At 37.4% G+C, this 144,179-nt stretch overlaps 1 protein-coding gene across 1 annotated transcript; it reads right to left on the bottom strand.

The window, feature by feature from the left end:
• Positions 1–25,477: 25,477 nt before the first annotated feature.
• Positions 25,478–117,481, bottom strand: LOC128868292 (uncharacterized). The gene is made up of 3 exons (XM_054110199.1): positions 116,076–117,481; positions 79,508–79,630; positions 25,478–26,627 (listed from the first exon to the last, which is right to left on the bottom strand). The coding sequence occupies exon 3, from the start codon at positions 26,602–26,604 to the stop codon at positions 25,669–25,671; it is 936 nt and encodes a 311-aa protein (XP_053966174.1). The 5' UTR covers positions 26,605–26,627; positions 79,508–79,630; positions 116,076–117,481; the 3' UTR covers positions 25,478–25,668.
• Positions 117,482–144,179: the final 26,698 nt, after the last annotated feature.

The raw sequence follows: 144,179 nt of genomic DNA on the forward strand, positions 1-144,179 counted from the left end.
TATACTTTTTTTGACACATTGACTTCAATTTCGGCATAGGTATTCGGGATATTTTAAACTACAAGTTCAGTTAAAGCGACACTGGCATATAATCGAAGTCATGAAGTTTGGCGATTGCCCTTTTTTCTGAAATAAACATCTACAGCATCTTAAAAAACATTTATTTTTCTTTCGAATGTACGAAGGACCGCGCAAAGAGTTAGACATTTTTTAAAATTCAATATCTTCAAAACCAAATGGTTGGCTTACAGTTTCTGAACACACAAAGTGCATGGGAGATACCCCTAAATAACCTATTATAGATGATGGCTGTATGGCTGAGAAAATTATAGAGTAACGGAAAAGTCACAGAGACGATGCGATTTGTTTAGGAAAGAAAAAGGTTGTACAGAGATATACATTGGTCAGAGCACTTTGCCGAAAGTTCTACTACCTCGTCCGCACTATCACGGCAGATGGCGGAGCAGATGATGATGTCAACTGCAATCTAATCAAAACAAGGGCGGCGTTCGGGCGAATGCATATAGTATGGGCAAGCTCGCAAATCTCCAGACGCTCTAAGCTTCGAATATTTAGCGCATGTGTGAAGTCAGTATTATTGTATGGAAGTGAAACATGGCACGTCTCTAACACAGGGGCTAAATCTTTATCAACAAATGTGTCCAATGCGCTGTGGAGATTAACGCATAACAAACCGATCATATGGCAAATCGAACGCAGAAAGTAGCGATGGATAGGTCACCCGCTTAGAAAACCACCAGACAGCATCACGAAAACGGCACTGGATCGGAACCCGCGAGGGAGCAGAGGTCGCGGTCGAGCAATGCTTAGTTGGAGAAGTTCGATGTTGGGCGAGCTAGCAGATGCCGGCATCACATGAGACGGCGCAAAAATAACAGACCAGAACAGTGTACGATGGAAGAGTCCTGTCGAGGCCCTTTGCTTCCCAGCGGAGTGAACAAGGAAAAAAACATATAGAACAAAAAATATACATATACAAAGAGGAAGAAGCTGTAGTTTAAGTGAGAGCGTGCCGCTATTTGACACAAGGAAAGCCATATAATTTGAGCAGGTTCTAGTAAGCTCAGGGTTGATATATTATATAAACACACAAAATACTTGCACTTTGAATGTGAACTGGTGAGAAAACTCACAATCGAAAATGATTATTTAAAATAACAACAACACACATCCGCATATATCATTTAAACACAAACACATACAAACATGCACAAACTACACGCTCCGTGGCTGTGGCACGTTAGACAACTAAAATGCGCTAAATACGTGATACACTCTGCCGCAAACACTAATGTCGCAGTGGCAAGGATGATGATGAAGCAAATAAGCATAAGCAACATACTCATTCATTCACCACAGACACACACACACACACGAACGTAAACATTCAAGTGGGTAAGTGGCTACATGACAAGGCTGTGGCGTAAACGACGACTTCGGTGGCCAGCGACATGCCACTAAATCATCAGCCATTGGAGCGACTGCTACGGCGTAGTGGCGATCATGCGGTGTGGCAGCATGGTTGTAAAATGTTCCACACCACACAGCGCAAACAAACATATTGCCATATATCTTCACACATGCTCATGTGTCTGCTGTAAGCCATGCCGCGTGCCTGATTATCCTGTGTCGGCATGCAACATTGGCCAAAGGCATCCTTTTTGGCGCGCACTTATCTCGCGCGTCGCGTCGCATCGTTCGTGTTACATCCGCAAACTTGCCACGTATTTTGTCAACAGCGGCAAGAGCAATATGCAACAACAAAGCAGCAGAAGCAAATGTTGCTGCGAGGAGAATGCCTCACACACACACACATAGATGAGCTTATTGTGCGCTAAAGTGCTTTTTATAGTTAGCAGCAACGATACTCTGACAATTCATACATATTGTATGTGTATGTGTTAGTGTGTGCGTGTTTAGTGAGAGTCGGGAGTGTTTTTGTTTTGCCAACAAGTTGATGTTTTCAACGATAATTTTTGCCATTTTTGATGTTTGTCGCGTGCGACAATTTTGTAATGGCCAACAGCAGTAACCGCAGCAGCATTTACAAAGACAATAACAACAAAAATTATGCAGCAGCAATTATAAGTCAACAACAAAAGCCAATTGCTGGGGTCAGCAACGAAGCGCCACTAAAACCAACTATCCTTCCTTTGCATAAGTACTTGTGCGTGTGTGTGTGTGTTGCCTGCCACAATTACTGCTCACAATTTAACCTGTTTGTCGTAATTAATTTACTATTGTTCCAATTTTAATTAGTCAACGACACATATACACCAAAAGCAACAAAAACAAAGCCCTAGTAGAGGAACAGTCCATGTAGCAATAATGTTGCAACAATTGCGCGATGTTCCAAGTAAGTTGTGTGCTCGTTGTATACACATGTGTGTGTGTGTGTGTGAAGCTTAGTTCTGTTGCTCGTAGCCCACAGCGGAAGGACATAGTTAAAGCGGAAGTCGCTGCTAATAGCCGCCCACTTTCCTTTTCTCCCTCTTCTTCACTCTCGCCTTCAGCGGCATCATAATTGTCACCATCACCGCCATTGAAGTCACTATTAGTGAGATTTTTTGCGAAAATTGCCTCTTTAAGTGCTTCCTTTTTTGCTGCGTGATGTTGTTGCTGCACTAAAACCTTCATGCTGTTACCCTTTTTAATAAATTAGGCAGTTAGTTGCAGCGGCCGCCGTAGCCGAATGGGTTGGTGCGTGACTACCATTCGCAATTCACAGAGAGAACGTTGGTTCGAATCTCGGCGAAACACCAAAATTAAGAAAAAGTTGTTTCTAATAGCGGTTGCCCCTCGGCAGAGAATGGCAAGCCTCCGAGTGTATTTCTGCCATGGAAAAGCTCCTCATAAAAAATATTTGCCGTTCGGAGTCGGCTTGAAACTGTAGGTCCCTCCATTTGTGGAACAACATCAAGGCGCACACCACAAACGGGAGGAGGAGCTCGGCCAAGCACCCAAAAAGGGTGTACGCGCCAATTATATATATATATATATATATATGTATGTAGTTGCAGACAGGGAGCTGCATACAACTTTACTTGTTACCTTAGGTCTAAATTTTGAGTCTGAATACTTTCTGGCAAACTTCAGTCTTTAAAAAAACTCTTTAGCTGGTTGAGAATTATAGATTAACTGTGATCTTGAAAGAAATTATAAGTCGCATATAATAGACTATTTCACGTCCTTTGTGGCCGGAGTATCGTTTGAGTTCGTACCTCCCAGCGAGTAGTAACATTTGTGGTCGATCCTCGCCAGACAATGGCAGACTTTCAAGTTGATTCCTGCTATAAAAATGGCTATACTACTCATAAAAACCTTTTGGCGCCCCGACGTGGCATTAACTCTTAGTACTCAATTTGTGGGAGAATATGAACTCGAAATTCAAAAAATGGGTAACTAGCTTGGTCTATTAAGGTTTAGGCTACTGTAGCGGCGTAAAAACTAGCACATTTTGAGATTTGTTTTTCAGCGGAGAAAACGAAAGTTTGCTGCCAAAATATTTAGTAGGGTTTAGCAATTTTTTGTGACTGTTTTTTGTGGTGATAACTGGCTATTCGATAACTTCCAAAAAGGTAAGCGCCACATGCCATTCTAGCGACGCAACACTCGAATAAGTTAGAGGGCAATTTGACGACTAGACCACCTCAACTATCTTCCGCAATCATGCGACTCGATAGGCGTCGATTATTTTCGTAGAGCCACTTAGTTATGCTAACACGCCAACTACTTTCGATGAACTCAAGGCCCACATCTGAGACACTAATGACGGAATAAAGCAAACACATTGGATCTAGTCAACAAAAAATAGACAGTCCGCTTGAAGCGCTACCAGCGAAGCTACAGAGATACTTTTTTATTTAAACTTATGTATTTACCCTTCGCTCTTATATGGTCACCCTATATAAAGAAAAATTGTCGTTACACGGCTTTTCTTCGCGGATAGATCAAATACAACTACACTAGAATACAAATATTTAAATTTGGCTGCAAAATTTTTCTCGATTCAAGATTTTAGAAGAGCAAGATTTTTTCAAAAACGGTGAATATATATATTTTTGAATTTTGTTTTAAAAAAATATTGAAAATTTTGATAAATATATTTTCAAAAAAATCTGGTGAAAAAAAATGTAAATAATATTAAAAAAAATAATTTTTTATTCAAAATTGTTGGGGGAAACTGTTTTTTTTTTGCCATTTTTGAAAAGTACTTCCAATAAGATTTTTTTTGTTTAATTTTTTTGTGTTAATAGCTGAGTCCTGAGTTTCTGCAAGTTTCGATATGGCATCGCCATAATCTTCTTTTTCGAGTTATATTCAAATAAATACATTTGCGCCCATTTGGAAATGGATCGAAGCGTAGCTTCATACAGCAGAAGAGTGCATAAGACAGCATTTTTATGTGATTATTTTAGCTTAAATTCCTAATGTGTTCTTGAGTTTATTTATGAGAAACATGATTACTTGCTAGGGATCATTCAAACCGATTCTTATGGCAGATTTCCATATATCCTGAAACGAATGTATGAGCAAAAATCGCACATAAATCAGTTGCTTTTTGCATTAACAAAGTTTTCGTATTTTGGTCATACATGAAAGACTACTACATACTTCTTTAAAACCTCTCTCTAGTATACACTTGTAAAATTTTGCCACCTTTAACAAATTTTGTAAGAAATCAACCAATGCAGTCTATCAATACTCTATATTTCGCAGTAAGTAAATTTCTACAAAAATTTTGTAGCGATCATTTTGCTTTGCTTAGATAATTTTGTGCTTCATACTCATTATCATTCCTGTAGAATCTGCCATCGCGTGTTATTCATGATTTGCACTTTCTGTATGCTCCTCCAATTTTCCCCATTTCTTTATCTGGTGGAATGTTGTGGCTAATCGATGCAGGCGTAGAGACAGCACCAGCAATAACAACTTCAACTAAAATAAAAAATGATAATAACAACACCGGCACACCCACTTTAGAAGCATTTTATTGCTGGCGCAAGCAAACACTACAAAATAGCTACAGGAATTAAAAATCCAATAATATTATTCTTATTATTATGATAATGGCCTGAAACGAAAAAGAAGGCAACTCGAAAAAGAGGGAAATACGCATACGCGCATTAATGTACAGAGACGCTCACAATAATAGCAGTGAAACACCTCGCGAAATTTTGAAAACAAAAAAAAATTGTTTGTTGATAAGCACAATGTGAGAAAAATTCTGGGCGCACAGTTCTATATATACATATATAATTGGCGCGAACAAACTTTTTGGGTGTTTGGCCGAGCTCCTCCTCCTATTTGTGGTGTGCGTTTCGATGTTGTTCCACAAATGGAGTGACCTACAGTTTCAAGCCGACTCCGAACGGTAGATATTTTTATGAGGAGCTTTTTCATGGCAGAAATACACTCGGAGGCTTGCCATTGCCTGCCGAGGGGCGACCGCTATTAGAAAAATGTTTTTCTTAATTTTGGTGTTTCACCGAGATTCGAACCGACGTTCTCTCTGTGAATTGCGAATGGTAGTCACGCACCAATCCATTCGGCTACGGCAGCCGCACAGTTTTATAGCCCATTGAATTTTGGTATAGTCTTATAAAACATTCTCGATGTTTTTTTGTACAGAAAAAAATACGCTCCACTTTCAAAAAAAAATTATCAAATCAATGCGAATTTTGAGCACCTTTAAACTCACAAGCTCCTTTTTTAATTTGAAAGGGCTACAAAACTCAGGGCTCACAAAAATTGTGAAATTTTTATGATCACAACATGTCGCACTGGTAATATTTTGGGCGCCTCTGTACGTTTAGGTGCTGATTATGTTGGTGTGTGTGCGTGTATGGGTAGAATGGAGCAGGAAAATCAGCATAAAAACGAATTAACGCCGACGGGAAGAATGTAATGCATTTCATGGCAGTGTGTTGTTGTAAACACCAACAACAGACAGAACAAAACATCCTCGTACAAGCAGCTCAAATCCAAAATGAGTAAAAGATAGATAAAGTAACAACAACAGCAGGTAAGTGTATTAATAAGCGCAATGTGGCAGGAACAGTGCTGAGGAAGGATAGCAAAGAGTAAATGAGTTGAACGGTGTGCAAAGCCAAAGGAGTGAGGCAAATAAACAAATAAAAGCGAGCAGCGAAATTATCGTTGCGGCAGCATCGTACAACAGCAATAACAAAGACAAATATAGAAGAAGCAGCAAGCGTTGCTGTTTTCGCCGTTTAGATGATGCGCATGCGCCAACGCCACTCGCACAGACACTTGCGTACATATGTATGCATATGAACCTTCTGCTCAAATATGAACGAGACGTTATCAATAAAACGGTCCGCGGATGACATATGGCAAAAATAAATTTTTTTGGTTTTTGGTAGGACTGTTATAAGCTTACATGGCAAATTTCAGCGTGATATGTCACATAGTTTGTTTTCTGTGCTACTGTAAACAAGTCAAGCTCGAGTGTGTTCTTCGAATTCTCTTTTATGACTTCAATTGTCTCAAAATGTTTTCCACGGAGCGGCAACTTGAGCTTGGGAAACAGGAAAAAGTCACATGGAGCCATATCAGGCGAATACGGTGCTTGCGGAACGATATTAACATTATTTTTGTTCAAATAATCGCGAACAAGACGTGATGTGTGAGCTGGTGCATTATCGTGATGCAAGTACCATGACTTGTTGTCCCACAATTCCTTCCTTTTAAGACGAATGTTCTCGCGCAAACGCTTTGTGCGATTTTCAAGCACAATTTCCTTTACTTTTCCGATGTTTTCGTCGTTTACTGATGTTGCTGGACGACGTTCATGAGGCAAGTTTTCAACCGATGTACGGCCCTCTTTGAACGATTTGTACCACTGGAAAACTCGTGCACGCGATAGAAGTGAGTCCCCATAGGTTGTCTGCAACATGTTTAAGGCGTCTGAAGCCGAAATTTTGTTGGAATAACAAAATTTCAAACAAATTCTTTGTTCAACTTGAATTTCCATCGGTAAATTCGAAGAACACACTCGAGCTTGACTTGTTTACAGTAGCACAGAAAACAAACTATGTGATATATCACGCTGAAATTTGACATGTAAGCTTATAACAGTCCTACCAAAAAACAAAAAATTTATTTTTGCCATATGTCATCCGCGGACCGTTTTATTGATAACGTCTCGTTCATATTTGAGCAGAAGGTATATATGAATGCGCTCACTAATGCGCATTTGCTGATCTTGTTATTGCAGCGCGTTTATTGTGTTTACTACGTTCAGCTTTTGCGCCCGCCGCCAGTTGTAGCATCCACATCTACGAGTACCTTTTGCAATATGCAGGTATGCGCAGCATTTGTCCATAGCTATAATCACGCGTTAAATTAATGAGTTGAAATGCTATTTTTGGCTTAAATATTAAAATTGCAATTTGTACAACAGCAAAAAGGGCAACAACAATGCATATGCCACATGCAAGTGTGAACTACGCTTGTGTGTGTGCGCGCGAATTATAAATTTATGGAGCAAGCGAGCGTTGGCGTTGCCAGTTTAGCTTAAGTAGCAGCGATATAAACAATACCAACACCAACAGCCGACGCACTTAGCGGCAGAGACCAGAGTAGTGCTTGTGTGTCAGCAGCGAGCATACGTGAGGATATTAAAAACGTTGCAAACAACATAGAAAACACATTTAATTCCAATTGGCCGCCGGCAGCAGCATTGTTGTTGTGCTTGCTTGTTTTTACATTTTTAATTGTTGTTTCTTTTGTTATTATTCGCCGTTGACTGTTGCCATAAATTGTATTTACTAGCATAGCAGCACATGCTGTCCGGCGATGCTTTGTTGTTGCTTCACCTTTGTAGTATTTCTTATACTGCTTATTTTACAGTTCTTGTTGTTTTTGTTATTCTTGCCTTTAAACGTGTCTTCTAGTCGTTCGACTAACACCACTCGTGGCTAACTAATTATTAACGTTTGCTAAATGAAGCGACCCGGCACACATAAGCCCAGCAATTCGCTTATAAATTTTTCTATGCAGGCAGCAGAGCGGGGCGGGGCAGTGCAGAGTCAGCTCAGCCAGTCAGCAAGCCAACAAGTATTCCCATTCTAAACCTACATCAAGTCAATAGTCAAACTATACTCCGCCGCAGAGTTAACTTCGCGGCTGCTCTGCAATTCGTTTCCCCCCTTTCGTCTGCCACTCCCTCGCTTTGCTCCGTCTCGTGGTGTTGCAGCTTGTATTGCATGACAGCCAATTTAATGCGCTGACTTAAATGCGCTTAACATTTTTGCTTTCCCTTCGTACTGCGTTCCCATTGCAGGCGCACACACAAACAAACATTCATTGAATTTTTATTTTTTTTTATGCTTTACTTTTGAATTTTCTCTTTCCCCTTTAATTTCTTTGCTATTTATTTGCACATTTTTGACGGATTTTCTTGCTCTGCTAATGCACTCCCGGCACTCACTTCATGTGGGGTCAATTACTTTGACAGTTAAAATTGAAGAGCGGCTAGGGACAACGAGAGAGAGTGCTCGTGCTTGTGGAATATAGGAGTTGCAGGGTGTGAGAAGATATACGAACTGGAATAGGATTGCTAGGTATTTTAAATAATTTACGAGTAAGTTACAAAATCTAAACTGAGTGTAAAATGCCTTCGTTTAATTCTCTAAAAAGTGTCCTACTCAAAGATTATATGAATTTCGAGAATATCAGATGCGAATAATAAATAATAAAATTGTCAAACATTAACGCACTACTTAAAACTTGCACCCTATCATATCGAAATTTAATGGTCTATAAAACTACATATCTGATTTTTTTTTTTTTAATTCTGAGTTAAAATTTGAAATTTCCATGAAAATTCGCCGATTTTTTTTAAATTGTATACATAGTTGGAAACTCTGCTTTATGTAGTTTTTATTGTAAAAGGTTTTCCAATTACAGGTGTTATTTCGTAATTAACGATTTTTTATGGCCACAATTGGATGGTAGTGATCCGGACAAAGTTTATTTTCAACAAGACGGCTCTACGTGCCACACAAGCAACGAAACCATTGATCTTTTACGGGAAAAGTTTCCGGACCGTATTATCTCTCGAAGAGGTGATCTCAATTGGCCACCGAGATTTTGTGATTTAACACCTTGTGACTTAATTCTTTGGGGCAACGTGCAAGAGACGGTCTACGCCAACAGCCTAGGGTCAAAGATGAAATTCGTGAAAAGGATATTGTCCTGTAAGCGTGATCGTGATGGTCATTTGTTTGATATTGTTTTCCACTATTAACGGCATACCTTCCTCTTTATAATGAAATAAACATCCGATCATTTATATTAAAAAATAGTATTTTTTTTGAATATCAATATAACACGTCTTATTGAAAAACCCTTTAGAATATGTAGTATTTATAAAGAAATAATTTAAATTATAAAGGGAATAAATAAATTGTAAAAACTTATCATTATGTGGTGTACACTTTCTTTTGACGCTCAGAGCAGGATATCATCTGGGTACTTTTTGAACGGGCTGACACAATTTAAAAATCACTACCACTACCAAATTTGATCAAACTTGCCTATTTTCCAGAAAATGTCAATTGTATTATGGCAACCCTATTAACATTGTGGCGTTAATATGCAGCAGCAATAGTAGCGGCAGCCAGTTGGGTGTTTGCATTGCATGTATTTGTGAAATGAAGCGTTTAATTGCAATACCAACTGCAAAAATAGCAGCAACAGCAACAAAAGGAAAAATAAGGGAAACAACATATGCCACGACACTAATAACAATCAGTACCAAACTTTGATGTTATACGTACATACAAATATACAAACTTCTAGAAAATGATAAAGAAGTGCACAACGCCTACACACACACACGTGCATATATACATACATGTCGATGTGGAGGAATTTGAAATAGAAGGAAGTGAGTGTATAAATCATGAAAAATCTATTGCAAAATGCATCAGTGTTTGTATGTATTTGTAAGTAAATAGACGTATATTGTAATCAAAGTGTGTTGGCCTTAATTGCAAATGAAAATCAATTGAAGGCAGCGCGCTAAGTAGTTTTTAATTTATATATTCGTACGGGTACTAGTACGGGTAGCAGAAAACGTAAGCCCGTATTTGAAAAATAAATGAATAATAATTTGAATAAGTTAACATAATGTATGTATGTATGTATGTGCATATTACTTGAAGTGACATATTTCACTTATATAAATATGGCTAGTTTAATAGAACACAAACGCTCGGATCCGCGAATTTTTCAGGGTAACAGAAAGTATCTACTTTATGAGATGGTAAAATCAATTGAAGTGGCGCCTTATATGAAGGCAAAATAGATCGTTCTTGATTGTTAACCCAACAATAATCAAAATCTAGAATAATCAAGGTCTAATTACTATTTAATAATACGGAAATTTTCTTAACTGAAGAGTAGGTTAAGTTAAGTGGGACAGCCTGCTCGAATCGGTGGTCACAGAACCCACAACTAACTCTCCCGACGAAACTGTGTCTTAACTATGTAGACCTTCGAAGAAGTAGTTCCACGGAAATATGAAGCGCATTTTTCGAAAGTGCGAACAATCGGGTTGAACGTACTCTACCTCTTCCTTTTCTCTACATTACCAACAAAAATCGTTTGGCGGAAAGTCGAACCTGGCTGCAATATGGGCAATAATACAGCTGTATTTGGTTTTTAAATTCTCACTGGGATTCCGTGGTCTTCGTTTATCGAGCCCTGGACTTGGTAGCTGCTCAACTTGTGAAGAAAGGAATTCTAGAGCAGCTTGAATGTTTGAACTCATTTCACCAACTCTCCCCTTAGAACTTTTCCTAGCGCAATCGCCTGCTTCGTCATTTTCCAGTGCTCCGGTATGTCTTGACACTTGGTGCAGAATGATGACACGATTTCGCCAAAATAGTAAGGCGAGATAGTGTAGTAGGCTGACAGTCTGTGCTCTTTTCTCAATGAGGGTTGCACCAGAAGATAGAAGGCGCGGCCTTACCGGAAGTACATTTGGTTTCCCATTAATTTCAACAATAGATTAGAGATTCAAAAATAGTGCCAAATTCGCAAAAATCAAAAAATTACAATTTAAGTTTGCTAGAAATTTCACTCGAAAATCGTGTGTCACAAGGGCGTCCACGTCTAAGAGAACCATCCATGCAAACCGTTAGCAAAAAAAAAATCTTTTAAATTAACACTATGTGCACTTTCTCAACCAGAATTCAATGGGCTATACAACTGCGTATCCAAAATTTACTTTTACGAAATTGTTTGGAATTTTTTTACATGTTTTGTTAATTGCACAAAGCTTGAAACTTATTTATATGGCCATTGTAGGAAAATGAACTGTGTTTTCACACAAAAATTAAATAATAAACAAATAAATTGTGACAACTTTTCAATAAGTTCTACTACTTTAACAATGTACATTGCGTCGCGAAATTTAGGAACGGTATTAAAGCACGCGGAGTGGTACTCTTAGAAAATAGGCAGGGGGAGCTTTTCCTACTTTTAACTCTAAACAACAGAGTATCACAACTGGTATCACTGCTCGGGTCTCCACCAATCAACTGATGGTGATAACTTCCTTTGTCGTTGAGAGTTAACTAAATTAGTTAGTCATTGCCCAGTTTAGTAATGAAATGTAATTTTTCAATACTTCAATCTCCCGCTGTCAGTTGCTAAGTGTTTTTGCTTAATTACAGGAATTGTATGTAAGTACATTAAAAAATCCAATTAATTTCTAGGCAAATAAAATTCTTTAAAAGGAAAAGAATAGCAATTCCAGACACGCACACGCACGCACGCAAATGCAAATGTCAAATTTTCACAAATTGACATATGTGGCTCATTTAAGCCGCACAAAACATACAAAACATACACAAATAATGGCAACAATAAACCAAACAGCAACTACAACAAGCAACCGGTTCCCCCAGTCTGTACGTATTTTTATTGACATGACTAGCATGCCTTCGTCCCTGCGACCCTTCGACAGTCGCCACAGCTCAGCCAACTCCAGACAGACAGACCAGCTGGCCCAGTCCGCCCTAGGCAACGCAGTACACCCGCACAACAACGGCCAGCAAATCCGCTTCGCACTCACGTACCAAATGCAAACTACAACAACAGCAATGCAAAACCTCAAGAACATACTCGTACATAAATTCATATGAAATTCAATAAAAACAACAACAGCAACAACATGAATGTTCATGGCTTTTAATGTCTGAATGTCTTCGGCAAACTGCAACTTCGTACTGCCACTACTACTCTTCTTCTTGGGCTTCTTAGCCATTTAGGTCGACTATCGCGCCTTGCACATGTATGTATATGTTTGTACATATTCCTGCCAGCTTTTTAAGACAATAAAAACGCATTTAATGTGTTACAACAACAAATTGCCTGCAGTCGTCAGGACAGACCACTGCTTGTAGGCTGCAGCTGGACGATGGATTGATGGACGCATGCGCGACGCGTCCGAATGACTGAGCAGACTGACGGACTGACTGATGTATTGATTGTCCGACTGGCTGTCTGAGTGACGCACTGTTTTGGCTGATTTCGCCGATTTCGCTGCTAGGCCGTCCATTCATTGGCTGAGTTCGAGCTATGTTCGGTTGGTTGTCTGCGGTTGTGTGCAACCAGGAACTGTCTGATGACGCAGTTTAGGAGCGAACGCATGATTTTACGTCGTCTGCAATATTTACGGCGTGTTTTGCCGGCTTTACAAGAGAATTGTATTTCGATTGAGAATTACGACAGAATTGAAAATTTAATTGAGCGACTTGACAGGGCTTCGCTAATTTTTATTTCTGCTACAGTTATATCCGTAATTATTTGTCAAAAAATAAGTATCGAGACAAATTGGGTAAGACTGTGTACAGAGGTTTTATTGGTTAGAAAATGGAAATGTAGATTTCATTTTATTTAAAGAACACTGATATTGCTCGTACTCCATACTTTGCTTCGAATTAAAGTAAACTTACATAGATATTGTGTACCGCGAAACTAAGAAGCAGACTAGTGCGCAAAAAAAGAGCCTGAGGCGAAATTTGAGGAACCGAGAACAGGTATACAAGCCACCCCAATACTGCTTCTCTCGCAAATTGAAAAGCACGCCAGAGCGGTCACCAGCAATTGCTAGACTAGTCTGCGAACGTGCAGAATATTGCATTCGCTTTCGCCCACATTCGATGGAGGAGAATAAGGATGCTATAGAAGCTCTCTGAGGGGTACAAAAATATATGGCTTTTGTAGCGAGAATACTGAGCTATTAGTATGTCCGTCATATTCAAAGCCCCTCATAACGATTTCTGAAGAATCTCAAGAGATAAGGCAGAGGAAGTCTATTCTGAACCTTCGATGTGAATAACCCGTACTTTAAAGAATTTGTTTTTGATTTCTGTAGCCTAATGCTTGAAGGATGATGACAGTTTGGTCACAGTTTTGTTGGGAAGACAGATCAGATCGGCCAAAAGATCAGGACGGCTTGGAGACATGTAGGTAAACTTATAGAGAAATCTTCTTTTGGATATCATAGCGTGGCTCTGTGGCACTGAGTGAACTACACTGTTATCTGAAAAACAACCAAGTGTCAACAGACAGAAAAGAAGAGAGCTACGGGCCTTGATAGGACTGATTATAGGACAGATTTACTAAACAGAGTTCAAACAAGCGCGCTTTGTGCTAATCGGCGCCAATGAGAAACACGAAGTGGAGCCAGTTTCATCCCCTATCTCCGACAGCATATACCGCATTGAATACTTTCAGCGATGGAACGTAAGACATCTGGACAGCGGGATGTTTATTTGCTGCATTTCGTCAGCGTTGCTCTAAATTCTTTGAAGCTCATGATTTCATAGTCTGCTATATTTCCCACTATCAATACGAAAATAAATCGTGCACAGAAACATAATTTGGATTACTCTATCAACTTCGTTGGAGGTTGTCATATTTCATGGTTTTGCCCCATGCACAGGACAGAACTTTACGGCTCAATTAAAAATCCAGCTGCTTTAAACAGCCCACATAGTTGCTTCATTTCTTTATCCAGTTTAGAAAAGTTGGAAGTAATAACGTGATTGTTGAGGTGAATGATGCCAATATCGTCTTTTATAAACCGTTAATCCAGTAAACATAAAATAATTGGCTCCTACGGTTTCGTAATCAGCTCTTACTTGAACTTTTCTATCGCAGATGTGAATATCTTTAAGATTTGCGGAATGAAAAAAAACTTGTATATCCCATTTTCGCCCACTTACTATTTTCTAACCCTTTGGCAACCATTGAGCCATTTCGAAGTCAAAAGTAATTAAATAGGAGTACCACTAATGGCACCAACAATAATAGCAAGAAAAAAACAGTAGATTTATTTCCACCCAAGCTACTGAATTATCGCCGGTACTCGTATGCAACGTTAAAGCGCCACAGCTTGTTGCAGCCCGAAATGTGTGCCGCAGTCGACCGCCAAGTTGCTGCGAATTGTAAGTTTAGTAATGACTAATGCGCCACATGAACGCATGATCACTTACAGCAACAGCAACATCAAATGCATGCAGGTATACATTAAGAGTAGCAACACACGGCTTGTCCAATAACAACAACAATGCAGTGCATACATTTAATAATGACAATCGACCAAAAGTCACAAACTAGAAAATCCAGCTGCAATTTTAGCCGCAGCAAAGCAAAGCCAAATGATCTGCCACCAAGCAACAACAGTGCCGACAAATGCAACAACCAACCAACTAAATACATTCAACAAACATACCTACATTCATATAATGTGGCCAAATGTATAACAACAAAAGCAACAAACAACGCTAACTCATTTCCCTCCTGCCACCAAAAGGCTGCTGATGGTGCTGCTGTGGCAGCCAGCTGCGGAGCTGAACATGCCACTTTACTACTAATTACAAATGAGTACAGGCAACATAAACAGGCCAACAAATAAAGCAAAATCGCACAACAACAACCATAACAATAATAACGATGAAAATTAATGAAAAAAAGTAGCAACTAAAATTTATTTGTATTTGCGTTCAAGCAAAGTCACACGACGTGGCATGCCGCAACGAGTTGACGCGGATGGTGTGCGGCAGGGGATCGCTCAATTAAACAGGGCGCAAATCCTGTTTCGTCGTGAAGTTTAACGCAACGTTGCAAAAGGAGATTTCGAAAAGAAAAAGGAGAGAATTAAGTCCCAGAAATTTGTATGCTATTCATCATCGCTAGTCCGCGCTGTGGCCATTAATGCACACCCCCTCCTTGCCGCGACGCCAAACTGACTTTTGCGCTGTTGTTTGTTATGCTATTTTTGCGAACGATCTCTTTTACCGCGCTCTTCTCGGTTGCACTTCTCAAGGCTTAACTCGAGCGTTTGTGGATTGTATTTGTTTTCGTTGTGCTTTTTTTTTTTCCTCCTTTCATTACTTAAAGCTGTGCAAACATTGATTGGTTGCCCCCCACTAATGCGCTACGGCAATTGAGTGACCAACTCGCCTGTAGAGTGCGCGACCAGCGGACAAAACGAGTGTCTGACCGATCAGCGAATGTTGCAAAATGAAAGAATGAAACGCTCGATTGGTTTGGTTGCGATTACTTCGAGGAGGAGAAGAAGCCCTTAGCGGAAAGCCCTGCCACTTACCAATTATCATAGCCCTGTATCTTGTAAAATAAAGTCTCAAAATATGTTCATATGTAAGCTAATAACTCTGCATAGAAAGCTGCGATTTGCACGGATTTTTTTATAATTTCAAGCTAGTCTCTCCCGTGAGGTTTTCCTTACCATAAATCGCATAAACCTTCAAAGGAAGTGCGCCTACAAACCAAAATATGTGAAAAAACCATGAAATAAATGTTCAAACTGCAACAAATCAGAACCAACACAACTGATTGAAGCATTATTTGTATGCTGTGAAACTTTAAAATATTTCATTTCACTCTGCATTAATCAAATTTGTTAATTATTTTCTATTATTGTTAACATTTTGAAAATTAAAAGTACATTTATTCTTGCTGTTCAGGTAAGCGGTATGAGCAGGAATAAATAGGCAAAGCAAAAATGAAAAATGTATGAGTGCTCTGATTTCTATATCTCCTAAAGGCACAAGGCCATCGCAACCAGGTATTTTCTAGTAATACATATGTACTCGTATATACAACTGGGTCAGAGCTCTTCCTTCACTTCAAACCTTGGCTTGCATGGTCCAGTTTGCTGCGGAAATTTATTGCTTTTGTTGAAAGTTTAAAAGAATTATCAGCTACATGTCTGGCAATAGCCGATTTTTTCCTTGAAATATTTTTTTTTTTTTTTTTAAGTTTTTACACCATTTTGCGGCGCCGCTCTTTTCCTACTGACCACACTTGTTCAAATATCCTCTTCAACATTGGCCGCTACACTACGCCGCTGCCACAAAATCCAGTTTGTTCTGCACCCCTGCGCACATTTGCTTACTCACACTCTACATACTCCGTTTTTATTACTTTTATTACTCTCTTCGTACGTACGTTTGGTAGTAATATTTAGCCTCTAGCTGAGTTGCCTTGTTATTGTTGCTTTTATAATTGTTATAGCTATGTATAATTGCCGGTTTTTACGTTGCAAATATATTTCCTTCTGCCCATACAGAAATGAATTTTTGTGAGCATTTGCTATTCTTATTTTGTCCAAGTTGTTTGGCTTTGGCTTTTCTATTTAGTTTCCAGCGGGGGTTTTCTTGCATTCATTTTTTGTCATTGGCTGACCAAAAATAGCGAACCGCACATTTAAATTGTTTACCCAAAAGGTATGACTAACAATTAGGTATTGGCACGGAAATGCAGACACAGAATGTTTTTTATGGTCAGCAACCACCACGAAGATATCAGTTGGGTTAATGTTTCGATTGGCGATTAGTGGCAGTTGTAGTTGTACTTGGTACATTGCAGGCGATTAGATGGAATGCTGAGGGGCTGGTGGCGAGTTTTGGCGGTGCTGACGTTACTGACGGTGACGATTGCGATAAAAATGTGTCTTGTGCTTAATTGCAAAGCGCTCAATTATCGGCAATTAATTAGCGGCCTATGCCCATTTATGTATGTACTTACATGTTGTGCGTATATGTATGAGCGTAAAGGCTCAAATAGATATAAATATGTTTGTGTGTGAAGACCCACTTAGCGTCTTGGAGAAATTTTTGAAAGCTGAGAACAAGCGTAGACGATTTATTTGTCTCTTTTTTTATTTTCGAAAGAAAACAGTTTCAACAATTTCATATTTGCTGGAGTTCCCGTTCGGGCTGGACCAACTGATCATATGTTTCCTCCTTTTTCCTTTGTGCAACGCCATTTAAAGACGTGCCCTGTCAGTCCTCCCAGCAGCCTTTAAGTGCCCCTATTATTACCTACTGGTTAGGATTTATTTGCATTATTACTTTCTTACTTGCATGAAATGTGCCATATCTTTTCCTATATATTCTTTCGAAATATATTGTACTCAAAATATATTCAGACAAATCGAAATTTATTCACCAAAAGTGATATTATCGCCCTCAAAGCACTGCTCATTAACTGCAACGCACTTATGCCAGCGCTTGGTCCAGCTCTCGAAACAATTCTGGATCTCAATTTTCGATATAGCCATCGGAGCCCTCTTCGATGCTTCAATTACTTCCTTACGGCTGTTAAAACACTTTATGCGTAGTCATTTTTGACTCTATCAAACAGAAGGAAATCGCAGGCAGACGTATCAGGTGAATTCGATGGCTGTTGGAACCATTATTCGGAGCACTCCACTCACTCGCTTGATGTCTGGATTGCTTGTCGTATGTATCAACCCACGTTTCGTCTCCAGTAATAGTGCATTTGATGAATATTGGGTCGGATTCAGCTTTGGAAATCATGTCTATGGCGATACCAACGTGGGAGCTTTTTTGCATGAAATTCAGGTACTTTCGGACCAACTTTAGTGCATTACTCTGCAAACCCAAATCATTGTGTTATGAGAAATTTTAAGTCGCGTTGTGCATTTAACGGATATTGTTTTTCTTAATATACATAAATGTCATAGCCTACAAAAATATAGCGAAACAAAAAAATCATTTCGACAAAATTAGATGCGTTTTATTTATTAAAAAACTGCAATCTTATTGGGTTATCCTATATTTCCTAAGCTTTGTGTTCGGTAAGAATCGTAGAGTGGTAGATTGTCTGTGCTATTGGAACGGAATTATATCCTCCTAAAGAAATTTTCTTGCTAGAATACGCCAAGACCAGTTATGCCGCAGTCATTAGAATTTATAGAGAATTATGGTAAATCTGTTCTCAAACCCGTCAGATGCGCAGGACAAGGCTAAATTCAAATCATTGCTAAATGAGTTCTTAGCTCGGCCTGTATTCTCATGTATTTATAATTTGCTCTGCCTTCCTATAATTCATTTATTGATGATAATTTTTTTTTGCGATTACTACACTCTTACAACGAACGAGTGATTTGTGTTTGGTACTGGTTTATGAGTATAGAAGCACCACTAATATTTAAGGTGTGCAAAGTTTCCCGCCCACAAATATTGTAAAACTCTACGACGCTAAGCTACCCCTAAACACTATAAATATTAGCGAACTTAACAGAATTAATCTACTCTCACACATGCATCCCCATACTCCTTATGGTTACACAATTTTTACTTAATCTACTCAAGTTCTAGGCTTCTCTATCCAAAGAAGTCTCTTATAAAAAGTTAGCCAATACTACTAAATAAATGTTTATAAAATTAAAAGTTAATCGTTCTTTTGTGGTTTTTGCATTTTTTGCTGAAATGAAAATTATGGCTGCGCATAACAAAGTTTTAATAATCAACTAAAATGACTTCATAACAAAATAGTAGATAATTGTATGATTAATTAAATAATTAAGCGAAGGCCAACAACAAATAAGGCAAATCATGCGGCTTGGCATACGAGCATCTATGTATGTATGTGCGTGCAGTGTGTCTGCGCATGTGACATAGGTGCAAAGGCTTAATATCTTTGCAATGCCACGCAAGCATTTAGTTAGAATTTATAATATATTAATTCGAGATTATTAAATGCAATTTTTCACTGCAAGTGATTAGTTAAATAAATATTAATTGCGCCTCACCAAACGAGACTAGAGCGGAGCGAACTTCAGGCGTCCATTTTTGAGTGCAGTGTGTCAGATTAATGAGTTCAGCTACAAATCAATTGAGGGACATGCGCTCAAGACAAAAATTACTTCAATCGTTTTATATGAAATGCATAAATAAAAAAATGTATACAAAAACAGAGGCAAAAATGGTTTTTTTCTTATGTATGTCTGTACATATGTAGGATTATGTTAAAAAAGTGAAACAGCAGATTGTTCCAGATAATTTTTTCGCTGCAACCACTGCACGTTTTGCCAGTCCTGCTGGCCAAACGTTATTGTTGTTCGCACTTCCACGACAGCTAAGCTAAACTAAGTAAGTATGTCGTTCCGAAGCCAGCCGAGGAGTTAAGCCAAATTAGTAGCCAAAACTCGCGCGACCATTTCAAGACAAAATGAAAAGAAAAAATCTGCAGTGGCCCAATTTTGCGCGCAGGCTGCGACCGCGACTCGAAATAACAATTAAAAAATGTTAACAAATAACAAAAAGCGCCAATAACAACGAAGCGAACAAACAAATGAGCCCAACACCAACCATCAAAAGAAAAAACAACAACTACGAGTGCAGCATTGAATGTATAGTGGTAAAAATTGGAACCAAAAGTAACCAAATAACTGCAACTGTCAGCAATAAATAAAATTCGCATGTCCTCGAAACCAAATGGTCAGATGGCTTTATACTCGTATAAATGTCTATAGAGGTACGGATGTGTATGAGTTTTTCTGTAGCACTGCAAGAAAAATAATAATGTGCCGTTAGTAGCGTTCAGGAGTGGGTGGCGACGGGTGTTCGGCAAATGCGCACATAACTTTCGCAGAAATCAGCGATTCAACGACACAACAACACAGAATGAATTCACATAATGCACCAAAAAATTATTTAGACGAAAAGGTGCCAGCCAACGACGCTATTGAACGAATAATGAGCGAGCCATGTTGGGGATTTGACAGTGACATACGAGTACCGTACAATGGCAATTTATAACTAAGAAAAGAAAAATTATAGGTAAGAACTGAAAATAATATAGTACAAAGAAAAAATAAATAAAAATTAAACAAATATATATAGGTATATAATTGGCGCGTACACCCTTTTTGGGTGTTTGGCCGAGCTCCTCCTCCCGTTTGTGGTGTGCGTCTTGATGTTGTTCCACAAATGGAGGGACCTACAGTTTCAAGCCGACTCCGAACGGCAAATATTTTTATGAGGAGCTTTTTCATGGCAGAAATACAATCGGAGGTTTGCCATTGCCTGTCGAGGGGCGACAGCTATTAGAAAAATGTTTTTATTAATTTTGGTTTCACCGAGGTTCGAAACAACGTTCTCTCTGTGAATTCCGAATGGTAATCACGCATCAACCCATTCGGCTACGGCGGCCGAAATTAAACAATTCATTTTCTTAAAAAACGTTGGCTAAGTTTTAAGTACAATTTAACACTTGAATTAATTGAAATGGAATGGAATGGATGGATCATTGTTTATTGTGAAATGACAAGATAATGCTAAAATATGGTACGGAATAACACAAAATACGATATAAAAAAATGTAATGCAATGAAATGGAAAAAGTGATATAGGAAAGAAATGATTTCAATTTAAATGTGTAAAATAGAAAGAAAGATAACAAATGGAATAATGGAATAATATTCAGTGGGGAAAAAGCATAATTTAAAATTGAAAAATAATGTACAGATTATCTATCTAGTTAGAAGAAAGTGAGGAAAGTGAAAAGAAATTAATTTAAAGAAATAAGATCAAACGAAATGAAATGAACAAAATAAACTAAAGTAAAAAAATCAAATAATATGGAATTACACAAAATGGTATGAATTGGTATGGAACATAATGAAAAGAAAATAACTGAACAAACGAAGCTTGAAATTAGTTTTAATATCATATATAAACCTATTGTATGTAAAATAGAAAGACAAAAATAAAAATTAAAATGAAAAGAATAAAAAAGATTAAAAAAATTCAAATGAAAACAAGGTAAAGAAAACAATATGAATTAAAATGAAGTAAATTAAAAAAATAAAAATGAAATAAAACAAAAAAATGAAATAGAATAAAATAAAGCGAACTAAACTAAAGTAAAACAAATGAAATAAATGAATGTGAAATAAATTGAAGCTTTCATTTTTTTATTTTGAGAGCTCAATGTGGGATTAACAATAAAAAACAAATTAAGTGCTTGATTTTAAATAATTTTCTATATTTCGACACAAATTCCGTTAGGAATAATATTCAAAAACACTAAGATGTACCGGGCCAAGAAACTAAAATTATTTATATCAAATTAAATTAAAATAAAATTAAATAAAATAAAGTAAAATAAAATAAAATAAAATAAAAGAAAAAAAATTAATAAAATAAAATAAAATAATAAAAAATAAAATATTTATTTTGAATGAATTTACATCATACATCAATACAACCCCTCGGCAAGCTGGATAACAGAAGTGAAGGAAAAGCACTCTAGTATTCCAAAACTCGGTTTCTCAGCCGTAACACCTGAAGAGGTTGCGAAAGTTGCTCGAAGGCTCCACAATTGGAAAACTCCAGGCTGCGACAACTTGCATGCTTACTGGTTCAAAAAGCTCACATGTATACACGACAAACTTGCAGCCCTCTTCACCAAGATAATAACCGGCGAAGAAGAATTGCCGAATTTTACAACGCTTGGCACGACATATATGATTCCAAAATGTGATGAAATCAACGACCCTTCAAAATTCAAGCCCATCACCTGCCTGCCAGTTATTTACAAAATACTCACGTCTTGCATAACTAACATCTTTTATGAGCATATCGAAACACATAATCTGAGTGCAGAAGAGCAGAAAGGATGTAGACGTGCATCACAAGGTTGTAAAGAGCAACTGATTATAGATCAAGTTGTCCTTGGGCAATCTAAACAGAAGAACAGAAACCTCTATGCAGCTTATATTGACTGGATGAAAGCATTCGATTCGGTTCCACACTTCTGGCTTATTGAAGTACTTCGTATTTACAACTTCAATTCCAATATCATACTCTTTCTAGAAAAAATTATGCAACGCTGGAGGACAAGAATAAAAATACCGGGGCCGGAAAGCTCTCAATACACACCCGAAATAAACATTCGAAATGGCATCTTTCAAGGTGACTCCTTGAGTCCGCTCCTGAATGAGACGGGACATGGGTTTGTATTAAAACACGGACAGTCTGGAAGATTCCGACTGAACCATCTTTTTTACGTAGATGATTTGAAACCCTACGCCAGCAATTCCAAACATCTAGATACGCTTTTGAAACGTGTCGAAACCTTCTCCAATGACATTAAAATGCCTATTGGACTTGATAAATGCCGAAAGATCACAATAGTTAAAGATAAAGTGGTTTCTCTACATGTAACTGCGGAATGTAGCGGACTCGACATAACAGAAATGGAGCCGGGAGAGGTATACAAGTACCTTGGAGTTATGCAAAGCAGCAGCATAAATACGATGCAAATGAGGAAAAATCTGATAGCAGAATTTAAAAGGCGCCTTCACGCTGTCTGTAAAACCCAACTTAATGGGAAACACCAAATCCACGCTATTAATTCATTTGTCGTCCCGGTGGTATCGTATAGCTTCGGAATTGTAAAATGGTCATCTACTGAAATAGAAAATCTACAACGAATAGTCCGTACAATTATGACTAAATACAAGTCACGCCATCCAAAAAGCTCTGTCGTTCGAATGATGCTATCTAGAAAAGCGGGCGGCAGGCGACAGATTGATGTTGGAGCACTGCATGACAAACTTATCTTAAACATAAGAGCATACTTCCAACACAAGTGCTCCCAATCCGATCTGCACAAGGCTGCAAGTGCTGCGGATGATAATTACACCCCACTTCGGATGAATCAATCCTACGAAATCAGGAACGCAACCACAATAGATGAAAAAATCCAAAGATGGTCTGAAATGGCTGTCCACGGAGTATATCGAAAAGACTTGCTGAGCCCACATGTCGACCAAAAATTGTCGCACTTATGGCTTACCAACAGGTCGATATTTGTCTAAACGGAAGGTACCATTTTCGCCATACAAGATGGTGTGATTCTAACTAGAAATTACATTAAATACGTAATGCGAGATCCAAATGCCGCTGCAGACAGATGTCGAAGATGCAATAGTCGAAGTGAGACATTAGACCACGTGCTAGCGGGATGCACCACACTGGCAAACTCTATATACCTGAAGCGACATAATGACATCGCGAAAATAATCCATCTAAAACTGACGCAGATGTACAACTTCAATCCAAGCAAAATACCGTACTTCAGATACACCCCAGAACCTGTTCAAGAAGACTCCAACTACCTTCTATATTATGACCGAACAATTCTAACAAATGCCACAAGAGACCACAATAGGCTAGATATTTTCCTTATTGATAAATCTCAAGCGACTGGTTATATAGTTGATATTGCTGTTCCTCTAAACAGAAACATGCAAAAAACGTATGCAGAAAAAATATCCAAATATTTTGACTTAGGCATTGATGTCGAACGCCAGTGGAAGCTAAGGAAGGTGCACATACTACCAATTATCATCTGAGCCCACGGACTAGTGCATAAAACCTTAGCAGACAACGTGAAAACTCTTCAACTCCCAGAATATTTAATTTTCGACATGCAGAAAGCAGCTTTACTCAATTCTTGTCATATAGTCAGAAACTTTTTACAGTCAACGTTTTTCTAATTTGTAAAATTGTTAACTATTTTATACTATAATATTTATAGATATTTATTTAATTGTAATCTTTGTACCTGTTATAAATTATTGGCCTGCAGCAAAGCTGTCGCCAATTAATGTAAATCACTCCTTTCTTGGGATGCAATAAAAAAAAAATAAAATGTAAAATAAAATAATAACTTTTATTTCCTAATCCAAAAGCCCAAAAAACTACTTTTTCTAAATCAAATAACAGAACAAAAATAAAAACAAAATCAAATTGTACTTTATTTCAACAAAAAAAGGAAATTTCAAAAACATGAACTTTTATTTTAGAAGTAAGAAATAAGAAAAAACAACTTTTAGTTCTCAGGAAAAGAAATTTTAGTTTAAAAAATTACTTTTCATTTCTGAGTTCAAAATAAAACTTGAAAAGTATCTCTTATAGTCAAGCAAAAGAAATTTGTTGAAAAGTAAAGTCTTTAAATAAAATTTATTACAGTTACAATGCCTGAAATAAAATGAAGCAAGACTTTTATAACCTCATTCACAAAAAATTGTTTAATACGGCGCATTTGTCTCATTCTCCTCTTAGCAGCCAATCTTTGCTACCAAGCAATTAAGAAGATTTCACTGGAAAGTGTGCCAAATCCAATATTTTAAAGCGCACATCAATAAATTTGCGACTTGGAACTCGTTCTAACTCGTTTCTCACTAATTATCGAATCTTTTTTACATAGCAGGGAGTTTATTTTTTTAGCTTGTTTGCAGCTTAAGATTTTTGCACTTCGTGTTTTTTCGTTGATATTGCAGTCTACGCCAGCAGTGTTTGGTCTTGTAGCTCGAAATATTTGCTGACTTCTCTGTGCATACCACACCTCTCGATGCTCAAAACCAGGCCAAAGTCAAAGTCAAGCAGCAACCCACAGAAAAAAACACACAAAAAAATGAATCATGAAAATAAACAGGTAGCCTAACAGGCATAAAGGTAGTTTGGATGCAGAATAGGTTGCAGTTATTTACTCGTTCTTTGCGGCAAATGAGGTTTATGCAGAGTGCCAGGGTAAAGCAAACAACGAAAAAAAAAATAATAATAATATGCGAATGCTAAAATGAGTAGGCGGCTGCGCTTAAGATGTTAATTCCAGTTAAATCAAGTGATCGGCTATGAAGAGGGACATGAAAGTAGCCCGAAAAGTGGTGACAGTTTGGCCTTTCGTTAATTTTTTATTGTTTTATTACCTAATATTATTTGGCAGTCACAAAAAAATGCGAAAAGAAATAAATGAGGTCAACCCAAAATTATTAAAAAAAACTAAGGGTACGCCGCCGTTGTCTTTTGACTCGATTTGTAGGTTAACAAGGCTTGCCAAGCAAATTAATGAAACTCGAGAATTTCAGCAAAACTTGTTAAGTATGGCAACTCTCAAAGTCCACTTTCCCATAAGTAAGTCGCAAGTTGCTGTTTTGCTTGCTACCTGTTGCTGATTTTATCCGCAATGTGATTTTTGGCAAAACGCCGACTGTCACACGCTTTTTGCGGAGCCCCAATTCTACACAAGCAGCCGCAACGTAAGCTCACAAACGCAACTTGCTCCACACATTCAATGCGGCTAACATCTGTTTGTTCTTTTGTCGTCTACTTTTGTGACAAACGAAGTAGTTTTCTGGCACTCACGCGCACATTCTCCAATCATGTTGCAACAACGCTGCTCTCTGCGCTTCCGCCAGTTCGATCAAAGTGTTTACTTGCCACTTGAAATATTTTCTTCAAGGTACCTATAATCGCACAATCAAATATTTCCACTTACCGATTCTGTTTTTATGTTGAGTGCCACATGTGGCAGCAATGTTGCCGTCTCAGCGATTGGCGAAGGTGTACGTTGGTGTTGCCTTGTTGCAGTTGGCGATGTTGCGGTCGCTGTCATAGCCATCGCCGCTGTTGTCGTCGTTGCCTGCGCTGTTGCCAACACACCGCCTGCCGCACCAATGCCATTGACAGATGTAGAGCCGCAACTACCGTTGCTTGCTTCCAAAACGCTGGGTGTGCCAGGTGCCGCGCCCGATGCCGCTGAGGAAAGCGGTGGTGATGTTGGTGAGATACCGCCGCGTACTGACGACGCGACCGCCGATGTGGAGTACGGCGAACCCGCTATGCTGCAAGGCGATTTGTTGGCATTCGAATTGGGCGCAACTGCCGCTGTCGTCGATGACGAAGCAGTCGAGGATGAGGACGAAGTGGATGAAGTCATCGATGAGTTAGAAGAAGAGGACGATGTCGACGATGAAGAAGAGGAACAGGCCGTCGCGGCCCCTGCTGTAGTGCTGACGATTCGAGTGCCTGTTATAGGCGTGGGTGTGCGTTGTTGCTGTTGTAGCGCAGGTGTTGTCGGACGACAACCGTTCGGTGAGATGGCCAATATTTGCGTTGGCGTTGTTGTTGTGGGTCGCGGCGGTGTATCGCCGGGGCTGGACGTGCCCGTGGCGGTGAGGCTGACTGTGTCTGAAATGCTGCCGCTCAAATGATGCACGCTGGCGTCCACGAAGGGGCTGGTATTTGTTGAGGGTTCACGCTTGATGACAATGCCACCACCGGCGGTCGAGGTAGTGCCCAATGAGGCGGCTGTAATGGCGGCTTCGCATGGCAAGACAGTGCCGAGCATGGTCGGCGCGTTATCGGCTTTGCGGTTGCTTGGCTGGCTCTCCGATTCCTCACAGCCCTCTGCCATGTCAGTGAGGCATTGTGGAGAAACTAAGTGAGGTTGGACGACATAGAGGAAGAAAAAGAAGAAAACGAGAAAAAAGTGCATACAAAATCAGACAAATGGTAACATATTGTATTGCAGTAACGAATTCAATTTTTAAATAAATTATTGCGTATGTGTGATAATAGGTAATTTTGCCTATAAATTCTGGATATTGGGTATATAACTAGGGGATGAAATGTTATTTTCAACTTGTCTTATTCAACTCAATGAATTTCTGTTGAAAGTTTTTTGTATCAAAATCTGTGATAAGCAGTTCAGCACAAAATTTGTTTAAAAATTGCCTCAACCTTTACATTTTCGATTAAAGTAATCACTCACCAACGCATAACCAAAGCCAATGAAGCCGTTAACTCATACCTAAATGAATTAAATACATACTTTCACAAATGGAAGCTAAAACTAAACTTCAATAAAAGCGAAACATCTATTGTTAAAGGAATACTTAAAAACTTATATCCAAATGCTCGTAAATACCTATGAGCCTCAAATTAAAATAAATGGATTCAACATAAAATACAAAGAACAAATTAAATACTTGGGCATAATTTTGGATATCAAATTCACCTTTGACATTTTGACAAAAGCAAAAAAAAGCTATTGTAATTTAGTAAGAAGGCAGGGTGGACTATCGAACTGCATTAAAATAAATATTTTCAGTCATCGACTAACTCTCGCGCCGATAAGACGTTTGTTTTTCGCATACGGAGTTTCGCTTGATAATGGTCTATTTATAAGTTCGTGCGGTTTTACAACAGATGGCGTAACTTGATTATTATTCCATCGATCCACATTTCCAAACATTCATTGGAGAGCTACTGTCGTAAGGCACAAACGTCAGTATAAGTTTTTTATTTGAAGCGTAAACAACAATATTTTTACCACACTTGAAAATGTCGAATTTCGTGCCAAATAATGTGTTTTTGCGGGGAATTCTTCTTCATTATTTTAATATGAAGAAAAAAGCAGCCGAAAGTCATCGTATCTTGGTGGAAGTTTATGGTGAGCATGCTCTATCTGAGCGAACGTGCCAGAAGTGGTTTGCACGCTTTAAAAGTGGTGATTTTGGCTTGGAAGACGAAGAACGCGAGGGTGCGCCGCCAAAGTTCATGGATACCGAATTGGAGGAATTGCTCGATCAAGATCCGGCTCAAACGCAAGAAGAGGTTGCAAAAACTTTGGGAGTTGATCAATCAACCATTTCCAAACGTTTAAAAGCCATGGGAATGATCCGAAAGGTAGGCCATTGGGTGCCGTATGAATTGAAGCCAAGAGACGTTGAACGCCGTTTTATGGCATGCGAACAACTGCTTCAACGGCACAAAAGAAAGGGTTTTTTGCATCGAATTGTGACTGGCGATGAAAAGTGGGTCCATTACGACAATCCAAAACGTCGGGCAACGTATGGATACCCTGGCCATGCTTCAACATCGACGTCGGCGCAGAATATGCATGGCCTGAAGGTTATGCTGTGTATCTGGTGGGACCAGCTGGGTGTTGTGTATTATGAGCTACTGAAACCGAATGAAACGATTACGGGGGATGTCTACCGACGACAATTGATGCGTTTGAGCCGAGCACTGCGAGAAAAACGGCCGCAATACGCCGATAGACACGACAAAGTTATTTTGCAACATGACAATGCTCGGCCACATGTTGCACAAGTGGTCAAAACATACTTAGAAGCGCTCAAATGGGATGTCCTACCCCACCCGCCGTATAGTCCAGACCTTGCGCCATCCGATTACTATCTCTTCCGATCGATGCAACATGGCCTGGCTGACCAGCACTTCCGTAATTACGATGAAGTCAAAAAATGGATCGATTCGTGGATTGCGGCAAAACCGACCGAATTTTTCACAAAGGGAATCCGTGAATTGCCAGAAAGATGGGAAAAAGTAGTAGTAAGCGATGGACAATATTTTGAATATTAAATTTGTAACCATTTTACGTCAATAAAGTTTCAAATTTCGAAAAAAACCGCACGAACTTATTCATAGTCCTATTAATTTTAGTATTCTCACTTCGCCTTTCGAGTTTTGTTGTTTTTTTCTCTTTCTTCTCGCGTATTCGTATTGAATGAATGAATTTGAAAAGGTCGAGCCAAGGAGCACCAGGAGATTTGGTGGCTCCTAAAACACTCAGGCTAAAAAAAAGCCCATTGTATTTAAAGCTCTGGAAAGGGGGTAGATAGTCAAGGAGGGAGGGAGGAAAGTGTCATAGAAAGAGATAGGAAAGAATAGAGACAGAGATAGAGATAGTTAGTCCTGTGAGAATTTTCCAGATTCTTTGACAAATTTGTAAATATCCTCCAGTTTTAGAGAACGAATAATACTCATTCTCATGACATCGGAACCCAATACTCGTAGTCGCGCTCTAGCAAAGGCAGGACACTCACAGAGAAAGTGCTCAGTGCTATCCGCCTCCTCCAAGCACGACAGGCATACCGGGTCCTCGATGATTCCAATGGTGGTCATATGCTGACCCCATGGGTTGTGTCCTGTAATGATGCCGACCATCAACCGAATGTCTTTCCTTCTAAGTTTTAGTAGAAAGTTTGACAGTTTTCTGTTCGGACTCGTCACAAAACACTTTGCAGTTCTGCAGCGTTCTAGACCGGACCATCGCTCTTTATGTAGATTGCCTACATAATCGTTGATCCAGTTCTTGATTCCTGCGGGACTGATTCCGATTATTGGCTCTGGCCCCTGTGGAGGCACCGCTGATCCACGGTTGGCCAATTCGTCGGCAATTTCGTTTCCTTGAACACCGGAGTGTCCTGGAACCCATATAAGTACAAGCCTGTTCTGTCTTGCGACAGAATTAAGCTTCTTCTTACATTCTTGAACAATCTTTGAGGTTTGCTTCGCGTTCTTCAGGGCCTTCAATGCAGCCTGACTGTCACTGAAGACTCCAATCTGTTTCCCGCTCCATCTCCTCTCGATTATCCATTCGGCTACTTTTAGGATGGCAAAAACTTCTGTTTGGAAGACAGTTGCCATTCCCCCCATAGCGTAGTGATACTTATTACTATCGTTTAAGTACCATCCGGCTCCAGACCCTATTTCAGTCTTGGACCCATCGGTAAAGAAAATATCCGTCAAACCTCCCTGCATGCCTCCTGGATTGCTCCATTGCTCACGCAATGGAAATCTGACATCAAATTTCCTTCCGAATGAAACTGTGGGTATCAGGTCATCTTTAGGTGCCAAAAACAGTGGATACTGCTCCGACAGCAACTTAAAGATTTCTCTGTGTCCCGAAGTTCCATCTTCGTGCCAGAACCCATATTTATGGAGTCTACACATTGCTTTTATTGCTTCCTGTTGTATCTTAAGATCCAGGGGGAGCAAATCAAGCATAGCATTTAGGGCATCACCAGAGGTTGTACTCATGGCACCCGTGATGCATAAACATACACTTCTTTGCAGCCTGTATAGTTCCCGGATTGTGGTCTTAACCATGCTCCGTCGCCACCAGACCACAGCAGCGTAAGTGATGATTGGTCTGATAAGTGCCGTGTATATCCATAGGACCACAGCAGGTTTCAGACCCCAAGTTTTGCCAAAGGCTCTACGGCATTGCTGAAAAATCTTCAATGCACGATTCACCTTCAGTGAAACGTGTGTCTCCCAAGTCAGCTTCTTATCCAAGATTACTCCTAGATATTTAACTTCGTTGGAAAGACCAAGTGTCACACCTTTCAGTGTTGGAAGACTGAGTCCATCCAATTTCCGTTTTCTCGTAAACAAGACTATAGTTGTTTTGTTCGGATTAACGGAAAGACCTTGTCTCATGCACCAATCATCGATTTTGTCAAGAATCCTCTGCACTTTCGTGCAAAGCCTCCTTAAGGATTTATCCGATGTTAGCGCACAGACGTCGTCCGCATATGCTTGGACGTGAAAGCCGAGTTCCTGCATCTCCACTAATAGGGAGTCTACGACGAAGCACCACAGCAGCGGAGAAAGAACACCCCCTTGGGGACATCCTTGCTTGGCCCTGACTGTGATTTGCTCGTCATCGCTCCCACCAGCGGTTAACAGCCTCTCAGAGAGCATGGAGTATATCCATTTTATAATGGCTTGATTAACTCCGTGTCGTTCGGCAGAAGAACATATCGAGTCGAAAGTGGCATTATCAAAAGCCTCCTCAATGTCCACAAACACGCCCATTGTGTATTCGTCAGCTTCCAGCCCAGCTTCAATCTTGCTAACAAGATCGTGTAAGGCTGATTCACATGATTTTCCACTCTGGTAAGCGTGTTGATTTCTACTAAGTGGACTTCTCGGCAATACCCCCACTCGAATATGTTTCTCCACCACTCGTTCCAGACTTTTCAACATGAACGATGTCAAACTGATTGGTCTGAAACTTTTTGCTAGGGAATAGTCATCTTTTCCTGGTTTCGGAATAAATACTACTCTTACGCGTCGCCATTGGGATGGTATATAACCAAATGCAAGACAGGCTGTGAAGATCCTTTTCAGGGCCTCAATCAGCCTGTCTCCTCCTTCGTATTCGTATTAAAGCAAAGTTTTAGTTTTCGTAAACGCAAAAGTGAACTATAGCCCCGAGGCCAGTAAACTTCGAGGCTAACCGCTTCGCACTACTCGATACCGGACCCAGAAAGAAAAAGAGACGTAAACCTTCTTTAAGTGTGCCGTTAACAGATTTCCCTTTTCTTCCCGAAACCAAAGTGGAAGATCCAAAATTTGTGGTTATTGATTCCACAGATTCATCTAAACCCCTTTCTTCCTTTTCATGTTTTGCCATACATCGTGCTATTCAGCAAATTAGCAGCCAAGTTCACTCCATATCCTCTCTACGAGATGGAAAATTGCTCCTTCTAGTAAAGAATAGTATAATCGCCGACAAATTCAGAAATGTAAAGCAACTAGGAAATATATGTGCCATATCAGCAACCCTACACGAATCACTCAACCACGTGAAAGGCACAATATTCGCTCCATTTCTAAATAACGTCCCGGAAGAGGAAATTGTTAGTGAACTTAGCTCTCAAGGAGTTGTAGCAGCCTATAAATTTCAAAAAAAAATAGACGGTAATTTTCGGCCCTCCGGAGTTCTATTACTAACTTTCAATTTATATAATTTGCCCACTAAAATTGACGTTGCTTGGTGCAAAGTGTTAGTCCGGCAATATATTCCACTCCCCATGCGCTGCAAGTCGTGCCAACTTTTAGGGCACACAACGAAACACTGTAATCGTACTCCCCTTTGCGATAATTGCGCCCTTCCCCCCCATTCACCATCCGCATTTTCTGTGCTAATTGCTCCCAAGAACATCCCTCTTCCTCCAAAGAATGTACTAAATTCTTACAAGCTAAAGAAATCGTAAAAATTAAAACTATAAATAAATGTTCAATGCGCGAAGCCATCAAACTTCATAAACAACAGCAAACCATTATAAATTCTCCTAGCAGCTCATACGCTGCCATAGCTTTCAATTCAAATGAAAGCAATAAAAATACAATATCAACGGTTTCAAATAACGGCAATAATGCTGCCTTTACTCTAACTCAAAATAACAATAACAATGACACATCTAATAACTTACTAACTACATACAACACATCTAATAACTTAGCAAAAACAACTGAAAATTCCAATAACTCTTCAAAAACCTCTGAAAATTCCAATAACTCTTCTAACATTTCCTCTCTTACTGATCGTACTAACTTTGCAAACTCCCCAATAACAAATCCCTCATCACTCATAAATGTTCCCTCAGCAATAAATACTAATGAATATAAGTTCCCTTCTTTCTCCCCAAGCTCTAATATCGCATATAATTCTACTAAGCTTAACGAAATTGACGCCAAATTTACCACAAATCAACTTTCCTCTAAAACTACAGCTTACTCTCATTCTCCTTCAACATAGTTCTCAACTGGTGACACTCAGCTCAACTGACTGCTCACACAAGTTGATTCTCTAACTTTCTATCTCTCCATTTTACTTTCTTTCAATCTCATTTCATATGATCTCAATTTTGCAATGGAATCTAAACGGTTACTCTAATAACTACAATGAGCTCCAACTATTAATACACGAACACACACCAACTATAATACTTCTCAATGAAACTCATCTCCCTTACAACGCTTCGGTTTTCACTCCAAAACAATACACTGGTCTTTTTCACAATCTACCACACATAAATACAAGCAAAAAAGGTATTGGGATACTCATAAGAAGAGGCATTCCTTACAAAATAAACTCCATTCAATCCAGCTTACCGATTCTCTCTATTGAAATTAACCTAGTAGGAAAAATAAATATTATTTGCGCGTACATTTCACCTGATCAACAATTCACTAGCTCAGATATTTTGCATATTATTCAGCAAGTCCCTCCTCCAATAATTCTTGGCGGAGACTTTAATGCATGGAGTCCACTCTGGGGCTCCCCAAAAGCCAACGCTAGGGGAAAAAGTATCGAAGATGCTTTACTATCTTCAAACTTAATATGTTTAAATAATGGTGCCGAAACACACTTCTCAACCCATTCCTCCTTTTCACATATAGACCTCACAATGTGTACGGATTCACTTGCTACAAAATGCGAATGGAACGTACTCAACCATCTTCATGGCAGTGATCATTTTCCAATTATTTTAAAACTGTCTTTAGGTACAATTTCCAAAAATGTTAAATTTAATATGAAATTCATAACCGATCATGCCGATTGGCAAAAGTTTCAGTCTCTATGCGAAACAAATAATAACTGTAGCGCAATCGCTGATAACCCAAACCAAGAAAGTGCACGTTTAACAAAAATTATTCGAGCTTCAGCTAACGCGAGCATACCAAAAACAAAGCCAGTAAGAAACACAAAGATTGTTCCCTGGTGGAATAAAGAAATTGCTAAGCTTCGGGAAAGAAAACAAGTAGCTTGGTATCAATACAAACGTTCACGGTCTCTAGCCAACCTTGTCTCCTTCAAAAAAGCAAATGCTCTCTTCCGACGAAGTGCAAAACAGTCAAAACGTAAGTGCTTTGAGGAGTTCACAAGCAATATTAATCCATCCTCTAGTCCAAAAATAATTTGGAATGCTTTAAATAAACTTTCTGGAACACCTAGAAACCAAACCATCCGTTGTATGAAGGGGGCAACAGGTTCCATTATCGACCCAAAAGAAATTGCTGAGTTATTCGCAAGATACTACTCTGTAACCAGTTCAGACGATTCCTTTAGTTTACAATTTCAAACTGCTAAAACCCAAATCTTGTCAAACCACGACCATCCTTCTCATTATCTTACTTCTTCTGCTAAACAAATAGAATCATGTATATCATACACTGAACTCGAGTTTGTTGCGTCCACTGTCAAAGGAAAATCACCGGGTTTAGACAAAATTTCTTACCCTATGATCAGAAATATGCCCAAAAGTCTAAAGCTACGATTGGTTACAATTTTGGAAAACTTCTTGTGTCATACCTCTTCTTAAACCAAACAAGTCATCCGATGAAGTTGCTAACTATAGACCGATTTCTCTACTTCCATGTATGGGCAAAATATTGGAAAAGATTATTGCCAATCGTCTAATGTGGTACGCTCAGAGAAACAAATATATATCATCGAACCAAGTTGCCTATAAAAAAGGACAAAGTACATCAGACGCTTTAATTAATCTCGATGATTTTATATGCAACGCTCTATCGAGCAAAAATCACATATCCGTACTATCCCTTGATTTTCACAGAGCTTTCGACAGAATAGGAGCTCATATTATAGTACGGCAGCTTATGAAATGGAAAATAGTGCCAAAAGTGCTACGTTTCGTCACAAACTTTCTCACAAATCGCAAACTCAAAGTTAATGTAAACGGCTTTCTTTCACCAACACTTCCACTATATAATGGTACGCCGCAAGGCTCACCTCTCTCCGCACTTTTGTTTATTATCGCCTTTGATGATATCAGTCGAATAATAGAAAAATATAAAGGAATTGAGCACCAGATCTATGCAGATGATGTTTTAATGTACTCGAAAGTTTCCGACGTTCCTTTAGTTCAATCTCTATTTTCAAATATTCTTGCCGATATTGATACATGGTCGCTGGAGTCTGGTGCCTCACTTTCTTTAGAAAAAACCCATGTGCTTCATATTTGTAGGAAACACAAATGCACTGGGATAACTCTAACACATAACAACACTAACATCAAATGTGAAACACAGTTAAAAATACTAGGTTTAATCTTTGACTCTAAGTACAACTTCAACTCACATTGTAAATACATTAGAAGTTCTTTAATGACTAGGCTAAGCATTGTAAAATATATTTCATCTAAGCAATCACATATTCATCCGAATACACTCATCAATGTTGTCAGAGCTCTGCTTCTTTCGAAAATTGATTACGGGCTCCCTATATATGGAAACTGCTCAAAATCTAATTTCAAAATGTTGAATGCACCGTACCATTGCGCAATACGACGGAGTCTCAGGGCATTTCCAACCTCACCTACCAACACCATTCTCGCTGAATCAGGACTACCCAGCATTCCAAATAGAATTATTGATCTCACGCGCCTACTTTTTGCGAAAGCGGTAGACAACACTAATCCACTACTTCACAAAACTTTCACACGTGCCATACGCAAAACAAAAATACCTAGAATAAATTCAGCTATGAGGTGCTTAGATTTTGCTTCAAAAAACAATATTTTATCCAACATAAAGTTGAAGACTAGAAAAAGCCATCCACCTTGGAAGATCAATGACATACTTCCTCCCAACAAACTGTTGATGTTATCTAAACAAAACACACCAAACGAAGTTTTTCAACAAACCTTTACTGAACTAAAATCCAAATACCTAAGTAATGGCTGGAAGTTACTGTTCACGGACGGCTCCAAGTCTGCAGAATCTACCTCGTTTGCAGTTGTTACTGACACTGGCGAATTAATCTGTAACTGGCTTCTTCCTACAATGTGTTCTATCTTTACCGCTGAAGCGTCTGCAATTCTAAATGCAATCCACTACGCTAGGAAAACTAAAGGAAAATTTCTAATATGCACGGATAGTAAATCATGTATGTCAGCAATAACGTCTCCGTCCAACCACAATCCAATAATTGAATCAATTAGAGACATGGTCATCGGTGCTCCTCGAAAAATTAAGCTTACTTGGATTCCGGGTCACGCTGGAATAAAAGGAAACGACTATGCAGACGCTGCTGCAAAAAATGTTATAAGGACACCTACTTTAGTCTACGACATTCTAACCAAATCCGACATACTTAACCTAGTCAAACATATAAGGTACCAAGAAGATGCAAGCGATTGGAAGACATACAAACACCATTACACAGAAATTAATGAAGACAAAAAGCGAATTACTTATACATCATCTTTACCCACAAGTGCCATGAGGGCTTTTACCAGATTAAGAATTGGACACACTATCATAACACATGCCCACTTACTGTCAGGTGATAGTGCTTCCAAATGTCCTTTTTGTAACCACACCGTCACTATCAAACATTTACTTACTCTCTGCCCGATCCTGCACAATTCATCAGTCAGCTATGACAACGTTGATATTATAAAACTGCTTAAAACACCCTCGGATGAAAATATAATGGCAATATATAACTTCTTGAAAAACAATGACTTGTTAAAATATATTTAAGATACTAACACTTGCACTAACACTTAGCAAATAGTTTTTACTCATATGTAACTTTAATTAAAGTGGCGGCTGAAGGCCTCGTAGCCAGTGCTCCGTTTTGATATTTATGTAATAAAACTAGTTTTGTTATATAAATTTAATAAAATAAAATAAAAAAAAAATATAAAAAAGAAATAAATATTTACAAACAAATAATTAGACCAATCATATATTATGCTCATAAGATATGGTTCAACATTTCGTCGAACCATATGGAGAGGCTAAGGCGATTTGAACGATATGTTTTAAGAATTTGTAGCGGTCTTAACCGCCAACCTTACGGAAGTGGTACTTTTCGGAAAAGAGTTTCTAATAAAAGTTTATATGAAAAATGTAAAATATCACGCATTGACTTTTTCCTAATGAAATCGTCAGTCAGATTTGTTGATAAACTGACATTCATAGAAAATGAACTGATAAACAAATATCTGTCAAAGGCAAGGGAAATATCATTACCTCTAACAGAAAAACATTTATCACCAATATATTTAAAAATACTAAAAAATAAGAATATGTTACATAAAAATAGTAAAGCAATATATTATCATAGGCGATACAATACTTACAACTTCAACGATGAAAATTTAGTTTATAACATTGATCAATTTATAGCCAAATAAATTATAGAAGTTTAATATACGTTATCTCCTTTTTAAGCCCTTTTTGGGAGAATATAAATAAGTTTTAAAATTATGCCAAAGACATTCCAAATAATAATCATAACCTATTGTATATATCAAAAGAAAAATAAGTTTTAAACTCCTAGATAAATACAAATGTATGTTAGGATAATGCTAATCTTGCGAATTTCACTAAGAATTTGATGCATCTATTTTACAAATGCATTATACACCAGGACAGGCACACATACTCGTTAAACCCAAATACACAGCGGCGCTCCTTGGCCGCATCAGCACACCCAAATAGAACCTGATTTTGATATTATTTGCTCCTAAAAGCATGCCAACACCCACCTATACATGCACACCTATATAAATACATAAATGTATGCAAGCTATCTCATTACGTAGTCTTTGCCTTACTTGCCTCTCCATGAACCCGCCAGCATGTCGAGCTTAGCTCGACAAATGCAGAATGCAAATATATTTTGCAAACTTTGCCACCTTCACACAAAAAGTTTCAAATGCGAACTGTACTTACGTATTGTATGTATGTATTTATGCATGCATGTATGTGTGTGTGTGTCTGCATGGGCGCATTTGTCCGCATCGTACCATAAAACTCGCCTCTAACAATTACTTGCCCGCCATGCATGTTGTGCCGTTCTACCCTCTTAAACGCCCCTTCTTCACGCCCAATCTCCCCTCCTGTCCTCCTCCGCTATTACTAAAGCTGTCTTACTTAATGTTCACATATTTTAGAATTTACATTTTATGCAAACATTATCGAATATTTTGTGCACTTAAACTCACACTCTTGCATTAATTTCATTAATTATCATTTGACGATGAGGAACAGGGGGTCCAAGGAGCCGAAAGTATTGCAGCAATGATTGCACATATACATTTGAAAAGTGGGTGTATAGGTGCATGTATATACGTGTAAATATTTTAGTGCATGTATTTGTGTACACACATACATACATAGCAACCGAAATGCATTACCGAAGACATTCAAATGACCAGAGCTATCGGTAAGAATGTGAACGCAGTGAAGGAAAATGCAAATGAAGAAGCGTTAAAGTTGAAAGATAAGGAAAAGTCTGAATTGAAAACTCAGGAGGAGAGCTGAAAAGTTTTGTTTCAAATCGATATGAGAAATGCTGCTGCTAGGAGAAGAGCAGCGAAGGCATGAAAATAGCAAACTAATGTGGAGAGGTCAGAGCTCAGTAGAAACACAATTTTCCAAAAAAGTGGAAAAATGGCGATGAGATGAAGAGCTCAACAACATGGGTAACTTGAAGGTAATGTAATTATTTAAATTATTTATATATTTCAGACAAAACTGATTAAAACTCCCTGTACAGTGCACCCAATTACAGAAAATTCATCCAAGAATGACAGAGTGAGTACTGGACTATGAGGACTGAAGTGCATTTTGATAATGTTTTTGTCGTGGCGTAATCTGAGAAGAACTGGGTTGGAGGTGACAAAATAGCGAACGAAAAAGGTTAGGTTTGGTTGATATAAACAAGAAAACATGGAACATAAAGGAAAAGAGCACAGATAGAAGGTTGTATTTATAAACGAAAAAAAAATGAAAAGAGGTTTTGGATTGGAGGATGACGACCAACAGTGGCCAATTACGTTTGTAAATATTAATCGTTTCAAGCTACTGATGAAATTCACCAGTGTGTGATTTTTAAACCTGCTTTATCCACAGGTGTAGGTAAAAAGTCAGAGCCCAGAAATCTGAATCTTAGCCGGATGAGAGCAGGGCAGCTGAGGTGAAGGTGACAGCTTCTACAGACACGACTTGAAACAATCTCTAGTCTCACCGCATGTATACCTAACATACAATACCCGTAAGGATATCCACCAAATTCAAGAGCTGAGGCTTTGCCAGCTGTAGAGGTTTCTCCCAACTGCTTCCGATCTACCCATGACCAGAAGTATCTCGCGACTTTTCATTGATGAGTTGACATGAGGCCCATCTTTCCAATGCTCTCATTTCTCTCATTCCTTTCATCTTATATAGAAACTCTCTCAAAAATATGCAAGTGCTCCACCATTCCATCACATTTTACAAAAGCAGTTTTTGCAGAGAAATACTCATCATTGATTTAGTTACTTGGATATTTTCTAGTGCTAGTCCAGGTAAGTTGGTAACACTGTTGCAACAGCAAACATTCAACGCATCTGTGTGAGTAAAGAACGATTAGAGCGTAAAAGAGCACAAAATATATACCTATTTGGGTTTGTTGTTGCTGAATAATTGAGAGTGGTCAGTTGAACAGCTGCTCGAAAAGGCTTTCACACTTACCAACACACATACACTCATAATATTTCTGTAAGTTTTGTGTATCGATAGTAACACTACACATAAACACAAGAGTGGCAGCTAAGAGGAACGAATGCGAGTAGAGTAAATGCATTACAAAATATAGCAAAAACATTCCTGTGAAACGAAATAAGGGCAGAATATGGCATGAAGCGGAGTGATTACTCTTGTAGAGGGCGTACGTTCTACAGACTGCTCTTTGCATATAAATGTATGTATGTATGCATCGTATATGTGAATTCAAATGTGGTGGTACCAGAAAGTCGAAAATAAGGCGAACCAGCATAAGCCGCCTCAAGTACAAAATTTGAAATTTTGTAAGTGAAATTGTATTGGAGAATTCTAAGAGAGACGTGGAGAAGGTCAAACTTTGTTTGTAGATATCTGGTATAAAAATATCTATTTATTTTATTTGTTACTAATAATTTATGCAATAAAATTAAACAAAGTGAATGCATGCATACAACGTAGCACTAGCATCGAAGCCTACAGACATCCGAAAAAATAGGTCCTTATTTTGTATAGTGATTTATTGTTTTTCAAGAACGTTGTGGTGGTTGCCGCAGCTAGACTTACTGTGCTTTAAATATGTACGAGTAAATGCCTTTAATATTCAGGATCGAGGATTCAATCGCAACATCTCGACGAAGAATCAATTGATAGCGGTTACTTATATATATATAGGCCACGGCAAGAAAGTGCGCAGTGCGGCCATGCTCTTGCCCTTCAGATGTGGCCTAGACCTTGCGGGCCTCCATAGGAGACACCCAACCGAAAATTATAAAGTTTACATATCAGGAGTCTCACAAGCCACCAGCGAAGTTTTAAGATCAGAAAAATTAAGAAAATTGTTTTTTTCAAAATGAACAAAAAAAAATTATGTTTGGAAAAAATGAGAATGCAGCTACAGTTCAACCAAAGAACGACGTCAAAAAGTTGCATACGGTTTTGAAATTAAAAAAAATATATATATTTTATTATTACATAGTATGCACAATATGTTTGGAATATAGTTTAAAGCCAACTGGCATAAAAGCTTATTAGATAGAGCCTACGCAAATTTCACGCAGTAGGTCAGATAGGCCTTGTGCGTTGCAGGTTATTAGTTTAAATGCTTGTGAAGTCAGCCGAAATGATTTGGTGGTACAAAATACATAAAAAATATAATATTAAGTGTTTCCACATAAATTGTTTGCAAAAATTCAAATTTTGTGTCAACAGAATCAAAATAATGATAGATGGTATGAAATAAAGGAAAGGTGAATGGACTATTTTTTTCCAATACAAAAAAAACGGCGAGTAACACCATATCCACTGATAGCCTAGAAATCTAAATCGATCAAGATTTGACTGAGTTGTGGAGGTTTCCTTAAACCCATCATCTAAATAAAGTAAAAAATTGCATAAAAAATCTTCAGTGTAGTATTTTTCCTTTTTCTTTTAGTACTTTTCCGAAATATTTCGGCTGTAGTCATAGAATATATTAAGTTCTATAATTCCGGTTACAAAACAGGAAACTTTTCGCCGAATCTACCTAAATACATCTACATATGTTTACTTGCTCTAGCCACTATTAATTCGAGCCCCTACGATTCCTTCCCATATAAACTCCGCTGTAGAATTATAAACTCACCTCATTTTTTTATCAAAATATAGTTCCTACTACCACAAAAACCAAGTAAGGAAAAGCTCAAAACTTGGTACAAAATTTAAACTTTTTAAACAGAATTCTTAGAACAATTCGAGCATATACTTTATATAAAAGCACAGGCGTTAAATCTCCGCGAAAAAAATAATAAAAAAATCTACGATATTTATTAGGCACTTGCAAATTGCACTTTGTTACACCAAAGTTCAATGGGTAAAAAACTGCATACACAGAAAGATTATAGAAATTGTGGTGAAAAAGTTGAAAGCTTTGATTAAATCTTATTGATTTTTTTAAACTTTGTACAAAGTTTGAAACTTGGCAATATAAGGGTTTTGTTGCAGTACAAACTATATCTTTATAAAAAAAATGGTGGAGTGCATATGAGAAGAAATCGTAGGAGTAAGAGTGGTGAGGACAAGTATATCTACTAACAAGAAATTAGCTCACTTTTTCTTTTAATTTAAGATTAATGATAAATTATTCTGAGGACACTAAGGATATTACAGGAAATGAAAGTTCAACGATTAAATTCTCAAAATGTATGTATGAAAATTTTACAAACTATTATCCAAACATTGACTACATTATAAATAAAATAGAGTCATTTACTTATGCTTTTAGCTTTTGCGCCATAAATAACCTCCTAAAGAAGTTTAGAGCTTTCACAAAATTTTAATATTACGCCCCAAGATCTTGAATACCCTAAGATCTGAAACCATTCATTTGAACTTATTTGAAATATGTTTTATTAAAAGAAATCCCGCTTCCTCATAATTCAATTTTTCATAAAAAATAATATATAAAAATCTGTTTATGAAGCTCATCACCTGCTTATTTACCCACATAGAAAACTTGCAAATCAAAAATCGATATTTCTGCAATTTTCTACCAAACTGCAATAGTTCCCTCATAAAATACCACAGCTCCCCACCTCTCCCTTCCAGCTCACACTTGCATACTCAAAATGTTTCTAATCCTTAATTTTCTAAATTACTTACTTATTCCAATAGGCAACACTATCCTTGTTGTTTTTGCTTCTGTTTGCGAGTATTTGTGGTGGTAGTGGGTTAGGTGACGACAACATTCTAGTGTCGACCACGAGCTACCTACAAACATGGCTTGTCCGAGCAGAGCTGAGTACTTTGTTGAAATTCAAATGCACTGCACGATTACGGAGCATATGACGCATCCCGTACACACTCTCATGCATGCGCATATAACACAACCCCTTCTTAGAACAACATAAAGTACATGAATAAACTAATGACAAAATGCAACAATAACAACAAAAATATACAGCAACACTTTTCTTACATTCACCAGTAAAAACACCTTTAAAATTGCAGGACAAATTCATACACCATCAACTCATTAGTACACACATACACACGAAGGCATGTATTTGTATACCTGCACGAGAATATGTGTATGAAGCATGACGCAGACTAACTACAATAAAGGCCCAACTCAAAATTTTTTGTTTTTCAGAAAATTTGAACGAAAAATTTCAACAAAATATCCCTTAGTCAGTATTAGGAGAAGATATATATCTATTCTGGAGGAAATTTGCTACAAAACCGAGTCGATCTTTTATTTACTGGTAGAGATGTGCATTGGTTGGTAAAAATATAAAAATTCAATTTTGAAAAGGTTTGTGTTATGCCACTTTTGGGAAGCACCCGTATGTGCGATATGTACGCTCATTCAAATATTCTTATATATATATGTGTGTATATATGTATGTGAATATATGTATGTATATGTATGTGAATATGCATGCATTGATGCATGTACAGTTAGTGTGGTCACTGTGCCTATGCACTTTGGTAATTCGGTTCGTATTGTTCATAGAATTACCCCCCTCCTACAACCGCAATCTTCCTGCTCCTCATTCACTCTCTACACCAACTTTTGTCTACTACTCCATCCTTCTTCTTCTTTGCCACTTTGGTTGCTTTGTCTGCTCATAATTTCACATTATCCTTTCTGGCCCCGCTGCATTTACCGTCACTTAATCGATGAATTGTTTGCCTGTTTGTCCGTCCGACTGTTGCATTCCTTGCAGTCTGACGGCGTCTTCAATGAGCAAACGACGTCGACGGTCGGTGCGAGCTTTGCAGCTGTCGTCTGCCCAGCATAGCTATGGATATATTGGTGCGGCACTCGCCCACAACATCTGACGAGCACGTGCCGGTCAGCCAGCCGAGCTGAATTTGGACTGTCTTTGCTGTGCTGTTGACCATGCAGTAGGCAACATGACCCTCCTTCTCCCACCCACCCATTCATTGATTCACTTCGTTGTTGCTACCATTGTCGATTGGTCTGCTGCAGTCGTGTCAACTCGTACAAAAAGTCGTTGCTCGTTCTACGGTATGCAGCGCTTGCAAGTGTGTCCTGTGGACGTTTGTTGTCCTCTGCCCAAGGAGGTTGGCGTTGACATGAACATAATTTTGTTCGTTTGTAGTAATGACCCTTGATGTTTTCAGTTCATGCGTGTGTATGTTACGGGCATTGCTTCTGGGTGTGGTATTCTTCGGTTTTTGCAGATTTGTTTACATTTGCCATGAAAAATGGAGTAAAAATGAATATTTTGATGACTTGCATCTATAACAACATTGCTGCATTTCTAGCCTCTTTCAAGACAGCTCCAAATTGAGATTTCTGCCCTAGGCGACGGTTTCCACTGCCTATACAAACGCAAGCTCTCTTTCTTTCAAACGCAGGTTCCGGTGAGATGGAGCCCTATTCTTGCATTATGGTTTCATAGGACCAGCACCAGGTAATACTTGCTTCAAATCTAAATAGCTTTGTGCTTTTTAATAAGAGGACTAGAGACCTTTTGTTTTCTTAAATGTTTTATTGTCCAACTATATTCTTCTATTGTGGTGCAAAAGGGTCATTTCATTTCAGTTGCGCGCTCTTGCTAAAGATTCATTCAGGCAAGCCTTTTTTTTGGACAATTCGTTTGCCTTCTTGCATGGAGGCTTTGAGCACAATTCCATTTTACACTGATTGACCGTGCTGAGGCTTAGTAATAGGGGATTCTACTGCTAGCAGCATTATCTGACTGTCGACAAATATTACGGCTCTATTCTAGCCAGTAATGCCATTTCTTAAGAATCTATAGATCTCATATAACCCTCACACTTTCTGAGAATATACGAGTCTTCCTGTGGCCTCACAGAAGCCCAGCTGAAATGCGTCAGTGTAGAGCAAGATGACTCTTTTACGGACGACTAGAGCTCTAGTTGAAAAGCATAGCCGAAAGTCCTTGTCGCAGCTTGGATTGTTTATTATCTGGTCTGTAGCTAAGGTAGGTAACACTAGTATTGGCAATCTACAGAATCGCTCTTCCCCGCACTATGCAGACTAATTTCCCAATGTTGCGTTCCAGTATACCGTTAAATATATTTTTGCAAAGCGATTATGTCTCAAATCTGTGTATTATAGTAGCCATTTTTTGCAACACTTAAATGATTAATTTGCCACAATTGGAAAGTTGCTGTAACAAAGTTAGCCATTACAACAACATTGCACTGCCACTGCTACATCTTTTCATATTCTAATTACAATTTGGTGTAAAAACGCGACGGCTGAAAAGTGAGGAAAACATAGTTTGCAGCCGAACAATATTATACCGGTTCTATTAAGTGGATGTGGACGAGGACGTGGTTGAGGATGTAGAGTGAATACAATGGAAGAGAATGGTTGCGGATGGAGCACAGGCGTATAAAATGAAATGCTCTGTGCTGGAGCAACGCGAATGTTGATCGGCAACATGTTGCAGCAGCTATCGCAGCAAAGTTGCCATTAGAGTGCTTGCCTGCAATTTAAGCGCACTGATTATATTGGCGTTGTTATTGTTGTTTGCCAACATGTTTCTGTGTATGTAAGTATGTGTTTCAACGTGTATTTACGGTGATCAGCACTAATTTTTGTAGTTATTATTGGTTATCTCGACGTTGTTGTTGTGTTATGATAAGTCGCTATTAAACGACGTCAACGATCGATAGGCCAACTTACAAGTATTTAGAGTGCATACGAATATGTCGGCGCAGGTGTGCATGGATGTGTTTGCTTCTTTGCATTATACTATTGGCAAAATAGTAATTTTAACTACACACAGGAAGTAGAGCAACTTTTTAGTCGTTGGGACATATACGTACACATGCACATACTTTTCTTTATGTGTCAGTACGGCATTACGAGTGTGAGTGTGGGTATGTGTGTGTGTATTGACATCAATAATCACCATACAACATGGCAATTACAATACGTGAATAGCCGATTTATTGCTGGCATGTAGAAGGCATGAGAAATTGCATTGTTATTGTAGCAAAACAGATATTAATTATTAGTGCCACATAAAAAAAGGCGGAACATGGCAAAAGCAATTCGATGGTTTAATCAGAGATCGTATTTTTTAATATTTTGAAATTTTGTTTTAGAAATTTTTAAAATGTTTTTTTTTTATATATGCAGCCAGTGTTAAAATTAAGTGCACATCACATATTGATAAAAATATAATTCATACTACAAGAACTGCTATATAAAGCAATGTTTCGAACTTCGTATACAAATTATATGAATTCAGCAAATTCTCAAAACTTTTACTTAGAATTTTTAGAATTTTTTTGGATATACAGTTCTACAAATCATTGAACTTTGGCATAATTAAGGGCAAGATTCAAGTAGATAAAAAATCACAGTGATTTTTGTGATTTTTTTTCGGGTGCGGTCTTGTGCATTTTCATCATTTAACGCCTGCTCTAAATTTTTTTTATGTGTAAGAAAACACCTACCATAGTCAAAAGAAAAGATTGTCAAAAATCAAAGTAATTTTTGAATTACTTCGAACTTTGTTTTTATTATATCGAAATTTAACCGTATACTCAAAATTTTTCTGAAAATTCTGAGTAAAAAATTGAAAATTTTGATGGAAATTTGCCGAAACTTTTCTTTATATAGTTTTGGTTTTTTATAAAAAAATAACTAATTTCAGTTATTTGTCATAGTAAATAAATAAACAGTGAAAACTTATCAATATGTGGTGTTGTTTTGACGTTGACGTTGTGTTCACAAATAATAGCAGTGCGAGTATAAAGTTTAGACTAATTATTTATTTTTTATTTTATTTTACTTTTTCAGTAATCCTTTTTTAAAAATTTGTTTACATTACCACTTAAGGTCTCGAACTTTGTACAAAATGAAGTGAGCTATAAATCTCCGCATCCAAAAGCTTTTAAGAGAGACGAAGTGGTTTCAACACATTGGATATTAGAGAGCCCAAACTAGTGGTATCTCAATGGGCGCCATCTATACACTAATGAAGCGCGCTAACCGCCATAACCCAACATAATCTGGCCTAATACCTTAAGACTTACGAAAGTCTTCGGAAGGTAAGATATATTCAGGCATTACCTCTTCACTCTCTGGTGGACTGTTTTTGAATCTAAGACTTTGCTTGAGCCGTTTAATACCAGTTTTACAAACAGTCGACTGCTTTCTTTATGTCTTCTACCGAGAAAACACGACAGATTGATACAGAGTTCCGAAACAAAATCCTTCACCAACTCTTCCATTCAATTTCGAACTGTTGAAAAGTTCCGCCGGACCTTAGTGCAGATGGATCCGACTAGTCAGTAATAAGCTAGAAATCTTTAAAAATCTGCTTTAAATCCCTAGACGGGGCCTTAACAACCGCGCTGTTAGTTCTGCCTTCTCCAAACTGGATAAAGAGGCAAAGCGAATGGGTTTGGTGGTGAACGAGGACAAAACGAAGTACCTCCTGTCTTCAAACAAACAGTCGGCGCACTCGCGTATCGGCACTCACGTCACTGTAGACAGTTATAATTTCGAGGTTGTTAAAGACTTCGTTTATTTAGGAACCAGCATTAACACCGATAACAATGTCAGCCTTGAAATCCAACGTAGAATCTCTCTTGCCAACAAGTGCTACTTTGGACTAAGTAGGCAACTGAGCAGTAAAGTCCTCTCTCGGCGAACAAAACTAACACTGTACAAGACTCTCATCATGCCCGTCCTAACGTATGGCGCAGAAGCTTGGACGATGACAACATCCGATGAAGCGACGCTTGGAGTGTTCGAGAGAAAGATTCTGCGTAAGATTTTTGGACCTTTGCACGTTGGCAACGGCGAATATCGCAGACGATGGAACGATGAGCTGTATGAGCTTTACGGCGACATAGACATAGCGCAGCGAATAAAGATCCAGCGGCTTCGTTGGCTGGGTCATGTCGTCCGAATGGATACAAACGCTCCGGCTTTGAAAGTATTCGATGCGGTACCAGCTGGTGGTAGCAGAGGAAGAGGAAGGCCTCCTCTGTGTTGGAAAGATCAGGTGGAGAAGGACTTGGCTTCACTTGGTGTGTCCAATTGGCGCCGGTTAGCACGAGAAAGAAACGACTGGCGCGCTTTGTTAAGCTCGGCCAAAATCGTGTAAGCGGTTATCGCGCCAATTAAGAAGAAGAGAAATCCCTAGAACTAAAATTCTCACTGGACAAGTTTAAAAACTATGATTTATGAATGTCCGAGATCCCTTAGTAATTAAAAATAAATGTGTTGGCAACGGTGCAAATGACAATTTAAATTCCAAATGTTGTTATTATCCTTAATATCCCGCATGAAATGCGAAATAGTGCGATTTCTAAAATAACCGTGTACATGCACATTTGGATGCGTAAATATTCGTGTATATAAATTCATTCATAAATGGCGCAGAAGATTAGTGCATTCGCAGCAAAAAGACATTACAGCTGTGGCGAAGGGGAAGTACAAGAGCCTTCTATGAATAGTTAAGAGCAGGAGATTGCGGTGGCAGAAGAGGCAAGTATGGGCGTTCGAAATGAAAAGAAGGAAGCTCGCGTGTTACACATAAGCACGCAGCGATCACAACAAAACCAGCCACATCAGTGACAACAACATAAATTAGATGAATGCAGAAAGTTAAAAAAAAAACAAATAACAGCAAGCACACGTGTGTTGCAACCCTTAAAATTTAGAAAAAAAATTATGCCAGCCACATTTGCCTACAACTTGAGCTTTTAATCCCCACACTTAGCGCACTAAACGACGCCACCTCCCTCCCACCTCTCTCAACATACAAGCGGCGCTGTAATTTCTTGTCATATTGGTTTGCATGTGTGTATGTGTGTGTGTTTTGCACGCCCATAATGAGTTCGCATATTCGCATTAAGCGCGTATTTGCTTTTAATTTAAAATTCTAAATTCAAAATGTTTACAACAACCTCCACCAGCCTCTCTGCGCGGGGCTCACTCTTCCAGTCATTCAGCTCCACTTCAACAGTATGTAAGTACTTTTCGTATTTTCATATTTTATGATTCATTACTTGGCAATGGAAGTGCAAGAGGCAGCGCGCTGAAGGTGGCGAGAGGCCAGCTGGGTTGCATGCAACATAGTAAGCAGGACGTGCACAACGCCAAAGGCTTTCCAGCCGGCGCGGCATTACTTTCGAAGGCAGGCAATCGGTTGTCCGCAGGATAATGACGGAGGGCGTCAAGCGCGCATCATAATTTTGTTAAATTAGTGCACAACAACAACAGCTGTAGCAACAACAAAAATCGTAGCTACTACTAGAACAAAGGATATCGTGCAATAATAATAACAACATAAGAGCCGCCACAAACATTTGTAAAACTCCCCAATTGAGCACGCACTGGAGTTGAAGGCGCAGTTACAATAAAAAACAAGCCGAGCAGAGTTAATAAAAACAAAAGCAAGTAGAACAAAAATATTATTAACTGCACAGTGGAAGGCACGCAAAATTTATTGACAAAAACTCAATGCAGGAAGGATATGAGGAGAAACAAAAACACAAAAAAAGCGTGCTGTTAGGTCAGTGAATATGTTAAAAAAATAATGCAAATGTACATATAAATGCCTGCAAATTCATTTAATTTTTTTTCTTTGTTGCTTTTTGTTTGAAATTTCCTTTTTTATTGGCTGCGCCATTCGAACTAATTAACGAAATTTTTCCAACCCTTCATAACCGACTCAGTTTTGCATGATTTTGCAATTAATTTCCTCAAAGGCTTTACACTCACACGCATACGAGTATCGGCGAATTGCATGCAAAATAATGTTATGGACATTAAGGACATAGGCCGGCTTTTGGATTGTTCAAAGGGGTTATCAAATTAAAATTTCTGGTAGGAAATCAGCACAAGTCCGAGGAAGTGTACCTATACACATGTGTATGTATGCATGCAGATACACTCGTATGTGCGTATGTGTTTTTGCTCATTATGCACATTCGTTGTTAGCAAAGTTAGAAGTGGTTAGGGTTAATCGATTTTAGCTGCTGCTGAGCTGAGGGTTTAATGAGTTATTCGGCGTAAATTCATCGTGAATGCAAATGCCACACTTGGGGATTTTTTCATACACACATTTACTGGAGGGTGAGAATAGAAATTCATTGACCGAATATATGAATTTAATAAGTTTTACATTAGTTGTATTCCGGAAATTACATTTTTTTTAATTTTTTTTTTTTTTAAGCGTAGAAAATATATGAACACTTGAAGTAATTGCGAATTATCAATTAAGAACTGATTGAAGAAATATCTATCCAGTATAGCGTTTGGAATGTGTGAGAATTGGAAACAATTGGAAAATTACTGTTAATAAGTTTGCCAATGTTTGCCAATGTTGTCTTCTTCTCGCTTTCGCCTTAGTTTGAGTCCATGAGAGGGATTAGTCAGTTACTAAATATTTTATATATTCGTTGCCGAGCTTCAGGCTATCGGACGGCTCACAGATTGCTGTTAGTGAATTGCCTTCTGATATGGAGATTAGCTGCGAATAAGTTTTTCCTAACAAATAAGCAGTTCCGGACAAGTAGCGGGTGGTGGATACGGACGTAGTAGGTTGGCGGTGAGCTCTGTAAAATTTTATAAAAACTCCAGACTCAAATCCACCATCAGGAAGTGCCGCTTTTCAATAAGCATTTAGCCCAAAACAGAGTCTGTCTTTGGCAAGTGGCTAAAAATCGAAAGGCGCTTCCACCAGCTAAATCTAAAATAGCAGCCTCGACGTGCGTATAGAGACCCTACTTATCGTTCTACTGATAGCTTATAGCTCTGAATTGAAATTCGCTACTAACACCGAAACAAGTAAAATAAAATCGAATAAAAAATAGTCCACTTTCAATTTTTTGTAACAAATAACAGGTAAGCAATTAACATCTGCTTATTTTTTCTTAAAAATTTAACTAAAACAAAGTAACGGCTCAATAAATCTCAGATTTTCTTATTTCGGGAATATTTTAATTCATCATTCTCTAAAATTACGTGAAAAGTTATTGACCTTTCGTATTTGTTTTTTCGTCTTGTGAACAGCTGTTTCGTATTTTTTTACTAACTTATATATTTGTCAAGAGGCGATATTTCAAAGTTCCCGTAGGCACTTTGAAGTATTCCCAAAACTCATTCGTGATGCTAAATATGATTTTTTAAATCTTGATCACTATAACACGTGGGCTAAAAGGTGTAGGGCCTAATAAAGGAAACACGTTTTTTTTGTTTTGTTCATTTTTTTTTTTTTATTATTTCCCTTTTTAAATTACAATCTGTTAAATTTTAACAATAAGTAGTTATTTTTAAAGTATATTAGTATAGGAGTTCTTTGTTTTCTAACCAATGCTAGATAAACATTCAATTTTGCTTCAGATTATACTACATTATATTATTTTCTGTGTTATAATTATTATTATTATTAATTATTATTATTATTATTTATTATTATTATTATTTATTATTATTATTATTTTTGTTTTTCTTTATTGTTTTGTTAAATTGTGAGTCCTGTTGGAGTTAACCGTTTTAATCTTCGTTTTCCCGCTTTCTCCGATTGTAGTAGTTTGCGCATTTGTTCATTTTGATGATTTTTTAGTCGTTGTATATGCTTGATGCTGTATTTTCTAATTGTGTCATCTATTGTGTCGATATTGAGGTCGCTGTGGATCACGTCGTTTGGTATATACCAGCCTGCTTTTGTTATTGTTCGAAGTATTTTAAATTGCGTCCTGAATTATTTTGATATTGGTTTTTTTTGCTGTGCCCCAGATTTCAATGCCATATTTCCAAATGGGTGAGATTATAGATTTATATATCACTACTTTGTTGTTAAGGCTTAGTTTTGAATTTTTAGCCAACAGCCAATGTAATTGTCTGAACTTGTTTTTGATTTCATTTCGTTTGTTTTGTATATGTCGTTTCCAATTTAGTTTTTCATCTATAGTTATGCCAAGGTACTTTGCACTAGGGAGCATTTTTATTTCATTGTTTTTTATTGTTAATTTATGTTTCTTAGGCTTTCTGTTTATATATATTACTTGTACCGTTTTATCTTTGTTGACTTCTATTCCCCAATTATCGAACCATGATACGGTGTTATTTATTGTTTGTTGAAGAATGTCAGTCGCGTTTTTTTCTATTTTATCCGATGCCATTAAAACCGTGTCATCCGCGAATGTGGCTATCATGCAATTTTTTGTGGTTGGGATCGGTATATCTGCTGTAAATATCAGGTACAATAGAGGCCCTAGGACACTACCTTGGGGTACACCTGCTGTCATTTGCATCATGCTTGAGCATTCGTCTTCGAACTTTATAAAAAAAATGTCGGTTTTCCAGATAACTTGAGAATGGTGAAGTGATTCCGTGGTAATATTTGGCTGAGCTTATGTAGTAGTCCTTTATGCCAAACCCTGTCAAAAGCTTTTGCAATATCCAGTTAGACAGCTATGCAGAACCTTTTATTCTCCATATCATTTAATATTTTGTTTATAACTCTGTGGACTTGTTGCACAGTTGAATGCTGTCGTCTAAATCCAAATTGATGGCTTGGTATTATATTTTTTTCTATTAGAATTTTGTCTAATCTGGCAAAGAGTATTTTTTCAAACACTTTTGAAAGAATGGGCAAGAGACTGATAGGGCGATATGATGTCGTTTCTGATGCACTTTTACCTGGTTTGGGGATTGCCGTTATTTGTGCAACTTTCCAGAGGCGTGAGAAGCATTGTGTTCTTAATATGCTGTTGAATATTTGTCGTATATATGTAATTGCTACATCAGGTAGTTCTTTTAGTATTTTACCATTTATTAGATCGAAGCCCGGTGCTTTTTTACTGTTCAGATTTTTCAAATGATATCTGATTTCTGCTGAGCTTGTCATTTTCATTCTCTTTTCTGGGTTACTCGTATTTACATTTTGTTCAATGTGCTGATTGTCTTTTTCGTTTGAGAATATTGTTTTAAAGTGTTCAGCTAGTGTGTTTGCCTTCTCTTTATTGGTCTTTACCCAAGTTCCGTGATGTGTTTTGATAGTAGGTTTATGTGGAGCTGCTTTGACTAAGTTTTTAGTTGCTTTCCATAGGGAATAATTGTTAACTGCCGTGGCCCCCAAGTTATGTATGTTATTCTCAAGCTTTTTATCTTGGTGTTGTTTTAATAAAGTTTTTAACTCAGTTGTTGATTTGTTAAGTTTTGCCTTATCTTCGGGATGTTTAGTAGTTTGCCACTTTTTACGGAGTTTCCTTTTTTGTTGAATTTTTAGTTTGATATGTATTGGAATAGACTCTTTTTGTTGAATTTTTATATTTGGTGTCGAAAGGGTGAGGGCTTTGATGATGGAATCGTTGAAAAAAGCTATTGCTGAGTCAATCTCGTTTTCCGTATTTAATGAAATATTTATAGTCAATTGTGCTTCCACACTTTGTCGGAAATAATTCCAGTCTGTTTTATTATTATATAGTCCTCTAAAAGTTTGTTGGTGTAGAATTGTCATTAGGAGTGGTGAATGATCCGACGATAGCTCCAAACATGACTTAATGTTCAGATGAGTTTGGGGAATATTTTTAACAATACATAAATCAATTAAATCTGGTTGCTTTTTGATATCTGTAGGCCAGTATGTCGGCTCTCCGCTGCTTATAAAATGTCCATGGTTTTCTCTTATAGCGTCTAATAATTTTCGGCCTTTAGAAGTTGTTAACCTTGATCCCGAAATAGAATTTTTTGCATTGTAGTCATCTCCAGCGATATATCGACTTCCTAGTCCGTTTAAATATTCCAGGTATTGATCTTTTGTGTTATTGAATTTTGGCGGACAGTATACTGCTGATATTGTTATTGGTCCATTTGAGCTATTTATTGAAACTGTCGTTGCTTGTATGTTATTTTTTCTATAACCATCAAGTTCGTGGTATTTAATTGTTTTTTTGATGATTATTGCAGTTCCTCCGTGAGCCTTGTTATCTGGATGATTTGTGTAGTGTTTGTTGTAATTGGGTATATTAACATAATATCAATTTCTTTGTCTAGAATAAAAGTCTTGAGTTCTAGTTCGTGGCGCGTAAGTCCGTTTGCGTTCCAAATTGCTATTTTTATTTTACTTAGTGCGACCATCTAGCTTCGATACCAGTATGGTCACAATGTTCATCATGGTGGCCATTTGTGTTATCAATTGTTTCATCATAGTTTTAAGTTCAGTTAAATCATCTTTACTTGATGTGGTACTATTAGGGTTGTTAAATTCTTTTGTTAATGTTTTCGTTGATGCTGCTTGTGCATAAGAAACGCCTGGTATAAGGGTTTGATTTGTATTAGTGCCGAGATTTTCCTGGTGATGTTCATTATTGCCTTGTTCTTGTGCGGCGTAGTGTCGGATATCTTTGTACTTGGAGTTTTTTGTAGATTTCGCAGCCTCTGTAATTAGCTGTATGGTTTTCGCCACAATGAGCACATTTAATTTGGTCTGTTTCCGTTTTGTTCTTAATTTTACACATATTTGCCTTGTGCTTACCAGCACATTTAGCGCAGACTGGATCTACCATACAGTAGTTTTTTGTATGTCCGTATCTCTGACAGTTTGTACATTGAGGAATTGTTCTTTTTTGACGTGGTGGCTCAAAACTAATTTTACAGTGGAGTAGATGAGTTATACTGTATATGTATTTATTGTTTTCATTTAATTTTAGTTCAATTGAAAATAATGACAGAGGTTGTTTTATTCCCGAAGCGTTTTTAATTTGTACGTTGTGAATATTTGTTGTTTCATGGCCTAGTTCAAAAAGTTCATTTTTTATGTCTTCGATAGGAGTCGAGTGATGCATCTGTCGTAAAAATACTCTAAACCCTTGTTGCTCTTTTGGTCTAAATGTATAAAATTTTGTTTTTTTATGTTTTAGTAAGTCTATTATTTTTCTGTAAAGTGTTGTTTCTTTCGGTTGCATTTTAATTTCGTTTCGGCTAAGAACTTTTATTTCAAATTTATTATTTGGCAGGGAATTCAATGCATTTGTTAGGGTACACACATTTTCTACATTTTGTACATATATTGGTGGCGGTTTTTGTGCACGCTGCGTACCTGGGTCTTTTTCTACTGGGTTGCTTTCTGGCTCATTGATATTTGGTCCGTTATCTACATCCAAGAGATCGAACCTATTTGATGAAGCTGGGTTGCCTAACCAATACTCTTGTAGAGTTGTTTTCTTTTGTTTTTGTTATTATTTGAGAGTTCGAGTTTGTTTGGTGATTGCTTATCTCGGTTTCTCTTTAACTGTGATTGCACAAAGTCTTTTTTTTAATTTTGCATTTGATTTCTTGTATTGGTGCGCTACATTCAGCACTGCACTGGATGAAGTTTTTGTTGTTGTTGAGCTTAAAGCTGTTGCTGATGTAGTGATAATGGAGTAGTGAGTACCTGTTGCTGTCGTGCATGATGTTACTGCTGTCTCTTGCGGATAGTTGTAGGGCGCCAAAGTAGTCTTTATTACCGGATTCTCCACGTGATGGTGATTAGCCGTTACCGCTATTGGTGTTTTACATTGTTCACTATCGTGGAGCGGAATTGTTGATTCTCTTATTTTAGCCATAGTTTCTCTTGCTTCTATTTCTGTTTTATCAGAGTAAGTTGAGCACTGATTTGAATTTGTTGTTTGCGCGGTAGATAGCGGTATACTCCGTTCACGGGGTGGAGTGCGCTCTACTGGCATTCTAATTTTGTTTATATCGTTGTTTTTATATTTTTTTATATTGTTTATTTCACTTATGTTGTTGTGTTTTTGTTTTTAATAACAATACTAAGTTGTGTTTAGCACGTTAAAGCGTTTATTTCGCGAACTAAAGATTTTTTAAATTAAAGATTTACCACTTTAAGGAGGTTGCACTCGAGAGCGAGGTGTTAACACGTCCGAACATGATAAACATTTGGAAATGTTTTGTTCATAATTAGCTTTATTCATCATTGTAATTTCCACCAAGAACAACATAATCATTCCAGCGCCACTCCAACATTTCAATACAATTCTCGTAGAACTATTTACATATCTTTTTCCTCAAAATAGGCCTCAGTTTCAGCGATAACCTCTTCATTCGAGCGAAATTTCTGGCAAGCATTTTTTTGGTCTGCGAACAGCCAGTACTTGCTGAGAGTCAAATCTGACGAACACGGTGGATGTGGGAGCAAACGCCGTACCCACTTCGAACAGAGCTGTCTCAGAGTCAAATGCTCATGCAATATAAAGCTAATGCCTTCCTATGATATCTTTACGATGACAGTTAACTCACGCAACTTTACTTTTCGATCATTCAAAAGGATTTTGTACATTTTTTCGATGTTTCCACCACATTTAGATGTCCACTGCGTTGTGCATCATCGGTATCTCCACGACCACGTCTTAAGACAGCAAGCCAACGATTTATTATTGTTTCTGATGGAGCGGAATCACCATAACACTCTTAACGCCATTGCTTTGCTTGAACGGTATTTTTTCCTATCAAGAAGCAGTGTAAAATTGAAATGCGAAATTCATCTTGATTTATTGTTTTGAAAATAACACAGGTCGCGTCACTCTTAGCCCAATAACTCACGAACTAACGAATAGAATATCATGCAATTTTAAAGGTTGTATATCTAAGGTTAGTACTAACAGAAAAAGAGGTTAGTGCAATAAAATTAGAGCAATTTATATGAGAACGTCGAAATATCGATGTTGAAGGTTGTTCAGAAACAATTCGCGCTACAGCAGCAATTTGCTCTACAGAATGTCCAGTTATTTGTCTATCCTCGATAGAACCAATTATTTTGAAATTTGTTCACCAATCTTTGAAAAGTCGACAGATTTATTTATTTATTAAATCCCCAAACAAAACTCACGAATTTTGCCATATGTTGTTCTCAAAGATCGACTATTTTCATAATAGGTTTCAATAATTTTAATATGTTTTTCTATTGGGTGAAATTACATATCTTCCACTTGATAAATGTCAAAGGTGCCATAAAAAAGTTACTGTCTGGGAGTTATTCAATAGGCTTCACCTTTATTTATTTAATATATTTACGGAGTATATTGAGTTTTCAAAGTTCCTTACAGATTATTAACAAAGTTAAGCTTAATAAATAATGAAAAAACTTATGAGTTCTAACAAATAAACTCCAAAAATTAAAAAAAAAATTAACAAGAAAAACCGTGTCGTAGGACTCAGTTTTGTATTGTAATTGGCACCGTTAAATAGCATGAAATTGGTAAGTTTCGCTAAGGAATATTAAACTTTTATCATTTAGTTATATTACAAATACTCGTAAAATACAAAAGCAGTATGACGGCTTCCGACGGCTTAAAATTTATTGATTGCTATCGGTATAGAAAAATGTATGGAGAGTAAATAAAATTTAAGAAGAATTTTTGAAAATTTTTTTAGCAAGGCCTCCAGATGATCGTATCTTACTCGGGAGTAAACAAAAGTAGTACGGATATTTAATAATTTAAGCTTGTATAGATGTTCTTTAAATTATATTATAAAATTATAGAATTTTTCACCATAGGAACCCAAGTGAGTTGAGAGTTATTTGGCAAAAATTTCTTGATGACAGGCTTAGAAATCTACATGAATGAATTCAGAAACCCGACACAGTTTTTTCGTACAAAAGATGACGGTTATTAATAAGTCACTTATCATATTTTTTTGTTCTGGGACTGACAGTTATACTTCTATGCAGTGCTTTGATATTTTCTCGTGATCAAATTATTGAGGGGCGGCCAGCTTGGTCTAAAATCAAAGACTGATCTAGTTTCTCTGAGTCTAAACTGGAAATGAATCTCTTCATAAAAATTGTAAAAAATGGCCAAAAAGGCATTCTTTGAAAAAAGCATACTCAGTAATAAAAAAATCATCTTTCGTACAGAGTTTTAGTCTAAGTTTTCTGGAACTAACAGCTGTTATTTCTCGTTCGCACACTTTAACTGAAAGTAAAATCAGTGTTTTCTTAGTTTTTGGACACTTTATATGTTGTCTTAAGTTTCTACCCCCCCTTTCTATGACAGACACTCATAAATTTAAATTTAAACTGCAAAGCAAGTAAGCCAGATCGGTTGAGAGCTTTACAGCACATAAATTGTGATGAAAAAACTCATTTACATAAAAATATGCGTAACGAGCATGCGTTGACAGCAGATGTAAAAATATTAAGTTCATAATTGGTGCAATCAATCAAAACCAAGCCTAAAACAAACTTAATTGCAATTCGTGACGATTTTTACTAAACAAATAAATATTTTCCAATGAACATTTTGGCATTTGTGTGAATATATCGAGGCTAAAGTCATTTGAAAATAAGGCTAATATGAAATAAAAATATAAAAAACAAACTCTGAATATTAAATAATTATTGCTATTTAATTACGCTCAACCAAATATTAGTGAAAAATTGGTGACTATGGAGCTCAGGGCAGCGGTGTGCGACTTCGATAAGGCAATCGTGATTTGGCATAATAAGCAGCGTTGCCAAGTTTCAGTCTAAACCTCTCTCAATAAAACTCGAATGTATTCGCACGCGAATTAAAATAAATATGAAAGATATCATAAATTCTTTTATTTGTTGAACTAATAAACTGATTTCCCACTTTGTTGACTTATGAAAATTATCTTTACTTAGAACAATATTACGCTCATTAGCGTCGAGAAGTAGCCATTGCTTACTTGTCATTTGTATTGATTTATTTTCAATTATTCACCTTCTGATATGCGCGCTTTTCATAAAAATATTTTTATATAATTGAATTCTTTGCACATAAATTTGCATAAAATTCAAATCATTCATGTCAATTGGTTGCCTTCACAAAATCATACCCACCCCTTCTTACTCCCTCGCCCCCAACCACAATCAACTGTAGCACGAACATGAAAATGAGCGACAGACAAAGCGTTCGTTCGTTCGCGTTCGTACATAATTCAGAGCTATCAATTTCTTTTAATTGAGAACTAAAAATGCATAAAAACAAAAACAAAAAACAGTCTACTTTGTCTCAATTTTAATTTCAATTTATTAAATTTGCACGCGAGCGACACAATGTTGGTTACAATACAATAAAAGGAGGAAAAAACCAAGCAGCGACTCGCAAATGGGCAGCAGCAGCTGCGCATGCGTCACTGACAGTGGCACAACACCATGGCAGCGGTGGCTGGCCTGGGAAGAGGGGTGCACGTGGTGTGCCGCAGTAGCTGTGCTGTAATTTTGCCACCACAAACGTCACTCGGCCTCAAGTCTTCTAAGCGACCAAACAATAATGTCTTACAGTCTGGCAGCCACTCGCTCGTTTGCTGTTCATTCGTTCGTGTTGCAAATCTGATTTTCTGCTACTTTTCTGCGGTGCTTTCCACACTTGCCGCCGCAAATATGAGCATGCGCGTGCACATGTGTTAGTGTTGGTCACATGGTCCATGTAGCAGCATTTTATTGCTCATTTAGTAGCGATTTGCTGTTGTGCGTCCTCCTCATTTTGCAGTTGTTGCTGTTAATTTTAATTTCGTGCTTTTTCAGTTTACGGGTTTTTGTTTCCTTTTATTGCGATTTACATGTACAACGCACAGACACACTGCATTTAATTCATTTTTATTATGCTGCAAACGTGCAACACAATTAATAAAATTCTCTACTTTATTGATGGTCCAAACGCAATGGTCAACAAGCGATAGCAGAGTTAGCACCACTTCAGTGAACGCTCGTACGTCCAGGAATGAGTGGCGTTCAGTACCGCACGAAATGGCGTGAAATTTAACTGTGAAGCAAGTGCATATTTGCAACACAATGCAGCAAGTGCAACGCAAGCGCAAGAGCGCCAAGGAGGAGCGGTCGAGGTTGTCCATTGTCGTTGCGATCGTCTCCAACGATCGTTACTTGGCCGATCAATGGACAACTTTTCAATAATAATTGCCATTTGTGGAATGTGGTACAAAGCACACTCACAAGTGCTCATAATCATTATTGCATAAATTATGAGTTGTTAGCGGCTAGCGATCGAAAGTAAGTGTGTGTGTTTATATGTATGTAAGAAGTTATCATGATTACCCGTGCGCTCGGCTTGACGTTAGCTAAAGTGACTTCTGGATTTAAAGCTTTGTCTCCCTTTCTTTGGCTGTCCGTCTACCCCTGTCTGATAAGCACTTGTAATGTTTTGCTGGCGTTTAATTGCTATATTTCGCGAAGAATTTAATGAGCTTCATCAACACGCACCAATGTACATAATAGAACTATGGACTTACCCGTTAGGAGATCAAACTATTGAAACGCTAGCGAGCTTTCAGGAGTGGAGGCAGTCCGCGCTTAATGACCAGTCAGTGCCTTAAAATTTGTGCATTCAAGGTCAATAGTTTTGCGCTTATTTTGCACTATGTCTGAGCAGGTTCTACGATGGAAGGCCTAGAACACAAAAGTTCTTTTTGGCTCAAAACCTACCAGCCTAATTACAGCGACACCCTTTAGGGTCAGTTCCAGACTAGTCAGTAGTCAGCCATCAAGTATGTAGTTTGGTACTACTTTTCGTTGCTGTACTGTTCTCATCAGCTGTGAGGTTTCTCCATAAATACTACTAATGTTATAATCTGCAATATGTGAAAGTGTTAAAATGAAATGCATGCATGCATACGAATTTATTACTGCTGCGGAAATCCATTTGGTTGATTATGTGAAGTGTCTAACGATCGTCAATATTCACATGCATTTGCATACCAATAATAATTATAATCTTCTTTAATGGACTACTCATTAAGTGAGAGAAAATGTTCAATGGCATTAAGATGAATCTCTAAGAAAAATTCTGTGATGATGAAAGCTTATTTTATGGGTTCGTAGACATTCGACTGTTTAGTACTACTATTTCGTAATAACGGTATAATAATAGTGTGAGCCTATTAGCTTTGAATAAGGTTTGCTAACGACTGGCCAGAAGCTGCCGCTATTAGAGACAAATTGCTACTGGATATTGTATGGGAGATTTTCAGTAGCCACGAGGACTCCCTGAAATCTTAAAGGGGAGCTAGGGGAGCGTCTGAAAATAATCTTCTAATTAAAAGGCTGTAAGACAGAGTAAGCAGAGCGGTAAGTCCGGCAAATAAGAAAAAAAGAAAAAGGGCAAGTTTGAATTTTTCACAGCAGCTGTGACAAGGTGGTCTCTAGACATTATTGGCTTTAAAGAATGGCCGTAAATGGAGAAATTGAATTCCATCTAATCCAGGTACTAGCATGGTTGTTTTAAATTCTTCTTACCTAGACTCAAGTTTGGCAATGGTTTCTACTGTGCGTTGTGTGTAACAGTTTCAGTTGTCCTTCAAAGTTTTAGGGCGAAAACAAATTTTGGAAGGATGCTATTAACACGTATCAGTCTATGGCCGAAATGTCAATCTGACTAAAAACGGAGAAGTAGGACATAAAACTACATAAAAATAAATACAAAATAAAAAATTAAATTTGGTATTTCATATTTTTAATACAAAATTAAGCAATCATGTCATGTGGATTTTTAAACTCGAATAATAATTTAATTTTCGGGCTAATTATTTGTAAACTAGCGTGATGAGACTAAATTGGATTAATTTGAGGCAAAAATCGAGTCGAGGGCTGGAGAACAAAAATATGGAGTTTTTACCTAAAAAAACTTATTTGTGCTTTCACTAAGTCCTAATTAGGTGGGTGTCAGCCTACGCGTTATCAGCGAAGTTAGTGGTACCAAAAGAAGAGGAGCGTAAGACGTGGTAGTGGTTTTTTGGCTCGGTGAAACAGAAAAAATTGCAAGAAGCCATATCAGGTGAGATGGCTGTTGAATGATATTCGATTCGTTCTTGGCCGTTCACAGATAATGATGGGACTGTGCGACGGTGCGTTGTCATGGTACAAAATCCCTGTGTTGTTTCCTCGCAAATCCTTTCTATTTTTTTTCGAATTGCTTTACGTAAAAATCCTATGACGGTTTAACTAATTAACTGCCTGACTTTCTGCCGAAAATTCGTGGCGCACAATACCGTAGTAATCCATAAAAACCGAGAACCCAGCGTTCTTTGGCACTACTTACAAGGCAGGATACCTTGTGAGCCGTGCAACACTGTGGGCCACAGAGGAATCCAAAATTCCTCACTCTCGGATCGCAGTGGGGTACTTTCCCAACTCAGTCAAAGCCGAGACAGCCAAGATACTGGACTTTGTGCAGGGGCAGAATAAAGGCCTCAATGTTGATTCCTGGCGCCTGCTAAAAAGAGCCGAAAGAGGCTCCAACGTAACGCTAGTCGTAGCGGTAGACCAAAAATCAGCCGCCAGCCTGAAGGAGTACAATGGTAGAGTAAACTACCGTTTCATACAAGTGACCCTCAGGCTAAAATCTGAAAACATAACGACCGAAGAGTTAGTTGACCAAATGGAGGCAGTGGAGTTACAAGAAGAGGATGAAAGTCCTCCCAAAGACTCCGAAAACCAACCAACGAAATGAGGTGCCTCCAGGCAAATCTTCACCATGCTAAGGCTGCTACCACTGAGCTTAGCAGAAGACTTGCCGGAGGTATCAACATAGGGCTGATCCAAGAGCCCTGGATCTACAGAGGCCGTCCTCAAGGCCTCAATGTCCAAAACACACAGGTAATTTATGACAAAAGCGCTGTCAAACCTAGGGCTGCGATAATCATAGATACCAATATTAAATTCTTGCCATTCACAGAATTCATGGATGGCGACACATCAACAATACTGGTCGAAGCGGAGTCTGGTGGAAGCAAGAGAGAGGTCGTAATCGCCTCAGCTTATTTCCCCGGAGACGCCGACTTAGTACCACCAGAGAAAATCAGAGGCCTAGTGGAGTATTGCCAAACACACAATCAAACCCTCGTAATTAGATGCGACGCCAACTCCCACAATGTGGCATGGGGAAGCACGAATACAAACAACAGAGGTGAGCCACTCCTTGAATTTTTATTACTTAGTAATATAACAGTGGTAAACAGGGGTAATAAACCCACTTTTGTAAACGCAATACGACAAGAGGTACTCGATTTAACTCTAATTACTAACAAATCTTTGAATATGATCAGCAACTGGAGAGTCTCGGATGAGGACTCAATGTCTGACCACAAACACATACTCTTTGACCTAAATGGGGTGGTAAAGTTCTCTACATTTTACAGAAGCCCAAAAACAGCAAACTGGAAAAGATACAATGAATGTCTTTCAGCTAAGCTTAATAACAGCGTAAGCAAAATAACATCAACAGAGGAGCTAGAAGAGGCAGTAACAGAAATGACTGACTCAATCATGGCCTCATATTAAGACTGTTGTCCACTAAAAATGAAATCCTCCACGAAGAGGGTTCCCTGGTGGAACAACGAGCTTGACAAACTTCGGAAAGCAACGAGAAAACTATTCAACACTGCAAAGAAAACAAACAAATGGGACGAATATAGGAAATTCCTAACTAACTATAACAAAGAACTAAGGAAATCCAAACGAAACTCTTGGAAAAACTTCTGCGAGGATCTAAAAGATACACCAGCAACAGCTAGAATCCAAAAATCACTTTCCAAAGGTGACTCAAGTCCCATAGGCACACTAAAAGGTCCAAACGGAACTATTACCAACACATTCGTAGAAACACTAGAGCTTCTTCTAAAGACTCACTTCCCAGATTGTAAAAGTCATGACCCATCAATCGACAATAGTCTAGACATGGTAACTCATCATCAACGGAGATCGACGGTCTCATTTGTCAATAAAATCATAAATTTCGAAAGGGTAGAGTGGGCAATTAACTCTTTTAAACCCTTTAAATCACCAGGGCCGGATGGAATATTCCCAGCGCCTCTATCCAAAGGCACTGTGGAACTGATCCGAGTCATGGTGAAAATCTTCAGAGCTAGTCTAATATTGGAATACATTCCAAAGATATGGAGGAAAGTGAAGGTAATATTTATTTCTAAGGGAGGTAACAAACCCCCTGGTTCTCCAAAATCTTACAGACCAATCAGTCTATCGTCGTTCATGTTAAAGACAATGGAAAAACTACTTGAATACCATCTAAAAGAAGAAGTAATCTTCAAAAAACCCCTTCATAAGCTGCAATTTGCTTACCAGAAAGGGAAATCCACTGTCACAGCACTGCACACACTCGTTGTCAATATAAAAAAGGCTCTAAATCAAAAAGAAATAGCCCTATGTTCCTTTATGGACATAGAGGGAGCCTTCGACAACGCAAATTACAAATCCATGGAAACAGCACTCGAAAAAAGAGGTGCAAACCCAATATTAACACATTGGATAAGCCAAATGCTTAATCAGAGGATTATTAAAGCCTCGTTAGGCCAAGCTGAACTTAATGTCACAACAGTAAAGGGATGTCCGCAAGGAGGAGTTCTTTCTCCACTGCTATGGTCCCTACTAGTTGATGACTTGATGCAGCACCTAAACAATAAGGGATTTATAACCAATGGTTATTCAGATGACATATCTGTTATGATAAAAGGCAACCATGAAAGGACACTAACAGACTTAATGCAAAATGCCTTGAACGCAACATGGGAATGGTGTAAAAAGGAGGGGCTGTCGATCAACCCTAACAAAACCACAATAATCCCCTTCACAAGAAAAAGAAAGTTAGAGTTTCCTGCATTGAAAATAAATGAAACAGTGATAGAACTAACGGAAGAGGTCAAATATCTAGGTTTAACCTTGGATAAAAAACTCACTTCGGAATCACATATAAATAATATAATATTATAAAGAGGAAAACTTTGTTTGTTTGGTTGTAATGAATAGGCTCAAAAACTACTGGACCGATTTTAAAAATTCTTTCACCATTCGAAAGCTACATTATCCACGAGTAACATAGATTATATTTTATTTTGGAAAAAAATGGGGTTCTGTAAGATATTTGGATTTTTCGGACACAAACTGAAAAAAATCTTATATATAAAATAAAGTCAACTTTTTGTGTGTGTTCGCTAACCGGCCGTGTCTTTGCACCGAATTAAACCAAACTTACACACATTGTTGAGAAGATATTGAAGATGGTTTCCGTATAGTTTGGATACCTATTGGTGGATAGGGTTCGAGATATAGGTCAAAACGTGGACCCGGGTAACCTTCGGATGTGTATGTACAATATGGGTATCAAATGGAAGCTGTTGGTGAATGCTTTAGTTCAGATTATTTTCCATGCCGCTCCGTGACTGGGGTCTCGAGATATAGGTCAAAACGTGGACCCGGGTAACCTTTGGTTGTGTATGTACAATATGGGTATCAAATGAAAGCTGTTGATAAGTGCTTTAATACGGGGTAATTTCCATACCTATTGATGACTAGGGTCTGGAAATATATGCCAAAACGTGGACCCGCCGTGTCTTTGCATCGAATTAAACCAAACTTACGCACATTGTTAAGTAAGTATTGAAAATGGGTTTCGTAAAGTTTGGTTGTAATTCGGAGCACTGGCAACGGGTACAGCGTTCTTTTGAACCAGCCATAATGTCGCTTACTTTTTTAACGCTTGGGGCGGAACTGAACTGTCAAATTGACAGTGTGAGTTACAATGTGTCAATATTTCTTTCTGATTTGGATGCCATAAGGAAAAAACGTAAGTGCAACATGTAAAAATTGTTTGTGAATTTTTTGGAGTGGATTTTGGAACAGTGAATAATTTCTTACGAAATTTGAGAATTTAATGTGAAATCCGAATGAAATTATGTGTTCGTGGAAAAAAAAATTTTTTTCGTTTTGTTTTTTTTTTTGAAAGATATAAATGGATAATGGTTAAAAAAGCTCCAATGCTTAATAAAACATATAAATTGAAACGAAAAATTCATGGATGATCAGAAAAACAGACGATTGTTTCTTAGTTATTCATATGCGTTGATTTGAAATTTAAAAACAATCTTCTTTTTTCCTGATTTTCAATTTATATTTTATATTTACTCAAAAACAAATAGAAAAACAAAAAATATTGTTTGTACCAAAGCGCTTGAATAAAGAATAAAGAAATAAATAATATGAAAACCATATATTTTCTGTTCTAAACCATATCTATTCTATTTTAGTGTGCCCAGCGAAGGGGGCCGGGTTTGCTAGTAAATAATATAACAAAAAAAGCCACGAAATCCTTGTGGACGAGCAAACAATTACTAGGGAGATCCTGGGGTCTCAGCCCTAGTATGGCCCTCTGGATATACACCCAAATGGTTAGACCAATCATACTGTATGGGGCACTAGTATGGTGGAGCAAATCTATCCAACAAACAGCGATAACCAAAGTGGGAAAAGTACAAAGCTTGCTTGCGTACGCATCACAGGGGCTATGAGAACTACCCCAACAGCTGGCATGGAAGCACTCCTTAATCTCCGACCACTTCATATAGCAATCCAAGAGGAAGCAGCTACGCAAGCACTCATGCTACACATTAAACAAAATTTCAAATTGGGCAACCTCACCGGTCACCTAAATATCCAAGTTTCAGACCACATTGACCCAACCCTCTGTTTCACAAAAGGATACACAGTTCCTTTCCAGAGAGGATCGAGTGGAAAACAAACCCGAAATGGATGAATGATGATTCACAAAAATGGTACACTGATGGATCAAAAACTCCTTATGGTGTAGGGGCAGGAGTATTGGGGCCCAGAATCCACAAATCATACACTCTCACCAGGGACACCACTATCTTCCAAGCGGAACTATACGCAATAATGGTAGCAGTAAACATCATGCAACGTAGAAACCACAATAGAGTAAAGATCAAAATACTCTCGGACAGCCAATCAGTTCTAAAAGCTTTAGATAGCTATACCTACAACTCAAAAACCCTCTTAGAATGCCACAAGGCACTCAATAATCTGGCATCCAAAAACAATGTTTCATTAATTTGGGCACCGGGACATGAGGGATATGACGGCAACGAAAAGGCAGACTTTCAAGCCAAAAAAGGGGCAGATGAAAACTTCATCGGACCTAGTCCTATGTTCGGATTCAACAAAAACAACCTGAAACAAAAAGTAAAATACTGGGCCAAAACTCTATTAAGGGGGGATTCTACTGTAAAAATCAAATTTTCATGGATTTTGTTTTCATACTTGTATTAATTTAATTAGTAAAAAAAAGTTTAGGGTTACATAAACACAGGTCTTGAGTGTACAAAAAAATTTTTTAAATTTATTTTCATTTCAAAATGGCAGCTGTACAGCCGCTCCCCCGAAACGCCTTTTGAAATCTGCCCACACTGTCGCGCATTTAAAAAAAATCTGAAATGAAAAAAACCAATTTTTTTTTATTATATATCATTATTTTTAGTTGTTAAGCCTATTACTTGCAAAAAAAAAAATTTTTTGTAAAATTTTTGAAGTTTTTTAAAAAATCGACATTTTTTTGTTGTCATTTTGTTATTAAAAAAGGGGTTATAAATAATAAATTTTTTCCCACCATAGCTTTAAAAACTAGAAAATGTTGTTAAAAATATACTATCAAAGTTTGAGCTTGATATGTTAATTTTTCACGGAGCTGTGATGTGGGCAATTTTGAAAACGTGGTTTCGAGAAAAACACGCTTAAACAAGCGCATTATCAAGCGCATATGACCGTAAACCGCTCGAGCGCTCAGTTTATACCTGCTTTGCTAAAACTTTTATAACTTGAAAACTATTCAAGATTTCTTTTTAAGATTTTCATGGAACATTCTGGAGTTGTTTCTGAGTATGTTTCAACAAAAAGTAAAAAATCGATTTTTTTTAAGTTTTACAGTAGAGGCCCCCTTTAAATCAGCATTGGAACAACGTAGAGGGTCTTAGACACTCCAAAAAGTTCCTAAGTTTCAACGCTAAAAGAGCTAACATGGCCCTCACGTTAAACAAAAAGAGCATTCGCACTCTCACAGGCGCCCTCACGGGTCACTTCACCTGCAACAAACACTTACATAAATTAGGCATAACTAACACCAGCACCTGCAGATTCTGCTGCGAAGATGAGGAGTCTATAGAACATCTCATTATCGAATGTCCGGGCTTGACGCATAGAAGGAAAAGGTTTTTAAACAAGTTCATGCTTACAGATGAAGACCTTCAATCACTCCCTCAGAAGGAGCTGGTACAATTCCTAAGCATAGGGTCAATAGACAGCATAGGGTGCACAATAGATCAATATGGTCGCAGTGCTAAAGGGCCACACCTTAACCCTTTACATCCATTAACCATTAATTCTTTGTTTTTTTGACTGAAAAGGACGTGGTTTTTCTGGTATTAGTTCATTCGCAGCTCTCCGCTCACTCTCCTGATGTCTGATTTGCGAGTCGTACTCATAAGCCCATGTCGCGTCTGAAGTAATGATGTGTTTGCTAAATTTTGAGTCGAAAACGGTAAAGAGAGAAAATTCGATACTTTCTTCGGCAGAACTAGGACTAAGGTGAAATATCGGTGCAAATGCCCAAAAAATGCATGATGCTAATAAATGTGAAACAGCATCGAATGCTAAACCAGGGGATTCCAGCCAACGGAAAAATTCCATTCTGAGGATATGAACGATGAAGCTGATGCACACTCTGGTCCAATCGTCAGATATATTAATAAAATCATGAAGGTCCTGTGATTGTACCGGCATGCAATCGGTTATTCCATTAGTTAGGGATTGAACCATTGAACTTCCTGTAACCATTTGCATATGAATTAGTTATAACTATGGTAATTCGACATAAGGTGAAACATTTTTCAGAATATTTTACTTCACCTAATAATAATACAAAAATTAAAAAAAATGACATGACATGAATTAATTGTTAATATATATTTTTTAATTATACATATATTTTTGGTTTCTTAAATGTATAAATGTATAAGTGTATAATTACAAACATATATATTCATATATGTATGTGTATATGTATGCATTTCTCTATTAGTGCGTTTATTTTCCATACCCACTATTCGAGTTGACGCTACTGTTATTATTATGATTATAATTGTAAATATCATATATAAATCTGTCAAACTTTAATGGTAGTCAATTGAGGTGGAAAAAAATATAAGAAAAGCAACAACAGCAGCACAGAAATTGCGTTAATATAAACAAGATTTTGTTGAATTACATCAGCATCTCTAATGCACCGCACATGGCAATACCGGCACCGCACTCTCCCCCAAGTGCACAGTACTCCATCGGCCGCCTCATCAACACGCGCGCACACATGCACGCACACCAACGATCGCATATTTTCTTATCGCAGCAAATTAATTGTGCGCATGCGCAAACACACGCACATTACGACACAAATAACGACGCACTTTACCAAGCAAATTATGCTGGCTACTTCATATTTCGTTGGTTTTATTTCGCTTTGGAGTAAATTTATATTTTTGCAGCGGCTTTGATTGAGCGGCCGCAGTTTCTGCTGGCTAAGCGGCGCACGATTTTGTATTTCAACTCAATTTTCTTATTTATTTGTATTTTGATTTTTTTCTACTCGATTATTATTGGTTGGTATCATTTTGGTGGCGTCAATGCGCTTATTGCTGATGCCAATTATTATGAAAACAACAACCAATTCTATTAACAAGTAAGCTAGTAATAAAGAAATATATAAAATACAACAACAACTGGCACAAAAACAAAGAAAGGCGGCAATGAGCAAAGTGTGCACATACATTACACAATGGGTGTTTTTTTGAAATGAAACTTTCTTTTTGGAAATTATACACAAAAATTAAAAGATTTTGCAAAGTTTTATTTCCTTGCAACTTTAGAACATTTCGTATTTATTAAAGATTTTTTGACGGTCGAGGTGGATGACTGCGCTAGGCCATCTTAGCAAACTTTGGCTAATAACGCACCGAATGTTAGATTTCAAGTCACCAATCGTAGCTGATTTATTGGAACAGGACTTATGTATTCGTACAAAAAGTAGTCGAAGGGTAATGCGAGGGTTTCTTTGAGATTTTTCAATCTGCAAAATTGGATAAAAAAGTAGAGCTTATGAAATCCTATGACATTTTGCACCTTCTTACTTACTAAATACTATCACGAAACTCATTGGCATTTACGGGGGCAACTACAAAACAGCTGCGAATCATTTGCTCGTAGCAGCAAAGTCGGTTTCATCTTTGGATTTGCATAGCTACAGACCAGTGTTGCTTCCGGTATACGAAACACACCAAACAGCCTCTTTCATGGTACTCAGTGAGGAATTGAACCCATCGTACTTGTATTTTTTCATAGACCCAAAATATTTAGACCCAAAATATGACTCATTTTTTAAACTACAAAATGTATTTGAATACAACTCGAAAAATTATGAAAGCTATAGGGATTACTAAGCAAAGGTTATTACAATTTTTCACCTGTTAAATGTGGAGTACAATATCGAATAGAAATGTCAAAAATATGCATTTGATTAGACAGCAGCTGATTTTGCACCTACATGTCTCAATATAAATTTCTAAGCGTCTGAAAAAGCACCCGCTACATACATATGTACATTTGCATGTGGCAGCAAATTAATGCGGGTTCATTAATTGACAAGTTGAGAATCGTACACGCAAAACAGCGCTGATGGAGCGCAAATAGAAATAAATATGAAGACATATGTGAGCGTTCAATCAAAATTGTATATGGGTGGGTACAGATTATATCTGGAGTTTCGAACGGAAATGGGTATATGCACCAATTTATATAAACTGACAATAATGTTGCTTATTAGAAAGTGTCTGGTAACTGGCTATTAAGTAGCAAACATGAGCATAGGTAACATCCCAAATAATTTATATAAAAATTGTTTTGCCACAAAAAGTCGCGAAATTACAAAAGGCTTGATAAGCTGCATATCATATTTTTAAGTCTTGCGTGAAATGAAAAATAAATTTGTATCAAGTATAATATCATACAATACATTAGGTGAATTAAAATGTCTCCTACATTTTTGCTTTATTTCGACGTTGAAGTTGTAATAACTCTAACTATAATTGCTTTCCATGCAAATAATTCTAGACAGTTCCAAAGAGCTTTCCCACTAATCTTCAATTGTGCTTCAAAGTGCTGACTCACAGCTCTGACTCGACAATTTCCAGAGTTTGGTCAACATTTTCGGTGATTTTTCTGCCAGAGAGTGTATTTACCTAGAACAGAAGAAAACCCTGAAACCACAGTTTTTCGTTGTTATTACATTCGCTTACGTTTTAGATGCATAAACAGCACACATTTTTTTGGGCACGTGCTCCAACTTTTTACCTCGGTCGCAGTGGCCATGAAGTATCGAATTGTCTCGATTCTTGCCACCACTTTGGTATGCTACAACAAACAACTGCCTTCACCAAACTCGAAACAGTGCAGGAACTTTTTTAGATATGTAATCTGACCTTTAAATCGGTCTATAGTATGATCCGATGTAATGTTTACTTCGTGAAATATGGACCACTAAAAGAATCTGGCAGAAAACTCGGAACTTTTTACTTAATTTCTTCAGGAATAACAAATCAAACCGTGCAATTAATAAATGTCGTTGCAGAAAATTCACATATTTATTTGTATGTACATACTTAGGTATACATATCACTCTTCTGCCGTAAGAATGTCATAACTCAAGAATCAAAACTTCGAAAAAATGGGTTTAGAGGTTTAAAATTTACTAAGAAAATAAACCCATTCTTTCTGCTCATGAGATAGTTTTAATAGATACCCCTATAAATTTTTAAGACAATATGGCATAAGCAACCACGCCCAGTGCTGCGTACTTCGCCAGAAGAATAAATTGTCACATTTGGACGTTCTTTCCGCAAACGTGCTATTATATGTATGTGCATATGTGTAGGTACTTATTGCCCCATTAAACAGTTCCACGAAATCGATAAATTGAAATTAACTTGACGGTCGCTCAAATGAGTCAAACGACGCCATCTGCCTATAAAATATAGTATGTAGCATTCACACTTGCCGTCCCTCCACCCCTCCCTCCATTCATTTATTAATTTAGCCCTGATTTCCAAACGCGTCACAAATATTTCCACATTGCGAGCAGCACAAATAAATTTGTATAATTTTCTTCAATTATTAACGCTGATGACAATCAACATCATCACTATTAATAACTCTCACATCCAATGCTCGACATTCAACTATCATTAGCAACTGCGATCACTCGTACTGTACTCCGTGTTTGTGTGCTCGGGATCGTTACATTTGGGGTAAGATTTGTTTTGTTTTTATGCAGCTCTTTTTCGACCAATTGATTGGGAAAGATCGTTGTTTCCGAGAGAACTCATTTGCTTTGATTCGAGTGTCGTCGAGGTAATTATTTTTGAATTGTTTCTTCATTATGGCTGTTCAATTTATTGATTCTGTTGTTGCTTTGTGTGTGTATGTGCGTTGTACCCTTCATTCTCGTTAATGGTGAATCTGAACTCGATACAAATTCCGTCCCATCATTCGTGTGTTTGTGATTGTATTCTGTGATTCCTTCTATGAATTTGTCAGTTTATTTATTCATTTTATTTATTATATAAGCATAAGTATGTGTGGATGGGCATGTGTAGGAGCACAATATTTCCTTCAATGAGCTGCCATTTGAAACTCATTTAAATATTTATTCATTCGTTGCATTAGCATTTCTTGCTCTTTTCTTCGGGCATTTACTTTTACATTAGTTCAATAATATCGCAATTGAGTACGAGGTTCAATGAAAAGATGTTTAACCTTTTAATGAGTTGCTCGCAATGAGGCAAACAAATTAGATGGAAATGATAACAAATTACGTACAATTGTGTTCGAAAATTAATCTATTTGGATTGGAAAAAAATAAAATAAAAATTTTGGAAGAGAATAGTATCTATGGTCCAAAAAGCAGCTCATGAGGTTCATGAGACCATATGTCGCCTGCCGTAGCTGAATGGGTTATTGCGTAAAACACCAAATGTCAGAAAAAGTTTTTATAAGTAATAGCAGTGCTCTGGAGCAGGCAACGGCAAACCTTCGAAGGTATATCTGCTATGAAAAATAACCTCATAAAAACCCATTTGCCGCTCAGAGCGGCATAAATCTGTACTTATGAAACTACATCAATTCGCACACCACAGATAGGAGGAACAGCTTGGCCAAACACTCAACAAAGGTTGTAATTAAATATAACTGTCATATATGTGGTTCAATAAATGGTGCGTTCGGTGCTGCTTTTCAAAGCTGTAACAGCTATTGGCTTATTTACGTAGACCGCAAACTACGGCGGCCGCCGTAGCCGAATGGGTTGGTGCGTGATTACCATTAGGAATTCACAGAGAGATCGTCGGTTCGAATGTCGGTGAAACACCAAAATTAAGAAAAACATTTTTCTAATAGCGGTCGCTCTTGGCAGGCAATGGCAAACCTCTGAGTATATTTCTGCCATGAAAAAGCTCCTCATAAAAAGATCTGCCGTTCGGAGTCGGCTTAAAACTGTAGGTCCCTCCATTTGTGGAACAACATCGAAACGCACACCACAAATGGGAGGAGGAGCTCGGCCAAACACCCAAGAAGGGTGTACGTGCCAATTATATATATATATATATATTATATATTGTATATATAAACTTCGATGAGTCTTACGAAAAATGTCCACAAGTGTCATTTCTTAAAAGGGTCGCGTAAAGTTACGCGTGAATTCCTGCCTTGAAAGAAATATCTCATAAATAATCGTCTACCATTCAGAACCGGCATAAAACTGAGATTTGCCGTTCATGGCTTCCTAACACAAATAGAAGATGCTCGATCAAATTCCTAACAGAAAGCGCCATTAGTCGTGCAGTTAGGAGTCATAATGCCAAAAATTAATCAAATAACAGGTAAAATAAGTAGAAAATCGGTTGAGGGTCAATTGCACTTGATGAAGCCTCCCTCAGAAAATCTCGAAATATTTATCAAAGTGTTTTAAGATCATTCAAAAGGTGATTTGGAAAAAATACTTTAGAGAAACTAAATTTGAATCAAATGCACTTTATAGCGAAATTCTAAGACACATGTTTTGATTTAGGTTTAAATCAACGTTTAATATTCCAATTTATTTGCACTTCACCATTAATTAGTTTCAAATTCTCTGTTTACTATTAAACAAATTTTTTTTGTATTTCTCGTTGTTGGCGGCTTTTATTATATATTGATATATTATTAACTAGATTTTTAAATGCGATTTTTTGTAAATTTTGTTTTTTAGGGCTGACTTCTGGCCATTCGAGTAAGTAATTGAATTCGCAACAATCCTGTTTGTTGTTTGGCTACTATACATAGTTGCATGAGTCCGCATTGTCTGGTTGAAAATTCAAGTATTCTCATAATTACACTTCCACTCCATGGTCCTTTGTGCCCTCTACTCATCACAGTACCTCATCCATTCCCGTTTGCATTATTAAGCTGCGTTGGACTGAGCGTATGTGCCTTTCTTCTGGCTAGAATTGGCCGCCATATCTCAACCTTCTCCGAACTATAGCGCTGCACTCGATAAGAAGGTGTATTGAAGTCTGCCTCCACATAGTGCAGCGACACTTTTACAATATAAATGTTACAAAGTTTAGCGCAACTCCAAATTTGTTTTTGATTCCGCGAGTAAATTTTCTTTTCCGTCCAACTTTTTTTAGTATTTTTTCATGGATATTTTTAAAATTTTTCATTGATGGACCAGACTCTTCAGTGGCCTACTCTCAAGTAGCAGTTATATTGTTTATTGTGTATCCATCTTACTATTTGTTGAGTTCCACTCTAGTCAAAGGAAGTGGTGTGCCATGCGGTGCTGTATTATTTTTCAACTTTATGCTAATGCTCCAAAGCTTATAATTACAAATATCCGATATCAACTGAGAGCACTGTTACTCATATCTACTACGAGTATGTGGCATGCAACCAACCAACTAATCAACCAATCAACGTTTAACAACAACAATTTGCTGCATAAATCAAAAAACTTTCAAATGCAATTAGCATAAAATCATTTTAAAATTTTCGTAGTGATTTTTAACGCGCACAAAATGCATGTGGCGGCATTAAAATGCCACAAAATAGTGCATTTTGTATGAAATTAGATTCATAAAAAATATATACATTTTCTGCGCTGCTACAGCAAGCGTTTGCTGCTAGTTCTGTTGTTAGGTACGTAGCAGTCAACCTGCCACGGCTTATCTGGCGTTTTATCAGTCGCTTGGCCTGTGGGCCGTCACCGCCTGCTGCGTACAATCGGCAACAACGTGTAATAACGATCGTGACAGATTGTGGCAGCGTTTTTGAGAGATCGTTGCAGTGCTCGCCAGTCAACCAGCCAGCGAGGCCGCGGCCGCGCCACGACGCAACATAATGTGGCACATAAATTATAGCGCGATCGAATGGCAAAAATGTGTTTAAAAAGTGTTTATACGTATATAAATGCGTGCATGCATTACAAAGTGTGTTATCTATATGAGCACGAACATAAAAATAAAACCACGTGTTGAATGCAACCATGAACAAACCAAATTTGTGCATATTTCGCGCATTCAACAACAACACAAATTTATGCGCGTAGGGAGAAGTGGTGGTGGTACCTCCACATTTAGCTGATTTAATGAGGTAAATGCAATATTCGCATACATGTCAAGCTATGTATATGCATATGTTTATTTGTATGCGTTGTTTTGCCTGTAGTTAGGATTCTTAGGTAATTCAAGTTGCTGGAAATAGTTGAAAATACTTCATTTTTCTGTCACCTAATGAAGATTTTCCTAAGTCTCATGAAAAAGATGGGGCTATGAAGAGAGAATCTATTAAAAAATTGAATCGTAAATCTCTGAATGCAGTAAAATCCCAGTATCAAATTTTTCCTGAGAAAAGTTTTTCAAAGAACCGATGAGGGTCTGAAATGACTGAAAAAACTCATATATTGGAAATTAATAGACTAAAAAACCATCAGACTTAAAATCTAAGGCTTTATATGCCTCATTTGACAAAAATATATCTCAAATCGGCAAACTGCAAAATGGAGGAGTGTATAGCTTTTACCGAATTGGGCTATTGGCCAGCCATTGGACAGCTTATCTGGAAGTATTTGAATATTGTACTTCAAGGTAGAGCTTCGACGGGTGAATGCATGGGAAGCTCCACGCCTATAATGAAATCATGATATCTCCCCTCTAGGAACAGGCATCGATTCTCGAAATATTACAACTTGGAAAGAAATTTGCAACTTTTTAATTAACGCTTTAGTGATATTCTCTTGCCTTCTCTTCCAAAGCGATTAGATGATGGGAGAAAACTTTTGTGAAATAAATCAGTGGACTTTGTACAGAATATCCCGTGAGCAAAGGCGATACAAATTTGTTTAATCTGGAATGAAATGGATTATACCAACAACAAAAAAATTGTTAGACATCAACACGATTTTTGAGGCACATCAAACCATCACTTTATTAATCTAAAATTTAATTGGCTATAAATCACGTACTGAGCTATAAAATACTGAAACGTTTTATAAACATTATTCGTATTAAAAGGTTGGAATTTTGATGAAAACATGATGAATTTTTCTTTCAATTTGGAAGTTTCGATGCGTTGAATTCCAATTTGTGGCGAAAGTTAACAAATTGAAAATATCGGATCAATATGGCGAAATTCTTTTCAAATTGTTTTCTTGTCGAAAACATATATACACTTTCGAGGTTGCTGATAATGCGTATGAATTGAAATTTTAAAATGGAAATGAGCGTGAAAAAAATAATAAAATTGCCAACAGAATTTCAGGTCAATCTGTAAAAATTTTGAAAAATTTTAATTTTGAAAACTGCGACATCAACGACTCCAGAAATTACATATTACGCAATTTGAAAGTTTATTTATTTATTACTACTGAGACTTAATATTCTGATTGTTTTCAACTATTTTTAAAAAAATTATTAAAATTAAATAATTTCCATTCATAAAACTATCCCAAGCACATTAAATTCTAGTGTAAAAAAGTACAAGTTTGAAGTGACTTAGAATTTTAGTTAATTTTTGACCATTTTTTACCTGGCAGTTGCAACACTGCATTTTCTCCAACAAAACCAAAAGAAAAGTAGTCAGAAATGGTAAAAATATCGCCTATCCATTATTTTGATCAAAGCTGTGAATGTCTGAATTAATGTAATGTCTTTTTTTGGAAATAGTACAGAGCTAGGTAAACCTGCATTGCGGGATTCGAGAATTCTTTCGAAGTATCTTTATTTTGGAAATTTTTCAAATACCGATGAAATCATCACCAAGATGACAAAAAATGACTGGCGGAGAGTGCCTACAGAAGGAAGGTTGCACTGTATTGTCTTTTTTCATGCTCTCAAGCAATTATATCATTTTCCATGCTACCGAGGAACAGAGAAAATTAATGCGTTCAGAAAATTAACTAAGTTATGGTATACCGAGCAACAATTTTATCAAAATCGTTCTTTATGGCGAGTGGGGCAACACATTAGCGCTCGAGATAATTTTTTTAAGCATAATTTTTTTGTCTGTGCTTATCTTGAGCTGCTTTCAAAACTTATAATTAAAGCTTTAACTGATGAAATTATTATTATTAAATATGTAAATTGCAACATGAAACAACACATAAAAATACCTCCTAAATTCAATAATTAATTTGTTTAAATTACAATCCCACTCTGCATACTTTTAAAATAAAATTCGAGATCAGCATAAAAACGCAGCCAATATTAGAATTAACTATTGCAGGCGGTGTTGAATAGAAATGCAACCATTAAAAGCACCAAAACATACCTGGCAAACAAATACATATGTATTTGTTTACACATACATGCACACCTATGCGGCTCCTTGGCGCATAATGTCACTTCAACTTGTGGCCGCTTGACGTTGCATGCAAATTGCGCTAAATTAATTGTTGCGTGATTATTTGTTGTATATTTTCATACAGTCTGCAGTCACAGTAACAACTACAACAGTTACGCATTTGCTTTGTTACTTTATTCGCATGCATGTGTGTATGTAGTTGGCTGCTACTTTATGCATTTAATTTTGTATTTGACTATTCGCCTCAACGCGTTTGTGAAGGATAGGAATATTTGTTGCAAATGTAAACGCACTGTAAGGTAATTATGTTTGTTATTGCATGTTGTTATCGTCCCGTTTTTGGTGCCATATCGCTATTATCGCTTTCTCAGAAATGTTGTTGTAATGAGGTGAATAGCTGGAGTACAGCCAGCGACGAAAAAATAGTACCCCAACAATTTGATGAGTTTTGAATGTTTTTAATGCTGTTAATGCTCTTAAGTTTTTTATAAAAGTATAGCTTAATGACAGTAACAAAACCTTAATAAAACTTCATACAGAAAATATAAGAATTCCAGGGTTTTTAGTTAGAATTTATAGAAAACATTTTAGTATGTAGTTTTATAGCTTATTAAATTTTAAAGTGCAAGTCTGATGCTGCTTAAAAATCGCGTTGATTTTTTATAATTTTGTTTAGCTAATCGTGTCACGCACTTTCTTCCATAAAAGAAATTACTCTGAAAAAGTAAAAATGGTCAAAATGGAGCTTGCAGCGGGCTCTTTGTTTGCAAAAGGACTTGTAAATTAAGGTTTTTTTGGATTTTTAATGTAAGCCTTCCATCGCACTAAGTACATTCTTCAGTACTACATATCGTTTATAGCAATATAAATACATACATATAACATCCTAAATTGTCAATATTTTCCTTTAGACCAGCTAACTCAAAACCTTTTACGCAACATTTGCATATTTCCACAATCATTCAAAGGCAATAATAATAAAAATAATGAGCAGCCATAGAAATTATCATAATAGTCATAAATAAAGCAATCAGAAAATGTATGTTTGTATGTGTGTGGAGTTTGTGATGTGATTATATGCAGGTAATTTTGCAAAATAATGGCAATTGGCACAAACCAATTGCAAGATAACCAATTTGAAAATAACTTGGAAATTCGCAAGACTCAAATAAATTACATACTTTTATGCGCATTTTACTCTATACACGCATATATATGGGTGTATACGTTCATATAGATATCTGTGTTAATATAGATATTTATACCACCATTTCTACGTGTAATACGATTGGAACCGATTGAAGCAAGGCGATTGATTGGTTTCTAATTTTGTACTCAATTTACATGAATGCTTGCATAAGTGCATGTGTGTGCGTTTGGGTACGCGCGTATGTGTAGCAATAGGAATACATTAATAAAAAAAACAAAAGAAAAAACTTACAAGTGAAGCCGAAAGATAAGCAAGACGGCGTTTATTTCTAGGAAAACCAGCTTTGAGGAGCGAGGAAGGAGGCAGAAGGAAGAAACACGTGAACCTCCCATTCAAAGGTCGCGCCATTATCTATCTGATTTTGGGTTTTAAAATAGCAAATGAATTGAAGGCAAAATAGTGAAGAAAGAATTGGCAAGAAAGCTGAAAATATTAACCAGAACTTTATTGTTGCTGTTGTCAAAATTATAGAAAGGTGGTTAGTAAATGGCGCCTAAGGACTGTTAGTGCTTTGTGAGTTTCCGAAGCCCTATTTTTTGTCAGAAGGCGCGGATTTAGAAACCTATGAAGAAATATAACAAGAAGTTAATTTAACTGCCCTGCGAAAGAAAGCCTTCAATGTGAGTCCCGTGGGGAACTGACAGAATGACTTACTTAAAAATAATAAACTTTACAATTTATGATTGTGCAGAATTTTTTCGGAATTTTGATATATTTTATTATAGCATTGGAAAAGAGTCTCCAAAAAAGTTAATTTTTTTCATCTAATCCCTTAGTGCCTTATGATCATTTGCTCTGAGCCATTTCAAGGGTATAGTTCACGTGAATAAGCGAGAAAGAATTGAAGCTGTAAAAGACAACGTTTGACCCAAAACTATAGAGATCTAATCTCGATTAATGTCTTAGAAAATTTTGCTAAAAAAATCGGCAACTATAGACTTTTTAATGCATAATATTAAAGGTGGCTCAAAATGAATCACCCTATAGGCAGATTTATAATTTTTGCAAGTGGCAACGTACATCAAAGGTCAAAATAATGATTTCTAGCGCTCAAAACCATTTAATTAATTAGTAAAAAACGTATTTTAAAATAAAATATTATGATTTGTCTTGCGCCACCATTTTGCTATTCTGAGGCCCTAAGCAAAATATATATATATTCTGCTATTCTTAATTTGAATTTAAAAAATAGGCACGAGCTTGCATGAGCTGTATGGATATATAAAGAAATTATATTTCATATTTCTGCTTACCTTGAATTTCGTCCAGCTTTTCCAGGCAATGAGGTTGGCACTGAACAATTATATTAGTAAGAAACAATCAGCTCCCATCCAGTAATCAACTCCAATCCTTTAATGTATTCCTTGTAAGTCACACTGCAAAAAATACAAAAAATTGAAACTTCGGACAAAAGAAGAAGAACAAATGGATTTGGAAAAAAAATAAAATTCAGAACGAACTCCATTGTATTGATAAACCGAATTTCGAAACCCCAATTTGTTGTTTTCGCCCAGCAGTAGCGTGAGCCTTCTCCAATCTACATGACTTGTACGCATATCTTTCCTACAATCGACGTTCACTTATTTTTCAAGTTCGTTACAACTACAAATGCAGTAAAGCTTACTTCCAAATGAAACAGCTTTGGAAGTTCACCAACGCTTACACTATATTCTACACAAGCTAACAGGAAAGCAGAAAAATCTGCAAGGGGTGCAGTGATTCTAAACACAATTAAGCTCAGCTGCTGAAAAATAAAATGCAAAAGCAGAAAGCACAAAGCTAAAAAAGTAACAGCTCAGAGGTATTTCACTGCAATTCAAGCGAAATAAGGCTATTAGGCAGATAAACAGAGCTAAGTGGCAAGGAAAACGCCCCCTTTGTCCAAGTTTACAACTTTGTACGCTACATTACTACAAATCTTAAATCGCCACAAGTTTTTAAAAATACATTATTTCCAAAAACTAGGAAAAAAACATACGTGCTGCTCCAACAACAAACAAACAATAGAATAGAGTGAAAGAAATGTTCAACGGTACAGACAAAGAGCCAAGCCAACAGGCCGAGTAGCAACCTGTTGCCAGATTTAGGGTCGATTTTAAAAATAACAGAGCCACAATTTACAAACAACAGCAATAAAACGCTGTAGGAGAGCAGTAGTGGAGCTGCGCAAAAATCACAGCAGCACATCAACAGTTGCCAAAATGCTCGCATTTTACGAGCAAATCACCCAGCACGCCAGTGTTTCTTTACGAGTACAATTTTATAACCTCCCTACGCACACCGCTGCCAACCGTCTAACGTTGTATTTTACTTTATCTTTACGTGCCTCCCAAGTGATAAATAAAAAGGAATTTTATATAGGAAAAAAGCAACAATCATAAACACTAAGTAAAACAGCAGAGCTTTGCTTGTGCAGGGGAAAAGGAAGAGTCGCATGACTCTGACTGTGTGAATAAACAACAAAGAAATCAATGAAGAAAAGCGAAATGTTGGTGCCTGTATTGGGAGGGCAGATAGAGTAAAAAGCAGTATTAGAAATATGAAGAAGAAAAAGAGAGCGGTACTAAGGGAGAGTAGTAGAGTGTTAGAGGGGAGCAAGAGGGCTGCGTGCGTATTCATGTGGCAGTTTGTGAGAAAAATATAAAAACTTTTCACATTTTACACACAAAACCTCAATAAACACACACATATGTACTCGTGTATGCGCACATGCAAAGGTATTCATTCACTTTTACTTGAAGCCAACTCCACAGCTACTTCTAACATTACAGCTACTCCAACAGCAGTTTAGTGTTCGTACTAAGAGTCACTTCCTCCTCTGCTACCCGCCTTTGAGCGTGTGTTTGTGCATTTACTTGTATGCCTGCTATGTAGTGAGTGAGTGGCGCTTCAAAGTGTCTGGCAAGTGTCTACAATTTTCTTTCTTGTGGGTGATTTCACCCTCACCACAAACTTCACGCCGCTATCGTCAACCAACCTGACCCCGGCCTAGCATTGCACACTTGACTTATCTGGGCTTTCCTGGAACGTGTATGTATGTACATACGTACGAATATTTTTGTGCATGTGCTTGTGAATGTGGTTACAAAAGCGTTTATTTTTTATTTGTTATTTCTGCTTTTGCTGAGACTAGTCAAAGGTGGCGCCAGGGCAGTGCTTAGATTGAGGTCGTGCCTGTCGTGTGTCATACAGCATATTTTTGCAAGCAAATTAAAAATATTGGAGATAAGTTTTAAGGGATTTTCATACAACATATAAAGAGAAAAAAGAGGAAAGACGTTGGTCAGATTAGCCTACAAAATATCCATTTTAAATTTCTCAATAATCACTTTACACATGAACGAATGGTCTTTGGAACGATTGATGTGGCACCGAAAGCGTCCACGGTCGGAGTGACAAATGTATGTATGAATGTGCTTTACTCATTCTCGTTCGTCCACTCTTACAAAAATGCTTTCGTCAGCCTTTGCTTTGATATGAACAGCTGCTTTTGTTCGTCGCCACTCACTTATGAATGAGCAACTTTTTCAACGAAAAAAATTCATATTTCGTGATATATGTAGAATGATGCTGTAAGCGTGTTTATCTTGTAGATTTCTATTCCATATTTCTATTATATATTCCAAAAAACTAAAATATCGCGAAACCTGTCTGAAAGACTTGATATTTTTTTATTTTAGGAAAAGTAAAATTTTCTTTATTAATTTTTTATACAGCATAAAAGAAAAGGCCATGATTTCTGTGTACATATTTCACACAACATTTGCATTTGTTTTTATTACAAGTCACTTCTGGCAATTTGCAATACGGACTCGCATAGTTGTCCACTAAGTCAATAAATTTTTCCTTACTCATTTCGAATTTTTATATTTTTTGAAATATCAAACAAATATCCAGGGTTATGGTTATGGCTACATGATACCACTTAACGGGCCATGAGAAATCCAATGGATCAATTATTTCTGAATACTTTGCAAAGGAAATAGTAAGTTGTTTGTCTTTTATTTATTTAGTTTCCATTGCTTTAAGACCTTACTTCCTTACCGGAACCTTTATCTCTCAGGAGCCTTAGATCATCTCAGTGCTGCATATACTCCTTGTGAGAATCAACTACTCTTCACAGTCTGTAAGAAATGCTGTATTTCTAAATTATTATCAATTAAAAATATTTCTATAGTAATTTTATATACATAGACCCTTTTCCTCGAAGCAGATGCTAGCTGGCAGCCACGCATCTGCTTATCAGATTATTCAATCTCTGGTGAATCCATAAAACGAATACATTGTCAATCAATGTATCATCAGGACCACAAAAGGCCATGAGGTCGAAGTGCGAACCTCCGATAAATTTAAATATAATCCAATTATCGGAAGTCGCCTTCTTGCATTAGCCCCCTCTAAATCGGTTGCTTGGCTACTACTAAGAGGATAAATGACCGAAATTGCTCGGAAATTATAAGTCAGTTATTTCAACCGCCATAGCTGAATAGGTTGCTGCGTGACTACCATTCCGAACTTGGAGCACGTTGGTTCGAATCTCTGTGAAGCACCAAAAGGAAGAAAACGTGTTTTCTAATAGCGGTCGCCCCTCGCCATGCAATGGCAAACCTCCGAGTGTATTTCTGTAATGAAAAATCTCCTCATAAATAATATTTGCCGTTCGGGGTCGGCTTAAAACTGTCAGTCCCTCCATTTGTGAAACGACATCGAGACGCACGCCAATTATATACATGTATATTTTTCCTTCAAAAAAAGGTAAATGTTTTTAAATTCTAGTTAGTTTCTTTGGCAAGTAAGGCTCTATAATGAAATACCGAACGTCCACTTAGTCTCTCAGCACTCAACATGCCGTTCGCCCCCTCCTTCACTTTCAAGAATTTCTAAATATGAGACGAACTACTGCCTTTTTCATTTTCTTTTTTTCCTGATTTTTCCCCACAGTTGATGTCGTCTGACTGCTGTTTTTCGCACGCTCGGCGTCAACTTCTCGTACCACATACACACGGCAAAGAGAAAAATCACAGCAAAGGCAACAACAACATTTAAATAGTATTCTACTGTGCCAACAAAGAGCAACAAGTCGCTCTGGAGTCGCAAAATTGGCTAAAAAGTCACAACAACAAAATGTTGGCAAATTTTCGGTTATTGGTTGGTTTTTATTGTTTTTTCACTTCTCTTGGCGATAATGATGCCGACGAAGGCGTTGATGGCTGCGATGATGTTGTCTTCTTTGGTGGCGTTATTGGTGTTAGTACGAACAACAACAGCTGCCAACAGTTGTCCAACAACATAATGAAATAAAAAGCGATTCACGCGCAACTGAAAACTACATCCGGCTACAGCATGAAGAAATGCTGGATACGTTGAATGCGCTGAAGTAGTCCGGACACAAGGAAGCAGTAACGAAGAAAAGGAAGTGCGCGTACGAAGCAGCAGAAAGTTTGCGCGCGTTGTGGCTAACCAACGGATGGCAAAACGTAACGGCTGTGATGACGAGGTTTCTTATTATTATTGTTTCTGTATTTTTGTTTTTGCTGTTTCTGTTGCAGTTGCTTTTATTGTCGCTGCTGTCGGTGCAGTTACTGATGTTGATGAGTTGGTCGACGGCGTTGTTATCGCGCGGGTGCCGGTGCGGCGTGACGCTTTGCACGATTCACGTTTTTATTGTTTTTATGAGCGCGTCTCGGATACGCCGGCATTTTTCTCCCCTTTGTTTTCTTCTGTTATACTTATTTCTGTTATTTTGTTATTTTGTTATTTGTTTTTATTTTTCTCATTTTTTGTAGTGCTTTGCTTTTGCCTCTTCAATTTGCTGTGCTGCTGTTACATTGCTGCTGCTTGCAGCGCAGCGTCGCACGGGTGTAGTTCACAAACAGTAAAAACAATATAGCGTGAATTTTGCCAAAGCGTTCAAAAAAATAAGAAGTAAAAAATAAAAAATAATAGCAACAGTGACTGCGACAGCAATTCCAACACCAACAGCTGCTACTGAAAAGCGATTCACGCTTTGCTGCGTTTGTTCTCCTGCAACTTTGCTGTGCAGTTGCGTGTTTTTTATTCCATGCTACTGCTGTTTTTATTATTGCGCTGTATTTTGTGTTTGTTGATACAAATCACACTGGGACTGACTTGACAAACCTCTGTGTTTTTGCCTTTTACGGCTTTCATTCATAAAACTCGTCGGCAACAGCAAACGAAAAGCGAAGAGTGAAATATGCGCATGTGTGCATTACACATATGTACATATATGATGCGTGTATGCATTGAAGAAAAAATATAAGCAACTATGCTTACAAATTTACAAATAATATGACGTTTCTCAAATGAAAATAATTCCCAACCAATTTAGCCAGAAGAGAGATAAACTTTGGGAAACGAAAGCTGCCTTATGTTGCAAAGATCCAGCTTTGTCACAGTGAAGTAAAGTTTGCAGAAAACCTACGTTTTTGTCTTTTATGTACTTGCGTCACCAGCCATATGAGAACTGTCGTTTATTTTTTCGAACTTCTAGGTTAGGTTTTGTTAGATGGGCTGCTCTTCAAAACAGTTCACTCGGTGTGCATAGAGACTCACTGTGGTATCCAGCAGAAAATTTTGCACATAGTTATCCTACATGTCTTTAAACTATTACAAAGTTTCAACAATTTGGGTGGGCTCTTCCAAAGGGACTCTGCCACACATCTCAGTTCACCGAAGTACCAACTCTTCAAAAATCCGAAGCGTGTTCTCCGAAGTGTACAGGTAGTGCTGAATGGATTTTACCTCTTTCTCTTACTAAGCTAATGAGAGGGTTCCAACCTTGCCAGTTATATGACTGTACTATGGTCCATTAGCATTTATGTGAAACTCCACAAATGTGTGTTTGGCAGCAAAAAACAAATCGTAACTTACGGAAGTAGGAAAGTAATTTCTTGGAGGAAAACTTCCGTTTTAAATATATCTTTGAATAGTTGGCAAAAGTTCGTGAAAACTGAAGATTGAGTGAGGTTAGTCAGACACGAAAGGTGGTCAGAATGATAAGAGATTTTGCTAAAATGTGCTCAAAGATAATAAATTTGTACATTCTATGGGGACTGTAAGGTAGCACAATTCGTGTTAAATACGCCATATCTTGTTGACAGTCAGGTAGTACTAAACTGTATGGCATCTAAAGAAAGGAAACCAAGAAGAAACTTATAATCTGATTTGACGAAATTTATAATTATGGGAAGACCATCAGACTTCCAGACCATTTGATTTTATCAAACTCACCGATAAAAGAATGGAGTCACCATGCCATAACACCTAGTTCGGCTGCTTAAAAGGTTTTGAGCCCGGGCGTTTTTCTGTAAAAACCAAAACGCCGAGGTGGTGACTGGCATCCAGAACATATTTAAATTATAGAGGGAACGCTTCTCGAACTTTCTGAACATATCACAGAGAACGTGAATATCCCGATGAACAGAAACCCATAGTTGGCATATTTTTAAATATTTCAATGAATAATTGGCAAAAAACAGCTTCGAGATAAAAAGTTGCAAAGATTTGCTATTAAATTGCATAGTCTTGCAAACCTCCAATACAAAGCATTTAAATTCAGGAAACGCCTCTTAATAAATAAATTGCAATAATTAAAACATTTCCACACGTACAGGTACTTATCAATTCAGCAGCTACAATAGCCGAAAAAAATCTCATTTCCGCTATTAACACGCCCCTCTTCGTGGGCTCTAAAGAATTAAGTGTTAAATGAAGAAAATCTAAAGCACTTAATTCACGCCCGCTTGCAGGTGTTGAAAGCCATAAGAGCCACAGAAAAAACCACTGAAAGCAAGCGGGGCGGAAAAAAATCCAAAAGCAAGCACTGCAAATGAGAAAACCCCCATTGAATGCCCACAAAATGACCCGCAGAAAAAAATGTGCATACAAAAAATGCGAGTGGATGAGTGTGGAAAAAATGAGATATTAACACATACACATAAGTGTATAAAAGGACATGTGTATATCCTCGTGTTCAGCAAGGATAACAAGCAGGCAGCGGCGCAATGAGTGGCCAGCATGGAAGACAACAACCCAAAGTGCAACCAAATGCAAAAACCACAAAAAATTAATGTTGAAAAGACCCTTTTTGTGGGCCAAGCAAGTAAATACAAGAAAGAACCAAAGCAGGAGAAACTGAGGTGGAGAATAGAGCGTCTATAAGCAGGGTTAAGCAGTGCAATGTAAACCCTCTTCGGTTGTTGAGTGTTGAAAAAATGCCAAATAATGTTAATTACCCTTTGTAATGTTTGAAAACCTATCCACCAACACCACCCCAATAAAATACCAAACAAATCCACAAAAAAAGCAAAGAAGTCGAATGTTCGGTGAGTCCGTAAGTGCCCGCATTGGCACACGAAAATGTTTTTTTTTTGCAATTAAAAATTATTATTATAATGTCAACACGCTTTTTTTGTTGACTGATTTTCGGATTTGTGTACCCTTGGCTTGGCTTGTTTTTAGCGGATAAGCAGTTGTAGCATTAAAAGCTTCAGCCAGAAAAAACCAAAATTTAAATCAAAAGGCACAAATCCAACGTAACCGGAAAAGTCAAACAAAAGCCAAAATTAAAAAATAACAAAACCTTTTTTAAGCGCAAAAGACAAATTAAAAAAATAACAGGACTGAGTAACCAAAATAAATGTGACCTTCAAACAAGCGTCGTGCAGTTAGCAAAAACAATCCAAAAATTGCTAAAGTCAAGCGTGAAAAGGGCAAGATTTGTGTAAGAAATCTGCGTCGTGCGCGTGGCATGTAGCTCGCTTGACCTGTCGCCGGCACTGCGCTGCATGTTGCTTGCCGTCGGCACTTCTTTTAATCGCCCAATCACTGCCCAACTCATTCCGAGTGCGGCGCCAATATACCTCAATCTCGTTTTATTTTGACAAATTTAGAAACTCCCGTCCCCTTCCCTTCTACTCTGCTTGCTTTTGGGGTAGTTTGGGGCCAGCGCTCACGTTCTTCTGCACTTCATACATATCTGGTGGTTGCACGTTGGCTCTTAGGGGTTGCTGCTTTCTTTACATTCTTCCGCCCTTAACGCGTGCCACTACCAGGCGTTTAGAAGTGTCATGTAGCACATTTTTACGGTATTTTGAGACCTTTATGGTGTTTAGTGTCATGCCATTCTATTGTTGGAGCATTGTTTGTGAAAGGAATGTGGCCATGAGTGTGGGTGTTATAGGTGGTTAGGGGCTGCTGCTATGAGAGTTTCTTTTATTTTCCTTGTGGGTTAACAATTCATACATTGTGTCACAATTCATGCTTCAAATTCTTTTGTTGCAAGGTGCACTGGGGTGGTTGAGATAATACAGAGCATATGAATTGATTTGTTTGCTGAAAGGTGGGTTGAAATCAGAAGTGGTAGGAAGTGTACTGAGTGTATGTTATGCAACAACAACTATTTCGTCAATCGAAATTCCGCTACTCATTTTGGCTGAAGAAGAATGAAGAGTAGAAGACATTTTAGGTTTTGGATTTGAATTATATTGGATTTGAGCAGATCAAGAGATCAGAAATCAGACTTGGCTGTGCGCTAGGTTAGGTTAGGTTAGCCTGGTTGGCAATAAGCCACGCATAGACATTTTGGTCCCTAGCGATACCAGATGGAGACCTGAAAGTAGACATCATGTAGGACGTCAGCGCTTTGGCGAATCTAATCAGAGCTGGGAGATCCGCCTTTGAGATGTCTTCCAGACCCTCAAACAATGCGGCTCCCAGGCATTTTAAACGCGTTTTTAATAATGCCGGACAGATGCACAGAATGTGTTCTAAAGTTTCCTCATCATCCTCTCTGCATTTCCTGCATTTGTCCGTGTTAGCAATCCCTAGATAATGACCTGTTAGCATTCCCATAATACTCGTAGTTCTGCAGTAATTTCGCGAGAGCATAAGTACGAATTGAGTTAGCTTTTTGTCGTTAGTTCTACACATGACTTTTGCTGTTTTGCATGTGGTCAGATTAGTCCACTTAGCTTCCCCTCGCTCTGTCATGTAGTCACCCATTGCATTTAGCGATTTTGGTATGTCGTTCTCTTGTTCAAATGGCAGCCTAACAGCACTTTTTGCTATCTCATCTACTATTTTCGTGACCAGGTACCCAATAGATGAGCAGCCTACTGCTTGTGGTTGGCTTTTCAATGGCCTCCCTGCTCCGTTGAACATTTTTGGACTTAACACAATGTGAGCTTATTGCTTTCACTGCTTGACTGTCTACGTAGATATTAATTGTTGAGTTCTTCCTTGTTCTTGTGTAGGCTAGCTCCGCGGCTTTTCCCACAGCAAAAACTTACTACTCCTTATTTTGAGCAGTAAATGTCCGCTCCCGCTCCGTCTAAAGTTTTAGAGCCGTCTATATAGATGTGAAAAGTTCTATGGCCAGGCTTCATGCCTTTGTGCCATCCCTCCTCTTCAATTGTAGTCCGAAACCTTCTCTCGCAATTAAAGTACGGAGTCATGTAGTCTGTGCAACCTGAGCTCCACTTTCCTATTGAGCTGTGTCCGAAGGTTCTGCAGGTGAATACTTCAGCAGCCACTAACCTCCTCGCGGATTTCGCTGCCCGGTTCTCCGCCATAAGGTCAATAGGTGTCATGCTGAATATCATTTCCATCGCCGCCGTTGGAGTGGTTTTCATCGCTCCTGTTATGCACACAGCAGCGAGTCGCTAAATCTTTTCCAGTGGCATTAAGTATGTCAGTTTACTTGTCGCAGTCCACCATACTAAGGCCTCATACAGCAATATCGGTCTAACTACTGCCGTGTAGAACCAATGCATCAGAGAGGGTGATAGACCCAAGTAACGCCCAGCATCCTTTTACCAGCGTACAACACGCATTACTGGCCTTTTTCACCCTTTCCTCAACATTGTGCTTCCATTGTGCTTTCATTGTGCACTAGGATAGCCCAAAAAATATTTTTTTGGTTTTGATGCAACCTCCTAAGTTTGTTTCATTGCCGAAAAAAGCATATTTTTAATTCATGTTTTTAATATTTATCCGTTCCACCGCCTTAGTCGAAGTTGCTCTTAATCTCTACTGTCATCACCACCTGGTCACCACTCCCTGGTCAAAGTGATGCCTTTGGGATTTTTACTGAAGATAAACTACAATGGAGGAACCTAGAATTATTCGTGGAGAGCACCGACCGACGGATATACATCCCAACATTTTCTTGCAAGTTCTGGTTGAGACCAATTTTTGTCTAAGAGGCAAACATCTGTGGCCATGAAGTCGTTTCAATAAGGTTAATGACGGCAACATATTTTGAACGCTGGGATTTTTGGCCGCATCTTTGTTCGATGAAAGACGCAAACTTTGGCTTTGGAAATCTTTCCTTCCATCAAGAAAGCAATTGCGAAAAGCGCTGCATTCCTAGTGAGCGTGAAGCCTAATTGGTTTCAATGCAGCCTTGGTCATTCCAAACTCGAATGCAGATTTCTCTTCATTCCCTGGCTAGGTAAGCGAACCGAAAGGTAGAGAGTATCTAGCAGTATAAGGCGCATTAATCTCTGTTTACCACCCAATCGTGAATTACATCTAACGAGCATGACCATCTTATTTCGCTTTAAAATGTGAGGTCACAAGTTAACCACCCATTCGCCGTTATAATCACCACTTAGCGCAGATAATTGCAACGACTAATAAAATTTTGCATAGCTATGCGTGTGTGAGCATTTTATTTACACACATACACATACATACTGCACATCAAAGCAAATAATTATTTTATTACTTAATACCAAGTAGAAAACTTTCTACACAGAAGTGCTGCTTCGCAAATCTCTTTCATCTACTCCACACACACGACCATAAGAGGACGCACACGCTTTGGCTATTGCAAACTCTAAAGTTATTTTATAAAGCTTTTTTTTATTTTTTTCTTGTTGTTAGTTAATTAGGTTAATTGCAACTGCTGCACCCGTTACCAAGCAAGGCAAAAACTAATTTGAGATAAATATAAAATCACAGCGAATTTTTAGGAATTTAGACAAACGACTATTTATATGCGGATGTGTGTGTGCGTGTGCGAATGGAGTTTACATGTCATAAAAACACGAGCCTGTGTATTGGAAATGGCCACATAATAGAGTATTTAAGTAAGGCACTGCCAAGTTGCTGGTGTCTCGGGGGGAAGCGTGTCACAGCATTTGATGTGGACTTAAGCAGCATGTCACGCGCATTAATAAAAAGCATCGCAATTACATTTTACCACTGCGTGTATTTGTGTGCGCGTTTGTGCGAACACCACCAAACGATCAGCTGCAAAACTAAGTTCATTTCATTTCGAAAATGCGCATAATTACGCATTTTTATGACCGCCTTACTTAAGTAGCTGGACCGCCACACTCTTCGCTGCCCCTCCCAAAATAAATTCACAAATATGCAACGGCATAAATTGCAGTGAATCGGTCGTTTTTTTTATAAGTAGTAGTAGTTGTTGTTGTTTTAGTTGTTGTAACGCTGCTTTAATGTTTTTTAAGCTGTAGCTGTAATTGCCACTACACATTGGGGACGCTGACGTAGTTTGGTTTAATGCGTTCATCACTCCCTTGCCATTCGATACCAAATATTTAATTTAAATTTAATAACGATTTTATTAGCATTAGCTGCCTTTTCTTTTTGTTAAGCAGAATTCCAATATGACAACCTAATGAGTTTTTGTGTTTCTTAATTCTGCAAGTTCAGGGTTACTGCAGAAAAATAAAATGAGAAGCATAAAATCGATGAAAAATCGGTTAGAATCTTAGATGAGAAGACTTCATTTTTACTTCTTTCTCCTGCTCTCAAGCTGTCTGAGTTCAAGCCAGTTGCGCTTAATATTCTTCTCGCTTTCTAAGTAGGCAACCAGTTTTGTTTCTCATTTCATTCGTCCACCACATCTATGCAGTTCGCAAAGGGCTTATGAAAAGGTAAACAAAGTAAAAATCGATGAAGTTTTATCGAACCACTTTGTTGCTACTTGAGGTGTTTCTCAAGGCAGTATCTTAGGGTCACTTTTTTTTGTCATACTCGTAAATAACATAAGCATATGTTTTTTTCTTTCGTATTTCTTGTGCTTCATGGATGATTTAAAAATTCTCTCATCTGTTAAGGACTCAATGGATGGTAAGAAGCTTAAACCCGTCTTGACCAATATCAATTGATGGTGCATGAGGTCACATCTGTCTGTGAATATTAAAAAATGTTTTCATTTAACATTTTCGACGCGTCAGTACGTTTTCACAGCATCCTACACCATTTCTAAAAATGTACTGCAAAGAGTTATAGAGTTTAAGGATCTTGAATTTTTATTCGATACGGAATTTCCTTCCAACGGTCGCATTAATTGGATTCCTTCAAAACCGTGCTGGGTTCAGCGTTTCATTCGTCGCAATACATCCGAATTTTCCGATCCCTATAAACTGCTGTTTACGGTTCTCCTTTGCTCTTAGAGAACGCAGTTATCATTTAGAGACCTTACGACCACATTTCGAAACATATTTTTTTCGAATTCTCGGCTAAAGCTAATTAGTCTAACATTTCTAGAAAAGAAAAGGATAGTCTTTGTTCTAGATATTTGTTTTATTTAGCATACAAAATTATTTTACAAAAAAAATAAATTTCACCTAATGAAATATTTTCAACCAATATATCTGAAAAATTGTCAAATAAGTTGGAGTTTTTGAGACTTGTGGGATATCTTAAGAAAAATGTACAAATTAAATTTTCTGAAATATTTCTTAACTTTTTTTGAAATTTAGGTTTTTTTTTTAGAGCTAAGCTTAAATGCAGAACGTAACTTCATTTGAATAGTTTCTTCAGCTGGCCCTACAATCAGTAGCTGATGCTGCCAAGAGAATTTTCTAAAGTGATATTAATGTTTCCAGGCTTTATCTCACGAATGGCTCTGACGATTTTTGTCTTAAGCCACACTAAGATCACTGTTGCGATAGGAAAAAACATTTATGCGGATTTTTTTAGATTATCGTATGAACAAATTTAAATTCGCCTTTATTGGTTTTATCATAAGCTGGAAAATAGCTCTTTTATTTTTAATTAATATAATAAAAAAGAAAATGGGGACTGTGCAGCCATTCTCCTACAAACCCTCCTTTAAGGGAGCTAAGTCAATTGCACCTGTAATTTGTAATCGCTGGTAATTAAAAAAAAAACATTTGGTAAGCTATAGTAGAATATACTTTATAATTTTATGTGTGTTATTTTTTAGGTACTACTGTTTTTTCTTAGCCAAAATCGATTAAGCTGGTATCGCGCCGTCTATGAAAAGAAGTTCATTTTCTAAGCAAAAATGGATTTTTAGAATAGAAATTTTAACAGTGACCTTAGTCCTCAGAGATCTGAATCATTACAAGCATATGGCGCGGTGTTCGACATAAAAAAAAGTATAGTAACCTCTTAGTGCAGCTCCGGGTGGACTTGGTAGATACCGTCAAGACGGCTGATAACGCAATAACCGAACAAAGCGTCCAAAAGATCGATTGCCTGGTGGATAGCATAACATGGTGCCCCATTCCCGAAAAACCAATGCTGGCTTAAGCTCATTTCGGCAACTTTAGCTCGCAAAACTTCAATAATTATGACTCCGTAACGGAAATTACGTTACCGTAATATTATCGAAAAAAGTGGACTGACGTCTTAACACTCAAATGCAGGCTCTCCGATAAGTGAATGCGAAAGAAGAATACCGTGGCGACATTTGAGACAGCATTTTTCAGCATAATGAAGTAAAGCTATCATTTTCGAACGTCAATGAAACTTATTCTACTTTTTTGAGCGAAGAATATTTCCAAGTCAAAAATAATCATCAACAATGTCACATTCCATCAAATGTGAGACCACTGAATGCTGAAAGACCGCGGTCAGTAATATTTTTTCTCATATTTTGGCAACTAATTCACTTAGCAATAATTCACACATTAAATATAATAGATCAATGCCTGCCGATGTCTAAATGAATGGCATTTCCTACCCCAATCCGCTTTCTGAACTAATCAAAATGCCAAACACGACTCCAAAGAGTTTTTCCGCTCAAAAATGTCGTTTGAAATAATTAACAAGCTTATTAAGTGTTTTAATTAGTTGAAGACGGATCTCGTCGGCGAGCGAGCGAGCATGTCTGAGTTAAGCAGTCCCGCACGCTACACAAATGGCAACTCACTAATGCATTCCATCACAACGAGCGGGCACGCGCACACACACACATACCCATATGCGCGCTCTCCAAAGTGCGATGCCAGGCGATGGCTGGATAAAGATCTATTAGATACTTGGATGCCCGACATCGTTCATCATTATTGTCGCTAGCCGCTCGCGTATTTCGCTGCTGCCTGCTACTGTCGTCGGCTTGCTTTGCCTTCATTAAATAAATGCGACCCTGTCGCGCTTTCCTCACTCCTCCAATGCATATTATTCCATTTCTAATTCTAATTCCGATTCTAATGTTAATTACAATTCCAATTCATTTTCGCCGCATTTAATTGTCAGCTTGTTCGGTGCTGCTTAATGATTTCGTAATGATAAATTGCTGTCATATTCACGCTCGCACTCGCTTTCAAGCCGCTCAGTATTTGTTGGTATACTTTTTTTTCTTTGTTTTTTTTTTAATCGCATGCTCAAAAATATTTAACGAAAACGAAATGAAAGTTTAACGCAAAAACGCGATCATTTTCAGCGCACATACCTACATACATATGCAGCAACTGACACGCATGGGTAGGAACGACGCCGGCGTCAGCCGTGTCGCATTAATGTGCATCGTTTCAATTAAAAGCAACAACAAGAAGAGCAACAAACATAAAAATGTCACAAGTATGCATACATGAACTCGGAATCGAGTACGTGAATGGTGCCTGTATGTGTGCACGTATGTATGTACGCTTCGTTATTCATTTGGGTTCAGTTAAGTGGATTAAATGCCTTCGGCGCTCTCTTCGCTTCAACTATTCCGCGGGGATTTGACAGTCAACGCGTCCGACGCCGCTGTTGTCCACCTCCATGCGCTGTGACCGCACAATGCATTCTCGTCAATGGGTTGCCGGCAATGGCCGCCTTGCTGCAGACTTCTTGAAGAACAACAAAAACAACGCTGAAGTTTTTAAGAGGCAGCCGACGAAGTATTAAAAGAATGTCACGGTTCAAGCACTTAGCTTTTGTGTTCCTTTATTTCTGGTATTTTGTTGTTAATTTACTTCACCTTTGTAAGCATTTTTTCGCGCTAAGAGTTCAATGCTGGATTAAGTAGGCAAGGAATTGAGTAATTTAGAGTATATCACTTGTAACTGAAATATCAAAAACCCCTCCCCCATAGGCCTCAATCTACATTTCGTTCCGAAATAGAGTGGTGTTTCGAAAAATCAGAATTCGTCAGTTTCCTGCACTTGAAAACAGTTCAAAGTTCAAGTTCAATATTCACAAATCGGCCAAAAACTTAGATTAAAACAGAATAAGATAAAGTTCAGAAAAGAGTGTATAGAGACTGTGTCCAAAAATACGCCAGATATCATACCCTAATCTTCACTCTCTGATGGGCTGTGTTACATTTGTTTTTTTTTTCCTCGTTGACTCCACTCGGAGCATAGGGCCTCGACAAGACTCTGTCTTGCATTGGTTTCGTTAATCTATTTGCCTTCTGACAGGGTAGGTGATTAGCATGCCACTACCAGTACTAAGTAGTGAGAATGCCCACCTGTCATTGTTTAGGAACAACGCCTTCTTACTGCTTGAAGCGCCATCTGTGTGTCAAATTTTTCTGGCAGAAGGATCACACAGATGGTTGAGGACTTCGCTAAATTTGGTGTGTCTGCGCTACTACCGCGATTGCCCGCTTCCTGGCGCCACTAATGCAATGTGTAACTGTGTCTTTTTCTTTATTGTTTTTTTTTGCTTGTTTTAGTAGCTAAAATTCAAGTAATGCGCTGACTTTTTGTGCGGGAGTAAGGATTGGATAGATAAGGTTGTTGGGGTTACATATTTCTTGAATAAAATTTTTCCACTTAGGCCCAGCCATGACCAGAAATTTGTATAAAAAGTAAATGAGTCGTCTCATCACCTTTCAGATTTACTTGGTATTCTAGCTTAGTTGAAAGCAGCATGCGCTACGAATGCGAAGGTAGTCGGAGTTGTAAACCGCAAAACCACTTTAAATCAACGTCTCTCTTACTATGGCGTACAGATTTTCTCACTTAAGGTGCCTTAAGGCTAGCTGCTACTTATCTGAGATTAAACGTTGAAGGTCTGATATTAAACACATTTTTAGAAGTAAATGTGAACCACCTAAGACCACAAAATGTGTCCAATCCCAGAGCAAGAGTTGCTGAAACTCCTCTTATAAACTCCACTGATAACCTCATCTGCGAACCCGCGAAAACTGCACTACTGCATATTTTGCTACGAGCTTCTGAAAAATCGGTTAATGCACTCTTCAGAAGTTCAAACGTAAACCTCCATTTGTAGCGAGGATTGATGTCGAGAATGCGGAAATTATTGTGAATGTCAGGTATTTTGAACGGTTTATGCAGATACAAATTGAAATTGATGATGAATCGACTTAACCAATGTTTATTCATCTTTTAAACTGGCTTGCACTGTTGGAGCATTGGGAAGAAAGCGCCTCGAGTATTTAGAGCTCACTTCATAGAAAATCTGTAAATTTTCAGTAGCTTCTCTTCTGAAAAGTAAACTAGAAACATCAAAACGTGATTCTTTAAAGAACTGAAACTGGTTTTAATTCCCTAGATATCTAAGCTAACAACAACTAAAACCGAAACTTGCGGACTCGAGTTACAATTTTACAACCAAATATTTGCTAAATTATACTTTTGCCGAATTCTTTCAATGGATTTCCGATATTCATATTTAATATCATCAACCCAAATATCGGGTGTTTTTAGATCCATGAGAACTATCGATATCCATAACTATGGTTTGACAACTGAGAATGGCAAACTGTGTGAACATTTCTGTTCAGTAAGGTTTGGCAAGTCATCATGAATCGTTTAATGCCAGAAGAATGTTTCCAAACTGTGGAAATTTACTTTGAAAAAAATCTCTTCCCGAAGTTCATAGAGCACTGGTGACATCATCGGTCTTTATTTCATTCGATGTGAGGAAGGAGCCGACCTTACGGTGAATTGCAAGCGCTATCGAGCCAAATTGTTTCCAAAAATGAATCAACTAAACATCGACGAATATCGACCCGTTACCTACAAATGTTTTACCCAGGTAGTTGCTGGCCAAACGAAACGGTAAACAACAAACTCCATGTCTTGTTTCATTTTGGACGCGAAAGAGTGCAGTTAAAGTTGATTTCAAACATCATAGCAATTGCCAGAAGTGGCCAACAATGGGTTAATTGACGTGAAATCGTTCTAAAAAAAATGCAAACACCCACACGGCAAAAATAATTTGGCATCAAATTTAATTTTTATTTTTAATTAGCAGTTAAACAATTTCAGTACTACTTTTATTGTTGTTGTACCCTATTTAAGTGCCGGCTCGTGTAGACATCAATGTAAGCACATCCATATGAATGTAGGCATGCATGTGGCTTTACATTTCATGATCATTCTCCAAATTAACCAACGCAGGCAATAATAAGTAGCGGATTATAAGTGAAAAACAAAAACAAATAAATGATGGCAATTAAAATTCCACGCATTGTTCGCTTACGCTTACACATTTGCCCTTCTTTCGATTAGTTTTGTGTTTTTGTTGTTGTTTTTGATTCTGCACCCACGCTTTCATAGAAATTTCTTAGTGTGATACGACATCACATCAGCATCGAGTGATCAACAGATGAACTATAGATTGAGTGACCACCTGGTGATTTGCTTTAAATGTCTAATCACACTTTAATTGGCATTTTTTTTTAAATATATCATTTATGAAGATGTCAGCAATCTTTCCGTTTTTTTTGTTTTGCTTTCAAACAGACGTCAATGAAGCGCCGTGACATATGACTTGACTCACAACCGTTATGCTGGTAGTTCAGTTTCAACGGTACTCAAGTTATAATAAATAGGTTGTATTATCTAAGTTTTTATACAAAAACAACAAAGGTTGAGTAATCCTCAGCTGTTTGGATGCTCGTTACTAAATTATTATAAATTACTCTTTGCTTTCAATATTTATGGGTACGATTAACGACACCAACTGGAGTAGTGATTATCACCGGTTACAAGGCGGCATTTCCGTTCATTAATTCTCCTCAGTGATTGCTGACTTATTTAATGCAATAAATTTTTGTAATAGTTTTCACATAACTTACAGCGAGCGAATTGTTTCTTTTTTTATTAAAGGAAAATTTTTCAAACATATTATTGCTTAATACTCGTAAGTACTTAATAAACTGTTAGGGGAGCGTTGTGCAACACTAGAGAGGTTATGTAGGTTATACAGTTTTTTTCTCTCACACTTTTAATGTTTTTCATAATTTTATAACTGATTACAAAGGGGTTCTTTGGGATAGCCAAGGTGCAATCCAGGCCTCAAAACTAGTGGAACAAAGTAGGAATAGCCTTACCACCTTGACGAAAACCTCTTTGAATGCTTTGGCCTATGGAAGGCAAACCGCTTTTTGAAAACCTCGAAGAACTAGCCGGTATAGATGTAAACAACCTTATAAAATGTCTCAATCGCACAGACTGGATGTAGTCGCGAAGGAACAACCCATATAACTTGTTGGTAGCGAGGATGTTGCAACAAAGTGGCGCGAGAGCGCTAATTGGGTTCGTGAGAACCACCACTTCAACCAACCAGCGCAGGAGGGCAAAAAGCATTTGTTTTCCGCTTCAAAGCATAAATTCCGGAGCTAGTCATCGAAAAGAACGAAATTATAATTAAATTGCTATTGTAACTTATATAAAAGTATAAAAAAATCAGAAAAACTGTTCTGGTTTCTTAAAAACAAATTTTGATCAAAAAATAATTTTTTCTTCCATTACTAGTAACAACGCAAAAGAAACCAAAATTTGACAATCAGAACCCAGACTGTAAAATCGTATCGACTTGTCTTATTAATTTACCAAATCGCATCGCTTTTTAATAATTGTTTATAAAAATATAGCTTACACTACAACAAAAACAATTTAACTTAAAGTTTTAAAATTTATACTAAATTAAAGAAAGGACTCAATAGATTTTCATCAAAATTCTGAACTTTTTAATAAGAATTTTTATAAAAATTTTGCAGTTGTATATCCCATTGAATTTTGATTTGACAAACTGCAGGCTTGAAGTGACTAAAAATACCGTTTATTTTTTTAAATTTTTCTTTTTGCTGACCGTGCTAGGCTTTTCCCCCAACATAAAAAAAAATAATAATAATAAAATTCTGCTTTCAAAGTGAACGTCACGCCACAAATAGGAGGAGCTCGACCAAGCACTCAAAAAAAGGTGTAAGATCAATTATATAAACAGTGTACTCTCTCTCTCTCTTAAGCGGAAACCTAAGAGACTGAATAATTTGCCTGCTTTTAAGAGGTGTCCGCTCAAGGAAAAACAATTTAAAACAATACTTTGGGATTTGTGGTATCTACAGAAAACAATGTCCGCTTATGGGAGCTGTCCGTTAGGCAAGAGTACACTGAATAATATATGAACTATATTTTTATAAATAATATAATATAAATAGTTTTGCAAAGGTGTGTATTTGAAAATATTTCTTTGGGGTACGAATTAATAGCAATAATTAGGGCCAGTAGTAACGTTATCGTATCTTATATAGAAGTAGTGCTGAAAAGTTTATAGTTCAATAAAGTAATTATTTTTTAATGTGAAGGCAGCCAGATAGAGTCAAGTATTTTTTTAAGGTATGTACCCGTACATTTAAAATCTGTTTATGTTCTTATACTCGTAGAGCACAATTTTATTATACACACATATTAATTATAAAATATATATATATATATATTCCCGTGACTCTTAGGTGTGACATATACATATATGTATATTCTTCTTTAATAATTTAAATAAAAAGCCGATTCTCGTGCTTTAATATTGCACTGAATTATTTTGAAAACTCCGATGGGAAGTAATGTTATGATCACTTTAAAAAAAAAATCTCCAAAAACGCTCCAATTTCCCCTTCAAAAGCCATACTTTATATTTTTTTATTATGTTCAAAAATTTATGAATTCTAATTTAGAGCTCTCTAAGCCATCAAGCGACGGTTAATCACTTCAATCTACTATAAAAATAAAATAAAATTAGGTTGCATAGTGTGATCAGTTTTTTCTATGTACCCACACTTCTTATTATCTCGCTCTCTTGTTGAAATTTTTCATGTCACACAACCTCAACATTTTTTTTCTTCTCAAAAATATTTAACACCTTTCCTTTTCTCAAGTAAAAAGCAAGTCACGAAAAATGGCTTAGCAATATTTTAAAAATAATTGCATAGAATTTTTTAATTCTCCTTTTACTTGTTATATTTCTCGAAAAATTATATTAATGCGAAAAAATTGCACACAAAATAAAATTAATTTAAAATTATTATTTATTGGCCTCCGTCGACAAATCGCGGCAGCTGTCCAATTCAAATAGTTGACAGCCACAATGGCAAATGAAAACCACAAAAAATGCACAACGCAAATACATATATACAAGTTCATACATAATTACTTATATATATATATGTATGTGTTCACAGTTTAGATTTTATAAGCAACAAGCAAATTAAAATAAAATACAAAAATAAGAAGAATCAAAATTACTTGCAGCGCATTTGCATACATATACTAGTACATACAAACGCACATACAATTGCACCTTGGCAACGTCAATTTCATTATTTCTAGTTTACTTGTGCATACTTGTATGCATGTACATGTATGTATACATGTATGGATTTTTTTATTTGAATTATATGCTTATTATTATAATTTACATTGTGCGCTTGGTTACTTTTTCTACAAGTAAACGACATCAAAATATTTCTATGAATTAGTTTTTTGCCTACTTGGGAGGCAAATGCTGGCACCAAAACGAATGCAAATACAAGCGCAAATGCACAGCGCGCAAGCATTTCAGAAGCACAAAGGCCCTTATGCACTGAACTCTTACACATACAAGCGCACTGCACTTGCACAAAACTCTACAGCATTGGCATTGTTTGACTTTGGAAGTGAAAATCAAATCGACCGGCACAACCTCGCAGTCCGCGCAGTCGGCCGGTGCATTGGCGATTTGTGCGGGCAGCAAGCAGGTGGAAGAGATGCAGTTGTGCACATTGTTATTGCCATCACCCCCAAGTGCCGTCCGACGCAAGCAAGTGGCCAGCGCTGCGCTGGTTGCCGCCTGTTGTCTACCTACACACAAATATGCGAATTTTCGCAGTCAGGCACGTGTGTTTGTACGGTTCCCCTCCTGCTAATCTTTCCGCTGCCAGCGCCTATCCATTTCATTCATTCATTCTTCTATTGGAGTCGATTTAGCGTCGGTGCGGCTGCTGATGCGTTGATACGACAGTTACCGCAAAGCTTTGCACACGTACACATGTATGCGTGTATTATATGTGGTGTACATTTATAGGGTGCTATTAAGTTAGTTGCTGTTTGTGTTGTGTTGTTGTTGCTGAAATATAATTTTTGCCTCCCCAATGCTAATGATGCCCAAACACCAAAATAAATTGTGCCATGGGGTTAAGTGCTTACAATTGCCATTTTTTCGAGGTAATCATATAGCTAAAGGGGTACTCATACTTGTAAATATATACATATATAAGTATTATATATGTGGTTGTGAGGTGTATACAGACCTATCACCCCGCAGAGAAAACTTCAAATAGAGGAAAAATTTCGAGTTCAAAACCAATGCACTTTTGGTAACCAGTAGGGTAATGACTAGATTTTCAACAGTCGGAAGAATACTAAAATAATATAAGATTTATTTATAAAAGTTGTTTGCACTGCCTTTCTTTGAAAATATAATAAATAATATTATACTTTAAAACTATTTCTGAATAATTTATCATAGTGATCGTGTGAAATTTCCGTGCAAAAATAAAAGCTTCTTAATTACTTGGGAAACCTTTATTATTTTTCGACATCGTCTCACTTTTAGGCTTATACAGTTTATGAAACGCTGTTATAGTTTGTAGATACCTTTCGATTAATAGGATTTGTTCAAGTCTGAAAAACAGCCATTAGTTCTTTCATTCATATCCGCGTTTCAATAAAATCTTTTACCCGCCAGCCATTTCTTAAAATTGTGGAACAAATAGTATTTCGAGGGAGCCAAGTTTGGATAATAGAGAGGATGTGAAAGAGTTGGAACCCTATATCTATGAATTATGCGACCACAACAGCTGAGGCGTGAGATGGCTGAAAGTTGATGCGTTTATTTCCAACTAAACATAACCTCGATACGCGTCAGTAGTGCCATCTCTCTGACTTTGAGCTTTTTTATTGGTTTTTGTGTAAAAACTCGAATTTTCTTAATTGATGGAGGATTAAATGAGGTTGCTAATATAGAAGAGTATGCTTGAAGGAGGCTTACCGTCCATAGTACTTGGCTTCCAAATTCACTGGAGATATAAAAAATATTTCTTAATAGTTCTTTAAATTAGATTTTTAAGACAATAAATAAATAAAATGAAATTTTCTCTTACGATTGCCCTCCCAAAGGATATGGAAAACCTTCGAGCGAACTTTGGCATTGGAAACATTTTCTTATAAAGAACTGTGAAACTTTCAAAGAAGGCATAAAAATGCATGCCACTTTATTTCTGGTAGAAGCTCAACTCAAACGCATCTCAAAAGGCTGCCGTTTTACCGATTCAAGCACTACTCCTAAAAATTGGTTATGGCAAACACTTGCCCTTGCTAGAAGCTGAAGCGTGCATAATTCGTTAGCTGCTAGTATAAGGAATTAGCACTTTAAATAATAAAACAGAAATGCAAAATGATTAATTTAATTCATGTAGTTATTTTTATGTGGAAGTTCATTGTGTAGCACTACTGTAATATATATGATTTTGAATTTCAATTGTGCTGATTAATTTCAATCTATCAGTCCAATTTTTAACGACTTTTTCGACATCAGTCCATACCAGTGGCATATGAACATATCCTCGCAGAAAAACATCGAGTGAAGCTAAGTCACATGATCTAGCAGGCCAGCTTTCATTAAGCTTCGCTTTGAAGAAACCATTTGGTTCGCGTGCTATATGGCCTGTAGATGCATGCTGTTAAAACCAAATTTTGCCTAAGTGTTTGAATTTGTTGTTCATGATTCGACAATACCATACCTTCTATGAGTTTAACGTATTGATGTCCAAAGCAAATTTAAGTAATTTCAAAACATTGTTGACGCGAGAGTGTTCCGCGATGAAAAGGTTTCTATATAGAATAAAAATACCTACCTATGACAGCTGACAGCTGCTTTAACCGCATTGCTATGGGAGCATTATGAGTCAGGAAAAAAAATAGAGAAGCTAGAAAGAAAGCAAAAACTAATGAATTCAAACTTAAATCACGTCCTCCTGTTATTGATCAATTGATTTCCCTACAGGGCTCATACGAAACCTCGTTTTTTGCAGCATGGTTTACATGTGATTAGCGCTGATCACTTGCGTTTTTTTATTGCTGTTGGTGCTGCTGCTGTTACCGGGATCATTTGGATTAAAACGTTTCATAATCTTAGGCACTCAACCAGATATCCACCTTCTTCAACCCATCACCCCTCATCTCACCCCAACGTAATCTGTCGCTCATTGCAATGTGACGCTTTGCTGCTGTCATTTCACTTGCAATGATCTATAGCCGTAGTTGTTGCTGTTGCTGACGTCGCTGATGTGATCATTTGCGGCCTGTGTTTACTGCTTTATTACTATTATTTTTTTTGCACTAATGATGTTATGATTATCGTTTTCATTCGCATTGTTGTCAGCTACAAATGCACTTAGTTTCATTTCTAGCAGCCTGTTGTTATTGATGCTGTTGTTAACTGTCATTATTGTTGTCACTTTTTCATCTAATTTTTTATTTTTTATTTTTACTTTTTACTTGCAGCTCTATTGTTAAATGTGTTGCATTATTGTTCATATTATTAAAATGTTTGCAGTTGTGCATTTGTGCGGGAATGATGTAAGCTTTGTGAGGTCGCCCTCGGCTGTGCAGTCAATTGGTTGGTAATCATTAAAATTATGTGGATTTGTTTAGAAAAAACATGTGATATGCATATGAATTGATTTGATTAATTACTTGTGGAATTAAAAAGAAAAAAAATCGCCGGTCATTAAATATTAATTTGCGATTTTCAATTAAACCTACAATTCGTAATCGAGACCTTTGACTAAATAAGTGAGCCTTGCGCAATTGCTGTACAAGTGCACGTGCTACAATTTTCCATACAAAAACAATTTATAACGCGTTGCCATCGAAGTTTCAAAAAATATTAAGATTTGCGCGAGTTGGACCGACTTGAATGCACTTCCAAAAATCTTATTATTTTGAGTTCGTTGACAAAAGTTTTAAGCATTTGTATGCACATCTTTAAAGCCCTTAAACTCTTTTTTTATCTAAGATAATTTTTTGGAAAACATTTTTCATAAATAAAGTTATAAAAAAGTAGATTTTTAGAGATATTTTCAACTCGGTTCTGCTCATACAAATCTTAATATTTTTCTGAAATATTCTAACGAACGGCTTAGAATATAAAAAATGTTGTAGTTATCAAGCAAAACCCGCATTTTTTTTTTGTTGTGAGGCACCCTACATTACAAAGGATGATCAAGTCGGAGGTATCGGACTTTACATTGAAATAAAACAACGAAAATTCATATTGATTGGGCAGTATTTATTATTTTTGTGTAGACCCTTTCATGACATTTATTTTTTTAAGTTAATCCCTTTCAAATGTCGGTAAAACAACACCAATTTTTAATTACTCGCTGGACGATTCCGGTCGGTATCTCGTGAATAATTTTAGTATTGTCGGCTTTCAATGCCTCAATCAAAGCTGGTTTATTCACAAAGCATTTAGAGTTTACGTACACCCACAAATTAAAGTCCAAATGTGCGATGTCACACGATCTTAGTGCTCAATCGACTGGTGCGAGACGAGAGACAAATTGCTTACAAAAAAGACGACATTGTTTCACGGGTTGTATGGCAAGCAGTGCCGTCTTCTTGGAACCCAATGTTGTGGAGATCACGGGCTTCAATATCCGGTATCAAAAAGTGGTTTGTCATGGCGCAATAGCGTTTGCCAATAACTGCTACATTGGCGCTAGCCTCGTCTTTGAAGAAATATGAGCCGTTGATTTCTCCAGCTCGTAGACCGCACCAAACGGTTGTTTTCAGTGGATGGCTTCGGATTGCTCTTTAGCCTAAATATGGCAATTTAGCTTATTGACATATAGCTATTAAGCCAAACATGGACCTTATCGCTGAGCACCATTGGTTGGCCTGAGCGCACGATGAACACTTTTCACAGAGCATCGATTTTCGTAATGCAATTGTATGATTTGTAAACGTTGTTGAGCCGTAAGTCTTTCCATGATGAAATGTCAATGAATACTAAAAAATTACGAGTTTGCACTTAGTTTGACACTAGTCACGCCTGATCTGTCAAAACCCTATTGGCAAAAGTACCTCCAATCTGTTCACTCTTTAGATACTTTTCGATCGCTATCGAGCCATGCTAACTTAATTTTTGTTTCTAAAAATTAATCACTTAAACATGGGCGATATTTGATTTGAAGAAGACGATGCAACTTGCCACACAGCGCGCTTAACAATCGATTTATTGCAATCTTCAAGCCACCATTGACGCCATACGGCAAGATTTAATGGAAAAGGTAGTCAAAAATTAGACTGCTCAAATGGACCATATATCAGCCACGGCGGGTATATTCCGGATATCACATTCAAGAAATAAATGCTATGCAATTATCCACCAGATTGAAATATAAAAAGGAAATCATTCCAACAATATTTTTTTATTGTATTATCATTTTAAGCTCTGAAGCTTTTAAAAAACACGCGATATATATAATTTCAATAAAATAATTCATTTTCCATCCATCTATCTATAAACGCTCACCAATTTTCGAGTCCTTTACTAATTATAAAAATTTCCCAAAGTGTACGGAAAAACTTGGTTGGGTAAATGGGGTACTGTATCGCCGTGGAAGCCATTCGATTGAAACCCATGCTTAATAGAATGATTTTCTCTTTCCAATGAAAAACAAAAATAATTGAAATATTATATAATCAGGAGACATTTAATTACAGCCGCATTAAATTAAATTCCAAACGCTATATGAACCACCCTGTATATGGAGTGCGCAAACTGTGTTTCAGTTAAGCAACCATGCAATGAAATCCGTTTATTTTGTGTAATACAAAAAATGTACTTTAAATTTTTCCACAAATTAGTTGGATTCATACAAATTCATGCCGAAGATAGCAGTTGCGGTTTTTAAAATTTAATCACTTTTACTAAGTTATTCCCTAAAAATGCCAGATTTGTGGTTTTTGCACTACGATAATGCGCCGGTTCGCATTGCGTTCATTGTTCGTGACCGTTTGCTGGTCAAAGACACACTAAAAATGTAATAAAAATTATCTGCCTCTTTGAGACTTCAAGCACCGTAACTTAGTGTGGAAAACCTTCAAAGGTGCAGATTTGTTTTAAAGTAGCAAAGTTTGAATACTTTGGTTCTATTAGCAGAAAAATTCACTTATAAATAAAGTTTTTATGCTTTTAGTTTGTTTTTTTAATGAAATTGGTTGAACTACGGTTGAATTTTTATTGTTTTAAAAGTGTTTGCTCCATTTTGAATTGTTTCAAAAATTCTGAATTTACTTTGAAAATAGATGCAGATCCCATAGTTACGTGAAATGGTATTTATTTAAAAACTAATTTCAAAAATCACACCAATATTACTCTTTTTTTGTTTCAAGGTGGAGTTTTAAAATATGAGAATTAAATCTGCATTAAGATATTTCTGTACCAACATTTTATCTATTATAAAAGTAGAGGCAATAGCCACAGCTACAGAGCGCTTGAAGGCATTACGCATTTTTTCCATAAATCGCGGATATGATATTTTTTTTAATGCAAAATATTCTATTGACAAAAATATTAAAATTTAATAAACATTTTGAGCAACTTCAAACTTGCATTAAAATTGAGTCTTTTAAAAACTGTTTACCTATTTTTTTAAATCTAATTAAAAATTTAGAAGTTTCAACAAATGTGCGAATTTTTATAAATCTTTAACAAAGCTTGACACTTGAATGAACCACAGAATCAACTATATCTTTATACAAAAATTATTGAAATTAAAAACGTGTTAGTAGTCAAAACTTTTCATTATGTGAGGTCTTTATAATAATTTCGGGAGATGTAGTTGGGTCAATGAATACAGGGACATATATATACACATATATATATACATATATATATATATACATACATATCTATATATATAAAAAAGAAATGATGTTCGTTTGTACGCATTTTTTTGGGCCGATACGAGGCCAATTTTATTCGTTCTTTTTTCATATTATAGGGATCCACTAGGGGAAGGTTTTTAGCAAAAAAAAATTTCTTTTAAATATTTTCTTCATATAAAAAAAAGAAAAAATCAAAATATTGTACAAAACAAAACTTGCTCGATTCTTAGATTAAAGTAAGTTTCGAATCGACATTCATTTTATGTGTACAACTTTTTTTGAATTTTTCGTTATTGTATACAGAAATTTCAAATGATTCGAATGAAATTTTTTTTTTTTTTATTTCTTCCATAAAATATTACACCTGTCGTTAGACAATAAGTAATTTGATTTACAAAAAGATGGAATGAGAGTGATATTGAAGGGCCAATGCCCCCAAGCTCATTTAGAAGAAATATATACATATTATTTAAAAACAAGTGGTTAACAAACAATGACATATACGATTAGTTGACAATTGATTACAAGGATTTTGCAAGATCTGTTGGTGTTTGACGGTTAAGCCGACTTTGGGTAGATTTTTCTTTATTTGGTAGTCATCATAGGATTTGTATGCGTTAATAGTCTATTTATGTGTCTTCTGCTAGCGCTTTGTATTGTTTCATCAATAGTATCGATGTCAAGGTCGCGATGAATATCTGCGTTAGGTATGTACCAAGGTGCATTAGTTAAGGTCCTAAGTATTTATGAAAATAATGTTTCAATTCAATTGAGCAATGCTTTCTTTGACCAATTCTATATGGAAATGAATGCGTTTGCAAACGATGTTTTCGGCTATGAACAAATGTTGGAATCGAATGAAAAAGGAAAGAAACGCGAAATGATAAAAAAAATTCTTGGAAAATTTAAAATGAATGGTGCTTCATTGGAAAAATTCAAAGGTAATAAGAACATACACAAGATAAAGTTAGAATTCGAATTTTGTTTATTTCTCATTTTTTCAGAAGTATACCACACAACAACTCATTCCAACTCTGATTTTGAAATCCTGTTGGAATTGGTGATCGATAATTTTGCCACTATAATGGTCAATGGAAATTTGCGTGTATCAGACCCTGCATATTATTTACCATATCAACTTTTTATGGAACATATGGACCAAATGTAATATAATAAAAAATAATTTAGTTTTGTTTTGATTTTTTGCAACATTTTGGTTTTCAGTTAATACAATAAAAACAATACTGTTTTTTCGTGAACACAAAATTCTAAATTTATTACGTTGTTTGTTTAGAATTTTTTTAGAAAAAAAGTAAATTTTTTGGTTTTGAGGAAATTTGTTTATTGTTGCTATTTGTGAAAGCGTAGATATTTGTAAGTATTTGACTATAATCCTAAAAGTTAATGGAATACCACTATGACACATAGAAAACATTTTTTCAAAGGGGTGTTTTTCGAAAATTATAAAAAAATTGTTTTCAAAAATTTTTAAGAAATAAAGTAAAATAAAAAAATTTCGAAACCATGAAATTTTTTCAAAACCAAATTTTCCTCAAAAAGATAAAAGAAATTTCTTCGAAGAGGTGTTTTTCGAAAATTACAAAAAAAAAATTTCAAAAATTTTAAACAAATAAAATAAAATAAAACTTTTTCAAGGGTATGAAATTTTTTCAAAACAAAATTTTCTGAAAACCAAACAAAATTAAAAAAAAAATGGTGTTTTCAAAGCATTTCATATTCCACTATTAATAGAGAATACATTTTTTCGAGGGGGTGTTTTTCAAAGCGGAAAAAAATCTTTTTTAACAAATCAATTTAAACTTTTGCAAAAGTATGAAATTTTTTCAAGAACAAAATTTTCTCAAAAACGTTAAATTAAAAAAAAATAGTTTTTTCAAAATATTTAATTTTCAGCAATTAACTGAGAAGAAATTTGTTAAAACTTCAAAAAACACTTTTTAACCAAAAAAAATAAACCTTTTTTCAAAAACAACAGGAATGATAACATTGCCTAACAATTTCTGCACTTTTGCACAGTCTAAAGAGGCATTGATACAGAGTGTATTTCCAAACATAGTTCAACATTACAAAAACCATGATTGACTCAGCGAAAGAGCAATTTTAGCTGGGAAAAATAAGGACGTCAATGATATAAATTCAGCTATTTTAGATCAAATACCTGGTGACATAGTTGCGTATAAGTCAATGGACACTATTACTGATCAAGATGAGGTCGTAAATTATCCAACTGAATTCTTAAACTCACTCGATTTGCCAGGCTTACCACCTCATAATTTACGATTAAAAATTGGAGCACCGATTATTATGCTGTGCAATAGTAATGTGCCCCGACTTTGCAACGGTACCAGACTCGCTGTGAAGAAGCTAATGGGTAACGTTATCGAAGCAACAATTTTGAAAGGGAAGTACAAAGGAGAAGACATTTTGATACCCTGAATTCCACTGATTCCGGCGGATTTACCATTCGATTTCAAACGTTTGCAGTTCCCTATTCGCCTTGCCTTCGCTATGAGAATTAATAAGGCGCAAGGACAGTCTCTACAAATGTGCGGTATTAATTTAGAATACCCAATTTTTTCTCATGGACAATTGTATGTAGCTTGCTTACGAGTTGGCAAACCATCGTCATTATTCACGCGAAAGATGAAAAAACCAAAAACGTTGTCTACCAAAAAGTGTTACAATAAAGTTCGAATGAAATTGTATCAAAGAATTTGCTTTGTTTCGTATTAATTTTATTCTCTTTCAGCAAATCATTGAATTTATCGTCTAGCGAAGCGGGCGAGGGTACGCTAGTATTATATATAATTGGTGCTTGCACCCTTTATTGAGTGTTTGGCTAAGCTTCCCCTTCTATTTGTGGTGAGCGTCTTGATGTTGTTTCACAAACGAAGCAGACTACAGTTTTAAACCGATTCCGAATGGCAAATTGTTTTTTATGTCGAGCTTTTTCATGTCACAAATACACTCGGAGGTTTGCCATTGCCTGCTGAGGGGCGATCGCTAAAGAAAAAACTTGTCTATTATTTGATGTTCATGCACGGAGATTCGAACTTACGCACTCCCGAGTGGTAGACACGCACCAACACATTATCTGCGGCGATCGCCAGACAACAGATGAATGCTTAACATTTATTGCCAATATTAATATAATTAAGATAACTCTAGAGTGTGCGCATACATTTTCTTCATCTCTAAAGCCATGTTTTGGCGGAATATTCCTCGCAGTCACTTATTCTAACAATCCAGTAGAGGACAATTAATATTTTCTCCTTTTTTATTTTTATTCAATTATCTAAGAAGGGGGAAGTCCTGTGTGATGGCTTTTGAGTTGTCAAAAAAAAAATTTAATAAGCCGATTGTGCATTAAGCATTGCGTTCCCTGTAAGTTTTCTTAAATTTGCAGCAACCTAATAAAGTAACACGTTCCAAAAAATTTGAGAAAAATGAACAGGAACTTGATAGATTAGTAATAAGCTGCTCATTAACTTACGAGTATGAGAATAATAAAGTTAGCGACTGCATTAATTGAACAAATACCAACAAAAAAAATAAGTAAAACTAAAATTAGAAATTAAAAAATTACTTTCATTCATCACAAGCGGCTTAAAAATCTAAAACCGCTTTTACTGACTTCTAATTATACCCCAGTGCAATTACACACACACAAACGTAAACCATATAATTTTCACTTTTTGTTGTTGTTTTTTTCTTTGCCTTCTCCGATTGTCAATCATAAGCTCATTGCCCTTAATATCTCAGCGGGACTACGTGCAAATTCCACTTGAGTTCAATTATTGCTAACAACAAGAAACTTCTAGCAACAACTTTATTACCATTTTAATGCAACTGTTTTATTTTTGTTTTTGTTTTTTTATATTATTGTTGCTTTTGAATTTTTTGCTGCCTGCTAATATCCACTTGTTATTAGAATAATTAGTTGCATTAATTGTAATTAATAGAATGATTAACTTCTGCGTTATTCAAAATGCATTCTGTTTATTGAAACTAAGCGCATGTGAATACACACACACGCACACACACACATACGTAAAAATGCATATTAAGTAATTTACTTGCGAAAAACAATACAGCGACAGTAATTAAAATTAAATGGAAATTAAAAAATGTTTTTTTTTCTTTTCTGCTAATTTTTTATTATAACTTAATTACGCCTAACAATCGCTGCTAATGCAAGTTTACAATACAATAATAGCAGCAAAAGTGCTGCTTAGTGAAAAGTCAATAGACTCTGCCAAAGCTGACACCGGTTGTCCTTCAACTTTAAAAACTACACAAATAGTTGTTGTAGTTGTATTTGTCACTACTAGCTTAGTTTGCATGCGAGTTGCATTTTTATTGCACAACATTTATATCATATGCGAATAGCGCTAAACATACACACACACGCATAGTTTTTAATTAACTACAGATTTGGTATGAATTAGTATTAAATTTTCTGTTCATTGACTCAAGGCAAATACACAAACACAAAAGTGTTTCACGGCAATTAAAATTAATTATAATTTTTTCACTCATTTTCTTACTTTAATATTCAGAAAAAATGTGTGATTTGCATAAAATTAACGCTATATAAAAACATTAGCGCTTTACCAAATTTATTTTAGGGTGGGGCAGTGCTAATCGCCTCTACTTCAATACTTTATGAATTAAAAGTAGCGCAGAAATTGTGAGAATGGGCTAAGAATATTTTTTTAAGTCGATTATTGTACTCTGAATCTGTGTTCAAGAATTATATTCAAATTATGAAGTTTTTGTTCATTTAGTGTTATGGCGTTGTTTAAAAAACTCCACATTCTTTTTTATCTGCATATAACAAATACGCAAATCTTAAGTTCAACACGCAGCCCTTCATGGAGTCCTTTTTGCGGTAAAAGGTAAGCTGTGTGAGGAAACTTGACGAAAATAATACTTTTTTGTATTTAACTCTAGCGGTCCAATACATATTTTCAATCACCGTATTTCTTCATCAACTCGAAGGTAATGGGCGCACGCGCTTTCTCTAAATTTTATTTATAATCGTACACACAACTTTCTTCATGCTAAGGGTTATACGCTTACTCAGCTTCATTAATATATCTTCATTTATTCGCCGCGCACACAGCAACACGATCGGAAATCCAAATTTGGCTATTAATTCGCACCCACGATTCCTTCTCTCATACCAGCCTGATCTAAAAGTTCCCGGAATATTTCGGAAAATTCAAAACACAAGTTTATTCCACAAAAATGATATTATCACCTTCAAAGTACTCCTCATCAACTGCAACATACTTATGGCAGTGTGCCGTCAGAGCCGTCTCCGATTTTCTATTATTTCCTTTTGACTGTTAAAACGCGTTTCCTATTGTGGTTTTTTCACTCGATCGAACAGAAAAAGCCGCAGGGAGCCATATCAGGTGAATTCGATGGATATTGGATGGTATTCCTCTCGTTCTTGGTCAAAAATTCACGGATAATGGCGGCATTCTGTCCAGACACAAACCCAAATAATTAACTGCAATGTCCTGAAGGCGTCCATAAGCACTGTTCTTTCTCTGTCAGCTCCATCTGATACCAAATTTGCGGTTATTGGTCAACTATTCTTTCGCTTTATTGATGTTTTCATCAGTTTTCGATGTCGATGGCCTGCTAATACGCTCGTTATTCGATCGTTTATTTATGCCATTCAGAAACAGCTGTTTTCTTTTTTAAGATTTTCGCTCCATTGCATCAATTTTTAACGCACAATTTAATACAAATTCAAATGCATTCTTTAAGTCGAAAAAAATAAAATCGCGCATAGAGGCAGATTTATTCGAGACGGTGTAACTTTTACAAATGTCGAGCAATGGAGGTAAAATTCTGGAAGGAGTGTTGTACTCAAATGTGGTAACCTAATAAGAACAAAAATACAACTCGAATCAGTTGACTCAGGGAGGCACCTGGCGGTTGTTCTGGGAGCTTTTTGATCGAGTAACAGAATTATGAACACACCATTATTTTCTTTTATAAAAATATGGTTTATACGACAACCAAAATCATAAAATGCAAAGTTTTAAGCTTTGTGCAAAAATTTCCAAACTTTTTCAAAACTTCATCAAAACTTTCGAATTTTAGCCAGCATTTTTTTTAATTTTTCGAGGTATGCAGGTTTACCCCTTTGAATTTTATTATAAAAAAGTGCAGGTTTCAAATGCCTAAGCGCATCGTTGATGCTTGACAATTTGTTTCATTTGGGGTTTGCTAAAATTTTTCTTCTATATTGAAAAAAATCGGGCGGGTACAGGGCATGTCCGGGACTAGCCAGGGCACGACTCCGATCCTTCGGTAAGCCTTTCCTACAGCAAATTAAGGAGATCTCAGACATCGAGATAAAGGATTTGCTGCTATACTTGGACCTCACTAAATGGATCTGACTTGGAAACAAAAAAAAAAAAAAACATCATCATCACACGAGATAGTGGTAGTAAAACGGTGCTGGTCACTAATGAAAAAGTCAAATGAAATGTCTGTAAAAAATGGTAAATTTGATAAAGAAGTTTCATAGATATAAAAGTACGAATTCACTGAAAAATTGGCGTTGTTTCATCCATTTTCCAAAATCGGGTTTAATTATCTGATGTCATTCCTTACATAAAATTTAAGCAAATTTATTTACTAGTTATTGTAATATTATGTAAAAATGGAAGGTAGGGGTGGTTAGCACTTCATTTTCAAAAGCAACCTACCTTCGGCCAAGGATTACTTATTGCATGTAGCCAGTGTCGCTAAGCTGATTTAGCCAAACGGAAGGACAGTTAGACAGGCATATACAGGGTGAACGATATGAAGTGTTACCAACTTCACACTGCTTGTATCTGTAAAACAGCTCATGACATCAACGTCAAAATTGTTCTAATGACAGTTCAATGTATGGTTTATAAGCCATCAAGAGCATTTGCGTCTCAGTTTTGTTGAATTTTTTTTTCTGTGATGGAATTCAAACGCAATAGTGTGATTGCGTTATATTTGGTTGGAAAATCACAACCAGCCAGTGTTCGTGAGCTCAGTCACCTCAAAGTGAATTAAATGTTTGTGTAGCGCACTATAAAACGTTACAATGATATTGGTAGCATTGCAAAACGTTATGGAGGTGGACCAAAAAAAACCGCAACAACGCCAGAAATGGTTCGGAAAGTGAAGGCTCGACTTGAACGAAATCCACGACGAAGTGGAAGAAAAATGGCAAAAGAACTGAAAATATCGCAAGACAGCATTCGACGCATATTGAAAAAAGAGCTCAAGGTCAAGTCTTACAAGTTCCTAAAAGCACACGATCTTTCACCCCAGCAAAAAAAAGTTCGGTGCGAAAGAGCAAAGGAGTTGTTGCGCTTGCACGAGCGTGGCGAATTTTCTAACTGGCTGATGGACGCTCTCCAATCGTTTTTATCGAGCCTGGTGTCAAAGTGAATGCGACTTATTATCGGGAAAATGTTCCAGAAGCTGCTTTAGAGCCGTGGACACGCAAACATTTCGGTCGTAGACCATGGACGTTCCAACAGGACTTGGCACCGTCTCATAAAGCTCGTGTGAACCAAGAATGGTTAAAACATCATGTTCCACACAATGGCTTTCGAATTCGCCAGACGGAAATCCGATGGACTATTCCATCTGATCCATTTTGGACAGCAAGGTGAGGACTAAAAAATATGCCAGTATGGATGCGCTGAAAAAAGCGATTATATGAGAATGGGCCAAAATACCTTAAGATCACATTCGTGCAGCATGCAACTCATTTTTTGACCGTTTGAAGGCTATAGTCAAGGCAAAAGGAGGTCATATCGAGCTAAAGTTAATATATATTAAAATTGTAATCATTTTTGAACAATTTTGTCTTTGAAATCAATAAAAACTAATTTCACACAAAAAAGTTATGGTGTTTTACAGAAATACACTCGGAGGTTTGCCATTGCCTGCCGAGGGGCGACCGCTATTAGAAAATTAGACAGGCATAGCTGACTATAGTGGTGTGTGTATGCCAATATTTATCAAGAGTTTGTTAACGACAACCGTTACGTTACCACATTAATACCATTTTATATCACTAATAATTCACTGGGTTTGAAAAAAGGTGTCATAAAGCTCCTAACCGCGAAATAAGCAAAGGCATTAGAAAGTTCCTCATTCGCCTATAAACTGACAAATAATCGTATTTATAATATTTTGATGCATCGAACGCGTTTTTTACCGGCGAGAAAACGTTACTATCCTATTTCTATAATTAATTGGCGCGCTATATTTTTATTCAGCTCAAGAATTTTTTTTGTGGCTAAACATTTTTAGATATTGGCGCTTAACGAGCTCCTGCCTTTCTTCGCCCAGCGAAAAAAATGTGGCGTACGTCATGAGGACGCAGCTTGGGCGGATTTAACTCACTTCCGATGCTGGGTTTAATAATTTATCATACATTTTTATTTTTGCAGTTTTTTTTTTATGTGATTTGTGTGAATTTTTATTTGCATGCAAGAGAATTTTCCAGATAAAATTGCATCTGAGCAGTGTTCTTTATTTTGTTTTTCTGTTTTGTGTTTTGATCTGTTTGTATTTGTTATCTACTTTAAACTCATTGCTGTTTAAAAAAAATGGAGAAGTAAAGAAAAAAGCATGTTGCACGGGCTAATTTTGTTTCCATTTAACAGTTTTGACTATTTTTTATTTGAAAGATTTTTAATGGTTTCCGCCGGATAAATTGTAACGTGTCAAATATATGGATCAGCTTATAAAAACTCTATTGAAGTAAGCCGTAATATATTTTTGTTTTATAAACTGAGTATTTGATTCGCCAATGTTTCACAAAATACTAATTTATAATTAAATTGAATTCTTAATTCAAAAACATTGAATTTTTCTTTTAAATTATTCTTTAAGATTATTATTTTAAATTTGGTGAAATATTTAAGCTTTAGGGTATTTGCTGTACTTCGTAAATGCAACTTCATTGTTTTATTTGTTGATGATTTTATAAATAAAAGTCAATTCTGAATTAAAAAATCGTAAAATTTAGATTTTTCGAAAACTTTTATTTTCTTTTAGTTTTCTTCATAAATCCCTATTTACCCAATCGTTTGAGTAACAGCTGCACTTGGGAAGTGAACTTTAATAACTTTTTTTGCTTATTACTATACAAAAATAAGTGGGCTTTCCAAAATCGTGTAATATCTTTTTAAGTACCTAATTTAAATTGAATTTGATGAATTGAAATTTTTTCGAAAATTATTGTTTTAAATAATTTTCCCATGGTTCAACCTTGCGAGTAACAACTGTGCCAGCCAATGGAATTGTATGGATTTATTTAGTTATAAGTTTTTGTTATAAAATATTTGGATCGGAAGCAACTTACCTCAGCCAAATATTCTCAACTGCGCAATGAGAGTCCAATGCTGGGTTGGTAGAATTTTTAGACGATGTAGTTTTAAAGTCAAATTGTAGTTAAATTAGTAATTTGTTTACAGGTTTGGACTATTTTGTAGAGAATTATTATTGATCTAGAGTCTGAAAATGCAGTTATTAATCAGATATCAAATTGATCCAAATTCGATTAATTTTTTTAAATCAATTTACATGTTTATTTCTTAAGCAAAGCAATGCCTCCATTTGCCATTCACTGCAAACATTATTTAAATTGTTTGTTTTATTTTATATTTTCCAAACGCTTTGATTTTAAATATTTTTATTTGGATATACAAATACATACAAACACAGCACCGTCAAATTGATTTTGAAACTTTTCACTCTGCATAATTTTTTGCAAATTTTGTATCCTTCTAAATTCACCATTCCGACTGCATCGCCGCTTGTCTCATTAAAATGCGGTCACTTTCACAGCTCCGAAAATTGCGTTGGTGCACTGAGTGTTGCTGTTTTCATTTTGTTGTTGTTTTTTACTTTTAAAATTTCGTTGTTTTTATTATCTTTATTTGCTGCACGCGCACACATTGTATTTATTAATTTCTTTGTCTCAAATTTTTTTGCTGGTTTTTATTTTGGCGAAGTGCATTGCTGCTGCCTACCTGTGCGCCTCGGCGACACGGCTCAGGCAGCGAAACTAGGTGTATAGTGGCAATGCAAGGTAGCAACAGCAACACGGCTATCGCATTGCTGCAATTTATCAATCACTTTCAACTGCCACATGCAATTAATCACAACGGTTGCAATGATCCCAATGGAGAAATATGTAGTGAATATTACTGTTGTTGTCGTTTTTTTCTTTTCAGTTGGCTTGCACGCTTTTCGGTTGTATGATTGTTGTTAGTTCAAATTGGTAGCAAAAGTTGGCGATAAGTGGCTACTTAATTGTTATTGTTGTTGTAGAGTTATTAATATTAAATGCACGATTTCTTAAGTGTGCGCGAATATCAGTTAACGGTGCCAGTCAATATGCAAGCCGCAATACATAACAGTACACAAATTTCCATATGACAACCCCAAAAGTAATATAATGAATTGATTACAGTTAATTGTCACACGCACGCACACTTCCACACTAATACACCATGTCACAGTAGATCTTCTTGCAGCGGCTCTAAGTTGCACTGTTCACAGTTTATTCACACACAAACTCAATTTTTAAATAAAGTCTTTAATTATACTGCTTATATAATTATCCATTTAATTTTAAGCTCGCCGCTTCTCTTCGATGGTAATCGGCTCAAATGCGAGTTCCAAATGTATTCACAGTTCAAATGTAGGATTCAAAAATCATCCGTGCGAACCATACTAATAGGCAGAGCGCCGTTAAAAGACTGAGCAGCGCTGCCAACTATGCCTTCCTGCTGCCTGTTGGTTGGCTTGCTGCCTATCAGCCGGCCTGCGCTGCTGCGTCGCTGTGTCGCTGCCGAAGACCCCCCAAAATAAATGCCAGCAACAGCAACGACAACAACACTTAAAATCAGCGCGCACACATGCAATCAACATTTGAGTAAGCACCAGCAACAGCAACACGAACCGAAAAACTGGACAACAACAACAACAACAATTAAAAGCAACCACATTAATATGACAGTAGTTAAGAAACGAGCAGCGAACGACAGCGAACCGAAGTGATGAACGAACTATGCCAACAAAAACGAACAACACGAAAACGAAGTCACCGCCAATGTTGTTGCTGGTGTTTCGTTCGCGGTGGCAAAGCTGCTGCGCTGCTTACTGCTAGCGGCAATAAAACGAACACAACCGAATGCAAATGCCCACCAAACGAACGTCGCTACATGCGTGCATGCAAGAGCATACTGCAAGAGGTAAGACAAAACCAAAACGAAGCGAAGGAAAACAAAATCAACGCAGGCGAATGAATTGCGCGCGCCTGTTAGAAGATGACGAGGGCGGTGGTGGAAGAGACTGAAGCCAAGCTGACAGCTAACAGTAGACTATCCAACCACCCACCTTCGCCGCTGCCAACGTCGACGCGCTCACTAATAGCTATCAGCTGTGCCTTGACTGAGAGCGAATGCGTGAGAGAGCGCAGCAACAGTAAAAAGGCGAACAAATAATGACGTCATTAATTAAGGCAGTTGTGCTGAGTGGCAACATTCGTATACCGTGTATGAGTGTGTGCAAGGCGCTCATTATAAGCTCACAGCATTGTTGTTGCCATAGCTCCAACTTTGCTGCAAGAATTCAAGTGGGGAAATAGTTTGTGCGCGAGTTGAGCTTGACGAAAATCTGATGCTGTAAGAGAGAGTGAGAGAAATAAGGGAAACAAGATTAATTAGAGCTGTTAGCAAAACGGAGACATTAGCGTTTTCCAAACTTTTAATGTGACAAACGCATGTGTTTGTTGGAATGTGCCGCAGTTGACAGTGGCGCTTGTGGAGCCTCAGCGCTGTGAGCGCAGCATTGCTTTGAACAGCTGCTCTCACCCTCTCTATCTTTCTCTCTCTCTGTGATGTTTTAATAGCACACTGCTGGTGCCGTAGATGGGGCGTCACATTCATTTGGCGCGCGCGGAAATAGAATAAACTAAAATGTGAAATTTCATAATCAAATTTATAAATTTTCAAAATGTTTCAAAATTTATTTATAATGTTTTGTAGAGATTTTATTTTTTCAATATTTAAATATAATACAATATATAAATGAAAATTTTAACGAATTCAAATACTGACTGCCACACGCCAACTGACTTTTCGCACAGTTTTTAAGTTTTTAATTATGTCGCATAAATTTTCAACCACTATTTTTTAAACCTCATACATATGTGCATATTCCACCCCTTTGTTTTTTTTTTTTGTAATTAATGACTTGTTGTTGTGCCCATAACCGTGTCGCTGCCACACTAATTACATGAAAAAATATTAGATTGCCATGAACGAAGGGTTGCAAATTGATGCTAAAAAAATTGCTAAGGCTAGCCTTTTAGGGTCGCGTGGCAGCCAGGGTAGTGTTGTCAGAGCCAAAATGACAAATGCACTTTTCTCACACATGTGCGGACATTCTATATGAGGATGGACATATTTATGTATGAATGGATGTGTATGCTTTTCTCTTTTGAAACAATTAGAAAATAAGAGATATTCGAATATAATCAATTTGCGATCGAAAAATACGCTAATGCACAGCGGCAAAATAAAAAAGTATTGATTTCCTTTGGATACGCAATGCAAAAATTAATGGGCTTTAAGTTCTTTTCTTTGGGCAAAAAGGGATTATATGTGTACAATATAGCGCAAAAAAATCAGATTTTAATATTTGGGTATATATGTATTTGTTTTTAAGGGAGTCTGAGGGGTGTGTTTTATGAGGTGCATTTAGCGGTGACTGCTAGTGAAATTGGGATGAAAATTTATGGGCTCGCATACACCTTACGCGAATATATTGCACACATGTGTGTCTCAGAAAGATAAAAAAATAACTCAACTGCGCAAAGGCTTCTTTAAACTGGCAATTTGTAAAAAAACTGAAAATGCCGACTACGCACAACGGTTAAAGAATTAAAAAAAACGACTTTTTTACTTGAAGAACTCCCTAATACCCTCAAAGGGTTAAAACGCTGAAACATTGTAAATATTTCCGTTATGAATCAAGGCGCGTCCCTCTATGCCCACATCAACCCGAGCCATCAAGTTTTGCGATTGCAAAATATATTCGAGGCGAAGATACATATATTGAAGATACACCGAAGAAAAAACTTGTGGCTATCCAGTTTGATTATAGCTGTAGTTGTTGCCTTGTCTCCTTTTATTTTTGGTTATTTTTGGTATCATTTAGCGGCCGCCGTAGCCGAATGGGTTGGTGCGTGACTACCATTCGGAATTCACAGACAGAACGTTGGTTCGAATCTCGGCGAAACACCAAAATTAAGAAAAACATTTTTCTAATAGCGTTCGCCCCTCGGCAGGCAATGGCAAACCTCCGAGTGTATTTCTGCCATGAAAAAGCTCCTCTTAAAAAATCTGCCGTTCGGAGTCGGCTTGAAACTGTGGTCCCTTCATTTGTGGACGCACCACCACAAATAGGAGGAGGAGCTCGGCCAAACACCCAAAAAGGGTGTACGTGCCAAATATATATATACAATATATTAGGGCGGGTTGATTTAAAAATCGCTCATTACTCTATAAAAATCGTATTCTACGGATCAAAATAAGAAACTTTGCCGAAGGAACCATACTTCTAAAACGAATTCTGGTGTCCCCCAATTTGGGTCGAACGAAAAATCCCACTTTGACCCATTTAGAGTGCTCCAATCGAGTCCAAATGTATGACCGACCCCCACTAACTTTGGACGGCCGATCCACCAATGCCAGTGGCACACCCCTTGAAACTCCCCTGGGGGGTTCCCCATACAATCATTTCAAAATATCACCATTTTGGGCCTTTACATGAGAAAAGAAACTAAAAAGTTCGACCCAAATTGGGGGACATCGGAATTCGTTTTAGAGGTATGGTTTCTTCGGCAAAGTTTCTTATTTTGATCCCTACAATATGATTTTCACAGAGCAATGGGCGATTTTTTTGCCTCCCCATAAAAGACACTAAAAGTTCGACCCAAATTGGGAGACATCAGAATTGGTTTTAGAGGTATGGTGCCTTCGGCAAAGTTTCTTATTTTGATCCCTAGAATATAATTTTCACAGAGCAATGGGCGACCCGGCCTAATATATATACATATATCATTTAGCGGCAATTATACTCTGCAGAAGGCTAGTTTGCGCCAAATATACATTTGTTTCAATCAAAAACTTAAGTTTTGCTCTAAACTCGCACGTATCGACCCAAACAGCGAAACACTACGTTTTGTCTAAAGAGAGCTGCATTTCAATTGATATGTCACTCAATGTCATCGATGCTATCAGCAAATGAATCAAACCAAATACTGCCTTCTTGGACACTTTTCGTGCTAATGCAGTAGACATATACTAAATATCCATTCCACAAATACACATCTTAGCACTTCTAACGGTACGACGTTTACGAACTCCAACAACAGTTGCTTTACCTTTCAGATTGACGTAACTGCATACCCACAGCCTTTATGTCTGTTTGACTTCAGGTATCCTTCAAATGCACGTTTACTTATTTTAAATAAATATTGTTGGCCACGTCCTCAAATGCATTATCCAAATATCGAAGCCATTGAACTATACTCTGTCTAGTTGAATGTCTGTGGTTCAATTTACTGGCTACTAAATGTTGCCACTACTTCTGCCCACCATCAGTTCGACTTGTGAGCCACAGATTTACGTTTAAGCGCCTAACTCCACCCATTCGGCACTGACTCATCCCTCAGACAATCGCTGCCCTAGCAGGTACGTTGGTGTTCATTTGTGTGTATATGGGCAGAATAAGTTTAAATTATGCTTCCTCCGAATTATTATGTATGCAGAACATTGAGCTTACTGTCCGTCTTCTGGATCTGTCTATCCGTTTCAATACTACCTTTTGCTTTCCTCGGTCTCTCGGTGTCCGCTTCCCCTCGTACCATCATTTGTGGCCCGTATGCCGCTTGTAGTTGCACTAATTCACATTTGATGTTCCTCGAATGCGTTTGGTCAATGAGGTTATCCGATACTCATAGTCAAATCGACTCATTTCCAGCGCTACCAACAGCAATAGCCACAGAGTTTCATGCTGCAGACGCTTCCTATAACTAGGCAGTCGAATTGTGCCTTCCCCAAGTACTCGCACTGCTACGTTGGCAACGACTTGACGACGGTCACTTGTTGTTGTCTCGACTGTGTTGTTCCTCACGCCACCCCACGTCACGTCACTACCATTACATTTCGAGCCTGGACAATTGAACATCATATCGGTAGGTCGGTCGATGGTTTGTTGTCCAGCTGTTGTTGCGTTCATCGATCGCCTTTGGCGTAAGCAGGCTGGCCTGCGCTTTGTCTTCTTCCCGGCGATTTAGTGCGCCTTGCATATTGTTGTTTTATTTCGCTGCATTTTTGATGTGCGCCGATTTGTTGCGGTAGGTCTGCGCTGCGCTTCCGCGTGTCTCCTCTGCTGGCGTTCGTACGTTCCTTTCACAACGTACGTCGGAATAGTGGTATGCTTATTCCGAAGCGTCAATTCGCGCTGCCCACAAAATGCACATGAAAATAGATTTTCACTAATTTTTCTCTTTACCACTTTGGTAGGTGTCAGATTTGTCTTATCGCTAATTTTAAGTGTTCAAAGACTTTCCATATTTGGCTTTAACGACTTTGGACGTCCTCTTTCCAACAAAAATTGCGATGACTTTGTTTTTCTTTTTATTTCGTTTTATTTTGCTGGGTCATGGAAAAATATGCATTTTATTTCGTTTTCGTGTTGCCAGCGGCTCACAAATAACAGCAACTACAAATTAAGAAGAAACATAGTAAGCATTAGAAAAACAACAAAACCAACTAAGGTAACTACATTAAAAATTACCGTTAAGCGTTTGTCACTCCAGTCATTTTAGCTATCTACCCGAACGGCATCCAAAAAAATCCAAAGCATTCAGTCGGCCGTCTCTGTTGTCACTCCAACATCTTCCCCCCATCGCACTCTGCTGGAGTAGCGCCTTCCACTCTCGGTACGTCTGACCGCTGTGCGACTGCTTTGTTCTAATTTACGTTATTTGCCTCTGTGCCACCTTCGCTATGTTGTTGTCATTGCATATTGCCTCGTAGCCTGCTGCCTAACCGACTTCTACGTCCCTCTGCCTCTAACAATGCATTCTGCCGACCATAGTCCGTTGTGAATTTAGCACGCGCCCTGCGGCCTTCTTTTACTTCATCTACTCAACAGCAACTAACTTACCTTGCAACGTCGCCTTGCTCCAAGTATGCATTCGCTGCAAGTATGCTCACACACAATGCTCACCCCTTGCACATCCACCGTTGCTGTTGTAAATATTGACTGCGTGTTTGTGTTGCCAGTTCTATTAAAGCCAGTCGTCATTGTTGTTGCTGCTGCTATTGTCATTCGCCTAGCTCTAAATTTGAAATTAACGTTGGTACGAGTTTATATGCCAACTGCTTAGAGCCTTCTTTCCATTTAACTCGTCCAAACAGCCATCCGTCTGGTGAACCGTTCGTCTCAGCCTTTGGAGTCGCGCCTGATCGAGGAGCCGAGCTTGTGCCAACAACTAATTTTGTTATGTTTCTTCGAGGCTTTAATCATTCCTTCGTCGCATTCGGCGTCTTCGCCTAATGCGCCAGCCACTCGTTTACTCCTTCACAAAGTCTCATTCACAATAATTCGATGTGGACACACACGCCGTTCAGCCAAATGCCTGCTATGTCCATTCCTCAGCATCTTCCGAGGCTATCCAAGCTCACACATTCATATGGGTAAATATGTAATTTTCCAGAGCTGTTGTTTGTGCTGCACCAGTTGTAAGCATTGGTTATGGCGATTGTTGTGCGCCACAAAACATAAACATTCATAAAAACTCATGTTGCAATTGCATTACTCCTTGCCGCTGACTTGCTCATATTTACTTCGCGTCGACAATTAGTTCAACTGTATGTTGATATAATATAAATGTTGTTGTCATTTGTTGTTGCCACTTTTGTGTTGGAATGTTTTATTTCGGTTGCCCTGCTCAGCCACTTCCCGCTGAGTGTCTCATGTTGCAGTTATGAGTTCTTAGCAGTTACCCTATTAATGTTGTGATCCGAGCATTTCGATAGAAATTTGTCCAGAAGACGAAATAGAAAATCAGTGATAGCTCGATCACCTACAACACGTGAAAAGAATATATAGTATTAGGACCTAGGCACGAGTATAAGGAAGAAAGCGCGCAAGTGTGGCACTAATTATGTAGATTAGAGCCAAATTGTCATCTCAGACGTTATTGAATTTCGGATCGCCATTTTTTTCTATAACGAAGAGTTGCGGATAATACCAACTGTTGGTTAATAAAGTAACGCGTCTCGGTTGCTTTCGTGTATAGAGAAATATGGAGAGACATACAGGGGCACCTCTTTCTCTCCTTCCAGCGGCTTGTGTTTGTTTTAACTGTGCTTAGGCAGAGTTTAGATCTCTTAACGGTATTTTAACCAAATAGACTATATACTTGTGGAATAGCATTGTACAAGGTCTTACCTCAGAATTCTAAATCGCACCAAGGAACTGCGGTTGCAATGGATTTATAATTTACTCATTTCCGATAGATGTTGATCAACCGATTATTTAATGGTCGTAGTAGAATTGAGCCGAAACTTCAATCTTCAAAATTCTAAACAGTAGTAGGTAGCAGATATTCCTCCAAGTGTGTTTCACCTCAAAGGAATAGAAGTCTAGTGAATATATCGCATATAATACAGTTTCTAAGGGCTGGGGCTGGGCTTGATTAAAGCTTCAACTCGATAAGGCATACCACATGGTTGAGAGACTATAGACTTTTGATATCAAGGAGCCATCCAAGCCGAGAGAACCAGGCAAATAGCGTCTAACTGAACTCGAAAAAACGCAAAACTGGGCTACTTTCATAACCAGTCTCCAGAGGGGAAGATCTGCCTCATTATATGGCGGTTACCTGAGTCTGTAACTCCATACCTTGAACCATTAAGAACATTTAAAGAACTTTAGACTGTGTTGCGACGGAATGGAGAACAAACCAAGTTTGGCCCCTCCTGCCTAAACTAACGTCATATGCAGAAATTAATATAAATAAATGGATATGAAGGCTTTTGAATTGTAAATTATCTGCCGTCGGCAGTAGATGCGTTTTGTATCATATATGGAAACGAAATTAAATTCCCCTTCAACTGTAATGATAATTACTAATGACTACGCAAATGGGCGAAGGAAGTCTGATGGTTAAAGGAAAGAGTAAATGCAAGGAAATGTGCTCAGTAATGGGAAGGAAAGTAGAGTCTAATATGCAGCGGCCGTGCTGGACTTTGGAGTGGGCGGAGTAGGCAAAGGAGGCATACCATCAGACCATCAGCATTTAGTCAGCCAACCTTACGAGCAATCCAGCAAACCAAGCAAACAAGAGAGTGGTGGTGAGATGCAACTGAAACGCTGTTAGCTGCCAAGAAATTGACAGAATTAGACGACTTGCAGAAGTTAGGGTCGGGTAGCTGGCTAATAGGAACGAATCGTTAGGAACGAATCGTTAGGAACGACTATGAATGCATGCAAGTGAGTTTACAGCTATGAACATACACGTATGCTTACTGTGTCTGTTGCATTTAGATAATTTGTCCAACAGCAATAATAACAACAGCAATAAGGTTGCAACTAACAAGAAGGTAATCGTAGCCGAATGGCCGCAAATAAATTGGAGCTGCAAAAGACAAAAGCGAACGGCGTTGAGGGCTAAATAAATGCACACATATGGCAAGCAACTGCAAATGCCACCTTCGGAAAGGGCATTCTTACGAATGTGCAACCCGAAGCTCATTAATATAAATCGTGATTATGAGCGTATAATAGTTGGCAGAGGGAGCGTCGGACAGCCGCGACGGTAATGAGTACTTAAGTGACGTTGTTGGGGTAAGCTGGTGGAGGAAGTGGCAGAACGACGATGGTGGCAGGGATAGAAAATATAGTAAGCATTCTGTGCATTAAGTGTATGCAAGGGTGTTGCAAATGTCTCGATATGTGGGGGCTCATTTGCTTCATTCCTGATTGCTGACAGCCTGATCTGGCGGTGGTTTTGTAGACCAGGCTAAAATTGCACAGTAATGGTAATTATTGTTGTTGATGTTTTTGTTACTTTTGTTTAGCTTTGCTTGCCAAGCATGCATTGTCGTATGCACGCACTCATTTTGGGGCAGCAACGCGTCGCATGGAGGTAAGGTTATTATGTGGCGGTAAAATGAAAATGTATTTGTATAAATGCCTGTTCGTATATAGGTACTAAACTATGTACAAAAACATATGTACATACAACTGGAATTTAATAAGTTAGCGTATTCTTGGTTCTGGCTCCTGTTACCGCGCTGCGCTCATTATATATTCATGCGCGTATATTTAGTATATATATTTTATATTGAAGGCGTGGTATCTACATAAGTTCATTTTCTTTAACCTTTGTTTGATTTGCGGTTCTAATTAGGATAGGTTTGATTTGGTTGCAGCGGCTGTCCACTATGGGGCACACTCAGGCAAGCTGTGTGATGCCAAAATCATCTCTTTTTCTCCTTCAACTAAGGATTTAGTTCAGAAGTATATCCGGTGTAGGAAATATAAGCAATAAAAAAGCCTTGATGATAATTATTGTAAACAAGTAACGAAATTCGAATTGGGCCCCGAATTTAAGAAGACGCAAATTACAAAATTCTCAAAATTGTGCTGATAAGTATACATTTATATATAAATATGTAAAGGGTTTTCCAATAACAGGTGTTATTTAAATACATAAAAGGCTATCGAGAGATGATTAACAATTTTTTATCGTCAGAATTGGATGGTATAGATCTGGACAACGTTTATTTTCAACAAGACGGCGCTACGTGCCACACAAGCATCGAAACCATTGATCTTCTACGGGAAACGTTTCCGGACCGTGTTATCTCTCGAAGAGGTGAACTCAATTGGCCACCGAGATCTTGTGATTTAACTCCTTGTGACTTTTTTCTTTGGGGCCTTGTGAAAGAGAAGGTCTACGCCCACAGCCCAGGGTCGATTCAAGACCTCAAAGATGGAATTCGTGAGGCTATCGAGGACATAGAGCAGCCAGTTTGCAATTCGGTTATGGAAAATTTCATGAAAAGTATATTGTCCTGTTAGCGTGGTCGTGGTGGTCATTTGCCTGATGTTATTTTCCACTATTAACGGCATGCCTTCCTCTTTATAATGAAATAAACATCCGATCATTTATATTAAGAAGTTGTATTTTTCTTTGAATATCAAAATAACACCACTTATTAGAAAACCCTTTATATAAATAGTACACACACCAATAAATAAATGGTATAGGTGTATAGATTCCATTGGCCTGCTCTGCTCTCTCCAATTTTCAGGAAACTCATGACGCTGACTTGGTAACCGTCTTGGAGCACAATAAATTAGCACCAGCTTTCAAATTGTAGAGATTGCTTTTTTATGATATATCGATTTTCGCTTAAATTTTTAAAAACACAAAATTTTGCAAATTCCAACTATAAAATATATCGAAACACAGCATCCGTACTTTAGTGTAGAATGTAATAGATTTAGACTTTTTCATTACTTTTAGAGTTACACCAACATTCAAAATAGAAATATTTAGAAATTTTTCCCGCCTTAGTCTATTGGAAATAACATTTTTGAGGTATTAGGGTGTCTTCTAAGCAACGAAAAAGTCGATGTTTTTTATCGTTACAGTATCCGAACCACCAACAGAGCTAAATAGCACTGTTTACGCTTGCTAAGATCTTCAAACTTATAAATGGGGAAAAAGCACTGAAATAGCAACAACTAAGTAAACTTTTTGTGATCTCCCTCTCAGATTCAGTTTGTAAGCATGCATAAGCATATGTTTTTGTGTCACTACCAGCTCAAGTGCTGGTAGTACTCCGTACTCGTATATTGTTATTGTACGCAATTATTATTACACTGCTAATTCGCGAGTGCGAGTACCGCTGTGCCACTATCTGCGCGCATTGTTTGGTTATCCACACTGGCATACTTGTATTTCTTATTATTTACTGGACATCAAAATTTATTGCATACGTAAATGGGAAAGCATGCAGTAATATGTAATTATAGCATTTCAATCAAAGTGTACACACAGACGCAGGATAATTCAATTTTAATTAAAATTACTTGTTTATACTTGTACAGTGATTTCAAGGAAATCTCATACCAACCACTGCAATAAATGAAAATATATTGAATAATTAGTGCCGAGAGAAATTATGATTTTGGGACTATAACAGTTCTAGACCTTTCAGGTATGCATACATTAGTTAAGGTGAGGGAATTCTAAAAAAATTCTGACTAAATCGAGTTTAGTACAATTATGCCGAAGTCAATGCTAAGTTTGAAAATGGTCTTAATTCAGCATCTATCGTTCACTGCCCAACACATTTGAGAGTTTTGGCAAAAGTACGCGTATTAACACTCATTTTTGAACGACTACGCTTCATTTTCGGTCGAAGACAGCCGCCAAGTTCACACAAAACCTTAAATCGCCAGCACCGCCATGGTCAAAGTCATAAATCAATAATTGATTTACGATCACAAGTGGAGTACTCGCTTCAGCAGAGTATCGATTTTAATTGGTTAACTTCGGCGCGACGAGAAGTTGCAAAACCATAATTAGGTAATTTTTCGCAAAGTTGGACATAAATCACAAAAGGAGCAAAGTAAAAGGGGTAATTTAAATAATATAGAATTTAAAACATAAACTTAATAAAACCCACAATTTTTTATTTTTTTATTTCATGCCTTATTTCACGAAGTAACAAATAAAGAAATGAATGAATGCAGGAACGAACAGTTGATCGGTTGCCTGAGTAAATGAACGAAACGGAAATGAGCTCATCGCAATTTCAACTAAACGAGTCGGCAGAGGAGCGGAGGTGTGGAAGAGTAAATTTTGAAGGTAAAATGCAAATGCCCGCAGGGTAGACTTTACTGCACTTAAAAAGGTTCGCTCATGCCAACAAACATACATACTCGCTCGTATAATCATATGTACACATGTACGTATAAATATTATTGATGACCGAATTGAAATTGCACTGAGGCAGCGTGAAAGAACGCGAAAAATGAGAGAAAGAAATAATGAGAAGAGGCAAAGAATCGTATTTTTAATCGAATTGCAAGGGATTAATAGGTTGCACTCCATACAACGAACATCTATACAATTATATGATATGATACATACAAACACGCAAACACACGCATGAATGGTTGCAATGCATGATTTGGTTTTTTAGAATTTTTTAAAATTAAAATTTTCGCGCAACGCTCTTTTCTTGTGTTTGTTTTCCTTCCCTTGTTTAATGATTTCACAGAAGCTCTTCAGCACCTATGCCATATCGTATAGCCAAGCTTAGTGGCATATATAAACACATATAGAAATAATTTATTGGCCACTACGTTGAGCACGTTGCACGAACAGTCTGTAATTACAATCCTGTTCCAACTAATAAGAATAGTTGTTGTTGTAGGGATTGGGAGTGTGGCAAGCGAAGAGAGCAATACAAAAAACGAGGCGAAAAGGTGGCAAGCTGAAGAAGCTACCACAGCGGCAGCAGGAGCAACAGCAGCAGCAAAAACTGTAAGCAGAAATTATACGAACATAATTTCTTGCCACTTCATAAATAGCCAACCTATCGGCCTGACGGTCGGCTGCCCCTCTTCACCGACATGCCATAGTGTTGCCGTCACCGCGTATGTGCGCGTGTGCGGCAGGCGCTAACTTGCAAGTTGTGCTACATACTTCATCTAGTATAAGGGGTCGTGCAACAAACCACGCAGAAAGTCGCGCGCTCAACTATTTTCGGTTATAGTGAGGCTGAGTGTGCATGCCAAGTCAAAGCTGAGTTGGCCGCACGGCGAGATGATCAATTAAAAAATACTTTACGATATTACTAGCAAAGGTTGCAAGCAACTTTTAACACTTACAGCTGCAACAACAATAACACTTACCAGTTTACTTACAACATAAACAACAACGAAAACGCTGTAGTGCATGGAGCAGCTGGAGTGGGCCGTAAGACGGGGCAAGGTTGACCGTTGATGGTCGCTCCAAGTGTTGTTTGCAAATGCATTGTTGTTGCTGAAATATTGCGAAATATTGTTGCGAAAGAATGGGATATTCAATCTAGTTACATGCATAAATAAATATTTAAATAAGAACATTTATGCTCCTATCAAAATTTCGAAATATCTTAGGCTCAAAATTTTTTTAGTTCTTTCCAAGTAATTATTACCATTTTTATTGACTTATCCGAAGACGAAAATAGCACAGTGAGAATTATCCGACAAAGACCTAACATGAGCCATATTAATCGATAATATATGCCCGTTTTGAAGACAAATTCCCAAATCCACGATGGAAGAAATGCCCGTCTCTATGCGCATCAAAACTTGACCTGAATATCTTCCGATTCCATCAAATCCACAAAAAATGTTATTGCCCGGTCTTGGTGACCATTTGGGTCGGCTTGCAAAGATTTCCCCTCGACTTCCTTAGGTTTATGCAAAGAGTTAGTCAATTCGGTCCAAGAAGTTATTTTGCGACAACTCGTGTGGCTTCCATACATAAAGCTACTTTTTGAGACCAGCCTTATGCAAATAGCTCCGATTTCCTAATTAATCTTTCGCTCTTGGGCTATATATAAGTAATAGTGCTCAAATGCCGGTAGAACTCAACGATTTCCATGATTTTATCAACGTTTTCGACGACCTTCTAGAGGGCGCCCCATTTTCGACATATCTATTACCAGAACGGAATCATTGAACCACCGCATTTTTATATCTGTACTGGGTCTATAAACAACATAATTTTTTATGGTCGGCAGCGCAGTATTTTTACTTCTGCAGTAATAGTACTAAGGAATGTATCGAATTTTATCTTTTTTTGCCTCTATTTTGGGGCACTGTAGCACAAAACTGTCAAAGGGCTTTTTTATTTTGAAGCACAATGTTACTTTTGAATTGCCTCGATGTAATGCACGCATCGAGCTGAAAGTATTCGAAATTTTTTATTTCTGTAACATATTTAATGTATGCATATGTAACTAAATTCTATCGATTAAGTCGAGGTTCCTGTGCTGCGTTCTAATATTTTCTTAAATAAAGGTTCTTCTTTTCACCTTTCTTTCTCTCAAATAATTTCTTAAGAAAATATACGAGTATTTTTATTTTTCCTTCTAGCCCACTGTGCAGTAAGCGGTAATGAACAAATCCTTACAAGCACAACAAATCTTTGGAGCAACAACACACACAGCCGCAATAAAATGTATAATGAAAGCTTAAACACACATACATTCTCATTATGTTTGTATTTATTTTTTATTTTATAATTTTTCTCTTCAACTTCGGTCACTTTCCTTGCCCGAATTATGTCGTATACTTTCCGTTGGTTGCTTTTAATTTTAACCTTCAACTTTTTGTGCAGTCTGGCAACTCTCGTTGTCATTTATTGCCAATTTGAGTAACATAAAAGTGTAATAACAATTAACATAAACTGCAAAGCAGAATTCCCTGCTATAAAATGAAACTTTGGCACGAGGGGCGTCTCTGCGCATGCTTACAAATGTACACACACATACATGCATGCATACATACGTGTGAACGCATATCCTCATTTATGCGTGTGGTAAGAAAAGCGGCGGGTTTTTCTAGTTTACAGCACTTTTTTCGCTCCAATTTAATTACCAATGCTCTCGCGATCGCTCTTGGAATAGTTAATATTTTTTTACCTCAGGCTGTGCCGTTGTGGTGCATTTGGCGAATTATTTAGTTCCTAATTCGTTGTTACAAAACATGTGTCCTGTATATACGGCAGTCACTTTTCGGTCCACAGAGGCTGACGTCTCTAAAAGTGGCAAAGTAAGGTGCAGAGAGAAAGGATTAATTGTTAAGTATCACTAGTTTTAAATTAGTTTAGAGCCCTCTAATAACAAGGAAGTACCTATACCCCTACGGATTGTGCAGGTTCTGTAGGGAGAAAGATGAAACCGGGAAAAATGTGCTGGCATCCCGCCCAGCGCTGATGTATAAATAGGTCAAACACCTGGGTAAACACATTTTATTGGGGGGGGATATCATCTATATATATAAAATTCAAATTATGTATGTATCTATAGATCGACTTGCGTCCTAAACGCATAAACCGATCGTAACCAAATTTGAAACACGAACTGGATACCTTAAATATAAAGGGGTTATAAGGCATTAATCCTTACCACATCCACAAAAACTGCGTATAACTAAAGGGGGGGCGGGGCACCTCCCATGCAAATGGATTTTTTAACAGTCCGTATTTCTGGAAGTATTTACGTTAGACTACTGAAATTTGGTAAGGGGTTATATGACATTAATCCTTACCACATCCACAAAAACTGCGTATAACTAAAAAGGGGGAGTGGCACCTCCCATACAAATGGAATTTTTACCAGTCCGTATTTCTGGAAGTATTTACGTTAGACTACTGAAGTTTGGTAAGGGGTTATATGACATTAATCCTTACCACATCCAGAAAAACTGCGTATAAGGAAAAAGGGGCATGACACCTCCCATACAACTGGAATTTTTTATAGTCCATATCTCTGGAAGTATTTAGGCTAGACCAATGAAATTTGGGAAGGGGTTATATGAGGTTAATTCCTAACATCTCCAAGAAAACTGAGAAAAACGAAAAAGGGGGTTTGGCACGTCCCATATAAATGCAATTTTTCATTGTCCATATCTCCGGAAGTATTTGGGCTAGACAACTGAAATTCGGTAAGAGATTATATAAGGTTAATACCTAACACCTGCATGAAAACTGGTGATAGTTAGAAATGGGGCGTGGCACCTCCTGTACCCATGGGATTTTTCATACTGCATATTACTGGACGCATTTATGGTAGAATACCAAAAATTGGTAAAAAATTTAATGAAGTTAGTATTTAGTACTCCTAGAAAAAATATGAGCTTAGAGAAAAATGGGGGTTAGACCATTTGATATAGAAACGAATTTATATTATCAACGATAGAGGTATTGATGAATTGAATGCATTCTCTTATTGGGAAAGCTTACCGCCGCAGATGAAGTGAATGCCTGCTTAAAATCGTCATACCTATGGGACTACGTTCAAAAATTGACTCTTTCTACAAATATGAGAGCACATTTGGGAGGAGATGCTTCAGCAGAAGTTTTTTCTGAACAACTACTTACAATAGGCAATGGAAAAATACCAGTTTCTTTACCACCAAATTTAATTTCTTTTCCTCCAGGTTTTTGTCAACTTATGTTATCAGTCGATGCTTTGATAGAAAGAGTATTTCCAAATATTTCAGCCAACACAAACTATAGATGGCTTCGAGAAAGGGCAATTTTGGCACCTAAGAATGACAATGTAAATGTCATTAATTCCAAAATTCAAGAAATACTACCAGGAACTGTCACAACTTATCATTCCATTGACACAGTCGTCGAAGAATCCCAGGCTGTTCATTATCCCGTTGAGTTTCTTAACTCCTTGGACCCATCACGAATTCTCCTCATCGACTGATGCTTAAAAAGGGGGCCATGATAATTATGCTGCGTAATTTGGATCCTCCACGTTTATGCAATGGCACAAGGCTAATCATCACGAAACTTTTACCGAATGTTATAGAAGCTATGGTTTTATCAGGAAATTTTGAAAACCACAAAGTTTTCATACCAAGAATTCCAATGATACCGACGGATATACCTTTCAATTTTAAACGCCTCCAATTTCCTATTAGACTGGCTTTCACAATGTCCATAAATGAAGCTCAGTGACAATCATTAGCTGTAGCAGGAGTCAATCTAACCAACCCATGTTTTACCCATGGCCAATTATATGTAGCCTGCTCCAGAGTTGGCGCACCGAAATCCTTTTTATTTATACTCAAAATAATATAACAAAAAATGTCGTATATCCGATCGTTTTAAATAATACCTAAACTGACTTAAAAAAGTTAAAGTTGTTTTATTTACATTGCATACTTTTTGAAACCCACGGTTCTTCTGGTTAAAAATAATTAATTTCTTTTATTACAGCCCAATAAAAAGAATACGATTTCTTAAAATATTTCTATAAAAAACTGATGAAATACGAGTATAAGGAAGAAAAATATTTTATTTTTAAAAAAATTTGTATAATTTCGCCTTGCTTATTTTGCACATTTAATTGTAAGTACCGAAATCGACTTCAATCGCACCCAAATGAACTGGCCTCTACCCTCATGTCACCATCATGTGTCTTTTTAAGGTTGAAAAGAAAAACACCAATTCAGCTCGTCCAAGAGCCATCTATAAAATATTGAATTTAATTATTAGAAAGGATATTTCACTGGAAATATTCCTTTAATACTAAAATCAAAGCCATTCTTAAATGTAACCAAATATTTGTAAAATGTCTTCTAAGAACTGTAAGTATAGACAGAATACAAAATAAAGTTAAAAAAAAAAAAGTTGCTGTCTGCATACATTTGCATCGCTGCCTCCGAAAGGGCTAAGGAAAGAGTGTCAAAGTGTAATACAGAGGGGCGATTGTCCCACCAGATGTAGTTTGCTATCCTCACTGTAATGCTGCAGTGGACATGCAAATATTAAATGAATGTATCGGAATCATTACGAGTAGATTGGGCTGGAATTCTTGGTGTGTATAACGGGTTTGACGATTTACGCCACTCCGTTAACTAGTACTGGCGGGTAGGTGTTTTCTTAATAGCTTATTTCTGGCATTCATTCGTCACTCAACTAACCGATTCCTTTTATCTTTAACCTCAAGACTAAAATCTCAATTTAATGTGCAGGCTCACATTAAAAATTATCAGAGCATATCTTACTATGGAACTATAATATTAAGTGCTTAACAGAAAATATCGACAATTTTAAGGCGGCAATAGAAAAACAGAATTAACAAAAAACAAAAAGAAAGAAAAAGTGGCCAACAACTTTGAAATGCGTACATGAACGTTGCATGGACGAGGGGTTGAGGCGGTAGCGGTATGAAATTACTATTAACGGCGCTGTAACATTGTTTGTAGACCACTTAACGAACGGGTCCATGGGGCATCAAACGGTTTTTCATTTTAATTTATGCACGAAACCACATTATAAAGTAGATGCAGGTCGGGAGGGTTGTGTAGAGGGAAATAGAAAATTTTGTGTATAATTTTCGCTTCGCATGTAGCGCAAAAAATTAATTGATAAAAATCATAAATTGTTGCTGTTGCTGATACATATGCTGCTGTTATTATTATTATTGTTGTAGTGGCAATCACCAATAATCGATGCATTGCCACAAATTTGCGATGCTGCCTCGGTTGTCGCTGGTGTAATTATAAAAACAAATTGTGGCGACTTTGCTGTGCCAGGCGAAACAGGCAGCAAGAAACATGTGAGAGCCACTGCTTCCTACTGCCTGCTGCCTGCTGCCTGCTGCCTGCTTCTTGCTTCTTGCTGTTTAAGTCAGCAACTTTATAAATGGTGCATTGCGTGTGTGTGTATGTGTGTGTCTGTGTGTATACACCTCTCTAATTACAGCTTATAATGCGAGTTGTGGCAATGCCATCTTGTAATTTCCCATTAGCGTCTGCTGTCAATGCGCACGAAATGAAATGAGAGTTGAACGGCAAGGGGCATGTTGCATGCCACCTATTGAAATTAACCTGAATATATTCGCAACTCAGGCAGCAATAACAGCAGCAGCCGTGACGGCAACGGCATCAATAGAGCTAAAGCCTAGCAGCTACATTTGGTGCGCCAAATATATAATGGCCCACAGCCTGGCTAGCTGGATGGCTGGTTGTTCGGATGTCAGGCAAACCAACTTTGTAGCTTTGCGCATGCGCAGCGCCTCAGGAGGTGGGAGCCACCAAGAAAGTTGTTACTGCTGCTTGCTGCTAGCTGCTGCGTACAGTTGACGGTTGTGAGGTTGTAAACTAATTTCAAATAACATAATTCATTTTATGTTGACGGACGCGTTTATGCATATGTACGTATGTATGTGTGCACGTATAGTGTACTCGTATAAAGACTTTGCGCATGCGTATGTGTGTATGGTCGGTATTAAAATTTCAAATCTCATTGATGTAGTTGTTGCATAAAATTATTATAACAATAATTAAAGCGCATGTAAGTGGAGTGGATCGAGTGAATGGAGCTCAAGAGAGAGACGCGAGAAAATAGGATTTATAATTGCATGACAGTTCGAAGAAAGGAGTGTTGCTAATTGCATTAAGTCTAAGAAATGAGTTGGACTCAACTGCCTGCACCTTGATCTGAAACATTCCTTTGCTCTGAGAAATTGAACATGTTCTTCGTGAGCTGTCTAGATGAGCAGCTGTCCGGACCACAGTGCATTGGAATGATTTCCTATTATTTGAAGTAGATTTCAAGTGGTTACGCTGAAGGCTTTCTGACGCACCTAAAAACCTGAACTCTGCGCTCTTTAGCGCAGTTCACACGGCAAACGGATCAACGCTGTCGAAATAGGTTAAACTTGTAATTGACTTCGTTCCATAGCAATACCAGATGGAGTCATTAGATTTGAGTTGATGTAGTCCACCTGCATGGTGCCTGTTTCTATCCTGAATTCAAGGAGACATTTCCAACTTACTGCTGAGATATCTTCCAGTCCATCAAGCCGTGGTGTCTTAGATATTTTAAGCACATTTCAAATAACGCAAACTTTATAATACTCATTAAGTGCTTTAAACAAATGTAATTTTTGGCAAATGTTTCCCAGTGATACCAACTTACGTCTATGTATACCAGTTGATTCCTCTATTCGCCACTCGCTAACGCTTAGCGGGTGGAAGAGGCCTTGAGTTTATTATTTAAGTACTGATCATTTGCGTTGAAGAACGTCATAATGTGAAACACGAAATATTTAGTTAAGTTGTAGAAACAACCATGGCTACTGGTTTGATGTTGTGTACAAAAATTATAGTTTTGTCCGGAAAATACATATTAATTAAAATTCAAAAAATTATAATAAATTAAAAATTTTAAATCCGTTTTTCTCCAGATTCTCTTATTTGGAGTTACGATGTTCTTCCAGCAAACGGGCTACAAGTATATTTATAATTTCGCCTCAGAGCTTTGGCCTCATCAGACAATATTATAATTAGTCCACTTCAGCGCTTGCGGCCGAAATTATTTATGTTCCCTTTTCCTACGCGAAATTTATAATTAGCTGCAGTTGACCTTAATGCATTAATAATAAGCAAATTTTTTTGGAATTTTGAATTTATGTTTTGAACTCAACTCTCCTTCAGGTATGCAATTTTTATTCATGCACGTATTTCAGTGTGCTTTCCATTACCAATCCTAAAGTTCCTTGCGTTTCCTGCTCATTGTTGGCAAATATATTAATAAAAATTAATAATGAAACCAGCGTTTCAAAGTACGCAAAGCCAAAAAACTAAAGGAGTTTTATTTTTCAGCAAAACATAATTGCATGTGGGCGTGTCAGAAATGATTATTTTCGATACGTATTGTTGTTCTTGTGATTTTCTGTTGCTCTGCGCTGCTTCGATTAAAATCGCAGACAGCGTCGCAGCAGATGTCAGCACGGCAAGATGGTCGTTGTTCTTGTTGTTGGTATTATTATTATTTTGCTGGTGATATTTTTATGTTGTAGTTGTTGTTGGCCTGTTTTGTAGTGTTGATTTTGCTGTTGCTCTTTAATTGTACACGCTTTTTTCGTCCCTTTGCGTGCATTTTTGTGTAGTTTTTTGGGTTGGTTCGGTTGCTTTACTGGCATTTTTCGATTTTTTCTTTGATTCTTTTGTGCTCATTTTTAATTTCCGAGACTTGGAGGATTAAATCGCGACGCTGGCTGACGTACTCGTAGCTGTGTAGCTGATTTCATTAATTCACTGTACGCCTGCTGTGTCCGTGTGCGTGTGCATATGTGCGCATATATTTGTGTTTTTGTTGTGTATTGTTGTAATTAAGCAGCTCCATAAATCAGGCAATGCGCGTCGGCAGTTCAACCATGAGTTGAGAATTGAGCCAGTGGATCAACTTAAGATTGTCTTCATACTTCGTAGCGCACGCTGCTGAGTGGGGCGGCAGTTAAGGAATGCTACGCATGCGTAATAAAATTGCGATAATGTTCATGCGACGCTGCAAGGCTCGCGATCATTACTTTTTTTATGTTGTGTAATTTAGAAAATTACTAGGTGTACACTGAGATATGCGATAAATTAATTAAATTAATTTTATACAAATATGGATTAAAAAGATGGGTTTTTGTACGATTGCATATGAAGAAGTAAATTACTGAGGAGTTATTCCGGATTTTATTCAGAGGAGGCGATATAACTTTCAATGGCTTACAGTTGATGAGAAACAGTTCATTGGAGATTTCTTAGAACTTGGATTTCCTATTGCTGTAAAAACCAGGAAGTATATTGAAAATTAAAAAATTTATATATATTTGTTAAAAGAAATTGAATAAAAACTAAAAGGTACAGCCAAATTGCACAGCAAATATTTTCAGATGCATAATGCATTTTTTTAATAAAAACAAAACATCCAAATCCACACTTTTTTAAAATAATCATGAAAACTCGACCTAAAGCTCATCCCCACTTAACAAGAACCTTACTTCTCCTACTTTAGAGCACTCACCTCCTAGTAGCTGTTTAAGATAGTTTAATTTACAGGGTGGGCCATATACCGTTTGCTTTTTGAACCACCTATTTTTTTGAGAATGGTGGCACAAATGACATGGCAAATGTGTTCATAATTTACTTAAAGGTTTGACATTTACGAAATGGGACGCTATATGCTTGAACAAAATTGGGAAATATTGAAAATCTATTTCCAAAGTGGTGAGTCTACTTCTTTTTCCGCGGTTACAGTAAATGGCGAGCGTTACCGTGACATACTCAACTAGTTTTTGTTTCCAAAAATTGAAGAGGATGACATGGACGACATTTGGTTTCAACAGGACGGTGCAACTTGTCACACTGCCATAGTTACACTCGAACTTTTCGCTACCGTTTTTGAATTCCGATATCAATTGGCCGCCTCGGAGCTGTGATTTAAGCCCGTTGGACTATTTTTTGTGGGAAGCCGTTAAGGGCAAATGCTATGCGAACCATCCAGAGACGATTGATGCTTTAAAACACGAAATCAAAGTTGCCATTCATGAAATTGGAGCCCAAACAATCGAAAATGTGCTTAAAAATTGGGTTGATCGAATGGCCTACTGTAAAGCCAGTCGTGGCAGTCATTTGAACGATATTATTTTTCATTCATAAATGTTCAATCTTCAAAATAAAAAAAAAAGTTTGAAAAAATATTGATTTATTGAAAATTTTACATGGCCCACCCTATATAATATTTAAATTTTCTCAGTATACTTTCAGTTATTCCCAAATACAAAATTATGCTCTCACTTTTTCAGCTATATGACAATTACTCTCATTTCCCCTTTTCGGTAGCTGTCTGTATGTTTCAGAAGTAGAATTAATTCAGAAGGTAAAACAACAACAACATCATCTTGGCTTTCACTATGATTAAAAAAAAAATAACAAAAATCTAAACACATTAATAATTTGAGGGTTTCAGAATGATGATAAATCCTCGAAATGAAAATGTAGAAGAGATTGCGTGAGTAAACTTACTTACGCGCCTCGCAAGATGAGCTCGCCTGTGGTAGAACGCTGATTTCCACTTATATATTTTGGGTAAACTACGGATAAAACTGGTTTTTTGAGTGGCGAAATATTGCAATATAAATATAAATAAATTAATCTTTCCAAGAGAGTGCTTAGACATTGCAGAAAGCCTGAGCTCATGCAGCAAAGAATTGAGAATGATTTTATAACACGCAAAGTTTTCCAAACCGAAGACATTCAATTAAACCAGATATTAATAATAGAAATTTGTAAATAGCTCAGAGGGTAATTCAATGTATTTGAAGGCCAAACACAACTCCATACATTATTTCTATAAAAGCAAGTACACATAATTTCAGTGAACCTGGTGCAAAATCTACACCTTTTATATTTGCAATGCTCCTCAGTCAAATAGGTTGTGTTGTTCAATAACCCTAACTCTCATTTTCTTTTTCTTCATTCCCTCAAGTATATTTAACATGTAGATATGTATATGTTAGTGTATGAATTTATATTACAGCTAAAGGGTACATACATTGTCTTCTATCCCTCACCTTATTTCCACATTTACTCCTACATAACTGCACAGTCCATTTGTTTGCTTGACTGTCTGCTCAGGCTGTCACTGCGTTCACTCGTACTTGCCTTGGTCCTAATCTTGTTCGCTGAATTCGTAATCTCATTAAATTTACATATTAATCAAGGGATTTTAATTACACTTACACTACAGTGAAACGCCAATATCCCCCATATACCCACACACCCATACCTACAGACGCCGAAGCATATGTTGTACTCACATGCACATTCGAAATTGTATGGATACAAGTTATCGAATGTCCATAAGTTCTAGACAACGCTCAGCAGAAAAGGTTTGCAGGGAGGCAGGTCAAGATCTAAAGTTCGCCAAGAAGGTAAATAATAAGAGGAATACCGCGGTGTGGTCTAGACGTGAATGTCCATGGATGTGGAAGTATGAAAGCTTATTTGTGAGATGAGTGTTTCGAAAGTGACCGGCGATTGAGCAAAGTGGGAGTGTATTAAGGAAATTTGAAGGTAAAGAAGGATTGTGCAAGAAGGCAACTGAATTCGAAAAGCGTTTGCCATACACTATCAACTTAGTGTAAGAAATTGTTTACGATAGTAGTAGAAGTTGAGATAGCCGTCCCAGCAAATAGGACTGTAGCAATGGCGGATGTGAAGAACATAAAAAAATAACTTGTATTTGAAGATGTAATAGGTTTCATGGGGTGCAATAAAAAATCAACAAACTTAAATAAAATTATATAATTTTTGCGTTTAAGATTATTAATTTCTTTAAATTAATTAAACGAAAATTAAAACTGCTTAACACTTTTTAATATCATTTTACTTTAAAAAGTGGAATTGCGCAACTTAATTCTCCGGAAAGCATCAGATGGTGTATGTTATTTCCAAAATCCTTTGACCCCAGTACAAGAGACGCAAGGCGCAGAAACTTGAGGAGACTCTACGCCATTCAATTTCAGAGCTGGTAACTGTATTTGCCGGTCGTTAGACGATCAGCACGCTCGCAGAAAAGCTAAGTTTACCATTTAATCCTCATTGTAGAAGCTGTGGGGATCTCTCAGAGAAGGATATTATTGAGCACTTTCTTTATGAATGTCCGGATTTGATAGCTGTCACTGGGTGCTCCTTTCTTCGACAGCCTGGGGCAGTGCTTCAACCTAAATCCCATCAATATTCTCCATTACATCATCAGCTCTGGCTGGATGCAGATATCTGCCCATTGGAGGTCTGATAATGGTATTGTATTAAAACGGCACTTTAATGCTAATTGGGGAGTGCCAGACGGGTATCTAAACCATTTCACACACCTTACTTTAATCAACTTACCAAATATTCCATATTTTTTTATATATTTCCTCTCCATTTATATACAAATAGTGGCATGATTGTTATATGAAATTACTCCAGAATACAACCAGCAGAATACTCCAGTAGGTGCAACCTATCAAGAAACCAGGACCAACTTGCAAATTATTTGTTTATTTGAGCCCTGCAATTCCTCTTACTGTGCTCCACAAATTTTCCGACAGTTCCAGTTTTGTTACATTTATTTCCACTGTCTTGAGCCGGCGAGTTATACATGGCATATGGCGGTCGGCTGCAGAATTCCTGCACTCGTAAATTGAACTCTGAACATAGTATAACCAGAATATCCAGTATGTTACTAAAGCCCAGACATGAAGTTTCGCAGGTTGTCATCGTTCTCACTGAACATCTGTTCGTCTATCCGCTTCTACGCTAGCTTGCAATGATTAACTGCAATAGGGCAGAAAATGATCACCTTTTACGCAGGTCAAAGAAATTGAAGAAATTTGGCACATTGGGACTCAAAAATAATTTTTAAATATCTTTGTCTCGAAAAAACGAGCCTATCAAACAAAGCAACAGACGACATTGAATTTTGAAAGCCTTCATTAAGTAAGATCAACTGTCGAAATTTTTGTCCAGATTGTAAACTTCTTCAGTGTTATCAATTATATATTAGCGTAAACTTTTTTTTTTAATTCACTAATAAATAGATTTTTCAAAAAAACATTAATTTATCTTCAAAAATTATAATATTTCCAATCCTTTTGGTAATTCCAAATAAAAACCATGTATTGCATTCCGCAAATACCTAATTAATCTTCTTCTTCTTCTTAATTGGCGCGATAACCGCTTACGCGATTTTGGCCGAGTTTAACAAAGCGCGCCAGTCATTTTTTTCTCGTGCTAAACGGTGCCAATTGGATACACCAAGTGAAGCCAAGTCCTTCTCCACCTGATCTTTCCAACGCAGAGGAGGCCGCCCTCTTCCTCTGCTACCACCAGCTGGTACCGCATCGAATACTTTCAAAGCCGGAGCGTTTGTATCCATTCGGACGACATGACCCAGCTAACGTAGCCGCTGGATCTTTATTCGCTGCGCTATGTCTATGTCGTCGTAAAGCTCATACAGCTCATCGTTCCATCGTCTGCGATATTCGCCGTTGCCAACGTGCAAAGGTCCAAAAATCTTTCCCTCGAACCCTCCAAGCGTCGCTTCATCGGATGTTGTCATCGTCCACGCTTCTGCGCGCCATACGTTAGGACGGGCATGATGAGAGTCTTGTAGAGTGTGAGTTTTGTTCGTCGAGAGAGGGCTTTACTACTCAATTGCCTACTTAGTCCAAAGTAGCACTTGTTGGCAAGAGAGATTCTACGTTGGATTTCAAGGCTGACATTGTTATCGGTGTTAATGCTGGTTCCTAGATAAACGAAATCTTTTACAACCTCGAAATTATAACTGTCAACAGTGACGTGGGTGCCGATACGCGAGTGCGCCGACTGTTTGTTTGAAGACAGGAGGTACTTCGTTTTGTCCTCGTTCACCACTCGACCCAATTCGCTTTGCCTCCTTATCCAATTTGGAGAAGGCAGAACTAACAGCGTGGTTGTTAAGGCCGATGATGTCAATATCATCGGCATACGCCAGCAATTGTACGCTCTTATAAAAAATTGTGCCTGAGCCATTAAGTTCTGCGGCTCGTACGATGCTCTCCAACATCAGGTTAAAGAAGTCACACGACAGCGAATCACACTGTCTAAAACCTCGTTTGGTATCAAACGGCTCGGAGAGGTCCTTCCCAATTCTGACAGCGCTGCTGGTGTTGAGCAACGTCATCTTGCAAAGCCGTATTAGTTTTGTAGGGATACCAAATTCAGACCTCGCGGCATACAGTTAACTCCTCTTCGTGCAGCTTTGAAATCGACGAAAAGGTGGTGTGTGCCGATTCCCCTTTCGTGGGTCTTTCCCAAGATTTGGCGTACTGTAAATATTTGGTCGATGGTAGACTTTCCAGGTCTAAAGCCACACTGGTAAGGTCCAATCAGCTGGCTGACGGTGGGCTTCAGCCTTTCACACAATACGCTCGCTAGAACCTTATAGGCGATATTTAGAAGACTAATCCCGCGGTAATTGGCACAGATTGCAGGCAGAGCACGCTTAAATTCCAATCGGCAGACATGCTTTCATTCGACCATATTTTGCATAGAAGCTGATGCATGCACCTTACCTTGTTTTTTCGGGCTCGCGGGAATCCCATTTCTTCTTCGGCGGCGGTACGTAGGGAACGAGAAATGTTGCTCCATTGCTCGTGCATGCCCGTTTGTTGGGTAATGCTCTCTGAGAGCAGGAATGAGAGTCGATTGGCCAACCTTCTGGCTGTCTGTTGCGATTGCAGTTTTTCGATGTTGAACATTCTTTGTGTAGGTAGATGTACGTTTTTTTCTGCACAGAGGCGTGTGCGCAGTTTGGCTGCAACAAGGTAATGATCCGAGTCAATATTGGGTCCTCGGACCGTTCGTACATCTAATACACTAGAAGCGTGTCTTCCATCTATTACAACATGGTCGATCTGGTTTCGCGTTTTTCGATCAGGGGACAGACAGGTAGCTTGGTGGATTTTTTATGCTGGAATCTGGTGCTGCAGACTACCATGTTTCGGGCCCCGGCGAAGTCGATCAGCCTCTGTTGTTTCGTTGAGCAGGCTGAATTTTCCGACTGTGGGACCAAAAATTCCCCTTGCCCACCCTGGCGTTGAAGTCCCCAAGCACGATTTTTATGTCGTGGCGGGGGCAGCACTCATACGAACGTTCCAAGCGCTCATAGAAGGAATCTTTGGTTGTATCGTGCTTCTCTTCCGTCGGGGCATGGGCGCAAATTAGCGATATGTTAAAAAAACGGGCTTTGATGCGGATTATT

The sequence above is a fragment of the Anastrepha ludens genome, chromosome 6 (assembly GCF_028408465.1).
Source record: "Anastrepha ludens isolate Willacy chromosome 6, idAnaLude1.1, whole genome shotgun sequence".
In the NCBI taxonomy this organism is placed as follows: domain Eukaryota; kingdom Metazoa; phylum Arthropoda; class Insecta; order Diptera; family Tephritidae; genus Anastrepha; species Anastrepha ludens.

Excerpts from the sequence above, each read along its gene's own strand:
- LOC128868292 (XM_054110199.1), bottom strand. The coding sequence starts at position 26,604 with ATGGCAGAGGGCTGTGAGGAATCGGAGAGCCAGCCAAGCAACCGCAAA.